The following is a 106434-nucleotide window of genomic DNA, read 5'->3' on the forward strand; positions in this document are numbered from 1 at the left end:
AGAATGGTCTCAGTAGAAAGGTGACTGTCAAGAAGCTGTTCTTAAGGGAAACTGTGAGAAAAGGCTGAGTTATGTCAAATTATGCAAGAATTGGCCTGAAATGATCAGTTGACAGGTTTTATGGAGTGATGAATAAATATTTGAGCTTTTTGGTCCATATTGTCATCAGTATGTACAGAGGAGGTCAGAAGTTGGGTACAACAATGAATGTCTGCAGCCATCTGTTTAACAGATGGACGATCGTGGTTTCAAGCAGCATTTGAGCCTGTGGTTTTGGGATCTTTTTAAAATGGATAAATGTGCAAAAACAGCATCAGATTTTGATCCACCAAGCAATACTACCTGGAAAGAATGTGATTGGCTTGATTTTTCAGCATGATAGTGATCCCAAACACTCAATGCAGCAGAACCATACGTGGATAGAGAAATAGACAGTGAAACACTATTAGTCATGGATTGGCCTCCACGGAGCCCAGGCCCTAACGTCATTGAAGCAGTGTGGATCATCTTGACAAAGAATGCGACAAAAGCAGCCAACATCCAAACAAGAGCTTTGAATGTCCTTCAAGAAGCCTGGAGAACAATTCTTGAAGACTACTTAAACAAATTACAAGACAGCTGCCTAAGATCAGGCTGTAAAAGAATAAAGGTGGTCATAACAAATATTGACTTTCAAGATTGTTAGAATTGCCCAGACTCTGTTTATGCCTTGTATTCTGTATTTCCATGTATGTTTGCATATATTTCAATAAACTGTTCCACGACTCCTCAACAAATAAATTTGACTTCATTAACCAACTTAGGACCTGGCATCCACATATGTGGACATCACATTTTATTATTATTATAATTATTTAGACCAAAATACAAAATTTTGCTCTACAAGGGCCTGATATCCACTTACGGGGACATTATACTGCTACTGTCCTATTGAAATTTTAAACGAATATCCTTAAATGTGGCTCTCATTTTTCTTAGAAACAAAAATCAGGTAAAAAAAAAATCTGGTAATTCTTTGTTTTTACATTTATCAGGTCCCAATCAGTCCAAATATCAAAGAGAAATTAAAAATGCATGCCGTGGAAGAGTTCAGGTCTTAGGAGGTTAAAGTTGTTTTACATGTTTTACAAAATGTAAATATTGCAGTAAACAGTCCCATTACTGTTGCGTGACACTGAAAATTTGGGTTTATAACATGAATTAAGGTCAGCACACTTAACTTGTTTGCTGACTTAGTGCTTATTTTAACCTCTGGAAATAACAAACATTAGGGCCAACACTATGTAGAGAAGCACTGGGAAAAGAATATAATATCTACATCCATCTAATATATCTAATCAACCAATAACATGCCATGTAGACAAAGTCAAAAGAACCTGCTGAAGCTCAGACTCAGCATCAGGAAGAAAGATGATATGTAACTCTGAACATGGCGTGGTTGTTGGAGTCAGATGGGTTGTTCTGAGTTTCAAAAATTGGTGAGTTAGAGGTGGTGTAATGGTGTGAAGGATATTTTATTGGCAGACTTTAGTGGAAGCTGTCCACCCCACAGTATAGCCATCTTCTCATGTCTTCTTCCAGCAGGATAACACACTATGTTCCAAAGCTCGAACTACTTTCTTGAACACGACACTTAGTTCATTGTACTCAAATCACAAGATCTCAGTCCAAGAAAGGATCTGTGGGATGTTGTGGAACGGAAGATTAATCTCAGAGTAATATTTCCAACCATGGTTGAATCTGCGCTGCAAAGAAAGCAGCTCTGAAAACAAAAGAGGATCCAGCTTCATGGTACCAATGTGTGCCTAATGAAATGGCCAGTGAGCCTTTACAGATTCTGTGCTTGTCACAAAAAACGTAGTTACAAATGATTGCGAGAAGATGTCAAATTTGACGCAAGGGGGCCTTTCATTAATGTCTGACTGACGGTCCCAAGCTTTACTTTGAGAGTCAAGTAAAAATTCACCACATGGCCCAAACGGAAAAAACAAATAATAAAATAACTGCTGTTTTTCATTTTCAGCACAATGAATCTTATGTTTGACTAACAGCAGGCTTTGATACAACATCTAGTACTATGTCTTGTCCTATTAGCTGTGTTTTAGTTGGCCTGCACCATTAAAAATGCTTTATTGGTAACAGACTGCAAGCACTATGTTTGCGCTGCACCTTTTGGATCACATGGCCTTAAGGTTACAAACTTTTATATGATTGTGATCTTACATTTTTCGTTGCTTGCCCCTTCAAGTTTGAATTGTTTGCTCCCCTTTAGCACATTTTACTTTCTGTTGCGCAATGACAGGTTCTTGTTTAAACAGATAAAAACATACTTTCACAGGGATCTAAATAAAGCGCCTCTGCCTGTGTGAATTTCAGGTTTGTGTTTGAAGATTAGAGTATGAGGATTAGATTTCCATTTTTCCGCCAGCAGCCGTTGAGGTGCCTTTTTTTTAATTTAGCTTTGAACTTTGTTGTAAATTTTCTTGGCTTACCTAGACAAGTTTGAATTGTGTGCTCAGCTAACTTTTGCCTTTGGGTATAACACTCTATCATGGAGATACTGAGCCTAATGTAAACAGACTAAGAGTGCACTGTTGCCTTGTGCAGTATAACAGCTGAGATCTGTCCTCACAGTCCATTTAGAGTGGCTGTTCTGATGTTGAACTGGAATGTCTGGAATTGCAGATATTGACATTTCAGTCTGAGACAATCGTTTTACTGTTTTGAACTCAAATGCTATTGAAATTAATCCAAGTAAGTAACTAACATCATTTCTGGTTAGATTGGGGTTAGGACTAGGGTTTGGGTTGGTCTGAGACTTACTAAGAAAAATACCTCCAAACTGACCAGTTTTTGTTCAGTCACAGCAAATTAAATAAATAAATAAATAAAAATACAAATTCTGCGTCAGACACAAGTTTCCATAGTCAGCCGGTCATATGCAGGTATGTTGATATATAAATAAACATGATGTAAATTTACTGTTGTTTACTTGTGCAGTATGTCTTCTGTATTAAAGTCTAAGTTTGAAAGAAACAAAACAATAAAAGGAAAAAAAGATTTCTTGTATGTCTTTGCATGACAGTAAACCATACTCTAAAAGGTGGGCGTCGCAACAACGAGGCTACAAATTCTAAAACATAGATTTTAACACAGGCATCTTCAACCCAGCAGGACAGAAGATCTAAACTTTCCACAAAAAGTAACAAGATTCATGTTTGGTCGATTATTACTGTATTGTAACGATGCTTCTTTACAATAAATCGTATACTGTTGGAAACCAGGTTTTTATTTTTCCTTAAACGGTGCCACCTTTGTAAGGAAAATTTCATTTGTGGGTTGCGCCTATGAAAAAATTCCATATTTTCTCTGTGAATGTCAAACACCTTGTTTGGTGTCGTCTGTGCCGAATTGGATGATTACAGTCGAAACAAGACATACTGACAATTTAACAATTTATTGATTGAACAAACAGGGGCCTCTGTTGCATGTGGAAGAACCATAAACAGCTACAATGGCTTGCCACCTCCTCCTCATGCTGGTTACCAACTTGGTCAGCACCCCCTTTCCTTCAACCACTATTTGTCACAAGACAGCCAATGTGGTTGTGTTGGCTGTTAAGCCTTCAACTGTTCATGTAACTGCCAAAGTTTAGAGGCAGTTGCCCAAGAGAGTGAACAGTGTTTAGAGTTGTTTGTTGTTGTTGTTTTATTCTTAATTTATGCAGTCATTTGTGTGAAGTTAACTCTCACAATTAGAATATGAATCTTGGCTAAGACAAGTTTTCTCTCTGTAATGTTTGACTGACACAATCCGAAAGTTAGATTGAAAAAAGCTTCAGAGCACAGTTATTACTTTACAGTGTTTTGTTTTACAGGCAGAAATGAACCAAACTCAGACATTTGACCACTTTTGCATTTGCTCAAAAGGTTTTGGGTGGAGTACTACTTTTTTTTTCACGCACACTCATTCAAAGGAGTTTTAGAATGTATCTTCACTGTTAAATGTTCTTATTAATCTTATTTTAATAAACAACACTGTCATATGCAAAACTAGGGTGACACTAGGGGTGTAAGAGATCATTTTAGGGTGGCACATGCCACCCCATGCCACCCTTCGAGATCCGCCCCAGGGCACATGCCACCCTTCAAGATCCGCCCCTGGAAAGTACTCGTGAACAAAACAACTGACTGTTAAATTTCCTTGAAACTATCAAACAAGCATACACTTGTCTCCCGCACCGTGTTGTTCAAACTCACGGGTGTGTTCACACGCCAACTTGGTTGTGCTTCACGTGGGCTGCTCAGCTCGTGCAGACAGGGCGGTGCGGCCGATGTGAAGTCAAACAAACTATACGAGAGAACCTGCCACGCAATTGGTTAGCGTCGTGAAGACCCAGCTACGTCAGCGCCCTCCCATTCGCTTTAAGAAGAGGGCGTCAAGTCTCGCGGTTAGGCAACGCGTTTGTCGTCACTCTTCACTGCCACGCTTCCAAACACGTTAGGCAGCTGTCATGGACCACATTAAAGATGGATGGTTTACAGAGTCTTGTACGCTATGGCCAGGGCAAGCAATGAGTCTCCAAGTAGAGGAGGTCCTCTACCACAAGAAATCCAAATTTCAAGATGTTATGGTTTTCAAGAGGTGAGTACAGTGAGGCTAACTTCACTTAGCTAACGCTGCTAGCTGTTAGCTGTGCTCGCACTGAATGAGCAACCTAGAGCATGTTTTTTTCCCCAGATGGTTGAAAGATACGACGTTTTTTAAGCTTGGCTCGTGATTTGCATGTCATTGAAACTTGAGTGTAAACTTTAAGGGTAACGCTAGATTCATTTAAGTCACGGTGCATGTATTTGTTTAATGGTACTAAGCATGTGGTTACACATCTGAATCCTAGGAAAGCTCTTATGTAAAAGTGCTCCTGTTGCCTCACACTGTGCTGTAATGCTACTTTCCAGCAAAACCTACGGAAATGTGCTAGTGCTGGATGGAGTGATCCAGTGCACAGAGAGGGACGAGTTTGCCTATCAGGAAATGATTGCTAACCTTCCCCTGTGTAGCCATCCTTGTCCTAAAAAGGTATTTCTCGTAAATGTGAAACAACAGTACATTCCGGATATTTCAAGCTGTGACGGTTATATTTGCATTTTCACAGGTGCTCATCATTGGTGGCGGAGACGGGGGTGTGCTAAGGGAAGTGGTGAAGCATCCGCTGGTGGAATCAGCGGTTCTTTGTGAGATAGACGAGGTGGGAGCAACAACTCTGTCAATTTATGATGTAGGGATTGTCCTCTCTGCTGCCTTTGATGACATTTTTATGTTGTCTTCGCTTTAGGATGTGATTAATGTGTCAAAGAAGTTCCTGCCAGGGATGGCCAAAGGGTTTTTCAGTCCCAAGCTCACCCTCCACATTGGTGATGGCTTTGAATTCATGAAGCAGAATCAGGACGCCTTTGACATAATAATAACAGATTCATCAGACCCAGTGGGTAGGTGCTGCTTAAAGTCCCACAATCCTTGTGTGCCCAAAGAACTAATCAAACAACACAAATACGGGACACACTTTAAGGAGGCAGTCTCAATTAGAATCTCTTTAATCGTTATTTCAGGACCTGCTGAGAGCTTGTTCAAGGAGTCTTACTACCAGCTGATGAAGGCAGCATTGAGAAGTGGTGGAATTATTTGTTCCCAGGGTAAGTTTATATTTCACTGGACTTGTGCATTAAAAGCTGGCTAATAAGTAACCTTTTGAGTCTGCTAAAGATGTTAGTGAATGGATTACTTTGTTGAGTTGTTCCCTTCAGATTGAGTAATGCCAAAAGATGGGAAAGTAACACTTTTTTTTTTTCCCCCTCTCCCCACCTCTTGGTTTTGTAACTGACAGGCGAGTGTCAGTGGCTCCATTTGGAGCTGATAAAGGAGATGCAGACCTTCTGCAAAACTCTATTCCCTGTGGTGGACTACGCCTACAGCACCATTCCAACTTATCCCAGCGGCCAAATTGGATTCATGCTCTGCAGTAAAAATCCTGTAAGTGTTAAACTGTCATTCTCAGTTTGTCATCCACCACACTTCCCCAAGTGTTCTTGGATTGCCTAAAAAAAGAAAAGAAAATGCAGAAATGTTCCATAGCATAACAGTTTCTCCCTGATCATCCTTGTACCTTGTTTGTTTTTTAGGAAACAAATTTCAGGGAACCAGTGAAAGCACTGTCAAAAGAAGAGAAGGAAAGTATGAGCCTTAAATATTACAACCCTGAAATTCACAAAGCGTCGTTCGTTCTCCCAGAGTTTGCAAGAAAGGTAAGTTGGTTTCAAATTGTAATAGTCTGTCCCACACTTGGGAGTGCAATCCACACAACCGACGGGTATTTTCTGCTTTTCACCTGGTGTCTTGTCTGACAGGTGCTCAGAGAAGCATGACCAGCAGCAAAGGGCCATGTGCATCCTTCAGCCAACCCTTAGAACATGGATAAACAACCTTTCTTGATGGCTTCTTGAACTCTACGTAGTTAAACGTCATCCCAAGAGTTTCAGTTCAGAGAAAATATTGATTTTGAGCCGGTCTTGCACACTCTTGTATTGTCTTTCAGTTCTTCATGTAATTGTCTCATCTGCATTTTGTGACGCAAACCTAACCTCATTCTGAAATGTTGTTTTTGTTTTTAATTCTGTTTACTGTAAAATACAATAAATTACACATGGCACAACATGTGTAATTGTTACATGGAGTATAGGAACCGATCTAGCATTTACAGGTCAAGTGAATAATACTTTGGCAGGTGGCTTCAATTTTATTGTGGCTGATTGGTGTATGTAATCCTCTACTGCACATTTATTTTGATATCTTGTCACAATCATGGTTCAGAATACTGTCCACTACACAGAAACCCTATAGTGCCTGAAACTGGTTGCGCATAACCTACCAGTCTTATGGTCTCCTACTCAGAAGCTAAATGGAAAAAGATCCCTTTAAACAAAACAAAAAAGCACCTAATTGGTTTAGTTAAGGCTCAGCTTTGAGCGTCAGTTATAGAATACTGTAAAGAGATCACATTACATGCAAACTTAGAAATGTTACCAGAGCTTTCCAGTCCACGAATAGTCTTAACATATGAATTCATTATGCAGTTATAGCATGCAGTATTGGGTCTTGATTACTGGGTGTGCTGTTTGTACTGTGGTAAGAGTCTGACTGCAGGATGTGAGATCGTTTCTTTAAATGGAAATGTAATAGTTCGGTGATTTGAGCTAATGTAAGACATGATTTACTGTTAGCTATGGCTACCTTGACTCTTTACTGGGACATGGTGTTATACCTGAATGAATGAATTTGTCTTTTTTATAAGAATCATGAACTGTAATAAACTGGTAACGCAAAATTAATGGATCAATGGCTGGGTTATGTTTTGTTTTTCGAGGTCTGCATTTTCCAACCGCGCTTTCAAGCTGCTGTTTGCTGCAAATGGTGAGCAGGTTCTGTGGGAGCAGTGTAGTGTTGGGACACGTGCAGCTTTGGTATTCAGGCACCAGGTGGCATCCTTGACTCTTTTATGTTTTAGGCCCGTCTCCGCGTTGGAATTATACTGCTGACATTCTTCGAATTAGAGTAAAAAGCAGTCGGCCCCTCTGAGCTGTTTGGTGTTTTATGATGGGAAGTGTCACTGTGGAACTTACCATTCAGTTGCATCAACTCAAACTACTTTGCAAAAGCTCAGTCTTCACTAATATTTTTTCATTTTCTATTATAATGCGACCAACCTGCAGTTCAGTACTATGTTGTCACGCTGCTTTTACACAGGAGCTGTGCCCGTAGCTGGATGATAAAGATAATTTGTGCTTGTGAGCGTTAATACTGTAATATAGGAAATGAAGCACATCTCTATGGGCTTGTGTTGGCACCAATGAAGCGACAGCCATGAATTTTTAATTTGACTGGGTTTTAATCTCCATACCACAGGAACAAAACTTGGGAATACAATAGACTGACATTAAAATTTATTTCTTCTACAGCTAAATTGGTGGCTTGTTCCCACGTGTACAGATTCACCTGTTTGTTGGATAACAAAAGCATAAAACCCTTATATGATCTGTGAGTCACTAATTCTCAGCCATCTATTTCAGTTACTTGTTGAGGTGGTGACTCAACAACACGTAATAATGAAAACGGGAGATTTTAATGCACATTAATGCGATCTCGGAGCACCTATAGTAGTCGCTGGGGATCCTTAAGCGTTTGAAGTCTCTTGCAGTGTCATCTGCAGATCCCTTTAAGCTGACGTTGCTGTATATTCCTCAAACACACTGAACTGCCAATATAACAATTTTTAACAGTCAGCTAATCTTTGGATTTGCTTTGGGCCAGCTTCAGATCTGCAGAAATCAACCCAGAGACCGTTGTGGAAGCATGAGAAATCCATTTGAACATATCAAACGAGGCATACGGGAATACGAGCGCCGCATGTTCCCTGCCAGTAGCAAAACAGTGAATCCTGTAAACTCAACTTAATTGTGCTTTTTCATGAAATGTCTCACAGGTTGACAGCAGATTCTCACAAACTTTGAAACAATGTCATCTCAGACAAGAAAGTATAATTAACTTCAGTGAGACATTTACCTCGTACACATTTTAAATATATATATAGTATTAAATGTTTTGTTTTTTTGTTAAGCCATAAAATACAGTTTATGGCGTTCTTTGGTAAATGAGTTTATGTTATGTCACTATATTAGACCTATAAAATATTACTTTTTATGTAAGCAAACTTGATTAGTAGTTAAAGAGTTGAGGAATTAATTTTTACTTATAATGTATGTTAATGGTATTGTGTAGAAAACCTCAGTGGCAGTTTTAGAATCCGTTTGTTGTGCAGTGGGTCTGGTATCCATTGTGAAGCAAAGGACATTAATTTGTTTTCGATTCATAGACGCCACATGCATCAAATCACGGGGCCCATGTTAATGCAAAGATAACCACAAGATCCTTATGGATCAGCACTAAACTACTGAACACTGCTGCTTCCTTTTTAACAGCTATGCTAACTCCACGAGATAGGTGATGTGCATTTCCCGAAGAGATTTCGGCAAGTCAGTGGGAGTGTCAGACCGTTCAATTGCAATCTGCAGGTGTCAAAGAGGCATATAGAAGCAATATGACAGGAATAGGATTTTGCCCGGGGTAGGGTGCCAAACAGCGGCCTGTGTTGGGAGTGGCTCGTGGTCAATTTGTATCTCTTTTAGATCTACTTTGACTCCTGCTACAGGGAAATGTGGCCGCTTTATTTAAGTGCTAAAAATGGTTCAGGCATATCCGTTGGTATCACACTTTAGATGAGCTGTGGAATTGTCCGTCCACCTGTCTGACAGGTATTCTCTGAGATTGTCTATCGTAACTGCGAATGCATTAGTTGATGTCAAAACCTGGTAACGGGCGATTGACGTCGTCGTGCGCTGCAGATGTTTCCTCCCGATGAATCACACGTACGCAAGCCGTCTCACAATTTGTCAAAAAGGTTAACTTTTAAACGGTTCCATTTGTTGTGTCCTGACCTCTTCATCTCTCCTCCTCTTTCATGCTCTCGTACACACCCCCCAACAACATCCACACACACGCGCACACCCTCCACCCTTCGTCATACACCCACCACCCTCTACGTCAGTGGCAAACGCGAAGGGGGTAGAGGCGTATAAAAGAGTGAGGGGCTTTAGAGGTAGAGCTGAAGAAACATCAAATCTTCTGAGCAGCTGCCACCAACTGCACTCCACTTTTTTTCTCCCCCACCGTTCTTCTCTGGATCTCCGGCTAGTCTGAGCTGCTCAGACTCTCCTGCTCGGACACACACACAGACACACACAGCCACACTGTCTTTGTGAGCCTCCTGCTCCTGTGACTGTAGCTCTGGTCGGTCACCTGCACTCCCGTCACAGCATGCAGCTCCTGGTGGTGTTAGCAGCTCTCATGGGGGTTGTGTTCAGCGTTAGAGCAGCTGCCGTGCTTCCTGTGGAGGATAGGAGCCCCAACTATGTGAACAGGGTGAGGAGATTGTTCGTATTGCTCATATTAGGTTGATGGTATTTTTTTTTAATGACTTTGAGGTGTAATTATTAATAAATGTATCCAGTTACTACATGAGAAATAGTTTGAATGATTCAAATTTTGAAAACAAAAATGTAACTTACAATAAAACAATATCTGTGGTTATGTAAATAAATAGTAAGATATTTAAAAATGGCTTTTTAAAAATTGAATTAAAACTGCTTTTAACTGACATGATTAATATTGTCAGTATATATAATTTAAAATGGGAAAAGTATAAATGATCTGTGAGCATCACAGACAAGTGTTTTAAAGTCACACTTCTATGATTTTTTCCTCCGTGATAATATTATCTTTACTTTCTGATTCCTGGTTAGGAGCTGAGCAAAGAACGCAAGGAGCTGATCTTAAAGCTGGTGTCTGGCTTGTTGGATGGAGCTCTGGACACAAACATGCTGCCGGGAGAAGCGACACCTGTGGAGCTCGAGGAGCCGCTGGAGTCTCGTCTGGAGGAGAGAGCTGTGTATAACAGGCTATCGCTTCCCCAGCGTGACCGCAAAGCTCCCTGTAAAAACTTCTTCTGGAAAACTTTCACCTCCTGCTAACAGTGCCCAAAAAAAAAAAAAAAAACCCCACTCGGCTCCGACTGCCTCCGGTACTCCTTCTGTTCCAGCTCTACATAAACTGTGGTAGACCTCAGCTGTACATATCATCTACACCTGTCACACATGCAACATCGATGGACTTCACTGAGACAGTGTGTCTGTTTGAATATTAATTATTTATGTATCTATTTATGTATACAATGTATGTAACAGTTTCTTTCAGGGTCAACAATAAAGCATGGATATAATATTTAAAATGGTGATAACAGTTAATTACTTTTTGTTTTTTTGAAGGTCAAATTTTCCTTCTCCTGCTTCTGTAAAACAAATGCAAAGGCAGATTTCTTAGAAGTGTTGTAGCTGTATTTTTCATTGGGACTAAAATATTTCACGGCTTTCCTGTGTGCGGATATTTTTCTTTCTAAGAAACATTAAGGTGCAGCTGTTCCCTGTGGATACGGAACTTCTTTTTCAAAAGCACATCAAACATTATTTTCTTTTAAGTCTTTCTACTTTACCGGCATACACACAATAATAACCAGGGGAAGCAATACTGCTACAAAGACTGGATTTTCTATAACTATGAAGCATTAAAAAAGGAATAAATTGCCCCATTTTATTGTTAAATTAAAAGCCTTTTACTCATCTATAAATAAATCTATACCGTAAGTGAATTAAGTCAAAGTAGCTTGAGTATTAGTCCTTATTAATGCCTCACCACAGGTTGAGGGAGACGCTTCAGTGACTTATCACAGATCGTTAAACATGTCAGCGTAATAGGAAAGTATATAAATCAGAAGCTCCTCCCGTGTTCACACAATCATGATGTTCTGTTTCAGAATATTATGAGCAAAATGGGGGGGGGAAAGGAGGATGGCTGTCAAAGCACATCAACAAAAAACAATAAATGAAGGAAATAAATGAGAAGAGCGTGAAGTCAATATAAGCAAGAAAAATCATGAGGCACTGATGACAGTCTGACCTCAGCGTTTAATAGAAAAGCCCAGAAAAGGCTTTGGTTGCATGTTAAGATAATGAAGCGAGACCTCCATCAACCTGCTAATACCCTCTCTGAATCTGACTCTCAGTCAGCTGGATGCCTGCCCAGTTCTCAATCAGTCCTGCTACAACTGCTCCACACCCTCCAGCCCTTCAGGCACGCTCAACCACCGTAAAATGAGTGTTTCGTAACCACTTATTTAGGGAAAAAGTGAAGTTGGTGCTGGCCACAATCAAATATCGACTTCCAACTCGGGCCCACGGCCCCTATTAGCGAACTGATGGATTTCTTGTGATAAATGACATGCAGGTGAAATGTCCTGCTGTTCGCGCCCGTTCAAGCGAACCGGTTATTTTCACACGTGAATAAATGAACAATCATAAAAACGGAGCAACAAAAACAAACAGTTTAAGAGAGCACTGCTGAATAATGCAACGATCACAGGAGAACCTTTTGATGATTATTATGTTCGCCCGTTCAAGGGTTTTAAAAATAACTGCCCTGGCTTTTCCTTTAAGTTTTGCCAACTTGTTAAAGTCTGATGCTGATCACATCGAGCTGTCTGTTACATAAATGATAAAACTGTAAGCGTGAGGAATACTTTAGTTGCTGTGGTTCTGTATTCAAATTTGAGACTTGGCTGGTAGAAAACGGCACATTAGCAGCACAAAGTACATATGAAGGATCAAAACAACATTTACCCAACTAACCCACAGAGAATGGGCCGTTTGAACTTCTCTGCCAGCAGTAATTATTGCTCAATGCTTAGCAGAGTTTTACACTCACTAACATAAATGAGAGACATAAATGAAATATGTCAATTCCTAAATTTCATTACTCCACAGTCCACAGAAATCCTGAACACTCAGAGGAAAGGCAAAGCTCCGGTGCTGTCTCCATGCACCCGTCTCAACTGGGTTAGTGTCTCCTCGTCATCCTGCACAGAAAGAATAAAGAATAGCACCAAATGACTCATAATCATACTTGTTTTACTGCTGCGAAGTTAACATTCACACTTCTGATGAAACATTAAAGGCCATTGTGAGGATATTTCTTCCTCCGTTTATTGCATGCGTTTAAAACTACGTGAGAGGAAAGACTCGTCGGTCTATCCTAGGTTTTAACTGAACAAGACAATATAAAATCCGCTGAAAAGGACCACGTGACGGTGAGTTATCGCTCCGTGAATTTCAAAGCTGTATAATTACACGGTTCTTACAACCGCTGGGAACTCTGCTCTGTCGCTTCTTTTAACGATGCTGAATAGGCAAAGGCTCCTGTGAGCTGTCTTGATTACAGGTCATCACCTGGCATCTTGTATTCTTGTATTTGAAAAAGGAAAAGGAAAAAAAATGCAGGTTTACAGTCTGTAAGAAAACTAGACTCTGTTTTTCAATAGAATCGAATCGGTTTGAAGAATGAAGGAAAAATGTCAAACATAAAAACATTTCTGCTCCTTCAAATATATCAGATGCCAATCATTATCTGGGGTTGGGTTTATCGACACAGTACAATTTGATGTCAGTAAAGGCGCTGTCCGCTCCTGACTTTATGCCCGTGGGCTCAAATGAGCATGCAGAGGAGCAACTTCAAAGCTGATGCCTGCAAGTAACACATTTTATTGGCTTTCCTTTTGATCTGAAGAGGGAGTGAAAGGAGTGCTCGGGCCAAACTGTGTAATTCAAATTTAAATGTGACTCCATGTGCCACTCTTTAAAAATAACAAAGCTTTAGGTATTGTTGGTGCACCTCACAGGAGCAAAAACTGCTTCAAAGTGAACCCACTATCGACACATACAGAGTCCTTGTTGACCTTATGTGATATTATAATATATATATAGAGAGAGAGAGCATGGGAATTACTTATAATAATCAAACTTAAATGTCTAAATATACACAGCTCCAAATACATATTAACAATAAGCTATGAAAACAACTGGGGCGTTTAGTGAAGAAACACATTTTCCACTTCATTGCTTCATTAAAGACAAAAGTCCTAATTTGAATGTTTGTGTTGAGCTTCATTGTGAAAGCAGTCTGTTGTAGAATAAACTCCATCAAAATAATCATTCGGCTTTTGGCAGATTTCAGCACCTTGTTTGGGATTTATGGTCTACACATTTACTACATGGTTTAACCATCGCTCTTTCCTGCAGCTGCGAGAGACAGCTCCTGTGCTTTCAACCCATTAATCTGTGTTTTTGGACTAAAGATTTGCTAATTCAAATCACTTCAGCTGGAATTCATGTAGTCACTGATAATCCGATGGTTATTCAGGTTTTCTGAAGTTTTTCTTTGGGTATTGGCTGCGTTTTTCAGGAGAATACGCTGAAGTGTGCCAAATTACCCACGAATTGGACTGAAAATCTACGGCAACAGCTCTTATTGGGTGATCAATCCAAATTTATAATTTCTGTATTAAGTTGCTATATTTGTTTGGATGTGGTGTATGTTGATATATTTACATCTCTTGAATGATTATTCACATTTTGAAGCACTTTGTAACTGTGTTCTTTAAAAAGTGCTACACATACACAACTGAGTTTTTCCAAAGGGTGAAGTGCTCCACTGTTCTGCTGCAAAGCGGACTGGTGGTTGAAACAACTCCCATCACTTTTGTGGGAATTTTGTTTTTCTCCTGAAGCAGTTCTTAAACTGAACACATTAAAGGCTATGAGGTCATCCACAAGGCTGACCAAAGCTGTTAAATGCCAGGGTTTTCTGAGAGTGTGCTAGAAACTGTGCTGCTACAACTTCCATACACATCCCACACATTCACAGGGAAGAAGACACATCTGAATCCATGGATTTAGTTTTCTCAAGATTATAAACTCTGTGAAATGATTCTATTTATTGCCACCACTGAATCAACTGCGGTTCAAAAACATTCAGAAACCCTCGAGAAATATGATTATTTTATTTTAATCTGTTCCTGTATGTGATGTGTGTGGACTATTATTACAGGAGTGCTGATCCAACTTTTAAATAAATGTCTGGAACTAACATGAACTAACATGTCCCTTTTAAATATTCCCAGGAAGTCACCCTGAGGTGTACCCTTATTATAACCATTTGCAGCACAAATACGAGGCAGGAAACTGAAACTGTTATTTTTTCCTGGTTAAATAAAGGTAAATAAATAAATATGTTCCAGTAAATGGCCTGTATTTGTATAGCGCTATTACTAGTCCCCCCTAGGGGCTCCAAAGCGCTTTACACACCCAGTCATCCACCCATTCACACACTGGTGGAGGCAAGCTACAGTTGTAGCCACAGCTGCCCTGGGGCAGATTGACAGAAGCGAGGCTGCCCTATTGCACCATTGGCCCTTCTGGCCAACACCAGTAGGCGGTAGGTGAAGTGTCTTGCCCAAGGACACAACAACCGAGACTGGCCGAGCCCAGGCTCGAACTGGCAACCTTCCGATTACAAGGTAAACTCCCAACTCTTGAGCCACGATCACCCCAGTTATGTTGGGGTTGAGGCTCTGGGGAGGCCAATTCATAATGCATTCCATTGCTTGTTTATATGATTACGGACATGATCACATGCACGTAGCACTGACATGCTGAAGTTGTTGCTAATCAGAAGCTTTCCAGATGGTACTGCATGGCGGCTCAAAATACGATGGTGTTCGTAATTCCATCGCTTCTAACAAGATCCCCAACACCACTGACAACGCAGCTAATAGCTCGTTGGGAATCACCTTGTTGATGTGAAATCGTGATCTTATGTAAAATTGTGTTATTTTTGGTGTTTTTATGGATTCAACTAAAAGAATTGGAACAAATGGTGTGTTTTTGTTACAGGTTGCAACTAACATAGTGCCCAAAAATACCATTTAAATTTGGTTATTTGCTAAATTGTCTTAGACGTAACACTGGTTCCTGTTTGGTTAGGTCCTTTTTTATGCTTTGATGATTCGTAGGTCAAAGTGTTCATTTGTTAAGTGGCAACTGAGAAAACATTCCCCTGAAAGTGATCAGCTGGAAGAAAAAAATGAATGAAAATGCATCCAGTGTCCAAAATACAACTGTGAAACACCTCCAGAAAGCCTGAAAAACTATGATTAAAAAAAAAATTGCAGTATTCTATAAATGTACTAATTTATATATTTTATTTCACAAACAGATTAGCTTACCTTTATCTACCAGCTGACCTTGTAAATTGTGTTGGCCAAGCTGAAGCTATGTGATCACCCTGTTTGTTTCTGTTTTTCACAGATGTGTCAGAACCGATTTGAATCCTGCTCTTGTGGAAATTTAGAAACGGTTAACGTCAAAGACCTACCTAACAGGGCCTTCCATCAGTCAGAAGACAGGCCAAATTAACACCCAGCACTTGGCTGAATGCTTCTGAGAAAAGGTGTGAACAGGCGGGCTGCTGAAAGGAAGTCTGGGTCCTCTCCAGTGCACAACAAATGCTGACCACAATACCTCGTGATCTTAAGAAAGCTGAAGGAAAATCATTTGAAAAGATTTTGGAATGAGCAGGCCAAATTAAATAGAGCATAAAACAATATAAGTACAATTTTCATGGGTACATGTTTCGCTTTAAATACGAGGATGGAAGCTCTTTGCAGTCCATAGACGAGCACTTGTACTTTATCAACCCAGCAGCTCTGGACTCAATGCCTGTAGCAGGCTTATTCATCCCTGTCAGCCAGACTCAATTTGTTTAGTTGTGACAGTTTAGATTTAGGTTGTGAACAGTGAAGCAGTGAACAAACGCAGTATGGTTGAGTAGCTGAGGCTTTCTGAAGTCAAATAAATATATAAAGAACCCTTTTAAAAATTGTTGTTCCAGAGACATGACATGCCCAGGAATAATGGACCTGTCTCTCTGTGTATGCAGCAGGTTTGCTTCTGTTGAGAGATCATTAGTGCTTTTTTTTTTTTTTTTTTTTTTTGAAGGGGGCTGTTCTCATTTCAAAGGAAAGTTCTGTGATTTCCTGTCTTCATCTTAGTGACCAGTCACTGCTTCCTTTTTTTTAAAGAAAAACCAGACTCTGGTGCAGATTTCTAAGAGGTAAAAAAATCAACGACTAGATCTTTCAAATGAACTGCACTTTTTAAATGCGTCATTAAAACTTCCATCATCAGGAATATGGAGTCTTTGACTGCTGAATGACACCCAAAAAGCACTTTGCCACACACAATCAAGCATCTCTAGTGTATTTCTACCAAAGAGTTCCCCTGTTTAGGAGCACCAATGGGAATGAAGAGATTGTTTTCCCCAGCAGGGCTTAATGATGCCTGATGGCGTATTCAGCTGCCCGGTGCCAGCACTAAAAGCTGATCATTATAGGGCCCTCTGCTCTTTCAGTGCTAAAGCCATGGCTCAGAAAATGAGCTGTCACTGGCTTAAAGAAGGGATGCGGCACGCTGGTGGTCACTATAGTGACCCTGTTTATTCTGGATGCCACTACACTGGGCAGCTGGGCAGGTCTGTGGCATGAAAGTAAAACACACTCTCAAAGCTTTTAGTTGACACTGATATTTAGATGCAGTAAATTCAAACCCTTTTACAAGGTAAAATGAAAAGTGTGGAGTGGTGTTATTACAGGATTTGATACGTGATTTGCAACATTAACTAGGCTGGTTTAGTGTGTTGCAGTGCTAGTTTAAAACTAACCACTCCAGCCATGGGTCCATTCACCCGAACAGGTTACAGAAAACTCAAAACAGAGTTTAATATGTTGCCAATCCTGTGTGATGTCAAATATCAAAAAGGTAGCTTTTCTTTATTTTGGTATCTGTTTATTTAACTAATATACAGGCACCACATCTGGAAACTGAGCATTTTCCCCTCTGAAAATCTTGTGCAGCATTTTCAAACACCAGCCACGCACACTAGGTCATGATAGACATAATGCTGCATATGTGTGTGCCATATCATATGCACTTTAGGACATCCTTCAATTTTATGGACTTCTAATTTTAGCTAAGAGGGCTATAACCACTGTGATGGCAAATTAGCCTAAAATTGCTCAGCAGGTCTTTTTGCTGATTTTGCAGGTGATGGTAATTTTACACTTGCTAGACCTGCAAAACGAATACGGCTACTTTCTGTCTGTATTGGATCAGAACACTAAGCTGTTTGTGTGATGTTAGACTGGAATTATTTTACAGGGTAGGTGGTCTTACAGTTGCTTCAGATAGTTTTTAGACTACTTTGCTTTATTTCATTATACATGTCATTTTAATGAAAATAAAAATAAAAATAACTTCCCCTCACTTTGTTTTTGTTTTTTTCAAACCCCAAAATGAATCATTTACAAAAGTGTTTAGACTCTTTTACTGTAGCACTGCAAATTGAGGAAATGTGTCCTGTCTGCGTCAATACTCCTTAGGAGATGAGTCTAGATGTGTCTCTTATTGCAGCCCACCTTTAGCAAGCAGGTATAATTGGAAAGAGTTTCAAATGGCCCACTGTGTAAATGAGATTTCACAGTTTACACCCATGTAAAGCTATAAACGAAGTCGTGATGTCCAGAGAATTCACTATGTCCTCATAGATGGGAGAACCTGCTTAAAGGGCAACCATCTCAGGAGCACAGTTTCTGTACCAAACAGCTTGACAGAAGACGCCAAATTACATTTTCGAAAAAAGCATTTAAAGACCCAGGGAAAACACGAGGGAGAAGATGGAGAAGACTTTGTGATCTGATGATTCAGAAGCTTAATTGTTTGGGCTGACCTTCAACCACTATAGCTAAAAGCACCACCCATTACTTATCACGTGGCTAATACATGCAAACGACGTAGCAACATCATACTATGGTAGTTCTCAGGTGCTTTTTAGACTGAATCTTCCCTGAGAACTTCCTTCAATGGCTTAATGTTTGCATTTATGCCACTACAGGTGAGAAGTAACAAAGTACAACTACTTCATTATTGTACTTAGTAGAATTTTCAGGTATCTGTACTTTACTTGAGTATTGATTTTTCTGACAACTCTTTACTTTTACTCCCTATATTTTTAAACAACTACCTACGGAAGAGGATTAGGGTCATGGAAAAAAGAAAAAAAAAGAATTCTGAGATTAAAGGCAGAATTCTGACTTTTTTTCTCAGAATTCTTTTTTTTTCTGACTTTTTTTCTCAGAATTCTGATTTTTTTTCTCAGAATTCTAACTTTAGAATTCTGAGATTAAAGTCAGAATTCTGAGAAAACAACAGAATTTGAATGAAAAGAACAGAATTTGATCAAAAACCAAAGAATTTGTATGAAAACAACGGAATTTGAACAAAAACAACAGAATTTGAATGAAAAGAACAGAATTTGATCAAAAACCAAAGAATTAGCATGAAAACAATAGAATTAAAATGAAAACGACGGAATTTGAATGAAAACAACAGAATTTGAGAACAAACAATGGAATTTGAATGAAAACAATGGAATTTGAATGAAAACAACGGAATTAGAATGTATAGAACAGAATTTGAATCAAAACAACGGAATTTGAATCAAAACAACGGAATTAGAATGTATAGAACAGAATTTGAATGAAAACAACGGAATTTGAATGAAAACAACGGAATTAGAATGTATAGAACAGAATTTGAATCAAAACAACGGAATTTGAATCAAAACAATGGAATTGGAATGTATAGAACAGAATTTGAATGAAAACAACGGAATTTGAATGAAAACAACGGAATTAGAATGTATAGAACAGAATTTGAATGAAAACAACGGAATTTGAATGAAAACAACAGAATTTGAATGAAAACAACGGAATTTGAAAACAAACAACGGAATTTGAATGTATAGAACAGAATTTGAATCAAAACAACGGAATTTGAATGAAAACAACGGAATTAGAATGTATAGAAAAGAATTTGAATCAAAACAACGGAATCTGAATGAAAACAACGGAATTAGAATGTATAGAACAGAATTTGAATCAAAACAACGGAATTTGAATGAAAACAACGGAATTAGAATGTATAGAACAGAATTTGAATCAAAACAATGGAATTTGAATGAAAACAACAAAATTTGAATGAAAACAACAGAATTTGAATGAAAACAATGGAAGTTTAAAACAAACAACAGAATTAGAATGAAAACAACAGAATTTGAGAACAAACAATGGAATTTGAATGAAAACAATAGAATTTGAATGTAAACAACATAATTTGAACAAAAACAGAAAAGTTCAACAGAATTTGAACAATCTCATAATTCTGACTTTAATCTCAGAATTCTAACTTTAGAATTCTGAGATTAAAGTCAGAATTCTGACTTTAATCTCAGAATTCTTTTTTTTCCCATGGCCCTAATCTTCTTCCGTAACTACCTGTACTTTCGACTTCTTACATTTTAAAAACTGGCTCTGACTTTTGGTTTAACAGATTTCACTCACAGATGGAGAAAGATTAGAAAGACAGGACGGGAGAAGAAGAGGGGTTGTATTTAAAGGTGATAACTTTTTAGTGGTGTTTAATAAACTGGAAATTTAAAGCTTACATGTAAGTCCTCATGCGTTTAACCTCCCACGACCCTTCTCTTCTGCCTGCTCCTGCGACTCCGTCAGTTCCTGGGCTCGGACCTAGCTGTCCCCTGTACCCATTCCAATTCCCTGGGTAAGGGTGGGTAGGGCCCAGCAGTCCCTGCTCCTGTTCCTGCTCCCAGAGCGGATCAGACTAAGCTTCTCCCTGCACCTGTACCAGTTCCTGAGGTGGAGATAACTGCTGTCCACCCCTGGCCTGCCAGAGGTCTCTGCCCTGCCTGGCCCTGCTCCGTCTGGTCTAGCACATGAGGGTCCTGCTCCGCCAGAATTCGAGCCAGAGAAACCATCACCCATAGAATCAAGGACCAGTTGATGGTTTGTCAACACTGACGTCAGCCTCAGAGAGGCCTCCTTCTCTCAGTGTGACAGTGTCCCCTTGTCCCTATGCTTTGGTTCCCCTCTTGTGTCTTTCCCAGTTTAGGTTTTCATTAGTGGTTTATGCTTTGGACTTTTGTCTTTGTTTTGTACCTGTTCCATCAGCTCAATGAAAGTTTTTCTTCCTCTTAGAACCTCTGTTCTACTTAACTGATTTGAGCGTTGAGTACATTTCAGAGCCTGTCATTTTTTTATTTTCACTTGAGCTAAGAAGTTGAATCAGTACTTCAACTTTTACTGGACTATTTTAACACTAGTATTTGTACTTCTGCTTAGGTACCAAATGTACTTTTTCCACCTCTGGACATCCAACTAAATGTCTTAATAAGATGTAATAACCGGGAACAAGATGGAGTATATGGTGATCATAGCTGTATATTTTGTTGTGAGGATAAAAGTCATTAAGTCCACTGACTGCGACTACATGCATGTATTCAGTTTGTATTTGTCAGTTTTATTTATTTTTAAACTATAAAACTCCATTTATCAAGTGATGGCCTCCAGCTCACACTGGAACGGTTCACAGCTGAGTGTAAAGCGGTGGGAATGAGAATCAGGAATATGAGGCCATGGTCCTCAGCCGGAAAAGGGTGGAGTTCCCACTCCGAGTGTGGGACGAGTTCCTGCCCCAAGTGGAGGAATTTAAGTATCTTGGGGTCTTGGTCATGAGTGATGGTAGAGGGGAGCAGGAGATCGATAGACAGATTGGGGCTGCGGCTGCAGTGATGCGGACGCTGTACCGGTCTGTTGTGGTGAAGAGAGAGCTGAGTGTAAAAGCGAAGCTCTCAATTTACCGGTCGATCTACGCCCCTACCCTCACCTATGGCCACAAGCTGTGGACAGTGGCCGAAAGAACAAGATCGCGAATACAAGTGGCAGAAATGGGCTTCCTCCGAAGGGTGGCTGGCCTCTCCCTTAGAGATAGGGTGAGAAGTTCAGCCATCCGGGAGGGGCTCAGAGTAAAGCCTTTGCTCCTCCACATCGAAAGGAGCCAGCTGAGGTGGTTCGGGCATCCTTGATGCCTCCTGGGCACCTCCTGGGTAAGGCATGTCCCACTGGGAGGAGACCCAGGATTATATCTCACGGCTGGCCTGGGAACGCCTTGGTGTTGCCCCGGACAAGCTGGAGGAGGTGGCTGGGAAGAGGGAGGTCTGGGCTTCTCTGCTTAGGCTGCTGCCCCCGCGACCCGGCCCCAGATAAGCAGAAGAAGATGGATGGATGGATGGATGGTAATCATCAAAAAAGATAAATGGGCCAAATATTCAAGAGCCAGCTACACATTATGTGTTTCGGGTGTTCACTTTTAGCAAAGTTTTTTCCCCAAATTTAAACTGTTGAAATTTTCTTAAGTTAAGCAGTACAGCAGTGGTTAAGTCTGAGCTGTGAAGCGGATGAATTGCAATGTGGAGGTGGAGTCGTAATTGAGTGACAATGCAAACTTGTAAGGATTAATTGTTTTGTGCTTCATTGACCAACTGAATGATTCTTTACACTGACAACTAATCTAATCATTTTATACGCTCGTCATTTTATGTTTTTTTTCCTACATCTACTATATATTGCTGTCTATGTGCCACAAAGTCGCAAAGAACAAATTTCCAATCCTTCAGGTTCAAGACCATTTTCCACTCAGGTCGTGGTGGATAGAAATCTGCCGCAGCTGTAGAAAATAAATTGCATGATGAAGAATGTAAAACAAAGATGCTTCCAGAACGAAAAACATACTCTTGAGTAATATACCCAGTAATATACACAATGGATTAGTCTCTCTCTATACCTTATAACAGCTGAGTGCCACTGTATCACCATTAGAATGGGCATGATCTGTCATATTGAAATAGTGGGAGTTTCCATCACAGTTCATTAGTTTGCCTTTTATCCTGAGTGTCATGACCAGGAGCCAATCACGTTGATAGTGTCATTAAGACTAGGACTTCAGGGAGGGAAGAAAGATGATGAGATGATATCAGCTGCCCTGTTTAAGCACAGCATTGTGTACAATATAGGTCTCTAATCACAATAACAACATAGCCATGATTAGCTACTAGAAGCGTCCTTGTTTGGCTCAGCGTTTGCACCTGTAATCGATGCGTTGCCACAGCAGCAGATGAGGTTCTCAAGTAATACTGATATTTTCTCCCAGGGTGTAGTGCCGCTTTTGACTATTTTCAGGACAATTGGGCCCTTGTGGGATGGCAATACACCTGATTGCAGTCGCTCTAACAACATGAAATTCCCCTATGTGTCAAATAGACTGGTTATGATGCAAAGAAAGAAAAAAAAAAAGGGGCGATGCGAGAGCCTAAATGTCACCACAGCATTAAGGGAGACAGTGATAGCTTTTGGTTATTAATGGCTGGTGAAGTTGTCGCGGCTGCTGCAAAAGAGTCATGCCATTACTCTTATTGGAAATCTATGTTTGATGCTTCGGTTGATAATAATTTTTCCCAAGCTTAACAGAGCTGAAAATGTTTAATCAATTACACAAGAAATAACCCCCAAATCATGTATCTGTTAAAGTAATGTGAGTCGTAGCTTGTCAGCACTATTATATCACACAGTATATATTTTGAATATGCTTTTGATGACTCTATTTATTTTACTGTGCATCGCTTAGGGGCTTAATAAAAACAAAAGTGTAATGAGTTTCCTGATTTCTTAAAGTTATATTTGGAAGGCAATTATTTTTTTTCTTTTAAGTTAAAATTCAGTAGTTTAATTCAGTCCATCTATAAGGAGAGAAAAAAAAGTCTTTTTGTAACATAACGAAGGGCAAACCGGTGGCAGTGAGGAACCATAATTAAGGAAAGGATTCAGTGGCACCTGCATGCCATTTCTCATCATTGCTTTCTCGCACCAATGTCACTGACTGCTCTCCTGCCTTGTGGCAGCCCACTGAATTGCTAAAGCTGGAGCCTGTTTGAATTAGCAAGGAAATGACCATATTTGTTATCTGTGGAAAAGAGCCACACCGGGCTAAATTGAAAGAGTAATGGGCCTGACGTCAGGAATGAAATCCTGAACAAAAGGGTCAGCATCAATTCATCAGGAGACATTCTTAGTGATTAACATCTGGGGATGCAAGAAACCGAGATGAACAATAAATTACACACTGAAGACGTGGGCTTAGCGTTTGAGACACTTAGCAGTAAATCCAGCGAGGCACACACATCTCTTATTTACATTTTGTGCTTTCTGTGTTTATATTTATATTTTGAGATGGTGCACATATTGTCTAGACACAACTTTTTTAAATGAAAAACCTTTAAATTATGCACTGTTAACTAATATATGAACCATATCAATAATGAGTAAAATGTTAGAGCCATAAAACTACCTAAGAAATCATCAACAGTGTCATGCATGTTTGTTCCCTAAATCTTCCTAGATGTGTTCAACCAGGATGAAACTTACTGTATAAAGTTCTTAGGGTAGCAGGATTATCAACATCTAGATAGCTTTTGGGAATTATTTGTAAAACATAACTTGGATAATTAAATCATGTGATCATTCTAAACAGTTTAAAACATACCATTTGTGCTGCCTGTCTGCACTCTATAGGGACATCTTCACCTTTCTGCACTCCTGGCTGAAAAATTGTAAAAGTTATTATTAATATTGTACAATTGTTAATAAAAGAGTTATATAACTATCTACTATATTACCAAAGGTTATTTATTATCAACTGAAATTGACTAGTGGCGGAGGATTTTTTTTTTTTAAACATTCCTTTAGGAAAAGAAACAATGAACCACTATTAAAAAAAAACCTGTAAATATAAAAATAAAAATAATTATTCTGCAGAAAAATGTTCCCAATCCATGTTAAATGAAATAACATTACTGCTGCATATGTTTAAGATTAAGCTCATTCACTTGAATGTAAATTTACTTTAAAGTATTTACAGAATCTGTTATATTCTATTTAATGTCCAGCATCATATTCTATAAATCACACCGTATGTTTATAGTGGGTGTCCTGTAAGAACTACTTATCTATCAAAAAATCTGTTGTCCATCAGCTCAGAAACACAGGCCTACATCTTGAATTTTTTAAATTTATATTAAAATACATCATATAATTACATTAAGGAGAAATATGAATCAGTGCTGGCTGAACCTGCACCTGCTTAACTTGCCTGTTTTATTGAACAAGACATGGTCAGAGCTGCCCATCATCCTCAGAGCTTTCCTTGCCAATTTACTTAAGCAATCATTAATAACTTTTTCAAAGTCCAACTTCCCTACATCACACATGTTGGCTGACGCTGTTTTACTTGCTAATGCTAGCTGTTACTAGCTAGTAACTGATCTCAGAGCAGCAAAAGCAGACCAATTTACAGTCACAGACCAGAGTTTTATCCAGAGCATGAATGTGCAAACCACCAGTAAAGGCTGCTGGCCTCACAGACATGACTACACTTTTCTAAGAGATTGAAATAAGCACCGCTTTCAGTGACAATCCGGTCGTTAAGTCTGACGTCACTAGCTGTGTCTGGGCCTAAACTCCGCTGCAGGTCCATATATCAAACGATCACTATGGCATTACTGAGAGTTGAAAAACTGTCTAAAGTCTTTCATCTTTAATAAAATGATCAGCGTTCTGCTCTACCAGGTGTAACAATTGAGTTTAACATCCAGGCATCCATGAAAACGGAATTTATGACATTTAACGGAGTTAGAAGTTAGCACAAAGTTCGCTCGCTAGCTTCTATCAAAATACAATGTAGCATGTCCTGAGTGCGGGGTTTTGGAAACAAATTAAAAAGTACAGCTCTGTTATCACTTCCAACATAAATGAAGACAGAAAACTAAAGAGCAGTGACGTTTGTAGGGTTACTGAAGTTTGGCTAGCTGGTATATAATAATGTGCTACGTGACCGCTAGCGACACAGCTATGTTAGCATAATATAAACAACCTAACTTTTTTTCCACTCAATAAAAGTTAACGTGAGTGTTCTCGGTGGTCAGGAACAAATGTAATCGCATGGCAGGATGCTGTAAAAGGACCAAACTTCAGCCAGGAGAACAACTGAGATAATCCATCCACAATACGAGGTTAGTCATTCATATACTGCTGCATGGGCTGGGCTGTAGTTACATCCTAAGGTTTTAAAAACTGAGCTTAAATAAATGATTAGCGGTAATAAAAGCAGAGGGAGGTCAACAGTGATCACTGACTGTTTTAGGAGCTTTTTTAGATTAAATAGAAGAAAATACACAACATTAAACATGTTAACAACACAAAAGCCATATTAAACGCAGACTACTTTAGGCCCGGAAGTAGGATTCGTCACGTCATCACTTAATGACCGGATAGTCAACTGCGGCGACAAGATGGCAATAGTGTAAGGGATGGGTGCACATCGCAATTGACAGCGATGTCCTTACAGAAAACTATGGGCTCAAATTGTGGTCATAAATATTTTGTACTTGTAAATCAAATGCGTATTTGTGTACTGAGGTTTGTAACCTTGTAAACCAAAATATCTGAAAGTTTTATGTTTGTGCATCTACAGATGGGAATTTGTGTAAATTTGTGATTGACATGACATTGACCAATCAGCTGAAAGGAAGAAAAATCGGGTCAAAATTTGGACTTGTAAGTTGAAATCCACAAGCAGCCAGGGAACCTGAGCGCAGAGATTTACACGTAGTTTTTTGATTTGTATCTGTAACCAGATCTTAACCAAAAATTTTGTAACTCGGGTAAATATTTTTTTACAAACACAAATCTTTTTTACACACACACAAATTTTCATTCTTTTGTAAATACATTTTGCTAAACAATTTTTAGTGCAGTGGCACTTTGGGGTTGTTATGCATATCTGTAAAAGTATAAGTGTATAAGTCTATAAGTATCTGTACACTGTATAAGTGTTCACCAAACAGTGACACTGTAATCGATTACTTTGACTTAAACAATTACAATGTAGCTTGCAGCGAAGAAGAACAATAAATGTGTTTTTGTTATTCATTTGTTTAGTGTTCATGAACAGCCGTTTTTGCCACCTTACCATATAAAGTGAAGGTCAAAAGAATAATATGATAACTTTGAATTAATGTCTGTGTTTTCATACATGAGCGAAGCTAACAAGTGCAGCAGGCCTGACAAAAACACCCACAGGACAAGATTTTGCTAGCATGACTAATGACTTTTATTGACCTAATTTTATTCACCCTATAAAAGAGTCAGACTTGTATCTTGTGATACAAAGAAACTCTAAGCCAAATTTAATATTTTTAAAACAATTACATTTTTGTGACAGCATTAAAATTGTATTGCTTTACCATCATTTAGTTTGACTCATCAGTCTCATCTTTCAGCTTATTTGTTGCTGAACATTGGTGAAGTATTTGCTCCCTGCAGTTATTTGTGTGTTCACACTTTTGTATTTATTCCATTTCCTCTTAAACCACCCCACGGAGAAAACTGAAGTGAGTCCTTAACAAGAAATCACCTAAGACATTTCCAGGTGTTTAAAATCCCATTTACTGTTCGCCCACACACAATGAAACATGAACAACTGCAACGTTAATGGAAACATTAAACTGAACCTGCTGCTCTTCTGCTCCCCTCAGAACAAAGAAAAATGTTAATGTGCTCTATGCTGACGACAGTCCATCAATTCTATTTCTTTAGCTCCTGAATATCTGGCCTCGAGGATTCAAGAGAAGTGTGACAACAGAGTGAAATTCTGGAAATGTGAGGTGGGGAATGATATCTGAAACCTTCCTCTCTGTTCTATAAATTGAAGTGCCTGCAACATTTTACATCGCTGCGCTGTAAGACGGACAAATGAGTGAATGAGTATCTGACACGACAGACGTCATGGCCTGTCCTTTGTTTTTGTCTTTAAATCATCTGTTATTTGCAACAGTTGTGGAAGCTTAAACTTTCTATGTAACTACAGCGGACGAGCAAATTACAGTGGATTAACTCTACATTGTTCCTTCGTGCTCAAATCAACTGACACATCCCCACTTATTCAAGTCCTTAATTACAGTTTACAGCCTGTGGGTGGTTGGGACTGCTCTGATTGCAGCCGGTGGAAAGGAGAAAGAGGATGAGAGTGTGTATGAAGATGGCACAAGGGTGTCGTAGTGAGGGTAAATACACTCACCAAGTATGCTAGCATGTCTAGTAGTATAATTTGTTCACACAAGATGTTCGGAGAGCTACTATAGCTTGGGAAAACTGTGTTAGCAGCATGTTGAGATCACTGAAGTGCCAGCAGAGAGGGGTGTAAATATTTGGTGTAAAGTATTTTCTCCTTTTCCTCTTTCCACCATCTGGTATTAGCACTGAGCTCTCTCTAAAGCTCCATAACTGCCACATGTTGACTCTCCAGTCACTGTCTCTTAGTCATTTCAACTGATCGGACCTATTCCTTCTTCAGTTACCAGCTGACTTTCTATAAGGATGCACTTCATTACTGCATGGCACAGCAAGCAGGTGGAACAGTGCTGTGAGGATGGTGTCTGTCTTGCGCGCATGGCCAGTCAAGATTTGATCATGCTGAAATCAAAACAGCCTCAGCTTTGTGTTGCTGCACGTTTTGAGTGCATGCTCAGCTTTGTGTGTGAGTAAATTATCTACGGTACATGCACAAACGCAACACTGACCTGAGTCTTGCCGATGTGCGTTTTTCATGACGCACGTGTACAGTACTTGCCCCAGTAATAATATGTATCCCGAAGCCTTTATAATATTTGTGTAATGAGTGCATTAAGGATGGGAATCAGAGTTGCACAATTAAAGCTACATGTAAGCTCCTCGGGCAAACCATAAATCCTTGTTTTAAAACAATAAATAATAAATAGAACCGCAAATAAACAAACTGCACTATTGGCTGATAATATTTTTATTTAGTCATTATTATTTTATTATTTGTAAATAAAATGCAGATGTATTGGCAGTAGCATTTATAACAGCAAAGAAAGCAAAGAAGAGAAGGGAGAAATATCCCTCAACCACAAAATGAGTATTGATGTGTAGTTTGTTGACCACAGGGGATTACAACAACCAGCATGATCCAAGCAAACAAATAGAAATGTTATGAAAATTCCACTTTAACCTTTAATGTGATGATCCTTTTTCAATCTATGTATAATTACTGCCTCCAGTCCACTGCCAGTCAGAACAAAAGGAAACTTTTTGCACACCTAAAGGCAGGACCTAAGGATGTTAATAGTATGTCGAGGTTAATTTTTCATATTTCAGAAAAGGCAGCAGATAACCGCCCAAGACTCACAAAAAAAAAATCTGTGTTAGTCCCGTCAATAAAACAAACAAGCAGTACATTATGAGGGATTAGCTGTCTTGCAACTTTTAATTATTGCTATGGCATTTCAGTGCCAGTTGTTGCAGTGTCAATTAAAATGTGGACTCACTCTCAGCAAAGGCGTAACTTAAAAAAAATCCTTTCCACATTAAGTGACTGACTTACTTTTTCTTTTCTTTATTTTTGTAACACATTGTTGTATATTTTTGGACAGTGTCATCTTTTGGTTTGGGACATAACAAAAGGGGCAATTATTTTTCATAGCACCAAGTAGGTTTGGATAACTTTTCTCCCTTAATCTATGACATCTTCATTTAAAACTGCATCTACTCTGGTTATCTTTGTCTAATATAAAAAATTGTTTGATGATCTGAAACATGTAAGTGTGACAAATATGCAAAACATTAGGAAATCAGGAAGTGGGCAAACACTTATTCACACCACTATACATGTAACCCCGTTACTGAAATCTGTTTAGCCAGGAAAAGGGAAAGACAAAACTGTGATTGACCTGACAGAGACAAAGAGACATTTAGTCCTGTGCTAACACTAATGGTAGCCCATTGGTCAGTCCTATTTGGACTTTGTATTTCCCCAAGCTTTTCTGACCAGACTGTCTGTGCAACCATTTCAACTCTGTTACATATTTTACCAATAGAAGACAGATTAATTTCAAAGTTTACCTGATTTATTTATCCTGGAATTTCACAACCATCAGAATCCACAGGTACCATATTTTTCAGAGAAAACACTTGTGCTAGCACTGATTTGCACCCCTGTTAAATATATATAAAACAAACACAGAGTGGAGGTCAAAGCTATTAGCTAGCGAGCGCCAATATAGAGCTGCATCCATAAACTATATGGGTGCAATGCAAAGGCTTGGAGACTGCTAAATAATGCCAAGTAGTAAAATACCAGAACTTCATTCACTAAAATTGAAGCACTAGCATTCTGGTGTTATTTGCCAGTGGAAGGCCACACTAAGGCCCAGTATCAGATAAATAATGATATTTGAAACTGTATATCAGGCTAAACTACTTCATTAAACCAGTGGAAGTAAGGTGACCACAATAAGTTAAACGTATAAATACAGAAAGGGTTTTGAACTCAAATTATTCAGTTTGTGTGGCACATTTAAGTTTTTGGTGTTTTTGGCTTTATGCTGTTAGCACCCATCATATGTAAATAAATGCTAAGTCAATGTCAATCCTGTTGTTATATCTTAAAAATATAAAACAATATAACAATGAATGGATACAATAGATACAATAGAGCATGCTCATATGAAAAGAGCAGGTGAAACATATAAAATGTAAAGGGCAGGTTTGGTTTAAAAGGGCAGTGACCTCTTAAAGTAAAATACTCTATAATCTAACACAAAACTAAAAGCTGATCAAAACTTAAAAACACTCGGCATTGCCTTCAACAGCATATATCTATTTATGTATGCTGTATCTATTTAAGAAGCCATACCAAAGATTAAAACTAGGTAGAACACTTTTAAGCCAACAGTGAAACATTCACAGGGGCTGGCGAAATAAGAACACTATCAGGTTGTTTATAGTGTTATGATAGATGATGCAGCTCCTTGGAGAGTAACCCGAGTGAAAATAGCCCAGGATTTTTCTCTATTTTCACCTCCATTATCCTAGTGGGTTCACTGGAAATAAAAGCTCAGAAGCTTGAAATTAATAATTAAATTAAATTGTACTCTCAGAGACAAAAAAAGAACAAGACCCCAGGTCAGGATGAATCAGCGAGCATAGCTACTAATTGTTTATTTTCACGATGAAGTTAGTCAGAGGGTGTCATTGCTGTTGATGCATCACACTGGATTCTAAAAGCCTGAGTGGCAGCAGGATGATATCCAGCAGGAGAACATCTGGCATGAGCACACACTCCACTGTTGCCCAGCATTATGGCTTGCAATTAGGAAAACAACAAGGTAATGGTTGAAAAAGAGTACTATCAAAAAGGTGCGAAGGGAACTTAACTTTGATGTTTCATGTGGATAATTATTGTAATTCACTTTGAGTACTAGCCATTAGAGCTTTAATGTTAGGGAAAATGTGGGTTTGGTTATTATAAGCAGTTTATTGTACAACTGTTGCTGGGTGAAAGGCCTCAGTCCCTTCTGAATAACATCAATATACATATTCCATCAAAACAGCATGAATACGCTGCTATTCCCTCATTATAATAGCTTTTACAATGAAGTCTGACCCAAAGCATTTGGCGAAGTGCTGAAAAAAACTGATGCAATCTGGTTTCATCCGCCGGGAAACTGCTGTTGATGTACCACTGAATGTTTTCACCCCTAATGAAGTAATTAGGTGCAAACAAAAGGGCCAGCCTGGTAAATGTTGTGGGTATAGTGTATTTATTTTTTTGTGGCTTTTATTTAACAACCTCGCAGCTTAGCCATTATAAGAGCAGCGTCTAAAATAATTAGTTGTCTAAGTCTGGTCAGCATCACTGTCTAAACATTTGTGTGTAGTACAAGTGATATTTGATTGAGAGTGATACAACACTTCGGCACAGTATATATTCAATTAATTCAATTTTATGTATATAGTTTCAAATTAAAACGACAGTTGCTTCACTTAATATTGAGCAAGCACTTGACAACAGTGGAAATGAAAAACTCCCCTTTAAAAGGAAGCAACCTCTGGCAGAACCAGGCTCAAGGAGGGAGCCATCTGTCACAAGTAGTTGGGGGTGAATGAAAAAGAAAAGAGAAGAGGGAATCAGGAGAGAGAAGTAAAGAAGAATCACTCATTGCAATAAGGGAAGTCCCCAGTAGCCTTGCCTAGAACAGCCTGATAATAATGAAGTACAATAGTCAAGCCTAGAAGTAATAAATGCATTAACTATTTTAAGTTAGAGGTCATTATGTCTTTAAGACATCCATGCAATTTAACTAATTGGTGTGTATCATGTGGCTTCATTAGAAATAAAGCTTGGTATCGAATGTATGCTATGCCTTCTAATAACCTAGCCTAAGGGAAGCATGTATAATGTAAATAGAACTGGTCCCAGTACAGAACCCTGTGGAACTCCGTAATTATTCTTAATGTGTAAAGACAAGCTGGAGTCTATTAGAGAGATATTACTCACTGCAGTGCAGTACTTTTAATACATAGGACATGTTCTAATCTTTGTAGTAAAATATTGTGGTATAGAATGTCTCATAGAAATGAATCTGCTGTCATACATCCGTTTGATTTATTCCTAACTGAAGAAGGCGGAGAATGAAAACAAAGTGATCATGTGTCTCGCTCACTTTGTTTACCTAAATGTCAACCAGGCAGGACAGCTGAGTTCATTTACCCCCAGATTAGTGAAAGCAAACCATTTCTACACAGGCACTGTCCGGGGAATGAGAGCCCAACATGACCAGGTGAGTGCTAGTTATTCATTTTTACAAAGCAATCCTTGTAACTGTTGCCATCACACCTAATTTTTCCCAGTGGCCTCTATGTTGTTGTTCTTTTTTCTCTACTCCATGTCTCGCTGAGTGTGGAAATGACAGGGTTATACGGCACCTTCACCTCTCCCAACTTCCCCCAGCCTTACCCTGACAACCAGCACGTAGTGTGGAACATCACTGTCCCAGATGGCCACAGGGTCAAACTCTACTTTACCCACTTCAGCATGGAACTCTCAGACCAGTGTGAATATGACTACATCCAGGTACATTTAGGAGGAAGTCAGCCTCCCATTATGTGCACTGACTTGGCATCAGTAGCTTGCTCACTAAAAGGCCTCTGACCTTGTCAAACCAGGTTTTGGCAGAGGGGAATGAAACCTTGCGGTTCTGCGGAGAGGAAGGGAAGAACCATGAAAGCACCCCGAGGAATACAATCATCCTGTCAGCCCGAAACCTCATGTCAGTGGTCTTTAGGAGTGACTATTCTAACGAGGGACGATTCACCGGCTTCCAAGCATTTTACACCTCAGAAGGTGATGCAAAATAGTGACATTTGTTGCCAGAAGGGAGACACATTTTTCTCAGTTGTAATTACACAGAACAAAGAGTAGTGAGGTTTCTACTGAAATGCAGTCTTCACAGGTATATGCAGTCTTTTCATTAATTCACATTAATAAAGTCAGACAGCAAACTACAAGTACAATGTACGGTAATATTTAGAAAACAGCAGGAATAATGCTCCACATCAAGAAATTATTTTAGAAGGCTCTTAATTTTATATATAATGTAACTGTTATTTATTCATGGTGCTTTCATTACAGGCCCTCCTCTTTATCTTCTCTTGGGATTTAAATGACTCTGAAGTTAACAAAAAAAATGTGTTTTCCCACAGTTAAACTGTTATTTTAATTGGCTGCAGTGGCACACCCAAGAGACTTTTGCAGAGCCTATGAAAAAACTGTTTTTGTGATCATTGTTTAGTTTCAGCTAATTGGGAGTCAAATTTAGCATGAACCAGATTCATTTAGTTTCTGTGTAAGTTTTAACAGTAAATCAGTGGTTTTCAAACTTTTACCCTTATGCCCCAGTCCGAAAGCCAAAAAGACCCCTCACTGATCACATCCCCACTTCTTCTTCTTCTTCTTCTTCTTTTTTTCTTTTTTAAAAAAAAAACCAGACATCCACAATTAGAACCATCAGAAGAGCATCAGAGTGTGTTAACTTAGCTTCAGTCCAGTTTTCTCTTGGCTTCCACACTCCACTCCACCTCTATACTCCACCAACGGGACTCCACAGTTGGAGAACCACTGCAGTAAATGCACCTGAGTTAGAAAAGTGTCTTTTGTTTCTATCTCTAACAAGTTTTGAAGGCCAAGATGGCATATGCACTTCAGCGTGATGTAAATCATAGAAATAATCATCAGATTGCTTGGTAGGCTAAAGGTTTTAGCAGATTTCTACTCATTCTCAGGTGTGTTCATGGATGGGGGAGGGGATGCATATTTATTGATTTACTCTGTCACAGACATCAATGAGTGCCTGTCCAAGGTAGAAGGGGAGAGAGTGTGTGATCATTTTTGCCACAATTACATCGGTGGCTATTACTGCACGTGCAGACAAGGATACCTTCTCCATGACAACAGAAGATCCTGCACAGGTAAGAACGATACAGAGCGAGGCTCAAGAGGCATGTTTATCTGAGCTCAATCACTGTGGGTCAAAAGCTATTTAGCAGGGTGCAACGTTAAGAACTTGGTATACATTGTCTGACTATATTGATTTGTAATTAGGGTATTTTTGGAGCTAAACACGCTACTGCTCAGATCTTCTCAAATCTGAAACAGCAAACACTATTTACAGTGAAGAAAAGCAGGTGTCTGACCTCTGCTTTGAGACAGCAACAACGCATTCAATTTCCCTGCATTCACTGACGATGTAAACACATGAAATGGCCTAATCTTTCAGTTGGCACAGCAGCACACCCCAGAGTGTCTTTGGGTTTTTTAAGGCCATTAAAATACGAATAGTTCCTTATCAGACTTTTGAAGATGAGCGTAGAAATGGGATCAGACTGCTGCGTTGTAAACTTGTATTTCAGTCTAATTGTTGTCATTTGTCATTCAAAATGCTCTCATTATTCCAACTACTGCAGGAAAAAAAACATGTCCCCCCCCAAAAAAACAATTTGGTGATATTTCACACAGGGCACACACTTGCCAGTGCTCCGTACTGGATTTCATTTTGTCATAGCTGGCCTGTGCTCACTAATTTCAGACTGAAAAAGCATACTGATGCACAGAGTAGTTGATCTCTGCCAGCTGGTGTAAGGCGAGGTTAATTACTGTCGATTCCTGAGGGAAAAGCGACTTCAAAATGGCATTAAAAATTGATACCTGTGTGCAGCACTAATAATGTACTGACACAAGGTAATTAATCACAATTACGAGCTGATGTGCCTTAAATTATTATTCTTTGCCAGAGGAAAAAGGGTGACAAAACAAATCATGCGATGAATAGGCAAAAATGATTATCTGCCTACAGATTGTACTAATTATATGAATTACAGCAACTCTGCCTCTTTGCAATCCTCATTTGTTTTTGTCTGAGGCAACATCTGCACATTTGCTGGGACAAAAAGGCAAAACCTAAATGAATCTCATCATTTATGATGCCAGGAAATGTTTCAATTGATGTGAAACAATTATTTTGTTCTAATCAAAAACTCTTTAAAGCCAGCACTTCAGAACCCAGCAGCTGTCGGTACAGCTTTACAAAATGGTTAAATCAGTGCCTCAAAATGATCACCTTTAGTGCATGAGTCTTCTTCGCAGTGCCGTGCCAGAGCCAGGTGCTGACGTCTCCTTCGGGGGTTCTGAGTAGTCCGGGTTATCCGAACCCCTACCCACCTATGAGCCGGTGCAACCACACCATCCATCTGCCAGAGGGCTCCAGAATAATCCTGAACTTCCTGGAACCCTTTGACATAGAAGGACATCCAGAAGCCCCCTGTCCGTATGATATGTTGAAGGTCAGTTGTGCGACTCCAAAGTCTGAACACACACAAGCTAATGAATGAGCAATGTATTCCTCCTCATGCTCGTGGAGGTGGTTTTGCCACTGACTTGTCCTGTTTGGGTGATATACTGTATAGCTATTGCGGTTTCATGCATATTTAGCCAGACATCAGTTAGGACTGAATCGTGCTTGCTTATTTATTTATTTCTTTTAATTCTATCTAATGTCCCGACATGAAAGATTTCAACAGCTGGAAAAGAGTATGGGCCCTTCTGTGGCCCAACGCCACCAGATCGGATTCACACGGGAAGTTATGACGTGCGCATTGAGTTCAGGTCCGACTCTAGTGGAAAAAACAAGGGATGGAAGATCAAGTACACCAGTACTGACGCAGAGACCCTTTCTTTGACTTCAGACTGATGGCACTACAGTTCATGGACTCTGTTTCTAATTGTCCTTATTTTGTGTAAGATCTTGCTATTCTTTGTTACATAGGCAAATAAAAAGAGATTAAAATAAAACTGTTGTATTATTTAGATCCTCTTTGCTCATTACAATAAATACCGTGTGTCCAACTTTTTACCTAACAGTGTGCAGTCAGACGAGCATTTTCATTAACTTGGGTTTCCTCAAATTGCTGTGGGGGATTTCAGTCATCCTCTAATCTAGCCAAGGAATTGAAGAAATAAGAAAATCATTTAAGAGGGTCTAGATGTCAGTAAGTCTGGTCCAATAAGCGCTGTATGCTAGTCATTTAACCGTCATACATTATGCAGCTTGTTCTTAAACAATCCCGGCTACGCTCCTCTATCAAAACAATCATTATAGGGTTATTTAGTCCAAAGAAATGACTTATCCACACAACATTTCCTCCAGCCGTGTGCCCCTCTGAAGGTGTCAGTGAGTGACAGAAAAATACTTGTGCTGATTTATTTTTATTGTTTCTTCTGCTCCAGTGTTTTGATTTCCTTCTTCCTTCTCCCGCAGAATTAGGTCAGCGCAATTTTTCAGTGAACGTGTGACTTTCTTAAACCACAGTTTGTTAGCTTTGATTGTGCTGTTTTTCCCAGCCACATATTTTGTAGTTTGGAGGAAACAACCCCGAGCATGATGTGTAGCTACTGACCCACAGATCACCTCGTCATTTTCAACCCAACAGAAATACGAGGTCCTGTGTGGACATGTGCGCTGTAAACCGTCAGCCCACACGGGATTAAGGCTTGTTTACAGCATGAAATGCCAGACAGCCCTCGGGGCTCCTGTGTGCTTACCGAGCAAACCTGCAGTTCTTACCTGAGCGCCGTTAAGTCATAATCTAATCCGCATGGAAGGTGTAAGACATGACGGAGCAATTGACCGCTCCTGTGCTCTCCCGCGCTCACTCCTAACTGTCCAGCCTAGTTGGAGCTAATTCCACAGGAATTACGCACACCATGAAACCTATTAACCAGCTGTTGAAAAATATCCAGCCGCAGCACGCTGCCAGTAGGCTGTCAGGCTTATAGCTAATATGCCCATCACTATTACACTAGTGCACGAACTCAGTTAAGTTGCTATAGAGAGAAATATAAAGTCTCAATATCAGAGACTGCTGCTTTTTTGTCATTGGTAATAATGTTCCTGACCACGCATACTCCTTCACCTTCACTAATAGGTGTTTAGAGTCTTCAAATTCAATATCACTAAGGAGATCCCTTGGTTTTAAGGCCAAACGCTACTGCTGTGTCACTTTACAGTGCAAAGCCTTTGAGGAAATCTCAAAAGTACTGAACTTTTTCCTTTTTTTTTCTTTCATTTGGATTGTATTGGATTCTAAATGCTTTCAATATCTGTCACAATAATGTGGGACAACAGCACTATGGAAAGTCTGAAGGCACATTTAATGAAAAAAATAAAATATAAATCCCTCCTCCACCATGTAACATGTATAAATAAGCACCACCATATACAATTTCCTTTAGCTACTTGTGGAAAATTAATATAAAACAGCCTCCTACAACCTGCAGTTTTTCTTGCTGATGAGCTGAGGCACAACTTTTTATTTTTTTGGGCATACATGGACACAATACCGAGTAATTATAAGCTGCTTACAAATGCTGCACTTAAAGGGTATCTAGTATGAAAGTACAAGCTGGCAGTGACATTGTAATTTCCCCACAACACGAAAAAGAAGAGGTCTTTCTGTAAATTCAGATCCTTCATTTGTGCTCATTGTTCAGGACACAGATGACAGGCATGAGAAAAGATACATCCCCATGAGTCACATGGACACTGCACATGCTGTCCACACCCTCTTACATCACACTGCCAGCAGCCTCATGCATAATAAGCTACAATGTCACACACACACGGGGGTCATATGAATGAACATCTAACTTTTTATTATTAAAGCAATGAACGTGTCTGTGTAACCAATTCAAACATATCTGGCCAATTTTTGCTCCCCTTTTGTATTTATTCCCGTTTCTGCACTCATCATTATTTATGAGGTATTTCTTCTCCTCTTTCAGATTCTATAAAACATAACACAGTGAAATTTCACATTAGGGTGCACAGTTTTGACAAATATTGCAAGATTTTTCAGCATACTTGTTAAAAAACTCCTTGACTTTTAATGCAGTTTCCAAAAATAGCTAAAAAATATGACTTAAAAAAAATGCATTAACATGGCAATATCAGGATGACCTGGATACCAGATTTTCACTTTAAGACAGTAAAAGCTAAATTATGTGTTTAGCTTTCTGTAACTAATTAAAAGTAAGCTTTTACCTGTGTAAACTGAAGATCTAAAATCTCAAATGCAGTGCATCCCTTCAATCATAGCAATAGTTAAGGGGCAGCAGAAGGCAAAACTGAAAAGAAAAAAGTGTAATGATGACTATAAATGTAACAGGCAGCCTTAAAACAACAGTTCTTCATTTTTGGAGAAAAAACACTTTCTTTCTTTTTTAAACTTTCTCACTGTGATAAAGCAAATAAATGTGAGTTAGATTAGAAGACCCATTTTACTTAAATACACAACAGTGAACCCTGGACTTTGGCCTAGAGGCGCAGCAACTTTTCTGTCAACTAGCGAGGTTGCCGGAAATAAGAGAATCTCCCCAAATACTGAGTTATAGCTATAAGTTTAGATTTGTTTATCTGTAGTTATTCTCACAGCATGAAACACAAAATAAGCCAGTTAAAAAAAATAAACCCATGTGGTTAAGGTCTTTGATAAACATGACTTGTGTAAATCATCCAGCTTCCTCTTGAGGCAAAAGCATTCAAGTGGTTTTGAAATCTTACAAAGTGTCAACACTTGGGATTCATGTATTCCAGCAGTTTTGTTATTATCAGTAACGCAGGGCAAAAATCCTAGTCTGCTGGCCCTGAGGCTGGTAGTGTGAATTCTTATCAGTCTGTGCTCAGGTAGAGTCTCGGCCTAGTTGCCGCCTTGGGCTTGCTTTTCGACGCCCTCCACCTTCCTCTTCTTGCTGGACTGCTGGCTGCCGCGCAGCTGTGTGTTGCTCCTGATGGATTGCACTGCCTGAATCTGCCGGAGACGTGCAGTCAGCTCAGCTTCGCAGGCCTGCAGCAGCGCAGACGTCCTCGCTCTGTCCCAGCCCAGCACCTGCTCCATAGCTCCCATCCCTCTGGCCACTACCATCTAAAGACACACAGACGGGAGCTCCATATAGTGGATAGGGGAACATATGAGGCGATACACTGGCTTGCCCTACTAACATAAGTTTATGAATGCAAATGGAGATGGTTGACAAAGTCTTGTGCTTACACTGTACCTAAAGTAAATGGGATTATATCAGAACTGATGACGCAGGGGTGTGTTTTAATTGTGTCAGGATGGGCAGTTTCACATGCTTGCTTTGATCATTTTGCAGCAGACTCACTGGGGTGTGTTACGACACAAGCCTTACAGCAGAAGGAGTGACGTGGGAATATGATGACGTAGGACCATTAACGGGAGTTGCCCCACATTGCTGCGATATGTAAATGCACCTCATTTGCTGGTGCCTGTCTAAATTTGCAGTTTGAACTTCTTGGTAGTTCTCAGAAAGAGTGGATTCTCTGCAACATTTACAATACAACAAATGTAAAAGTACACATTTGGGGTGTTTTTATTTGCTGATGCTTTGAGGCAGACTTAATCAGAGTTGTGTGAGTAGGCTACCTGCAGATCCTCAGTGGAAAGCCTGGTCTCTGGCGATGTTTTGCCTTTCAGGACCATCAAAGTCCTGGACATAAATCCAGACGCAGAATCCACCTCCGTTCCATCTGGCACATCCACATCCCCGGCACCTGAGATATTGAAACAGGTTTCGACACATTTCAAAACATTTTAAACATAGTAAATGATTATTTCAGGTGGGGTTATTAAACAACAACAGGTCCACCTAGTGACCAAAAGATAGAAGTGCAGCTCTTCCCTCATGACAAATTAAGAGAATGAACCGATAACAAATTAAGAAAGAAAAATAATACATGTTAACTAATAACATCTGCAGTTGTTTGGACATCCTTCACTTAGAAATAAAAATACATATTTTAAGATAGTTTATTTATTTTGCTGCCCTTCTGTGTTTGAATGTGTGTAAATGTTAGATTGAAACAGGCATCGAAATAAAAAAGCTGCTTGTATGAATATACAAGCAGCTTTTTTTATTTCGATGCCTGTTTCAATCTAAAGCAGTATGCTTAGGTTGAGTACAAAACCTAACATCTGTACATCTGGGGCCATTACCTATCTCGAGGGCTTCATAGTCATGGGACTATATTGATTATTTTGCTGGGTGTATTCGTGCATATTGATCACATCTATTGATTACATGTTTGTTACGCAGAGGGAACTGTATAAGCACCCTTTTCTTTTCAAATTAATGGTTTTTTGTTTGTTAAGCCACATAACACTGACCTATGAATCATTCAGTCATAAAAAGGTACCTCACTCAAGGGATGAATCTTGAGTTACACATGTTGTGTCTACACATAACAGACATCTTAGGTGAGCATCAATTTTAAATTGTATCTTTGGACACTTTGTTACCACAGCCTGTCTCAAAAACACTGCATTTCCTTTTATGCTTGCACATTTCAATAAATTGCTGTTCCTTCTTCCATGTTCATAGTGAAATATGAAGAATTGACTTTGACCACCTTTGCTCTTCAACACAACCTGAGCTCTGTCAGGCAGGGATCACTGTCATGCTGAAAAATGAATACAATCAGATCAAGGATTAATTGTGGACTTTAAGAGGACCAGGAAAACCTTGTCCCCGGTTTCAATCCAGGGGGTCGATGTGGACATTGTGGATGACTATAAATACCTTGGAGTATACATGGACAATAAACTGGACAAAACATTGTTGCACTCTACAGGAAGGGTCAGAGTCATCTCTATTTTCTGAGGCGGCTGAGGTCTTTCAACATCTGTTGGATAATGGTCAGGATTTTCTATGAGTCTGTTATGGCCAGTGCCATCCTCTATGCTATTGCATGCTGGGGCAGCAGGTTGAGGGTCACAGATGCTAACAGACTCAATAAAGTGATCCGCAAGGCCTTTAATGTTGTGGGGATGGAGCTGGACTCCCTTAGGGTGGTGTCTGAGAGGAGGATGTTGTCTAAGATAAGGACAATGCTGGATAACAACTCCCACCCACTCCCTGACGTGCTGGCTAGCCACAGAAGCATGTTCAGTGAGAAACTGAGATTACCAAAAAGCACCACTGAACGACACAGGAAATCATTCCTGCCCATCTCCCATCTCCCTCAACTTCTCCATCTAATACACTGTAAACACTGCAATAGTTACACACAACAGTTAAATGTCAATCATATATACTTCACCTGTGTAATATTCTTGATATCTGTAATTGAATGATTTGTATTTGTTAGTACTATTTCTTAAATTTGTAAACTTTGTAACATTTTGTATTATTTAATTAGTTTAGTCTGTTACTGTTACTGTCTTGGAGCAACTGTAACCCACATAATTATTAAAGTACTCTGATTCTTTCCACACAGTATTACATGGTGGATCAAAATCTAACTTTTGTGTGTTCATAATTCTATCATTTTTGACACGATCCCCAACACCACGGGCTAAAATGCAGCACCAAACCACGACAGAGCCTCCAGTGTGTTTTACAGACATTCGGTTTTGGACCCCTCTCCTGACGTCCTCTGTGGACACTGATGACAATATGAACCAAAAATCTCAAATTCAGATTCACTCCATAGGATCTGTTGCCTGTTGATTTTCAGTCCAGTTCTTGAATAATTTGGAAAACCTCACCCATTTCTCCCAGTTTCCCTTCCATAAGAATGGCTTCTTGACTGCCACCCTTCCACTGAGACCATGTCTGATGAGGCTTCTGTGAACAGTAGATGGAACAACTGATGCACCACAGAAGCATCTCTTACATCCTGTGTCAGCTCTCTGAGTTGTTCTTCTATTTCTTCATGACATGACTTACATAGACTGTTCATCTGCTGTAGATACTTTGCCCCTTTTTTTGTCCGCCAACTGTCCAGTTTACTCAAATGTTTTAAGAACATACTGCACACCATGCTAAGAAAAGCCAAAGCTTTGGCATGTTTTTGGCAGTCACCATGTTGTCACATTTTTACCTTTGGCATTTTCATTGATTCAACTAAAAAAATGGAAACAAATGATGTGTTTTTGCCTCACACTGCTAGTAACAAAGCGCCCAAAGATTCAATTTAACATTGGTACTTTGCTATGGTGTCTGTTATGTGTAGACAAAACGCTGGTTCATCCCTCGAGTTAGGCGCCTTTTAAAGCTTGTCTCATAGGTCAGTGTTAAGTGGCTTAACAAACCTCTCAGAGGAAAACCTTCCCTAAAAAAGGTCAGGTACAAGGACTGAAAATGAGTAAAAAAAAAAAAAAAAAAAGCAGCCAATGCACAAAGAAAAATGTCAAAAAAGATTCAGAAAAGCTGAAGCTCAAGGCTTCAACGTTGGAAAAACTGTTGCTCAAGGCAACCTAGAAGAATTACAAAAAAAGTCAGGCTCATTGGAAGCAAAATATAAAGAAATAAAAGGTGGCTCCAGACTTTTGCACAGTACTGCAGTTCACAGAGTTTCTGTATCGCAGTTTGAATAATGACACAGAAACAGCTTTCTATGCAAGACTTAACTTGTTACAGAGTTTATATTGTGTATCCGTGTCACACTACAATAATCAGGAAATCTGATTTTCATATCTTTATCTCAACAAACTATTTCCACACGGTAAACATGGCAACCACCTCAGAATGACACAGCCGTACCTCCCTGAGAAGGCTGACTTGTTTCTTCCTGTTGTTTGTTCTCCTGCTCCACAGTTTTCAGGTAAAGCTGGAGCAATTCCTTGGATTGCCTCTCCTGCTCTCTTCGATCCAAAACCCTCTGCAGCGTCTCCTGGAGCTCTTGGGCCTTTTTCTCTTGGAAGCCCAGAGCAGAGGCTAGTTCAGGGCATGGGGCATCCACTAAGGTCTGAAAAAGCAAAGCAAAACAATAAAATACAATTGTGGCTCCTATTTTTAGATTGATTAACACACTTATCGCTTTCTTATACTTGACATATAATGTTGGTACCTGTAGGTCCGCCTCAGACATGAGAATAATGGTAGTCAGGTCCTGCTTCAGCTGCTGAGCCAGTTCATACCAAGGTGCTACAGTACTGGAGCTGTCCACAGCATCAGTCTCCAGCATCACAGAATCCCTAGCCATCCAAGCTGTGCCACCATCAACTAAAAAGTAAATATCAAATTAACACAAGGTGGTGCATTCCCAGGATATTAATGATTGATGATAAAAAGGATGCAGAAAAATGTCAGATAAAAGTAAACCTGCTTACTCCTGCAAGGTGGAGACCACTTCTCTTTGTCATTCAATAGCATGAATTTTGTGTTTGAGGGTAAACACAAAAAGTAAGCCTGGTCTTCTACTACTGTCCCATCATTCTCTAGGACCACTGTGACTGAGTCACTGGAGTTGAACCCAAGACACTGTCGACCTGTTAAAAGAACAGAGAAACTACAAATGTTATAGAGTGTCCGAGATTATTTTTATACTTCAAAGTGTTTAGCCATATGGTTGTATCCATCCATCCGATTCAATATCCCAGCTGACTGTTGTGGAAAGAGGTGGCCGCGAATCCAGTTTAGCATATCAAATTAACCTCACATGCGTGTCTGTGGACTGTGGGGGGGAACCAGCAAATCCAACACAGATCCCTCTCTCTGTAAGGCGACAGTGCCGCCCATATTTCAGAGGAAAACAATCAGTATTAGTGTATCCCATAAGCCAAATATTCAAAGCAGTAATACCTCAGACACCACCTGTTCATCAGGTGATTCAGCATACTTCCACATGTCAAACAAGTCAGTCCATTTAAAGAGTCACCAGCCCTTTCATCAGAGCTGCTCCTATTTGCAATACAAAACATGTCTTACTTCCACTGGCTTTTAAAATTGTACAGCTATGAATCAGCACCTCTAGTTTAATAGTGCCCCAGCTCAATATTTCATATACAAGTATTTATTTATGTATATTGAATAGGAATAAAGGCAATTTATAACTTTAAGCTAGCTTCAAAACCAAGAGGGGGGTTTTCAGATAGCATCCTAGTTTTGTCACTGGCAGTTACAGGAGACTTTATCAGAATCAGAAATACACTTCTAGTATCTCCATGTAGGTGACTTCAAAATCAAGGACCCAGGCTTATCTCCTCCGAACTCTGCTGACACATAACAATCAAAGACGTAGAAACACTTTTATTAAAAACCTTTTTTTTAAAATTAAAAAGAGAAAAATGCAAAAAAAGAGAAAAAAGTCTGGGGGTAACGCCTGGTGACTAGCCTTCTAGGAATGAGCAGGAAGAGCAATGACTTTTCATGTTAAGCTTCTGCAAGTTTAAACACGATGGATAAAAATGGGGATGCTGCTTCTGCTGCCACACACGACTAGATAAGTAAGCTTATCGACAAGCAGCAATAGCAATAATCACCTCAGTTGTAATGTTAGTGCCTCCCAACACTCTCAAAAATCACTGAACATATGAAGTTCTTTCACTTTCGCAATATGAGACTCCGCTTTTAGCGCTCAGCACCAGTGCAAACTAAACATTTAAATACTGCACCCACAACGTTTGACTGCGTGAGACGGTACTTCACGTAACTGTCACACACCCGTTCAACATTAATGAATACATAGCTTTTATTAAAAAGAAACACTAGCATGATAAAGTTCAGGAATGTAAAGTCATGACAACTTACCTTTTTTCTTAAGCTCATCTATGGAAATAGCTACTAGCCCATGCGTTTGTTGTCGTGTGAAATTGCACACCTTACACGGTTTATCCGTCATTGTAGTCTGCGTTTAGAGAAGCAGATTTTGTGCTTTCTTATTCCTTAATACTGACAATTATCGTCAGCAGCTATCAACTGCTACCACCGTCCCCGAATACGGAACTGCCGCCGTGCCGCTATGGCATCTGGGATATGTAGTTTAGCACATACAAAGAAAGAACTGCCTTTGTGTTTACAGTTTGAATATAACGCTATAACCTCTATAGCGTTAATTTGAGTGTATTTAAAAAAAAATAATTATTAACTATTTTCAAGCTCTAGACATAAGAAATATGAGAATAATAACATGTCCTTCCGAGCTCCTGTTATAAAGCTCAAAGGTGGACTACCGCAAATGACCGCTAGATGGCGACCAAAAAAAGTGTGGCCTGACAGTGGAGTTCAGTTCTTTCTTTTTTGTTTTTCTTTCTTTCTTAAAGACATTAGGTTGGTTAATTGCGTGGTGAGAATAAATAGCTGGGAGTAGGTGGAAGAAATCCTGGAGAGGTGGAGGTATGGTCTGGAGAGAAGGAGAATGAAAGTCAGAATTAAAGAATGCGTATTTATGTAACAGTGAAACCAGGAGTACAGATACTGAAAAGTGGGTGGGTTTAAATAGTTTAAATACCTAGGTTCAGCCATCCAAAGCGGAGAGTACAGGCAGAGTGGAGCGGGTGGAGATGATTATCAGGGGTGATTTGAGACAGATGGATAGCAACAGCGGTGAAAGTAATGGTTTATAAGATGGTACTGAGACCTGTATGGTTTGGAGACTGTGGCACTGACACACACACACACACACAAAAGGAGGCTGAGCTGAAGGTAGCAAAATTGAAGATGTTAAAATTTTCATTACGATTGACCTGAAATTAAAAATCAGAAACTAGAAGTTAGAAATGAGTACATCATAGGGACGGCTCAAGTTGAGCAGTTTGAAGACAAAGTTAGAGACATGTGCAGAGGAGGGGAAGTGGATATACTGGACAAAGGATGCTAAATATGGAGCTGCCAGGCAAGAGGAAAAGAAGACAATCAGAGAGGAGGTTCTTGGATGTAGTGAAAGAGGACATGCAGAGGGTTGTGTGACAGAAGTGATGCTAAGGATGGGATGAAATGGAGGCAGATGATCCGCTGTGGCAACCCCTAAAGAGAGTAGTCGAGAGAGAAAAGAAGACTGCTTTATATGGTTCAAAAATGCACCACTTACATTACAATGTCACCTGAAACAATCATTTTAATGCTGTAAGTCTAGCATTTAGGGGTCTAACTTTTAGGGGGTTGTTGTAGCAAATGACTTTATAGTTTTATTTATTTATTTTTATTATTTATGAACTACTGTAAATAAATATTATCTTCTTGCTGTGAATTCATTCAAGTATTATGGTTTCTGAAGGGGCCCTGGGCAAAGCCATATTAAGCTATTATCTGGTGGCTGACTGGAAATCCGTTTCAACAAGTAGAGACTTACCACACCTCGTGACTAAGCTGTTGGCTTTGTTGTATAGATTTTTTTCTTGTTCTTTAGGCACAAGGGTGTGTTCAGCTGAGGAAATGATGAAGCTGACATTAAGTCTAAAAGTAGAACAGGCTCTAATATGACAAAAACAAAACAAACAGACAAAACAAATAAAAACAATTTACAAAAAATAAGTTTTCTTGGCAATGAAAGAAAGACAGTCATCAACATTGACCACAGAGAAGTCTCAGTATAAGATCTACTGAAGGTGTGTGAGCATGAGAATGTGCTATGAGGAAGCTGAAACCTAACTTGATGTGCTTTTAAATTGTAGCGTTTTAATAACAGACAGTAAGAATAGTGAGTGATACTTTGGAGTTAGGCTTATCCTGCAGTGTCCCTTACTCACCTGCAGGAGGCAGTAGTGCATCCTAAAGCATGTTGCGTGGTAGAAATATACTAGAATAAGAAGTGTGGCAGAAGGAACAGAAGAAGAAGATGGCATCCAACGACCAAGCTGAGGCAACAACACAGGTCTCTATATGCATTAAAAGCGGTTTCTTTTTAATGTCCATGTGCGGTAGTGAACTGTTTTAGATATTTCGGGGCTTTAGATGTCTTAACGTTGGCATCACGTGCCTGGAAATGCTCACCAAGTTTGAGATTAGCATGCCTGCTAGTTAGCATGCTAGCTAGGTTTCGAGTCAAAAGTTGTCACTGAGACATGAGTGTGTTTACAAGTGGACAGGAAGGGGCGTCATTTAGAGTTGCCATATTGTGTCGAAAATAATAGGTCATAGTTACTATATTTGCCATTGTCATCAAACGGTACAGCTGTACAATTGCATCTGAGCGTGTAGCCTCGTCTTACTGTGTGCAGATAACTGTAGGTGCAACTCAAAGGTCAGTGTAGGCAAATAAACCTGATGGTTTCTGTTGGGTTGCAGTCACAGTGTTATCTTTGAACTCATCAGCCCCCCAAAACAAATGTCATCGAGCGTCTTTATTCATGTATGTCACCAGTGACAACTTTACTTTTTGCTGTTACAGCCGAGATGCTGTTGTTTTCACAAAAAAATCTGTTTATATATGCTGTAGAGAAATGCAAAAGATTTTTATGTACATATTTGAGAGATGCTTAGTTACATTAAACACCTTAAATACATTTTTATTGTTTTTAAAATTCTCTAAACAGTAACTGTAGCTCAGGAGGTAGAGAGGGTCATCTACTAATTGTAGGCATACAGACTGTTGCTCAAGTGTGCTTGCCAAAGTATCCTTAAGCAATTTCCTAACCCAAGTTGCTTTCTAATGTGTTCATCAGAATGTGTGTGAATGTTCCATAGAAAGTGCTAAGGCCTAGAAAAAAAGTGTTTGTATGAATGGGCAAATGAAGAGCTTTTAGTGCTCACATAGAAAGTGGTAAATGGCCTGTATTTGTATAGCGCTTTACTTAGTCCCTAAGGACCCCAAAGTGCTTTACACTACATTCAGTCATCCAGCCATTCACAAACACATTCACACACTGGTGATGGCAAGCTACAAAAGCACTAAATAAGAACCAGTCCATTTATGTCATTAATGTTTTCTTACCCAATCTTGTGGAAATGAAAAATAGGCTTTTTTAATTTGTTTATTTTCCTGCCGATAGAACAAAATCTGTCCACATTCTACTACAAGCACTGCTCCATAAACGTCACAGTGAAATGGATACCCTTCTGTTTCCACAATCACTTTATTTGTGTTGTGAATTTTCCCTTGTTCACAATTTCTACAGTTTCCCATCTGTTACTGTACATAGGGAAATGTTTATGGAGTACAGCATGAAGCTAAACTCTTCGCCATGATGAGAACAGGTTAAAAAACTTCTGAGATATGACAGTAGTTAACTTTTGATAAAAGCTAACAGGAAGTTAGGTAGGTAGTTAGTTTGATGCATGCAGCTGTTTCTAGAACTCTTTCTTCTCTGTTTATTACATACCTGCAGAATCATACAGCAGCACAATTCATCCAAAAGCTTTTCAAATGCACGAGAGTTGCTCACATTTATGTACCTGACACCACAGAAGTAACTTCAGTCACAGTAAATTATCCCCAAAATTCAGGCAGCTTTGATCGGGATCTAGCAGCAGATAACACTGTGTTCTGTACTTCACACAGGCTCTGACAGGGTTCAGTCTCTAGCTAACGGGGATCCTAATAAACTGAGCAATTTTTAAGTGTAAGAGTTGCCTAATCAGTTTGCAGAAATATGCCAAGCGTGAAAGAGTGCTGAAGCACTTTGTATAAATGTTGTTGATATGCCTGAATGAAGCCTTGAGGCCTAGTATTGTAAAAGTGTCCCATACCTGAATAACCGAATACTGTCACTTCAACAGCTAAAGCCAGCAGTGTTACATACCCTGTGCTTGTAAAGGGCGACCATAGTTACCAAGCTTCAAACCGACATTGCTTCTGTTTTCCACTAGATGGCACTCTAATACAAATGTTTGTTTATGTTCTCAGCCTGGCCTTCTGCCTGGAAAAGATGGAGCACGTAGCCCCAGAGAAGAACTGGTAAGAATTTATTCCTTAATCTGAATTACATGAATTATTGGTAAGGAAACATTGACTGTAACCACAAAAACATTAAATGAAGCTAATGTAAGTGAGAGCTGGAAAGAAATAGCATCTTGGATCAAACGATGCAAATATTAAATTACATTTCCTGTAAAGAAAACAAAAAGCAATGAATAAGGTATCATAATGGCTGGAAATAATATTTCAGATATTCTCACATGGCACACGCTGTGATTCTTAATACTAGTGCTCAGAAGTGTGGATTTTTCAAAAACTCAAGTATTAGTGGGACTTTAAAAGATTGAAAATCTTCTAATTTCTTGGCTTAATCTGGTGATGGATAGTTGAGGAAGATTATGATGTTTTTTCTCTTCCCCCCCCCCCCCCCACCTTAAGATCTGATAATTTAAAGACTTTTATTTGGCTGTATTACACATTCCCCAGGGAGATCCAGTATTAAAGGCTTCCAATTAGCAGACAGTCACTTTATACATCACAATGATGTCCCCAAGCTGTAATGAGAGTATACTTTATGTTCTTGGTCTTTAGAGAGGAAAATGGTCTATTTTAACAGCAGCAATGGGTTCCACAGTTTCTTTAATCATGCATAGCATAAAACTTTGACTGCACATCTTTGTTGTTCTTTGTTTATCCTTTTAGTCTGTGTCAGAATTGGGTCAGGAAAGTTGCTAATTTGGAGTTTCTTCGCCATGTAGTCTCCTATGCAAACACAAAGGGCACTTGAAGGTGTTGGTCCCTCAAAAAGGTGTTATAAGGTGGTGTTTAACGAGAATAAATGTCAGTTTTTCTCTTCAGTAATGTGCAGAGTGTTTATAAGGCATGCTTGGCCCAAGCGATGACTATAACCAGGAATGTTTGGTAATTGCTAAGTGGGATGGAATCCATCCCAGGTACACTCACTGTCCTTGTATAGGCACAGCATGCAGGTTATAGAAGTGCTGTATTGTTCAGCTTACATGTCTCAATGTCATTCACCACCATTCACTCTTCATCTTCCCCCCATCATCCCTTCATGCCAAGGCTAATTTAATCCTGGGGTTATTGATTGTGGGAGCATTCTCCCAGGCTTTCTTTCAATTTACTTCAATTTCATCATCCCAGTGCGCTTCAAGACTGTCTCCTCAAAAAAGGGAAGAAATTCTTGTTATGAGGAATTCGAGACCGGTTGACAAGTCCCACCACCACCCTCACTTCCAACCCCTTTTCTCCTTTCTCTTTTTGATGAGCTGCTCTTTCCCAGTTAAGTGGATTATTACAGTAGGGATAATTCTTGTCACATGGCATTATTTGGATGAGGTGAATAATTGAAATTTGTGTCTGAAAGGATTTTATCTGGATGAGAGGAAAGGGAGTGCTGGCAGGGTTGGAAGGGCAGGAAAGAAGGAAAAGCAGTCTCTCTCTCTCTCTCTCTCTATCACTCACACACACACACACACACACACACACACACACACACACACACACACACACATTTGCATAACATCTATGTGCACATGTGCATGTCAAACTGGGGACACCAGTCATGTTAACAGGTTCTGACTCACCTCGCCCAGATCAGCAGGCCCTGGCACACTGCACGGCATGGACCCTCCTCAGTGGCAGGAGGGTCCAGCTCAGGGGTCGGTGCCACAGCCTCTGCCACTATACCAGGCCAGACAGGGATATCTGGACCTGCAGGTTAGAGCGAGAACAAGGGGTGGGAGAGCCCGCGTGAGTGTGTGTTTCACGGTTGACTGGTACACCAGTCGCTGCCAGCCGCTGCTATTGCCCCTGGCACTGCTGTTTGCTCACTCTTACCCCGACTGCCTCCATCTCAAATCCCCACCCCCTCCCACCTTCCACTCATCCCTGCATGACCATTACCCCAGCCAGTCTATTACTAGTCTTTCCCCAGTCTCTGTGCTCTCTCTCCCTGTAGTGACACCCTGCGCTTACCCCTCATCTCCTTCAGACACTGTCTCTGACTGCCTTTAAAATCAGCCAAACACATGACGATGCTATTAATGAGCAAAAATTCCACCGACCAAATGAGAACACAGGAAGGAAGTGGCAAATATATTAGCTTAATATAGATATTTTGACAGGTTAACCAGATCTATTGGAATAAAATTAAAAGTCACTTTGCCAAAATAAGCTGCATTATAGTTTTTATGCATTTATATTTTAAAATGTTTACATTTCTTTTCTCCTGTTAGAAGCTATATGATATGAAAGAACAGTTAGGATGAATTTGGCTTTGTACTTGTGTACTTTAAAGGTACAAGTTTTTAATTATTGTCCTGAATAATAAAGTTAAAGTTGTATATTTCTTATTAGAATTCCTGCTCCTTAATTTCCTTTGAGCCGATTAACTCGGAACTCTTTGGAAATACTCTCACTACCTCGGATCACAAACTAAAGGGTCATGTGTCATCGCTAAATGCAATTCTTACAGATTTAGGTTACCGTTTACCCCGTTCTTTACTCTTTGCACTGAAAAAAAAAGTCCAACCTCAGTTTAAGAAGTGCATATTTGTTTGTGGGTATGAAAGCGTGCGGTTTTTTGTTTGCAGTAGGTGCTTCTGTACCCTTTGCACATGTAGACACAGATAGTGTGAACTGGGCGTGTTTTGTGTGTTTAGGTTTGGGGATTTTAGCACAGCAGAGGGAGGGGAAAAAGAACGGTAAGAAGAACATCCCCGGTCTCACAGCAACTTCAAAAGCTCTCCTTCCCCAGGATATTAAGCGACTGTGATGAAAAATTTAGCAAGCGTTAAATAAGCCGCTTTGAAGTGATCTGTTTTGGCTCAGCAGTCTCCAAATTTCCGTAGCCCCTCTGCAATAGCCATCTCGCTACAGAGAGGGAATAAAAGGAACAGTGTGTTAAGTGCAGAAGTTGTGGGGGACCTGGCTGGTTGGCAGAGGACCTGCCAACAGTAATTGGTGTGGCCAAAGACATGAAGGAACCACTGCTGTCGCTGTCCCCTTTTGTTGTTCTCTGGATCGTTCTCTCCTCATTTCACCTCTCCCTTCCCTGATGGGTCTTTTGCTGAGTCCCGTGAGTTGCAGGCAGACAGATGTTGCTCATATGTTTGAGGGTTTTTTTTCCTCACATGTGCGTGGGTGTAGCACAAATGTAACACAGTGGTGATACCAGGAAGTCAGAGGTTACTCTCGGGTCTTGACTCAGTTATTTTTTGCCCTCAATGACTTTTCCCATGGAACATGTGTTTAAAGGAGATGTCTCCTTTTAATATCAGTTTACCCTAAATATGCACGTATGTGAGTGAGTGTAGAAATCTTTTGAAGATTAACCTAAAAATGTACATACAGTAGTGTTTTTTTTTTTACACTTTTTTACACTTCAGCCACCATAAAGCAAAGAATAACAAGAAGTGAATCTCTAATTTGACAATCACATTTCAATTCATTTCACATCCATCACTCTTAAAGCTATTATTTTAATTTTTTTTCCACAACTCCAGGTTTCAACATGCTCCAAATTAATGATTGGGGCAGAATAAGAAATGGGAGCCAGTAATGAGCCTGCTATAGTAACTCCATTCTGTCAAGGAACTAGGCTACCATTTAGTTAGTCAAGGGATCCTTCTTTGAGATTTTCCTTTTTTCCTCTTTGCTCATTACTTTAATTGTAATTGTAATCCTTTATTGGAGCTGTCTGCAGTAAAGGAGAGTTATGGTCCGAGTGGGGGCGCGAGCCATAGAGATATTTCATGATTATTGGGGAAGACGGTCACTAGGTGGCAGCCACTAGTTCGGCCTTGGTGTAATTACTGAGTGGGAAGTGATGGCAAGATATTCTGTGGGTGTGTGTGCGTGGATTTGTGTGGATTTGTGCGCCAAAGGTGGGGGGAAAAGTAGTGCACTCCTTGAAAGAGAAAGGTCCGATCAACCCGATCAACTGCTATCTCATAGTCAATAGTCTCTGCATCCTGTCATGCTTACTGTAAACATGCGACACACTCTGCAAAAAGCACAGATCAAAGAGGTGTCGAAAGCGTCCGCCTTCGTGTTTTTGTGGTGATTCTAAATAAGTAAGTTCGTTTAAGATGTAATCTGCAAGCTGTATTCACACTGCAAGGTAGTGCAAGGTGATGTAATATAATGTGTAGTGGGGGTGGGGATTAAGTGGTACGGCACTGTGTCTGCGTGTCTCTGTGCCCGCACTTTTACAAAAGGAACATCTGCACGGCACAGTCGAGTTTAGTGGTCGCGGGGAAGTTTTCCCTTTGAAAAGCATCAAGGCTCAATTCTCTGTTTCACAGCGCTCATTGTGCATCATGCGCTGTTTGTTTCAGTGGTTAATGACACAGGAAGGGCCCTCCATTTTATTGTTGCTGTGTTGCACTTTTTCCCCCTCCTCGCCCAACCCGGCAGCCAGCCTCCTTAGAGGACTCTGTATGAATTCTCACTGTCATGTCCAAGGACGAGTGGCGCAGGGTCAGCTAATTGCTTTTATGATTATGATTTCACGTCAGATTTATCGTGCATGCTCGGAGCACATCTTCCAGGTCCTGCCGACGTTGCTGGCTTGGATGGGGGGGAAAATGAGTTTACAGCTTCTGGCTGTGACTTCTTGTTTAAGTGCAGGTCACACTTTTTGACTCATTAGAGTTGAACGCAGGGGGTGAATCACGGTGGCTTTTCCTGTAAAAGCCTCTGTTTTCTATGTCAGTAAATGTACTTGTTTTTCTCATATCTGGCCACAAAAGAGCATTTTCTTACTTGGCCTTCAACACGTGCTGAAGTTTGGAGGTCATGAGCGAGGAATGACACAGACAAAGATTTTGGTTTTTCTGTCGTTTGAACTTTTTATGAGCCATAAATCCCTCATCTTCGTTTCTGTTCGCAAATGAAATCATTACGCTTATTCCCCTGCAGAATGCCAGAATTATCAGTCGACTCCTTTTTGATGTTGGTGCTGGTTCCACCCACCTCTTTGAAAAGGATGAGCACAGATGAGTCCAACCCATTTTATAAATTATTTTTATTTTGTGGTTTCTGCCTTGTGTGCTGAGCCGGACTAGATCCCAGTTGCCAGCCCCAGACAATAGCGTTTTCAGTCTTTTGACAAAAGCGACGCAAGGCCTTCAATTCACTCTAAAGTTCCCAGTAAATGAAGAAGCAGCTGTTGCCACTGTATGTCAAAAATAAGCACCTTTTTTTTTGTAGATGGAGTTTAATGTCATAACCGTGGCTCTTGATTTGTTGCTGTAATTTGACCTCGCTCTGACCTTCCTGGCTGGGCCGCAGTGTGACTAGTGACAGATGCAGCCTGGGAATATGGTTTGGGTAGTTTTCCAATGCGCAGAGGAATGTTGAAGTTAGTTTTACGCAAAGTTCATTTTGGAGACATATGTAAAGTCTGTGATTAAGCTGAATTCAATAAACTTTAATGAATACTTAGAACTTTATTTGTAGGGTTTTTTGTCTCTGCGAGTATATTAATGTAAACAGCATGGTAACAGAGCTGTAATTTCCTATTCTCCCACAATTTAGTGAACTGTCACAATATGTTTACTTAAGAAATGACAGAAATACGACACCAGTTTAATTACAGCGTAGTCATTTTGCCTCAATATACTTGGGAAAGTGGTCTTATTGAGCCGAGCTTCCTTTATACTCTCTATTCTGCTTTGTAATTACTTCGGCTTGATTTATCATCTTTTCTTTGTGTTTATGGTTGTAAACTGCTCGAGTGAGTAACTTGGTCTGAGAGTGGCTTGTCTCCTTGCAGCGAGGCTGGAAATCTCCTGATGAATCTGAGATGTCTCTGCTGTCAAGACTGCTCACATCGCTCTCAGCCTCCAATGTCACTTTCAAGGCATAATTACACAAGTTGTGTTGATTAGTATGAGAAGCAATTACAGTGGCTTTCCGCTGCAAATGGAGAATGTGATGGCTCTTGATTGACACGAAGCATCCTGGCTTTAATAAGTAAATGACTATGGTAATTCAGGTACTGAGACCCTTTGATTTGTCAGCATCTTTCTCATTTTTGTGATGTCCTCGGATTTTAATGAACACGAATTTGATTGAATCCTCCTTCATTTCCCATGTCCCTGCACCTGTCTGTCTCTCCTATCAGTCCACTAAATGCTCTCAGATGGGAGTCGTATGCTTTCGGAGCTATCCTAAACAGTCCTGCTGCCGATGCTGAATTATCTTTCTTAATAAATTCAGAGCGTTTAAAAAAAAGAAAAAAGAAAAAGAAATGGATATCCTGCAATTTTGGCACAGTATTAAAAATGCCTTTTAGCATATCGTGCTTTCACAAGTGTAGAAATCAGAGGAAAAATTATTTGTAATTGACACTTTGGGGAACATTTTTTTTCTCTTTTTATCTTGCTTCCCAGTAAGTTATTAGCTGTTAATTTGTCGGCAAGCTCCCCTACAGCGCTAGATATTTGTTCAAATGCTGGGATCCCCTCAGTGCATTTGTAACTACACTTCTGAAAATGCTGCCCTGTCTAATTATGTAATATAATACTGCCTTTTAGGCAAGTTTCTTTTAATTGAATAATATTAGTGCTAACTAAGGATAAGCTATTGGAACGGCAATATTTAAAAGAGCTGTTTCTAGCCTGTATGAAATGCACAGTAGTGCAGTGTAGTACCACGGCAATACAGCAGTCTGTGTGTTTTAGGTATTTGAATAAGAGCCAAACATTTATGCTAAAATTTCATTGGCCTAACCCTCAGTCTCATATTTCTTTCTTTGTAAACCACGGTTGGCCTAATCAAGTAATTCCCTGTTTGTCTTAGTAACCCCCTATAGAGTCATACATGCATACATATAATAAAATAATTTGCTCTTGCACTCCCTATCCCAGCTGTAATTTATATGGATTGAATGAGTGCTGCATTGTGGAAAAGCACGAGTGGACCAAATGCTCGTTTGTCACCTCTAATAAATGTTAGAATGTAAATTATGAACTTATGCTTCAGATGTAAATGCACTTTATTCCAGTCCTTAATGTAAACAGACCACTCCAATACATTAAGGGGTATGGGGGAGGGCAGAGGGATATTAGATTTGGAGTTTTTGACTGTTTTCACAATCAATAATAAGCACAAAAGAGGCTCGATGGGGAACATTATAACATATCTGAAGTCGCCTTCATAAATTATTGCATGAAAGCAGGCTTGTACACCAAAAATGTAAATACATTAATGTTATTAATAATGTAGTGACTAATAGTTCTATCAAGACTGTAATAGCAGTTTAATGGAATATGACAGCAAGAATGTATTACACTTCTTACATTTAGATGGGACCTCACATGACATTTATCAGAGATTTCTGTAACAATTTTTTTGATTATTTTGTTAAGTTAATTGCTTCTTTTTTCCCCCCCGAACGTCTTCTCTGGGAGAGGGGGCAAAAAAACTGGTAATGGATATTAATTAATATGTGTCAGTTTTCAGGGTTTGATTAAAAATAATGAAAGCAAAATGCTAATGGGATTTCAGAGTTTCTCTGTGTGTGGCGCCCTGAGATTGTGGCTTTATCTGAGAAATCTGGGGGGAAAAAGATAGTATGCTACTCTGTAGGCTAAAATGAAAGTGACAGAATATAGAAACTAAGATAAAAATGGAGCACTTGAACGAAAATATTACGCTCCAATTAAACTTTAGAGGTGTGGCTTAGAAGTGTAATGCCAGTAAAAACTGTAATGTTTCTGGTTGGAAAATGAAACTGGATCCTTGCAGCTGCAGTTAAAGAGATTAAACAGATTTTCTTTTAATAAAAGGACCAAGTGAATAAATCTGACAAGTTGCTGTGTGTTGGTAAGTTGTTTTTTTGTTTTTTCTAAAACATTTTCTTGCCTCAAAGTCACCAAATATGATTTTATTATTTTCTTTCTTTCTAGAATGGTCAAGGAGCTTGTGTGTGTTTTCATGTTATTTTATTTTAGGCCTCCCTTGTTAACCTTTAAAATTAAGCACTTCATCAGGCACTGGTAATAGGTAGACTCCTTCGCCTTCATCCAGAGTCTTCTTGTTTGTGTCTGTATTTAAAGGTAGAGAGCAACTGTAAACCAGGAGTCAAACAGACATTGACACAGTAGTTAAAGAAAGAAATAAATTAAATAAATAAATAAATAAATAGCCAATGGCACAACTGACAATTACCCAACACCTGGAGTGGCTCCCCTCCCCAGCATGTGCTTCAAGACTGTCAACTTCTTGTTAATGCAGTGATTAACAGGAAGATGGCATTTGTTTTCCTGTGCAGCTCTCCTGGCAGCAGCACTTTGCTTTCTCTTTGATTAAAATAGTAGATGGATGGATGCATTGTAGCTCTGTCATGAATTTCAAAAGAAAGGGTGACAAGGAGACGTTAGAAATGGAATAAATAGAGGCGAGGCTGAGGCCTTTCCGTCCTTTCCAGATTGTGTTTACTGCGGACTGTGGGATTTTAAGCGAGGTATTGGCGGCCTGCAATCCTGTGGAAAGAGTCAGCCAACTCTGACAGTCGCCCAGCGGCCTTCGGTTGTCTCCAAATTTCACTCACTCGCAGATTTTCTTTTATTTATTTATTTTTTCCGCCTGTCTCTCCTTGTAGATTTTCTCCATTCTTTTAATGGCACCGCTACCTGTCTGTTCCCCCTCACATCTGTACGTGCTGCGTCATGGTTCCAAAAGTGTGTGGAAAGTGGTTTTGGGTATCATGGGGATGAGAAAAGGGGAAGTGAAGGGGCTTCGTCAAACAGCCTGTACTTTTAAAATACAGAGAGTGGCATTGTCGCGTGTTTTCTGTGTCAAGGTCGACAGAAAATGTCAGAACAGGTGCGCGTCTGCTGCTGAGCTGCTTGCCAACTCAGCCCCTTTTGCTGTAACACGCCACCCCGTGTGACATTATAGTGGTTCACTGTGGGTCGTCTCCTCTCTCTCTTTCTTTTGGAGGCGCATGGTAAAACATGTATTTTCCCCTGTCACCGCGTGACTTGATGTTCAGCTAAGATGGGTGTCGACGCCTAAACTTTGACCGCTCCCTCTGATTGTCACGTAGTCAAGTGTTAAGATTTTGATTTGAGATCAAAAGGAGGAGCATAAATCGTGTAAATTTATGTGCTGTATGAGAGTCTCTTAAGTTTCGATCACCAGGCAGCCATGTTGCAAAACCTGAAAATTCTGTGTGCACTTCTCAAAAGAGAAGGATAACGTTTAGGCGGGGCATGTATAAACCAGATGTTACACATTTTATCGCTTTATCACGGTGACTTTTTATAACTCGCTCATCGTGTATCGTTATCTGGTTTACAAAGGTTAAACTAAATTGCTTTTTTTTTTATGAGCTGTCTTTTTTTTCCTCTCAGAGTTAAAAAAGAAATACAAGTGGTACTTCTTCTTCTCTTCTCTGGCCCTGGTGATTGCTGCTTTTTGTCTGTTTGTTTGTTTTGTTCTGTTTTTTGCTGTCAGCACCCCACTCTTTATGGTTTTCCTACTCTCGAGGTTAGACTCTTAGCGGTGGTTGGATGCCTCTGGAAAAAAAGAGAATTAGCCAACACATTTCTTTGTCACTTAGTGTGATCAGGAGCAGACTCTTGCCGCTGCTCTCTTTCTCCAAAACCAAACGAAGGCCTGCTGGCTTAAGTTTCCTCCCTGGTTCGATGTTTATTTCAGCCTGACTTGTCTTCTACGGTAGATGTGTGGCCCATTGTCTTGGCAAGTGTGTCTAAATGTTTCTGACAGGTCTCAGTGAAAGACAGGCCGCAAGGGTAAACTGCCAACCCCACCCCTCGTATGCCACTTCTGCCAGCCCTGGCCAGTAGATGGCGATGTTCATCTTTCCTGGCTCTGTGCCTTCCTTGGCGCGTCTCCCTTCACACCATCCTTCCCCTCTCCTCTCTGTGGAACTCACTGAGGAAAGAGGGGTCTAACCCTGTATGAAGGGTCATGCCACCAATTCCTGGTCCCCTTTGAAGACCATGAAATTGCTGATCCAAGACACATGATTAGTGCATTCAGCCTATTGACTGGAAAAGGGTTGACACACAATTACAATGTCACTGGAATGTCACAATCTGTCTAGTTGTCTTTCTGAGCATAGGCTCATCCAGTGGCACAGTGTACCCAAGAAGGAATAATTTGATCAATAAAAGGATACCTCTCTCTCTGTTGTCACTGGTCTCTCTATTTTAGTTTTATTAGTCAATTTGGCAGGCGAGCAGGACTGCACACAAAACTGATGCCAACTCGCTGCATCTTCGCCGCAGCTCTCGGCTTTATTTGCCTATCGTAGTGCTTCAGTTGTATGCATTGCAGGATGTGTGTGTATGGGTTTGTGTCCACGGGTGGGTGCTTCCTCAGTGAGCAGAGCAGTTTTGGATGAACAGAGGAGGATAGGCTTGTCACTGTAAGTTGCTCGTGACGGAAGCAGCTCTTCTCCTGACACCACAACACAACTTCTGTGGTGTGTCGCTTGGACACAAGCTTCACGTTGTTTGCTGCTGGTGCCGCTTGCATTTTGCCTCAATCAACTAATTGAATGTGAAAGGCCGGCAGGCCCTGATGATGTGAAGGACAACACACAGAGCAGTGGCAGGTTTAAGAAAAGACCCTGTGCTTCTTTATGTTACCGTAGCAAATTGCGTGTCTCATTTCTCTTTACCGAAGAACTGAACTTATATGTATGCCATATATAAATATGCCATAATATAAATGTTTTGTGTTAACCTCAGTGTAGATTTTGTTATGAAATTTGCTATTTTAAAACGTTCCATAAAAACACTACAGAGTGTTTGTGTTTTTGTTTTTTTAATAACAGCCAAACTACTTTCTATTGCTTTCCATTCATCTAAGTTTTCATTGTAAACTCTACTGTTTATCGTTGTTAAACCATACATGAAACTCTTGCTGCTTTGTTTATTTTGTTTGTTTATCTTTTTGATTTTTCAAAAACATTTTAACGATGCATTTTAAATCAGCAAGAAATGATCAGAAAGTTTCTGACAGTTTAGTGTCTTTTATTCTATTTTAAACGTTTTTCTCGTATATTTGACTGGAGTCATTTCTAAACAGAACATTTTTCATACTCGACGCATTTACAGACCGCATTATGACCACATTTTCTTTTTGCTACGCTGTGCGTAGATAAAGTTGCGTTGTGAGCATTTTCACGTTTTGAAAACGGTCACTGAAAAGCACACGGAGCTGCTTGTCACACAATGTCATCACTGACTGCGTAAGAAAGAAAAAAGAAAAAGCTTCGAATTACAGGAAAGAGCCACTGCATTAAAGAACAAAGGAGATCGATGGCAGTACATTAAATTTTATGCGAATGGAAAAAAAAAATCAACTAATTAAAATTGATTACTCCTGCTTTGTAAATGTGTTTCTGAATTAAATTATTGTATGAAAACATTTTGACCAATCGAGGAGCTGAGGAAGTATCCATTACTGGATTGCAGCTGAGAAGGGGCTGGAATGTTTTGTGGTAGCTAAGTAGTTTGTTGTGCTTCGCTGCGACTCGCTTCTCGCACCCCCACTGCTAAAGTGCCATGGGTTAATCTCTGATGACCCTCATCTCTGAGAGCAGCTTCAAACTCATGGTTTGGGCCTTTTACCTGAATTAAAAAGAATGTATAGGGCTAGGCAGTATTTTTGCCCAAAGTAAGTGAAAGTGAGGTGTCACTCACAGAATCGCACGTCTTTAGTCATCAGGGCTCTCGGGGCTCTCGGAGCCCCACTGGGGATGTCCTTATCTAAACAGTCATCTGTCTCACTAGTTTAGCAAGGGCAACCTCAGGCAGCACGACTGACAGTTGCACATTAAGAAATGTCAGATTCGGCTTTATAGCGTATCTGTCAATAGTCTAGTTTTGAATTGGCCGAGTGCCACCTGTTTGTCTTCATGTTTAGATCTCGCAAGAATAAACAAAGCGCATGACTTTGTTGTTGCTTCATGTACACGTGGTAGCTTCAGCTACTTTCTTATTCTGCTCGTTCTGCAGAATGAGGATATTTTTTTACCCTGTACAACCGGCTCTTGAAAGAAGTTCAATTATTTTGCAAGTCAGTAAAAAAAGAAGCCAATAAAACATTTTTCTTTTCTTTTTTTCTTTTTTGGGGGGACAATTCTGAACTTATAGTTTAAAGGAAGTGAAACATTTCCAGCAAATTAAACACAGTTTTGAAAGTTTTACACTTTTCTAAAAATTGCTTGTATTTCGAAAATAACAAGGCAGCTTCCCCCCCCCCCCCCCCCCGCCCTTCTTTCTCTTTGACAAGCGTAGCGTTATTTTTCACAATATCATATTAAGCGCGTTTTTACCTTTTTGTCAGTGGCCTTGTCGAATACAGTCTACTGCGGCCCTCGGTTTTTCTCACCACTAAACCACTCAACTTTTCCATGTTTGTGATGTCAGAACTTTGATAGGGAAATGCTGCTGAATGGAAAGTTTCTTCTCTATATGCAGTGGTCTTGAAAAAAAAAAGAAAAGCTCAATTTCCGTCCACCAACCCCCCCTTTACAAAAATTGCATAATATGCTTTTGATGTCATGATCGTAGCCTTGCCCATGGCTCTGACACTGATACAGCGCAAGTTATTTTTAAACCTTTGCATAGCAAATGTCAATGAAGTTTTCCATGACCCTTTTTCATCTGCTGAAAAGTTGACTCTGACCTTTAAATTTCAAAAGTTAGGATAATTCAATAAAGATTGACCACATTTCAGAGTGTAACACACAAAACGCCAACCCACTTTTATTTACCCTCGTACTCAAAATAACGTGTGAACAGATGCAAAGTAGTTTAGAAAAGCCCACGTTTAACCAGTAACCCTTTATCAGATTTTGCTTATGCTGAAGACAAGTTTCGGTAATTGCTTCTCATTTCATTTTGTAACGTTCTAGCTTCTTTGAAAAAGCACTGCACATGAAGGGACGAGCAACAATGAGTGAGAAATGAAGGGTTCTTTTTGTACAGTCATTGTTAGAAAGATTCGTCTCCAGCAGGGCCCTTGAAGCTCCTGGAGTGTCTGAACAACTGTGGATGTTAGCTAAATGGCCAGCTCTGCACCTCACTTCCTGATGTCTCTCAGGGTCAGTAATTCCCTATAGCTGTTCCCAAGTGGCCTTGCTTTCTCCACTAAAGGTCACATTAAGGCAAGAAGGTTGTCACAATTAGAAGGGCATTTAAAGCTGCTCTTTTAAAAAGATTAAAAAGCACTGTTGGCCACATCAAGCAGTCAGGCAACTAAAGGAAATACAATAATTGCATTAAAAGTTAATTCCTTTCTGGCAGGGCTCTAATATCAGAAAGGTATTGGGTTAAGTCATTTAAGACAGCTGCCCCTGATAGCAGATCATCCATGAAAGCACCAAATTAATATAGAGCTTCATTTTTCGCCGTCTCTCACTTTCTCCTGCTTTTGGTCCTCTAAACGTGTGTTTGGGGGGGAAATTTGAGACTAGCTTAACACAATTTTTGTTCATGTCTATCAGTCTGTTATTATATCAGGGGCACTTCTCCACAAATGTACAGGCCAGGGCAATTTGGAATGAATTGATTCACACTGAGCCCGAATTCTATACTTGCTAATGATTTCCTTTTAGACCCTCAATTGCACCCCCACCCAGCTTCTAGTTCCATCAAGTCCTGCAAATCTTTTCAATGTTGCAGACAAATTGTGTACATATTTTTGCAGAACAGATAAGGAGCAAAGAGTTGCTCAGTACATGCCAGTCATTTCCTGTTCAAAAATATAAAAAGTTGATGTTGCGCTCTTTTTTTTTTTGTCTTTTTTTCTTTTCTTTTTTCTTTTTATGAATTGTTTGAAGTGTTTTAGATAAGAATATGTGATACCACGAGACTGTGGATGGAAAATCTTGAGTTTTGGTTTTTGGGGTTTTTTTAAACTCTGGTATCTTTTATCAAAGTGTTCTTGTTTATTCCAAGAATGTTTGCAACCCTAAAACTGCATTTTTACCGTATTGCACAGTAATTGCTCGATAAGTAGTGGTTTGCGTTGGCCTAAATAATTCAGACTGAAAACACAAATCTTTTCTCTCTTCTCAGATGTCTTTTTAATTTCTCGTGGTTAAAATTCTGGTTACTTTAAAACTGAAACTAGCTACAAATACAGAAACCAGCCCAAATGATCAATCGTAAGATATACCACGAACTGGTGTCTGATGATCGAAAGTCTGAATTTCCCAGATGCTCACACCTGCTCTTGAATTCCTGTAAAATATCCATAGGTGGGTCTTACGGTATATTATGGTTAAGTGCCGTTACTAGTTGGGGCAAAAATATACAACTGGTTACATGGATTCCCTCAGGCGTCTATCCATGCAGTTCGAACGTAATTGGATTGCAGCCTCATTTCTCACAATTCGAGGTATCACAGTTGTAATTTTCAGACAAGTGCAGTACAAATTCTTGTCCAATTCAAACTCAATAACATTTCTGTAATCTTGTCCGTTCATCAAGTTCACTCTCTTTAAGTGTGTTGGTTAATGTTATCTCTTTCTGTGATTGAGTTTTCACCTCTTTTTCGGCTTTACCTGACACTTTATTGGTTATCTGGTTTGCAAAGATTATCGCTCTTAACATGGAGCACTCTGGTGCATTAGGAGTTGAACCTTTACAAGAGGTATTACAAAGAAGCCTAATTGTTCTGCGCACCAAAAATCATTTACCAGTTTCCTGTAAGGAAGGAAATTCACCTAATTTCTGTTTTAGTTATTTATGCCGTCTACTCAAATGCGCCTTGTACTGTTATCCATCTTACCCCCGCCCCCCTAAAAGCCCCAGTTGTGTGCTACCCAACACTATAACTGGGTTGATCCATAAGTCAATAACAAGACTGAAATCTGTGCAATGTGGTTATAATTGATTGAGATGTCTGGATGGAACTTGTGCAAAGCATCTATGTCATCTGCTAAGAAGTGCATTTTTCCTCTCCCTGAAGATCTACCACAACAGTTTTAACCAAATGGACATTTGCCTCATTAGTTTGCCTCTGAGCTAGCTGCGGTCCTTTCTAAGATGTCACACTTACGCCTGTTAACGCTGATACAATTTTCTTGTCAATATTGTGCTACTGAAATTTTAAGCGAATGTAAACAAGGACTGCTCATTCAGCATATTCTTTCCCTGTTAGGTCATTACCTCTCAGCGGGCCTCCTGTATATAACTGTTATTTACCGTAATAAATATTAGAGTATTCGATTTTAGTGTGTTTATTATCTCTAGTTTCCGCCATTACCACATGCTGTGTCTTGTGGTAATGGCTCACTGACTTGGACAGTGAGCGCTTTGCAAGCACTGGAGTGATTTTTGTCTTTTTTTATCAAAGGGATATTTTCTCTGTGTTTTGACTGTATCTTTTGGCCCAGAACATCAGTTACGGGGTCACCATGCAAATGGTTTAATCTGGTTGTCACAATGAAGGTTCCGGGTGACTGGCTTTAATAAGCCCTCAGCATATATAGAGATCCAGGAAATTCCGCACCTCTTGCGTAACCCTTGTGTACATCAAGGTCACCGTGGTGTCCCAGTGAAAATGTAGATTAGTGTCTACATCAGTTGTGGCAGCGATCTCATGAAATCAAAGTGGAGCATTTTAATGAAAGGTTCACTGGGTTGTATAAAGAAGAAATGTTATTATTATTCAGATGTTCATTTTAGGTTTGTTTGTAATCCGCGTTTGATAAGTTTCTTAAAGATGCCTGTGCTATAATTCTCTACTGTACTGTGTGCTTGTGACAGAAATCTCACTTTTTAAACGGCTTCACTGCCACTCCTACCACTTGGACAAGTTTAAACTGCAATTCTTTTGGATTGAAACAGGTTCTTAGTATATGCAATGCATTACCCAAAATGAATTACCACTGGCAGGGCGCTCAATCACTTTGTATCTTTCAACACTAAGAGAAAAGAAGAGTAATCAAAACCTTTCAACCTATTAGAGGGATGACTTTTACAATTGAATCACGGGGACCACAGGTGCGATAATAAGTCATCGAAACCTCCTCTCTAGTGTGTTTCCCCTTTCTCTGTGTTCTTACATATTTATCTATTTTAGGAGGCGCCACTTCATGGCGCCCACTTCAAATTTATGTTTTAATGCCATTTGAGGAAGATTTTTTTTCCCTCCCTCCAATTCTTGGAAATGCATACTGGGGTGGAAAATTAAGGTGCATCTCGAAGGAAAACATAATAGAATCGATGAACGCAATGCACTTAAAACTACTGGTGTTCTGATGCTATTTAACGTTCTAGTGCATTAACGTTTCAAGTCATTACAACATTCAGGCTGGGTGATTTGATCATGGCAGGTTTTTAACTGGAAGAATTACAGAAGTTTTCAGCCTAGGATTCTCAAGTTATTAGATACAAATGATCACCTCTGCATTAAGTATAGATTTTCTTCCACTCCGCACTTAAGAATGGAAGTTTGTCTTTAAGAGGGTAATAGCAAATTAAGCTCCATACTCCATTTGTCCAGCACTCTTGATGGGCTAATTTTATAACTGCTGATTTGGTCATTCCCCACATTTAGCTGGAAAGTGGTCAGGTGGTCTTTTTCCTCACTGCTGGGTGTGGGGGGAGCGTAAAAGCAACTATCAAATGGAATCCATTTAAGGTTTTTCTTTTTTTCCTGTGGGGTTGGACTGATAATGAACCTTTTTCTTAAAGAAGGTCTAGACTGTTGTTTGTGCTGTGAAAAGCATCAGTTTGCTGCAAAGCTTATCTTCTTCCTCTCATGTTATATCATTACGAGGGATTAAATCACATTTGTCTCTCCCCAGATTACCACTGCTGTACAATTTCTACAGAACCCAAAAGTACATCAGAGTCCCTTGGCCCTCAGAAAAACCTTCTTGAAGAAAAAAGGTGAGAAACTTCTCATTTGCTTGATTTAAGCTGAAAGCTGTGAACAGTATACATAATTTGGGGGAAAATGGCTGTGGTATTACAATCCATATGTTTATTCACAAAATGCGGTTGGCAAAGATACATATGCTATTTTTTGTAAGATCATTCTGTTGGGGTCAAAGGTTGTGGCCATGGATCTTTGCCTTCAGGGGGGTCTAATAGGGGTCGATTTAGCTTCAGAGAGCATGATTCAGGCTCTGTGAATAAATGACACACCAGTCTGGATGCTCCTTTGGGTTCAGGAAAATTAATATTGACAAACTCCCTCTGCATTTTCAATGGAATTATCAATATTGCCTTCCAGCATTTTAACCCTTTTACTTAATTTAACAGTTATCGTAAATTTGAGGCACGGCACGAGGAGGTTTTCTAAGCAGGGCAGGTTGGAATGTTTGCTGGCTCTTCACTTTCTTTGCAATTCATTGAGATATTTCTAACACACAGTAGAATATTGTTTGTGCAATAAAAGTTGCAAAAAGCTTTATTACTCTGAACTCATTTAAGTCAGTTCAATATAATGCAGCAGTAGAGCTGCAGTGTTATGCCATGTATTTATAACAGTCAGCCTGTGTGTGTGTGTCTTTTACCTTGGATAAACGCTTTGTGGGGAGTGTTTTTATTTAAATTTGCAGTGAGACAGTTCAGTGTGTGGGGACTGTACTTGTACAGCGCTTAGGGACTTTGCATTCAGCCAAACAGTGAAAAGTGAGCCTAAAAGCTCTGTGACTAGGAAAGGTAACCCGAAACCAAATCCATGGTTGCCGGCTGCTACTACACTCATCTCATATGGCTCTCTTGATATCATTTGAAATGTATTTTTTTTGTCTTTTTCTTTCATTATTAACAACTAAGGCATGTTATCAGTCTGCTGTTGGTTAATTGAAATGTAACAAGGCCTCATTATTGTCAAAGGATGCCACGCTGCACCTTATTTTCTTCTTACTTTCAGCCTTGATGCAAACTCCACGAAGCTCCACTATCCAAATCGGTTTGCTCTTACTGCACTTTAAGTCTATGAAATATGTATGATGCTTTAATGCAGATTTATTTTGGAAAATCGGTTCCGCTGTAGATCTAAACAAGAACTCTGGATTTGCATAAGGACATCGATCTTACACAGAGAGAGATGGGAGATATGGGCAATGAAACACTAAGCACAAAGTATGTTTGCACTCTGCAGTGTTCTTAGGATAACTCTTGACTTGTACAGTCATACAGCAGTGAACCTGGAAGTTGTTTAAATCCAATACTCAAGCTTTGAGATTTCTCCTGTTTCAGGAAAAAGCTCTACAGTTACTATCGTGCTTTATTAAATCAGTTGCTTTGTGTTTTTGTAATTTTATTTAAGTACAGTATTTTTTTGTCTTAGAAATCGACGTTGATCATATTACAGGAAATTATGTCAGGAAAAGGCTTTTTTTAAGCTGCGCTTCAAACACAGATATTGCACCGCAATGGCGTTTAGTAAGGAACTAATCTTAGCTGACTGCTAAAAATAAAAGTAAAGTGTACTTTAAGTGATGAATCACCTGTCAGACCTTTTTTATTAGTATACCACATTTCTTGATTGAAATATTTCTTTGTGGGAATTTAAACAAAATAACTTTATCGTGCCGGTGTTTGTGTTAATTCATAAATTATTGCTATGACTTGCACTTGGGTTACATTCATAGTAACAAAATAAAATGAAGTATCAGTACAAAATATCTTTTATCCTTTGTTCATCTTCTCAGAAGCATCGACATCAACACTGACAAGAATTTGATTTTGAAACTTTCCGTTTTCCTCCCATAAAACACGTTGGAAAGCTGAATCAGATTAGTAATCTTGTTCATTGGTGGCTGCTTGCTGAGCCACAATAAGCTTTTATACAGGCGGCAGCGGGCCAGTGCTCAGACTTTTGCATGCTCCTGTACCCAGCATGTATTGTCCTTTCAACCTTTTGACAAAGAAACTCAATCATCATCCTCCTTCTCCCACAGTCACCACAGCAAATGTGTCAGTCTTAATTTCTAATACAGTTTAATGTCATATTTATGTAAATACTTCTGGATTTTACTCCATATTAACAGCCAGAAATGTCAAAGCACACATAAAATGAAACAATACCATCTCCTGGTAGAGTGGAATTTAAATTGGATTCCTCTTGCTGCCAGTACTTGCGCTGGACAGCTGATGAAGGGGAAAATAGGGCCCACTTTGATTGCATGTTGCAGAATCTTTACACAATAATCTCAGTCGTGCATATTATTTCCCAGCGCATTTGTGCCCTAATCTGCACTGAAGGATGCCTCTCTGGTTACATGTCTGTTTTTTCCAAAGAGAGCCTAATAGTGTGGTTTATTTCAATATTCATTGAAAAATATAATTTTCTGTTTTCCTTCAACTGTCAATTTCAGGGTATGAATTGGCAATTATGCAGTCCAATATTTCAAGCTGCCCTTCTCGAGTCCTTGAAGTTGAATAAACTGGCTGAAATATTGAAACTTTGTCACTTTGATGTAATATAAATCAAGATTTAAACCCAGAGATGCTTTTTTCCCTCTCTTTTACAGAGGAGTGAGGAAATGAATTGCATTTTAAACTGTCATACCGCAATCTTGAAGCAATTTTGCCGTAGTCGTTGACTGCCAAGATCAAGTAAATTTTATTGTGTTTGAGTGAAATATAACGCGCTAGACTCTCATCTAGTGAATTGTGCCATCTATGTCTTTTTCAATTAACAGATGCAGCAACTAAAGAGCATTGGGCCTCCACTTTGGCACCACCATTTAACCCAGACAATTAGCAGTTACACACATAATTACCAAAAAAAAAAAAATCAAATTCTCAGGACAAAGTCAACAACATTTTCCAGTTCTCAGTGTGTCACTTTGACCGTGGGACCTAAGGTGACATCACCCAGCCGCTCCTAGTTTGACAAACCGAAGGTAATTTGTTTTGGAAAGTAAACACAGGGAGTGTACATACTGCTGCAGTACAGGTAATTTCAGCATGTGAAACGGGTACAGGGCATTCGGAGTTGGTGAGATATAAATGATGGCGTGACCGTTTTTATTTATTTATTTTTTTAATAACGTCTCAGTTGTTATTGAGTTGAATAAATAACCCTAAGAGATTTCACCCTGAGAAGTGGGTCAGTGATGGAGGGTCAGGGGAAACAGAGGTAGGCTTTTGGTCTATTACCATACCTGCTATGGAGGTAAGAGTAAGGTTCATCATCCCAGATATTAATAGGATGCTGTTTGTAAGTGGGGTTATGTGACTCACCTCTCGGACAAAAATGACAATGACCAAGGCCTGCATGGAAGGTAAAGGGATTGATGTGGTTATAAATTACTCCACGGCGCCACCTAGCCTAGGCCTTGCCCACTTTGTCATCACTACAAGGCGATAAAGCAGGGAAATGAGAGCAGAGTCCCCTTTTTTAATACATAAATGAATACTCTATGAGAATGGTCATTATTTAGGGGCAATGTTCAAGCTGTTGAACAGAACCAAATGACATGTAGAATCTCCCTCGGCAGTATAGCTTGGGAAACAGTTTGAACCTCTCCTTAATAACCCATTGACCTCCATCTATTTATGACCCCTGGCTTACATTTTTTTTCCATAATATTCAAAATGTAAGTAATTTTCACTCAAGGGCAACTTCACAGTTCAGGCCTTGGAGGACAGCGAAAAAGGCATTCACCTTTTACCACACAAAATATTTTAGTAAGCAATTCTTATAATTGGCTGTCCAGGCTGGGTCTTGACCCATAAAGTCCAGAAGTGCCAGAATTGGAGAAATAGATTTAATGCTAGCGCCCTGCTGCCTCTTTGCCCTTAAAAAATACCCAGAGAATATGAGCCAGTGAAAATAGAGCTGTAAATAACCTGACGAGCAATGGGTTTTCCTTTAAATAAATACCGATCAGGTTTATGTTGAAAGACAATAGAAAACGTAGCCCAGATATGCAGTTTACAGTATTTATAGCTGTAATATCGAGGTGCCAGCACCGTAATTTCATGCCCCAATGAGAATGGCAAGGTCAAAGCAAATGCTTTGGCAGAGCATCTGCTAATACGGTGACTCATAAACAGGCACTGCGTGTATCAGGTGCACCAAATAATACAGTATAATGAAATACAGAATAGCTTTCCATTATTGTTGTTTTTTATGGTGTCGTCATTAGGTGTAATTTATGTCTTAAAAAATTCATCTCCCCACAGGTCGATCTGAAATGGGGGTCCAGGGGTCATTCCACAGGTTTTGGAACCCATAATAAATTTCACAATCCCTTTTTTGTCTTTTCCTTTTATATGTAAAACTCACTTTCACCTTGTTCCTTTTTCTTTGGGATCTGAGGGCTCTTTTGTTTGCTGTTGTCTTCCCCCACGGCAACAAACAGATCAGAGCCTCAAACACAACTTAGCAAGCTGTAATTTCACAGGAAATCAGCTTTTGGAATTTCCAGGTATTTTATTTTGATGTTGAGTAAAAAACAAAAACCTTTCATTTGCTGCGTAAACAACATCAAAGGTGTGAAGAGCTATTAACATGTACATATATTGGGCTCAACAGCAGCCTAAATGTAGTTTTTTGTTTCCTTTTTAAAGACCTTAAATTTCAAGGTGAAGGGAAATTTCCTTTTTTTTGGGTCTCTTTTCTTTTGTTTTAATATATCTTGTCTTATTTGGTGAAACTGAGATCATCGCATGTCTCACTCAATAGTCTGTCACCATGTAGTCTGCTGCGGTCAGATGAAACAGGAGTCCAGGGACACATTATTGCTTATTTGACAGTGCAGTCTGACTGCACAAACTCAGCGCATGGCGCTCACCACTTCCTGGCACTCAGGACCTGCTCTGCTACAGGCTGGCCAATATTTGCCTTCAATTATTCAACAATTTTCATGGCCATTCCTTTGAGCATTTAAATAGGTGACTGGAGGGACCTCTCTTGGCATAAGCTTTCTGCTAGATTATCACAGGATTTGTTATTCTTTTGGCCTGCGGGTACATGCTCAAGTGTGAATTCAGATTTGCTTCACAGTTAAACACTTAAACAGGTATTCAAATGGGAGGACTTGTTTCTGTTTTCCTTTTTGTTTGTTTTAATTCACATCTTGTCCACCTTCAGAACTGAAACTTTCTGCTTTACATTTGACTTCTCATAAAACTGTCAATCCACATGGAGGTTATTCTATGCTATCTCGTATAGGCCACTCTGGAGGTCAGTAGAAGAACTGTTATATCTCTGTGCAGATACTGTTCTGTTAATGAAAATGTGAAGCAGTCACTTGAAATACTGCATACGAACACTTTCCGTTCTCTCAATCTCTGAAAAGATGGAGGAAGCATTAGGCAGCGCATGTGAGAAACTAAATCCTGAGGGAATAGTTTAAGTAAAAGACTCTTTTACAAATCTGATTGTCTATCATTAAGTAAGTGAAATTACAGAAGGAAGTAATGGCTAAAATCTTGGAGAAGAAGTATAAAATATTCTAATGTAAATTGTGTTGCTTCTTCATTATAAGATGTTTTTCTCTATCTAAGAGCTACAATATGTTCCAGTTTTGTTTTTTTTGTCTTCAGCTTTCTTTTACTTATTCTGCTATAAATGTTGTATTGAATGTGTTTTTTTGTTTTTTCCCCAGCATGTTTCATCAAAAGTTATTATTTTCTTTGTTTAGAGTAAGATGCTCATTAAAAGATGAGATCCACAGCAATGGCAGCATATGGTGGCTGAAATAAAATCCTTTCTTGCCACAAAAGGAGATGTTCATATTAGATTTTTTTTCCTCCTCCCCTCTGATTCTCCATCGGGGAGCCCTTTGCAATTTAATCATCACTAAAATCATTAAAAAGATCTGAAGATTAAATTATATTGGCATTTGCAAAATTATGTAATACATTTACATTACAATGAAGAAATTAAAATAATGCATTTTCACTGTCTGGGGTGTATGAAATCTCCACATGGGAAATATAACTGGAGAAGTGGACAGACTCGTATTTTCTTTGCCTTTGGTGGCAGTTAATAGGCTAGCAGAGTTTCAGATTTCACTGTGTGAACCTTTCCGCACTCTCTTCCTTTGATGGATGTCCCTGAATCAAAAACTCTCGCTGGGATTTCCGAATTATGAAATGAAAATACATTTTTGAGTCTTTGTGAAATTGAATGAGATTTGACATACTTTCTCTAAATTCTACTCGAAAGATTTGTGGGGAGCTTGGGAAGTATTTAAGCATACATTATGATAGCCAAAGAGCCATTTGGTTTTTCCCATTAAGGGAACATTTTTGCGAATGCCTTATAAGTGTGTCTTCATTACAGGCCTGACAGATGAAGAGGTAGAGTTGGCCATCCAGCGTTCTGGCTCCACAGAAGCACTGCCTCTGGTCCCTGCAGGGCCCGCACATCCACTCTATGCAGCTCAGCTCCCTCCTGCACCGCTCAGTGAGTGCATATATCATTTTCTTAACTTTTTTAGCACCTGCAAATGCATGCGTGCCCTACAGAAATAGTTTGAGACTTAAAGATTTGAGACTGAACAGAGATCCTTGTGCTTTGCAGATGTGTTGTTAGAGAGCTTCCCTCTTGCTTTTGTTAACCATGTTTAGTTTGTTTAAATTATCTGTAGCTCCTCATATACCTCGCTCTTTACAAGTATTACAGTTATACGTAGCATACGACATATATTTCCTGCACTGTGGATTTAGACACAGGAAATATGAGCACAAGCTTATGAAGTCTCTTGCCATTCTGTTTCAAGGGGTTCCTCCTGGCGAGACCCCACACCACAACCTGTATCTTTATTACCTCAGGAGGTTATGAGTGCTGTCCACTGATTTACCAATGCAGAATGAAGTCCGCGTAATGCTTAACCCATATGACAATGATTCCAGATGTATTCCACCCTCATTTATTACCACACTGTCCTTGACTCCCCCAGCATCTCATGTTTTGTAATGAATGTGATGTTGATGGGATGGCCATGTAGTTAGGAAGACTCGCAGCTCTCTGTCCATAGTGGAGGGTTTTATATCAAAACGGCTATAAGGGAACTGCATAATGAGGTGAGAGCGCGGAGTCTTGTATGGGGGGTCATGCCGAAAAGAGGGGGCTACCTCCCTGTGATGTCCTTCTTATGGGGACGGTGCACAGGGACCCGCATCCATCTCTGTCGAAGTAATGGATACTCTGATCTCTATTTCCACACGGTAGAAGGACAGGAAGGCCTCCACTGAACCCAATAAATTTGAGAGGAGATTGGAAAAACGGGGGATGGAGACCACAGTTCCACAGCTTAAGTGACCAAATAAAAAAAAAAAAAGGACAGGTAGAAGTGGTATAGAAAAAAGAAGAGATGGGGGAAAGAATGAAAGGTCCTAAAAGAGGAGAAAAGAGAAAGTGAAGACCCCTGGTGATGCAGTGAGGCTTGTTCAGGGTCAAACACCTATCCCAAGGACTTCCAGGCCTTTCAGATGCGCCGTATTCTGGGATAGGTGACAAGTCTATCTCAGCTATGTTGACGAAGACCTAAATTTATGTGGTTACCATATGGATGTTGGAGATTGATTCAAAATTTTCGATAGGAAAGGTTACGGGATCATTGCAGTGTGCTGCAAAAGCAATGAAATGTGCCCTTGAGATGGAGAATAAAGTAGCATTCACCTTGGAAATATAGCATGTAGTCCTGTATGACAGCGGGTCTCTCATTTTATTTGCATGTAAAAATCACACAAGTGCTAAGGCACAAAATCAATCTGGTTTACTTACTTCAAGCCAGTAAACATGTACCACATAACCCATTAGGTGAAATCAGACCTGTAATAGAATATCAATGGTGTGCTTCAGTGGCCTAGCCTCTAATAATTTCCTATTCATTTTGGCCCCACCAGAGTAAATAAAGAAAAACTCATATATTTCCTCAAGACCTGTTTGTTGTTTAGTGACATTTTCAGTTGAATGCTTCTCCTCTTAAGAGGGGAATTTCCACTTTGACAGACAGTTGGCCTACCCAGATGACAGCTTGCACAATGACACACTTTCACATTATCTGTCATTCAGCAAGACAGCAACTTCTAAAAGCACAAATACACTCTCTCTTACCTTTCTGTTTAGTTTTGAAGGTTTATATATAAACACTGTATCTGCCCCTGTCACCCCCACCCGAAAGGCTACCATTGGAAGACAATGGTAGCCTTTAATAGAAAAGCACAATAAAGAGTGCATGTTTATTTCTGTAGGCTTAACCCTTATGGTTCAGATGTTCTGCTTAAACAGGGTTCATTATTATGTCATACACACAAGAGAGGTGAGTACAGTCCTGTTCAATATCAATTAAATGTCAACTGTTTTACCAAAACCAAAATATTTTGCAAAATACAAAGCTTTAAGTAAAAATGAAATGCAACAAAAGTGAATACACTTGTGATTACCAATACACAACTTGCATAATCTTTGATTACTGAACAAAAAGTGTTTTTCATTTGACCTAATTGTGTTAGCATGATCATAAAATGACCTGTGAATGCCACGGCTTTCTTACTTTTGCACTTCTGGGCTGTTTCTCCTGTATATGCGTGTCTCCATGAGGGCGCTACATGGAAAAGAACTGGAAAATGTGATTCTGAGAAAAGGATACTGGAAGATCAATGACCCTTTTAAAATCAGTGGCACCACAGTCTCAGCTGTAATCAGGAGCTATAGAATAAGCTGTAGTACCACTAATCAGAGCTGCTGTGGCTGTCCCACTAAAACAACGCCAAGGACAATGTGTTATTTGCAATGACAGGCAAGTGCTCTAGACTTACCACAGGGGTTGTTAATGGAAAGAAGTGCTAGTTGAGTTATATTAAATGTTTAATCGTGCAAAGGTCAGTCAGCACTCTTAAAAGAAATTATGCAATACTTTTAATGCTGCATTTCAAGTTTTAGTGCAGCTCGAGTTACACAAAGAGTCTTGTCTTGTATCCCGTCTTCCTCCCCTCACTCCCAGCCAGTCACGTTGGGTGGCTGCCACTCCCTGAGGTTTCTTCCTGCTAAAAGGGAGTTTTTCTTTCCCACTGTCACCAAGAGTGCTTGCTCATAGGGGGTCGTTTGGGGTTTTCTCTATATTATTATTATTATAGGATCTTTACCTTACAGTATAAAGCACCTTGAGGACACTGTTGCTGTGATTTGGGGCTATATAAATAAGTTGAACTAGCACAGTCAGGCAAAGTAGTGCATATGCATATTAATGTCGAAAGCTTAATGTTTAATCTTTCTTCTATGTCCAGGTCCAACGGGCTGCAGGTGGAGAGACTATGGTGCCCTTGCCATCATTATGGGGGGTATCACATTCTGTTTTTATCAGCTTTACAAGGCACGTTCCACAACCTCATTTTGTCTGTTTCATCACTGATTTATTTGTTTTAATGTGACCAATTGTTGTGCCGTTAATATGCCACATCCTGACATCTGTCTGCACTGCCTCTCCCTTATATCACATTAAAATTGGTTAGCGTTAGTTTATGATGAACTACGGTGCTAGAATAGAAGACGCCTCTGCACTATGTAACAGCACTTTGGTCTTGTTATTAAAGCTCCCCTGCTTTACGTCAAAGCAGGATGTCATCTGAGCACATTTTCTCCTCCCCTCAAATGGATTTTTTTTGCTTTAAAAACATCTGCTGACACCACACACAGCTACTTTTTTCATGTATTTTTTTTTTTTTTTTGACATTCTACAGTCTAAAAATATTCACCGTTTTTCTTATTTTATTTTTTTTTATCAGGCTTAGCAGCCCTTGAACAAGAGCTCAGGAGGCCCCTTGTCCCTGCTGACATTAATCCCATAGTAGTTGTTAGTAGTAGTCTGAGTGGCATGTGGAAGCCATTACTCTTGTTTTAAAGGAGGACAGGAGCTTTAGCAGTAGCTCTTGGACTAGGTGACAGCCCATTCTCCTTTGTGTATGGAGGAGAGAGAAGGGGAGCAGGTACCCCTTATTGCCCTTCTGACCATGTCAGATGCACTTGCTTTCCTTCAGTGCTATTATGTCCTATTATTTCCTTTTTCATTGCAGAGCTTTTCATAAAGCTGCACATGCACATTCACGGACTGTACCAGTCCACTGTTTCCCACATGCTGCAGTGTTGGCCAGCCACCGGTCACCTGGGAGGTGGGATTCCCTGGTGGGACGGCACAGGTTGCTGTCATGTCACTAGAGTGTAGCGCCAGTCGCACCATATGTCCAGGCTTGTGCCCATACTTTATTTATGTTATGGTGCAGCTTGTAAACACCACACTCTCAGCAACCCACTTATTAATTACCTCGTGTTGACACCCATTTAATCTTTTTCTCTAAAAAGTGTTTATTACTTGCACCGGTGTGGCTGCCTGCCACCTGAGCTGGAGAGAAAACCCGGCAGAGAGCTGGAAACTGGCAGTTACTCAGCCTTAAGAGCAAATAAACAAACACAGATATATAGATTATTTTAAGGCAGTTCAGTGGTTCCCTAAATGTATGTGTGGATATTAGCTTTATATGAAACCTACATGAAAAGGACTGAGCGAGATGCTCACAAACTGCTCGTCTGGGTAACCCTCTCACTGGGTAGCAAACATCCTCATTTGGCTGTCAGATCTACATATCATTTGGTAGAGTTTTGTTTATTTAGTGGCAGAGATGATAAACAGCGTGACATTGTTTTGGGTTGTGGAAGACTATTTTCAGTGTTCACCACCATGTTTTTCCCTGTAGGCTGGTCTCTTGCTTTTACTGTCCTTTTCACAGTTTCATTCTTTTTATAATGTTGAAAATATGCTTTTAGGCTTGCAGCTATTTGCTTAGAAAAGCAGCAGGTTTTTGACTTTTCTGCTCTATATTTAAAATGACTAATCTGTTATCACAGTTGTTGATTTTCTTACCCACTAATGGTTTCAATACGAGCGTGTGTACACACCTATTTTATCATCCGCTCTAGAAATCTTTTCACCTAATCATGCAGTTTAGACAGTGACGCACAAGTCCAATAAAACAATGCCATTGACCCTGGACTGCCACGTCTAGGTGGCCCTGTCTTTTCCTCATCGTTCTCCCCCTATCCACTAGAGAGAAGTGTAATATTGTGCCATGCTTTTAATTGCAGAAATACATCCTTCCCCTCATTATGGGAAGCCGAGAGGACAAGGAGCATCTGCAGAGGATGGAAAGCAACATTGCGGCAATGAGTGGCACGCTGACACAGACAGGTGAAGATTAATATCTTCATCACTTTCTCCCTCCTTAACATTTTCCCTCATTTATCTGTCGCCAAAATCGGGGGCCCTGCGCGTTTTTAACAAATGACGCCGCTGTCATTTCGCTTTAATTTGAAATTGCTTGTTTACTGTCAGGCTCGGGCTCAATTAATTACGTTTCGCTGAAAAGCTCTTAACCTCGGAATATTAATGAGGAGTTGGGAAATGACAACTTTTCTTCCACCCCACCCATCCCGTCTCACTCCCCCCCCTTCCATCCATCTCTCCCCCACCCTTCCGCCCTGCACCAACCTCACCCCCCCATCCAAACCTCCATCGCCATCATCATCATCATCCACCCTCTTCCCCATAGGTGGGCATAAAGTTCATTTTAATTTTGTGCGCGCGTGTATGCGTCTGTTTGTGTTTGTGTGCACGATGTGCACGAGTCGCAGTGGCACTGTGTGGCGTCTGGGCTCAGCGCTGGGCCTAGTGTGATTAAGTGCATGGTGACAGGTGCGGCTCCCATGTTGGACAGGTGAGGAATCTCAACCTGGCTGTCAGACGTGGAGGGAGAGAAAGAAGCGGGGAGAGAGATGCTTTCCGTGCTCTTCGTCAGTATAATTAAAAATCCAGGGAGGCGTAAATGAGAGAGGCACTCTGAGAAACTTTGGTCTCGTTAGCAGTAGTGTTAAACTAGAGTGTGTTTTTCACCGGAAAGCTACCAATCCCCATTTCAGACAGGTGGCTCTGGCACACCGTATTGTTTGTTTTGTGTTAATGATAATAATTAAAAGGCATTTTATTTCTAAGGTGCATTTTCAGATTCTTTAAATTAAACCAAATGTTCTAAAACATGCAAGCATATAGGGTATTAAATGAAACATTAATGCCATTTCTTAAAAGAAAGTCGCACTGTTTAGGTAAGCTTTGTCTCAAATGTTATTTGGTAGGCCTTAAGGAATTTTTTAAAATTCATATTTCATTTGTAAAACAGGTGTAAACGTATATTCTGTAAACCTTATATTATTAATCTGTTAGTAAAGTGTTTACTTCTCTCACTTGTTTTTCAGGCTCTATAGCAGAGACCTGTGTTTATGTAGATTTTTTTTTTTAGCCCGAGAGACAAAGAGGGGCTGAACTTGATTATAAATACGATCTGATTATTTTAAATACAGACATCCTTTGTTTGATTTTCCCGTCATCTCCGAATGAAAACAAATCGAGAATCTGAGTTTACGGCTTCTGTCACGGACCAACGTAGTGCAGATGAAAATATGGCTGTTATCATTTTATCCAGTCACACCCATGCTATTGTTTTCTGGCTGGCAAAGGTAGGTGGAGGGCTGCAATTGTGTAGGATCGCGTGCAAGGTGTGCCACCCTGAATCTGATTAACAAATATATGTTCTTTTATGGTCATTTTCTCCCAACTATGCAAACACATTTCCTCTGGCTACTTCACTGCCCATTCTTGCTCTGCTTATCACTGATTGGAGATTTGCCAACTTGCAAACCCTGTTTTGTTTGCTACCAAAGACAGGACTTCTCAGTAGGAGTTTTTTTTCCCTTCTCCCAGTGTGAAGGTGAGACTCTAAAGGGAGAGAGAAAAAAACACAGGTCTTTTCTTCAGTCAATAGAGGGAACTAATTTGGTATGACTGCAGTAGCCACACTGCTATTGTAGTTAATGACTGTTGTAGTTAACAGTTGGGGAGAGGGGTTGCAATTACACTGAGAGTTTTCTCCCCCTGCTTTCTCTTTGTCTTCCTCTCCCTCTCGCTCCTCTCTGCACTGAGTAATAGCGACCGACTGCCTCGCCGCTGCCAATTGCTTGAACCCCCTTTTGTTAAAGTTCATGTGTTTCTCTAGTGCCAGGCGCAATGAGGTGATGTATCCTTTTGAATGGGGACTACATTAGTCTCTCTCGCCAGCCTCAGCTCAAGAGTAAGGGCCTTGACTCCCATTATGATTTGCCTACAACTTCACACAGACAATTAATGAATGGATCTTGGAACTACTTCAGCGCGCCCAGGCTGTAATGGAATTGTGCGGCTGTTTGGGCACTCTTTGTTGGTGGGAGCCATATTGGTGACCAGCTGGCCATTAAAGACAGAGACAGGCCTGGACATATGTAGTGTACATTATATTGAGGTATTTACTGAATAATTTACTGAATGCACAATGTGCATCCCTCTCACAGCAGCTGCAAGCACCACACATCATCTTGCCTCTGATTCTCTCTCACACAAATGCATGCACACGCGCACGCATTGCAGCTACAGCCTCCTTCTGATTCATGCCTGGCCAAAGTCATTGACTTTATTAATATTCCTGGCTTCATATCTGTGATAACTGGGAATAAGAGTCTAAGCCGTACAAAAGAGTCAACTTTCTGGAGAGACATTAAAAAGAGTTTAGCTGCGGACGGCTGAAAATGCAGTGGCGTTGGTAATTCGGGAGGCGCAGCATTACAGGCTGGCAGAGTGACCCACACATCTGGATAAGCTGCTTTGTGGTAAGGTGGAATCGCAGACTAATAGGGCAGCTCTCGGTTTAAAGTGCACACCCCGTCATAGTAACACCTTTTTAAGCACGGGTTGCCATACCATTTAATTTTATTGCCGTCTTTAGAAAGGTTGGTCGCACTCTGGATCACAAAACTCACTGAAAAACTGAAACTGTTTGCACAAAAGTCTCCAGCCCCGACCGGCAGTCCTGCTCGAACTCGTATTCTGTAGAAAGCTTGAAAAGATCAAACGTTTCAGCACCCCACCTATATTGATACAACTCCACCCATTTAAACACAGGTGTCACTGCAAGATATTAGTGTCTTTGAAAGATCAAATATTTTGTCTGTGCTGGTTTTTCAAAAGAAGCCCAGCTCCAAAGCTAGGCGCTCTGTCTTTTGTCCTGGCCTGGGTTAATGTGAGAGCAGGGGTTCTTTACATCCCGTCCAGCCGGCTGCAGCACAGGCTTTTAACCATTGGCCTGACAACCTCAGCAGTGGACCGCCACAATATCTGTTGATGTTAATCCTATTAGGCTTGATTTAACACTTTACACGCCCATGATTTATATGAATGTTTATTGGTTTTCTGTAATATAATCAGCTCGGGGAAACTTAATGCATTGTTTGGTAATACACGCGTGACTGGAAGCAGGGGCAACAAACTGTGCCTGGTGTTATTTGAAATCATACACCTTCCTCCAACACCAACACTTGAACTAATTCAATCTTCAAAGTCAATGGAAAAAGAACAATATTTATTAGGATTAGGGGGGACATTTTGTCTGGCAGCCTCCTCCCAAATGAGAGCCTTGTTTTTTTCCTTTGTTGATCGTTTGAGGATTTAAAGATGCATTAGAAGGCAGTGTCTGGGTGGATAATGGAAGGTTAGAGACTGTTATTTGATTTAAGTTCAGACACTAGAGATTAATACCTCCATCCTATGTGCCCCCTCCTTCCCACTATCTACCCCCGACGCCTCGGACCAAAAAGCTGCGACTAAAGTTACCCGGTATTAGCTTTGATTACAATTCTCAGAGGGCCGCTTTGATCAGTGACTCGAGTCTCATCGGTTCTGTCATTGTGGAAAGAAAACAGTTGTTTTGTATCAATTAAATAACTTCATCATAAAACATAAAGCTGTGCGTCTTTTTTTTTTCTTCGTTCTTTCTTTTTTAAAAGACAAACTTGAATCACTTTGTCGTCTCTTACTCTGCTTGTTCTTCACAGTCAGCCAGCTGCAGCAGACCCTGCTCTCTATCCAGGAGGTGCTGGTCCAGCAGCAGCAGAAAATCCAGGACCTCTCCCAGGAACTAGCTGCATCACAGGTGGGTAGCAGCTCATCAGGAACTCTGTATCCTTCACTTGACAGCCCCAGCAATTTGTTAGAAGACCACCAATACTGAGGTAGAAATCTGGCGTTGTACCTGATAGCGTCGCTTTCCACTTTTGCCGGTTTTACTGGTCAGCTTTTAGAACACGTACTACATAAAGCTGTGGCCAGTTTAGAATTAAAGTTAAATCTTAATCTGTCCATTCATTAAAGCATGAAAGTTTTTATTCATTACATGTTTATCGTGGACTAACATCAGTGTAATGAAACAACTTCGCGGTGCTGACAGTAAGCGAGGCCACGCTGCAGTTTGGACACCTTTTTAAAGGTCCGTTATTTTGTGATTGATGTTTTTGAGGAAAGCTAGATGGGCAGTAACTTTGGAATTGCAGAAGAGCTCGGTAAACGTGAGGTTGCAGCTCAAAATCTCCAGATTGATGAGGAGAGGGAGGAGGTTTTCTCGAGGCCTCTGTGTACTAAAATCTTTGAGTCATAACTACCCAAGACAGACAGCCTTATTATACTGTATATCATCAGAACACAAGCTACAAAAAAATAAGGTGCAGCTCATCATGGGACCATAATCTTTAACCATATCGTTCCTCTTTGCCTTGATTTTTATAGTCGCTGTCCATAATCTCCTCAGAATTGTAAGTGTTTAGGAGAATCGGACTGAGTGATTGTTCTAAAACTTATGTGCAGGGATGAAATGTTGCTTGCTTTTTATAACGGCGCTCATAAATTGCTTTATGATCTCTGGGCTCTAAAAATTGCCTTGGAAGAGACAATCTTAGACAATGTTTTATGTCCGCAGCTTGTTAAGCACATGGGTGTGTAACTGAAGCATCTGGATACGGCAGGAAAACATATGTGGACACATCTGCTTCGGCACAAACGAGGAGGAAAAATATGGATAACTTCCCTGGACGGGGTTCATCAAAAACTGAAGACTCAGAGCTCTTTTTTGTTCTTTCAGGATCTGAGCTGCACATTGTCTCTGTAGTGTAGAACGAACACATTGATGGACTAAATCAGCATGTATGATGGGACCTGTGATCTGATTCGATCCCACGCTGAGCTGAAACAGAACTATCTAAGATAGCGTACAGGAGGCCCCGTTTAAACAATGACTTTCTTCCGGCACAAAGCAGTGTTATTCATTTTATTTATCTCTAAATCACAGATTGGATTAAAAAGTGTCCCCTTCATTTGCTATGAGTGCCTTGTTGGACAGCAGTAGTGTATAAAAAGTATATTTCCCATCAAAACACCCATTAAACAAATCATAAACTCTGCTTTATAGTTATAGTGTTGATCTTAAATTTTCCCTGCGAGTCGGCACCAGTCCCCTCTGTTGTCTCAGGCCGCGGGGGGAAATTGGAAAATTGTTTTCAGGTCCGGCATTTTTGATGAGAAACACATGTTGGAGCTGGGGAGCTACTTATCATTCACCGTTTGTGGCTTTCAGGGTTTGCTTCGCCACACTGCTCAAAGCGCGCCACGCTTAGCAATTATACCTCTCAACGCGGAAATGTGCCTTTAACCCAAAACACATGGAGACTTCTGTTTCCTCAGCTGCTAAGTAAACATTTCTCGTAGTCTGAAACCGCTCAATTGCGGAGCGCGTCTACTGTCCCTAAACTGGGGACCTCATTATGGATGTGAGTTTAAATACTCTCGCACACACACACATACACAACACGGGCTGATTCTGCACATTTGCCTGGGACGGTTTCCCTCTTTTTCACTTTTCTCTCCGTTAAAACGATCCTGTAAAGACATGCTGTTCTATTCTACTTCTGCTGTTAAGCATAGATTTGCCTCAGGATGATTCATCCCTGATGTTAAACAGCCAAGTCTATTTCTGCTCTATTATCATTACAAATCTGCCTGTTAACTGTGTTTGCCCTGCTGTCTCAACTCACTGATGGCTCTCTTTATTAGTGGATACTACATAGAAGATTAGAAACCGTCTCTTTTGCTTGCGTAAGACGAACTGCCAGTAGGAAAGTGCATAAATAGAGTGAAATCAATTGCACTGTACCAGTGTTTCCACTCAAAAACACTCCTCTGGGGAGTTCCTTTTGAAGCTAATTCCATCATAAATATACATGTGTTACAAGAAAACACACTGTCTGCCGGCGGAATAACTGTGAATTAATTTGCCTTCAGACACTCTTAAACAAGGCTTGTTAAAGATCTTATCTTGTTGCTAATGGTCCACAGGCATTTATCTTCATTTAGCCAGATGCGCTGCCATCCTTGGGTGCTGCTAGATTTGGTCTTTTTTTTTCTTTGCTTGTAATATATATTTTTCTTTTTTCCCCCTCTTTTTCCTGAAGCACTTAGTTAACCAGCAGACCCCATCACACGCACGCATCCACCCGAGACACATTAGTTACGCGGCTTTTAAACCAGTTAGAGGAAATCTTTACTTTGAGCAGTATTTACACAGTAAAAGAAACCGCATCCATCCAGCACAGAGGCGGTTGATAATTTAATAGGTGGCACCTCCTTGCTAGATTGACTTTGCGTTATTTGGGTTTTGGTTGCTGGGTTTATTTGTTTTTTGGTTGTTTGTTTTTATGCATAATGCTCTTTGCGATTTAAAGAGCCAAGTGGAGAATTATGTTCTCCAGTCCTTAGGCCACACAGAGCCCTGCACCTGTACACCAGGAAGTGCAGTAAAAGTCAAACACGAGGGGGGAGGGGATGCACAGGCACAGCTCTGAAGATTTGTTTTAGCATACAAAGCAAAAGTCTAGAAATGGAGTTCTGAATACAAGGCTATGGTAGTAGTTTAGCAAATCATGTATTTGTGTTGATGAAGTGAACTGAAAAAAAATATGAATTATTCACCTAGAGGTATCCAATCCATGTCCACATACTAGGAACCAAAATCTAATTTTGGATACATCTCTTTATAGTGACAGACGAGTCAGTATCCGAATCTCAAAATATATATGTAAATATCGTATATAAGTGTTTACAGTTCAAAACAAAACACAAGGATGCATGCATTTGCATAAGAAAAGCATTTCAACAAAAGCAACATATATCAAAGTACATTTAAAAATGAATAACATAACCAAGGCTGCCGTGATGTATAATAGCGCACAGGTCGGATTCTGCACTGCAATGGCTGGAAAGAGCTGGAAGTGTCTCTTAAAAGATGCTTTTGTAATCAAAGCTGCTGAGAAATTGCAGCGGTTAAATATTTTGATCAGCAGTTTGTTAAAACATCACAACTGACACACTCGTGCGGTCTATTGGACATGTGTCAGCACTTCAGGTGGGGCTTTTAAAGCGAGGCGTACTTCAATTCGCTGCAGTCACTGATACCCCCACCACTCAGCCTCCATCCAAACACCCAGTGCACTTAACACACGATTCTTACACAATGTGTGTGTGTATATATATATACTGACATAATGTATCTCAGAGCTGAAATCCAGCCCTGGCCCAACATTTAATTAGGTTTCTTCAGACTTAATAAGACATATGTCAGAGTTAGTGTTGTGTGACAAGCCTTGATGTGAGATATTATATGGCGCTGCTCTGTAGATAATGCATATTATGTATGTAGCTGGTGGTTAACAAGTCTGCTCTAAAGCCTTCTTTTCTAATGTTATGTGACATAAGTATATAGAAATCATTACAATTCACTTATTTGGAGTAATCGGCCCTTTTTTCTTCAGTTGATTCTGCGCCTTGGAAATCTTTTAGCTCAGCCTACACAGCAATTAATTTTTTTCCCATCATAAAATGAGAGAGAAGCAGAATTCAGCCTTATTATACGGGTGCCTTGGGGAGGCGAGGGATTAAGATGGTTCTAATGAGGTGACGGCTGTAATAAGAGTGTCTTCAGCAGGCCTCCAATGCACCACCTCTAAAACATGACTCCTTATCAGCAAGGTTTAGGAGCGATAAGAGCCCCCACCCCCCCCCCCCCCTCCCCCCCCCAAAAAAACCTCTTTCCCACTCGCCTCCTTTTCTGTCTCCTTTCACTTCTCCTCCTCTGCCTCCTTCCATCCACTGTAAATGAGTCTGATCCCTTTCAGATGTGATTCAATTAATTTCTCTTAGATTTAATTACAAGCGAAAGAGTCCAAGTTATCCCTCTCCCCTCGATAGGGGGTCCACGCTTCCTAACAAGCTTCCTCTGGTGAGTCAGGAGAGTCTTAATTACAGTTTTTACTTTTCTTTTATCCCACTTTTTCCCTTGTCTGCTCCTTCTACTCCCTCTGGTCTTGCCAGTTTATCCTCACGCATGTTTGTATTTTGTGTGCAGGACTAGACTAAGAATGGTTAGCAGTTATCTACTTAACACCTTCCAAAACATTTTCATGGTTAGATAATTGAGTCTCGCCGCAGGCTACGTACATCTGTGCGCAGTTCTTCCAAAGAATGACATTTCCTTTTCAGGTAGCTTTATTTGAATAGTTTTGAAGGGCATTGTAAAAATGTATGGACTTCTGTGTAACAAATGTCTTTTGTTTTGTTTTTCCCCCCTCCTGCCTTGTAAATCATTATTTGATGCCTTCGGAAGACTCACTTTTTTTCCTTTTCTCTTTTGTTTAACATGCATAACCCACTGAAAACATTCAGGTGCAAGCAGGCAGGGCCTGCAGGTTCTTCCTCATTTCCATGTTTGTTGTTCAGTTAGTAGTTTTATCATTCCAGGCCTTTATCAAAACTCCCTATTTTACAGCTGCCTCAGTCAAAGTCCAGCTTGTTCCTTAAAAAAATTGCTGCAGAGACAGATTTTCAGCAGCAATTTGCTATTCAAATACGTTTCCATTATACCCTTTAACATTTCATGCTGCACCAATGCCCGTGTGTGGCTACACACGCCTTTGATAAAAGACAAAAAGGACAAAACAAACTGCTAAGCTTTGGTCTGCCTTCATGAATGCGGCTATTGTTCAAGATAGTCATTATCCAAAACACAACACACTGGCCTAATCTTTTCTAGATAGTATGGAAAATTATGTAAAAACAGCATGATTCACACTCACTGGACTTTCTGACGCCATAAAGGTGGATACAGTGAGATTGTTTGTCCTTTTTTGTCATCGCCGGCAGTAGGCAGTTGTGAGGTTGTTATGGCGACGGATGACCTGACTATACACAAACATGTGGCTTTTAGCATTTGCATCTACCATGTTTGTTTACCAGCCGGCCTTTTTTTTTTTTTTTTTTTTTAAAGAACCTTTTTTATTAACTCATATCGTTGAAATCAATCATAGAGGAGCTGTTGAAAGTCCTACAGAAAGCTCAATTGTGCTGAAACCCTGAACAGTGTTTCGTGTGTGTGTGTTTTTGACAGTTGTGCGTGTTTCACTTGTATTTTTCCTACAGGCCTCGTCCTCAACGAGCCGCATTCTGGACAGCCAAACAGTAGGAGAGCTGAAGGCTGAGATCATCTCTTTGAAGGGCTTACTGCTCAGCAGGTAACAAAGTTATCCCGACCCCTGTCACATGAAACAGGCCAGGTGTGTGTGTGTGTGTGCGTGTGTGTGCATTGAAAGGCTTAGGACTTGGTGTTTTTTTGCACGTTTGAGTTCCTTAATGCAGTCCATTTGAACTGTGTGACAGTGTAAAACTGGGACAAAGCACCATCAACATGATATGCAATTTGATTCATAAAACAACTCATTTGTTAGCATGTGGTAGCTCTTATTCAGATGTGATTTTTGACAGCACTAGGGGTGGGTTTTGATAATCGATTTATCGATTAAAATCGATTCTGGCTCGGATAACGTGATATCGATTCATTAAAATCCTGAATCGATTTTTTAATATAAATTTATTTTTCCCGAAATGCCAGAATCTCAGGTTGAAACCTCACAAAATTTCAACAACCACCAAACAGCTGAAACAGTGAATGAGAGCAGGAACACGGACTCTGCACAAAGACGTAAACACACAGCGAGGACCCGCCGACGGATCAGAATCAGTGAGATGTCGCCTTTCTCACCCGACGGCACGGACACGGTCAGGGCTGAAAGCCGACAGCTCGCTGATTCTGATGTTTCGGCGGATCCACGCTTTTTGTTTACGCACTTTTTGCATTGATTCTAAAGCTGTTAGTTTTATATCTCTTCAAACAATATTGACCAAACCAGCAGCAAAAGAAGATCCAAACTACGCTTCACATAAACATCATCATGAATTCCCTCTTACTTTTGCTGTTTTGCTTCCAACATGATAAAATCACACTTCGTGCACAGCTCTCTCTCTCCTTCTGTACTTCAAGAACAGTTTCCCGTCTAAAAATCTATTTTCTGCATTAATCGCTTGCTTGTTACGCACAAGTCTACCGTTGTTTACAGCGCTGTCGGCCGCTGGTTTTTTCCTTTTACTTACTTCCGAAAAGAAAACCTAATTTCTGCTGTTCAACAGGCTTCTGAACAAATTGAAACTTTTTAAAATTATGCAAAATGCAAAACGCTTAGCCGTGTCTCTACTAAAACCGCTGTAACTTCAGAGGTAATGTTCATATGTTGATTAATGGTTTTCTTTCGTTTTTGATGTACTGCAGAATATTTTCCCAGGCCAGGAAAATCACCTTCATGTTTTTCTGTGTTTTATCTTCAGCTACTTTGACACAAAGGCATCTGCTGTGACGCTCACACCTCTGATAAAGTCTTGCGAGTTTCAGCTCCCTTTTTATAGATACAAAAATATGTAAATGTACTGATCTGAATTATAATATTTCTGACTGTCTGGGGCAAAATTTCCCAGATACAAATCGAATTGAATCGAATCGTGGATCGAATCGTTCCGGGACCTTGTGAATCGGAATCGAATCGATTCTAGAAATCAGTGACGATACCCAGCCCTAGACAGCACATCTTTTACACCACACATGAAATCAAATTTAAACTGCCTATCCAACACCTTAAGTTTACACCTGAAACTTGTTTTGGTTTGTGTAGGGTTAATAGAAGCTACTGACACATTATAATATATATTTTAAATGTGTATTTCTAATGCAACACCTAGCAGCAATTGTATCATATTTGCAGATGTTGTACATTAACTTTGAGCCTGACAGTTAATTGGTGACTATTAAACATACCTTGACAAATTTACATTCAGTGAACAGTGATCTGTTGTCATCACATCACTAAAGCCTGATGCTGAGTAAGGCTGTGAGATATGGTTGTTAATGTTAGTGGACCGAAACTCAAAGTCCATATTTTGTCCCTGGACGTCTGAGTTTACACTCTCAGAAAGCGTGCAACTATAAAGCTCTTTTGCGATCATTCCACACTCATCAAAAGCTCTTTCCAAAACTAAAATTTAAAAAAAAAAACCTGCCTGGTCTAAATTTAGCTGATATCTACTACAAGTTTGTCACGTTGAGCAGCAGTTGACTGCTCCCAAACGCTGCTGCGCATTTGGGATACATGCCAGATCTGTGTTTCTATGCCAGAACAACGCGCCAGGCGTGCTCCCCCAGACACTTCATGACCTTGTATTAGACCCCTGACAGACTGACCCTAGGGGATGATTTCACAGTTCAGTGACAGAAAAACTGGAGAGCCCGCTTCAAGGTGGCTGTCTTTTCTTTAAGACAAAAAATTGGAACTCACACCTTTGTTCTAAACTACTTTAGATTACCTGAAGGTTTGTGTACTAATACATAAGAAAACAAGAGAACACATGATAATCACATCAGTCTTTATTATAACATTTCGTGACTTGGTTGGGCCAGTTAACATACATCAGGCATCAACTGGTGTTAGTAACATACCATTAATATACTCCAGTTGATGTGCTGCAGCTTCATAAAAAAATTATATTCATTTTTTACAAAATAAATAAGATTGTAAAAACTGAGAAAATCTCCTAATCCAGATGGAACCTGACTTTTTAGGCCAACATTTATACTGATACAGAGCAAAACCATTCTTATAATATCGATACGATGGCTCATATTGCTTTTTTGTGAAAAGAGTTGATGATTATAATGCTTTAGCAAGGTCATTTGAAAACTAGTTGGCTACCAGCACTGAGAGGATGTTGCTTCACTCTGCAGCGCGGTCTTGTCAGCTGTGATGTCACTCTGCTGCATTCAGCACTGACGGCATTATAAACAATAGACTTGGAGCTACTCTGTTGGACAGACTGTGCAATGCTATAAACTTTGAAAATTACTTAACTGCAAAGTCTAAATGTACCTATAGTGTGATGGTTAATAATAAAAAAGAATGCGCAAGGCCTTTTCTGTGAGCGTGGTGATAGACGTCCCCTCTTTCTTTTCAGCTTTGTTCCGCAATCTAGTCAGCCGCAGCCCAGCTCAGTCAGGCCCATTAGCATGCATGATTATGTATTAGTGTCTATAATGAAGCCTGAAGTAAGAGTGTACATCAGAAAACCTGCGAGGACGAAAATTGCCTCAGTACTGTGTAGTTGAGCTTGTTTTCTTCCCCTCATACATTCTAATCAGTAATAATCCCTTTGTCATTTGCTTTCTTGACTTCATCCTGACTGTCACAATGAGTTTTCTGGCAAAGGATTGAATTACAAAATAAAGGCTCCGTATCACCATCTGTCTCCAAACTTGTTCCTTTCCTGTTCAAATGATCCAAATCGTCTCCAAACTGTTTTTTTAAGCACCAAGAAGTGCTGAAAGCCATTCAACATTGTCTTTTTGATCTTAAAAGCTGCAGTGGGTGTAATTAAAAAATCTTAGAGCATCTTTACCAGGTGTGATGAACATCTGGCTGTTTCGGGGGGGAGAAAAAAAAAAACATTTTCTCTGCTGTAATTATGAGAATTACATAGGGTGGTTAGTGTGTGGCTGCATGCTAAAATGCAAAAAAGTGTTGAGACGTGAGCTTGGTTGGAAAGTTATACATGGTTTTGTGGTCATATTATGTCCAAATATGGTTGTTTACATCGTGGGAAAGCTCTTTTCACGTCTTTTGATCACAGCGAGCTTTGCGATGAAGTTGCAATCAGGCCTAATTCTGTTCAACGCTGTTGTCTGTCACCCCTTACAGGAAACAGTTCCCCTCCACTCCCTCTGTTCCTAAGATCCCCTCATGGCAGATCCCCCTGAAGCCACCTGCAGCATCTAGCTCACCGTCCATTAACCACACCAACAGCAGCAGTGACATCTCCCCTCTCAGCAACGAGTCCACCACCTCGTCCCCCATCAAAAATGGACTCCACAGCCCCCAGGATGCACTGGGAGGGCCCGATGGAGCCCATGGTATCAATGGAGATATTTGCACCGTGGGCCTGGGCACAGCGCTGCCCCTCGACCAGGTTCGCATGGAGGTGCAGGGAGAGGAGGAGAGGAAAGATGAAGATGAAGATGATGTAAGCCATGTAGAAGAAGAAGAAGAAGAGGAGGAGGAGGAGGGTGGTCTAAGCATGCAGACAGAGGACCGGCGAGGTGGGGACGGACAGATTAATGAACAGGTAGACAAACTGAGGCGGCCCGAAGGTGCCAGCAACGAGAGCGAAGTCGATTAGACCAACATAAGAGTACAAAAACACTTCAGAAGACCACCTCTCATCCCTGCTGATAGCTTTGTTTCTCACTGCTCTCACATACAGGTTTTTATTTCTTTCTTTCTTTCTTTTTTTGTCAGTTTCCACTTGCTTTCGTCACATCATAATGTTGAGCAGAAGGAGGAGTAGGAGTGCAAGTGTAAGAAGAGCCAGACCTGTGCGATGACACACAGGTTACCACATTTTACTTTTCTTCAAACTAAATGACTGTATCCCGAGCCGAGCGCTATGTTGTGATGTTTCTTTGAAAGGACAAGTGACAAGCAGCAGTCAAATCAGAATGACTTTTATCAGCCTTTATGCAGTACTAACCATGTGTGACTTACTGCCTTTAATTTCCATGATTTGATCAGATAATCCGCAGCTTTGCCTCGGTGTCCTTGTGATTGTACTAAGACTCAGACCAAAGAGGCAGCGCCGCACACAATATGTCTGCTGTACAGCGCATCTGCGGGTCAGGAATCATAAGGTGGTGCTTGAGTCTCGGTGTTACCGTGAGGTTCCAGTGGAGCATTAGCAGAGTTTGGCTCGCTGTTGATGGGAATAGGAGAGGACATGCTCTTCCAGGGCCGGAGCTTTTAGCCTCTTTTATGTGTCCTTTCGCATTGGTGTCAGTCTGTCAATAATTTACAAGGCCAGCAGGGTGGCATTTGGGTGAAATAAAACCCCTGAAATTCGAGATTAGAATGTGATGACGGGCTTTGTTCCATGCCGGTGTCAGAGTGCTCATACGCTCAAAGGAGGGGAAGATAAATGTTTTTTTTCCTCTCTCCCTCTCTCTCTCCCCCCACTTTCGTTTTTCACTGTGGGCTGAATTGTGCATCTTTGCGAGCCGTGTTTGCGGGAGAAAAACCGAAGGCAGTCTGCTGAGCTGTATCTGTGTCTCCAGCAGGGCAGCTGATTTGGTTTGTGAAGTATGTTAATAATCAAATGATCAACAAATAACAGATGTATTAGTTCATGCAGCTTGAAATGTCAAGGAGGCTAAAAGCGGAAATCTAATACAGAAAGCCCAGTTGCATTGTATTATTTTCTGTGACAAACCCTCCGGTCCAAATTATGTAGGGCCTCCTACAGTGAGTAATCTTTACAGAAAACGGCGCCAATATTTTGTAATTAAGCTGCAGTAAGACGACGAGCGCTGCCACAGATGGAAGTTGCAGAACTCGTATCACTTTTTCTTTCTCAGTGTGGAGGTGGATGGGGGAAGTAAAAGAAAATTGCCCCATGATTGAAAAGGAAAGTAATAAATGAATACTTGACTTATTGAATTACTCACTCCGTCTCTAGCTAACAAGAAGAGTCCATGAGTGAGAAGAAGGGATATCAGCTTGTGCCATTTCCACTTCCAACACATGGCCTTCATTGGAACACAGAAAAGGTAGAGGGGACACTGCACATTTCTGAGATCCTGTCCTGGCCTGCAGATTGTATGTTTAGTGATTTGAATTGACATTAAGCTCAACCTTAACAGGAAACATTGCAGTTAAGGTTGTTTTGTTTTGTTTCCTTTTGTGTGTACGTGTACTCAGTATGCCTCAGAACCACTGTAGTTTCAGTGATGGGTCCTTTCCCTGTAACTTACTGAATAAACACTGTCTTCACTGCAGTTCTAACTGTAATAAATTTGATTTATCTCAACAAGAATCTCCTATATTTATTTTAAAACCAACAGTGCACACAGAACGCACTTCGCTGCACTTTAGTATTAAAAAGCAGCTGTACAATAATAGATTATACTTATTGCAAAATTGTTATCAAGCTCAAGTTACACAGAACTTGCCCTTTAGGTCTTCAGTTTTTGCTGCTTTTAATAGTCTGGGAGATTAAATGGATTAATATGTTCAGTTGCAGATCAGGTAACAATTATTTTTGTATGTTTTTCTTATATCCCTGATTTTTTCTGTTTGATCTGAAATATTTTGAGACCTTTAGCCACAGCAGAATCTATGTATATCAAACCATTCACTAAAATAATTTTTTAGACTTTCTTTTTTTTCTTTTGGGGTGTGGTTTCCTTTCATAACCAGCTGTAATCTGTTTGTAACTCCAGCACCAGTCAAGCATGTATACTGTAAGTGCATATTCCTCTACTCTAGTTAATTTTCAGAAAGCATGACATAGCAGGGACTTTTTTTCAGCTTTCTCTCCAGAAATGAGTGGATGTAGCTATACATTAAATAGGTGAAGGTTTGTTTATTTCTACAGATGAGTCATTAGTGCCTTTCCTATGGTTTTCAGTATTGTGTGCCCTGGTTTATTACTCAGTTTTCAATTCAGTGAATATGACACTTTTATTTTGCTATCATTTTTTAGTCAAAAACTTTTTTTACTTACTTACCAAACACACAGCCAATAAATATAAAAAGCAGAAAATCCTTTAACTTATTATAAACATTGTAAAAACAAACAGCAAAGCATTCCAACCACCTATATTGATACTTGCCCAATCTCGGTGACATCAAACGGTGCAAAAAAGTTCAGAGCCCAGTTCCGAGGGGTCGACTGAGTTTGCCACCACTACTGGCCAAAACCAGTCCTCCATTGTGGGTGGTATGGCATGTCCCCCACCTGGAGGTCAAGGGTTTCAGAATCCCCTTTCTAACAATATAAACTAATATTGCAACCAGTTTGGCAATATATTGATAATAGTAAATTTTGATTATTCATAATGGTCTGGGTGTTCTACAAAAAGTCTAATTTCCTTTTCCGAGACTAGGCTGTATGTGAAAGATGGAAAAACCCACTGTGATGATGCTCATTGGTTTTTAAAGCCCCTTTTTTTGTTTTTGTTTTTTATTATTGCCATCACCATCACGGGTTTTTGTAATCAGAGGTTATAAAAAGAGCACAAACACGACAAAGAAGTCTGCAGCAGTGAAAGTCCATCCACGTGTCAGTCAAAGTGGCCACGCCTGTAACTTTAAAACTTGTTATGAAAAATGACCCCATGTACAGTTGTCATGATGGAGGAAATTTGCTGTAGAGAAAATATTTTTGGATCTGGATGCAAGCAGTTTTATTTCCGCTGTTAAGTTGGGCATTTTAACACATGGCTCGACTCACTTTTGGAGCCAGACTCAAGGAACTGCAGATTTTGGCACTTTTTTCAGTCCTGGAGGTTGCTGCATGATGACCGCAGAGTTTGTTACCACACAGTAAGTCTTGAGAGGATTTCAAGATCAGAGCAAAAACGGGCCACAAAATACCAGGGATGACCTGAGGTAACACCGGAGGAGGCGAGTTCTGTTATCTAAAACCATAAAGGTTTATTTTAGCAGATCTGCGCGCTCAGCTTTACGCTGTCAGATTAAACCAAGAGGTTTTCCATATGTTGTTATTCCTTGTCAAAACCTGGTGCCTACATTACCTACACTGCAAATCATCAGCAGACACCATAGCTGGCATTAAGAGTGTGTAAGTGGTGGCTAATGTAGACTTGACTTGCTGTGCTATCATCACATTTCATGCTGCTTCCTCTGGAGCTTCAAAGATTTTATAAAACCTTTCCTTCCTTTTGCACATTTGCAGAAGTACTCCTTTACAGACTTTGGTGGAGTTCCCCTTTAATTGAAGGCAATCCGATATTTATCACTTTCACAGCAGAAAAGTATTGGACTCACTGCTTCTACTTGGCGCCATATTTCAAACGGATGAAGCTGGACTGGATTTTACAGCATTTTTTTTATTTTCTTTAGCTGTGTATGAATGTCAGTTGTTGAGTTGAGTTGTTGTGTTTCCTAAAGTCATTTTAGCTTATTGTCATATCTTTCTGTAGTAAACTTTTAGGCAATCTTTGGAAACAATTCAGTGAACCTTCATTTCCTTTAAATGTACAGCTCAGGCTGCTGATGAATATGTGGCCTTCTAAGCGCTGACATCACAGATCAAATCACTGCCACAGTTTATTTTCTAAATGTGTAGTTTTCTGTGGATGGGCTGAAAAAAAGAAGCATTTTTCCACCTACACAAGGCATTCTGCTTATTGCCATACGTTATCGAGTGTATGAATTTAATTTATCATAGTCTAAATGATCAATAGCATTTCACATATTGATGAGGTGTATAAACTTCTCTGAGGCTTGATACCACATCCCTTTGTAATCCATTAACCTCTCCCTGGAGTTCAGGCCAACCTTAGATTTATAGGGACCTACAGTAATAAATCCGCTTGTACATCATTTTGTGTCTTGGGGATTTTGCAGTGCATTCCAGGCAAGAAAGCACCATCTATCCTACCCTCATATTCTCATCTGCATTTTAACAGCTTCAACAACATCCGAAACAATTTGCATTCCCTTTCAGAAACCTTGTGACTGTTTAAATGTATTCCCTGGTTAGGGATAGCATATTAGCCACTAACCAGAGCCTCTCGGTGTGGTAGAGCTGTGAAGGATTGTTTGGTCAAAGCAACACCTTGGTTTTGACACCATTTGGCTCCCCGGTTGGGAGCCTTAACCTCATCAATCTTGCTGCTAAACGGAGAGCACTCAATAGGATAGTGTATCGACGTGCTCTGAACTCCATTGTTCACTGGAACTGAGCACTCAGCAGGTTAGAGGGCTGAGTGTCTCCTTGGATCAATGCAAGGGCTGTTAGCCCATTGCAGCAGCAGAGGGCTACCGTGGCTCTGTCAGCATCGCACACACGTGCGCACATCATCTCCACTCATTTAAAACTCCTTGACAACCTGAGTGTTGATCCTGGCTCAGTTTTTGTTTTTGCATCACAGTGATTTGGGGTAATTTACATCCTAGCAACACAGATTCAGTTCTTCAAGCATCAAGCTCCACCCAGTTTCCAAACATCTGCCTCCAACGGGAAGCATTCTGTGATTTGCATAGGAAAGGTCACGGACAATTCCCGAAGAGGATGAAAACCTGACAGTTCCTCTTCCCTGTGAGAGAGCGCGAACGCTGTATGTATCTGGGAGCAATCTACAGCAGTACGCGATGCGTTATCAGACCTTTGAAAACAAAACCGGTTGACTTATCACCTGGAAATGTTCATTTTCTCCACAGAAATCCATGTTTCTGCTGGTGTTTACGGCATCTGATGTACCCTAATTATTTCAAGATGTTTTCATCAAAGTTCATCAAATTGATCCGTCTGATTGGTCTAGTGCTTTGACCCAGACTGAAGTCCAAATTTGGAATGGGCTCAGACTGCACGTTCAGGCTCTATACCAATTTGTAAGGAGAACGTTATTTAGATATCTTCATATATACACACAAAATATAAATGGAGTATGTTAGACTTATATTTTCTACCTATCAGAAGGTTGGTGGTTTGATCCCTGGCTCCTTTGATCTGCATGTTGAAGCACTGTTGATCATGCAAATGAACCCTGATGATTTTTTTTTTAAACTGTTTGCCATCCGTAGTTATGTATCTCTAAAACTTGGACTTCATAACTTGAAATTTCAAGTGACAGTAGGTCATTTAAAATTTCAAATTATATCAGAATGAAGTGTCAGATTCAAGCTTCTATAAACATTAGATAATATTCTATAATATGGATTGGTCTTAAAACCTGTTCAGTGGATTAACATTAACATTAACATTTGGTGCATACGTCCATGTTTCCCCTCATTACAAACTGGACTTCAATGATGTTCGGACTTTTCCTGTAAGGCGGCACTGGTTTAAAAATGTCTACTTGTGTAGTAGTTGCTGTTTCAACAAATACATGTGGCAACTTTTCCAGATTCCCATCATCATCATGCGTTATGTTTATTGCCTGTTCATGAGGGATCACATGCTACTGTGCTAAACTAAAAAGGAAACCTGATAAAACTTTACCAGCGTGAGCATGTTAGCATTCACCTCAAAGCTCTGGAGTAAGTTCAGATTCTCTGAGCTGCTGGCTGTACTGTTTGTATTTTATAATATACATTTGCTTATAGGTTAGTGGTTTTTCTATGAATGATACAATTCCTCAAACGTGCATCAGCAATAAATGTGAGGAAGCATAGGTCACCTCCAAAAGCTTTCTGTGGCTGCCCCTCTAAAAGCAGCTTACCATCTCTGAGCGGCCGCTGAACACTGGCTCCTTCCTGGTGAAAATGAGAACATTTGACAAGCCAAGGTCACCAGGGGGCTTTGCCTGTATAAGGCTTCAATCGCAGAGCCCAGCGAACACCGCAAAGTCATAAAGCACTTTGTCATCACTCGCTATATAAACTCTCAACAATCAAGTGGGATCACATTCCCTGCCTCCCACCCTCCCACTTTGTGTGGCCCGTGTCACTTGATTTTCTCCTGGCGCTGTTTCAAATCCAAATGGAGTACGTGGATACTGGAGGGCTGTCATGTATAAGGCTGTGGGGCCTCTTTTGAACCTGAAGGAAAGCTTTAGTCACTTCACTGACAGGTAAAGGAAGGCGCTGGTAAGGAGCAATGAGGGAAAACAGCAGCAAGCTGTTAAAAGAACACGGAGGTTGGTACTGGCTGGCAGTATTTATGAATGGTCCAATAATGAGCCATCGGGAGCGTGGTGGCCATGAGAACATGAGGGGAGACAAGAGGTAGAAAAAACAAATGCCCTTGTCCTGCACTCGTAGAGAGATTGGATTATCCAAGGGAAGGCCTGTCAGCCGGCTGAGGGACCGTGGCTGGAGGCGGCGCAGGGGCAACAGGTGCGACGCTTGCTAGCGTTTGTGCAAATTAGACTAATCACAGGGCCTGACTGTGGAACACCTGAAGCATGCTAGTGACCAGGCAGGGGATAGAGGGGGGAGATGTGGAACGAAAAAGAAAATGAAGGGGGAGAGTTCAGCACTGGCTTACAGTTTTTGCAATCACAATGGGCCTTGCGTTCTGTTAGACAGCTATTTAACTTTATGCAGAATTTCTCTTAGCATTTAAACACTGACTGTGGTTAATCTGTAAAGCTGCAGCGAAAGACCACAGAGTGCTCGTAACAGAGGGACAAAGCCACCGTGACTTTGCTTAGTGGTGCGTAAAGTTTTGAAACCCTCTAGTTAGTGTTTTTTTTAAAAAAATAATGTGTTTATGACCATGTTTAGACAAAAACCACAGAGTTATCACTTAAACCTAACGCCGCACATGATCCAGTGTATTAAATCTGACAACAACAAAAAAAGATGCAAATAGAAAGAACAGTGAAACCTTTTAGTAAAACACTAAACAAGTCAAAACAGCACCAAACTGTTACTTAAAGCAGCCCTGGACTCCAAGAATGCATAACTTTAAGCCTTGAAAGAGCTCAAAGTGGTGAGCTTGAGTGATGAATGCTCATTAGCTTTACTAGCTTTCATTGATGGGAAAATGAGCTTGTAGCGTATTTCACATTTTCACAAGCAGAAGCCTTCAAGGCTGAAAATTTAAACCAATGAGGAAATGCCAAAAACTGCAGTTCCTTGAATGGCTACTTGAAGCTAACTCCAAAAAGTGAGTCCATCCCCATAAAATCCCATGATGGAATTCCCATCTTCAGCTATAAAATTAACAGGTTTACAGCCTGGTAAAAAAAATATGGCTTTGCTCTCTCTAAGTAATTTCAGTACGGGGGGAATTTTTGCTTTTTGCAACTCGCCTGTTTGGATTTTCTATCATTTAAAGACTTTTGTAAACATTAGAGACAGCCACTGTGATTGTGCTGACACAGGCCGCTGGGGGTAGCAATCTGCTGCTTTCAGATATTTTAAATGCAACTTTTTTTGACAAATTATGTGATTTGTTAGGTGGGTAAGTGTAAGAACAGCCTGTTGAAGAACATTCAAGTATTTTAATTAAGACTTGTTCATGCCTATTAAAGTTCTGCAGTCAGGTGACTACTAACCACTTGGTGCTAACTTGTCTGCCATATTCACAGAGGTCTTAAGACTGCTCCAAGACTACCTTGCAACCACCAGTTATGAGGAAAAAATGTTTATACTTTGATAATCTCCCCACCACAGCTTTAGACACTAGAAGGGAACATGCCTACATGGTCCCAAACTCTAGTAGTTTGCACCGGTCACCTGTAGTTGTGACCATGGAAATTTGTTAGCAATCAAAGCAATAACAAGGAGGTTTTTGGTGCAACTGATTTAAGCTCGCAACAGGCAACGACCTCCAGGAATCACTCACAAACCAGTCGGGGAATATGCGTTTTGGAAAACTGCAATCGAAATTGGGCGAAATATGCAAAACCATGTAGGCCATTTTTGCATCTTCATCATGCTAAACATAATATGTTTATGCTAATTAGCAACATAATGCTAAGTAGCATGCAAAGTAGGCTACAGCTAAGGTGAGTCTGCACCAAAGAGTGCAACTTGTCTGGGACACATATCTTTGCAGGGGGACTTAACTGGATGCCAGCTGGTTGTGTAGTTGTAAAGGCAAGGTTGCTTTCAACAACTAGCCTTCTTAATGGATGGATGGATGGAAATTTGTGAGGCTCTGGCTGAATTAAAAAGTGAAATTGTAGGTATGTACATGAAACAAGTCGGATTTCTTGTCGATTTATCACAGTTAATCATCATATTATGATTGCATGTAGCTGTCCACTTGACCCCATCGCCGTTTCATTGCCGTCTTAACCCACAAAGATGGAAACTGCCTGTGAATGGCGAGTGGTAAGCAATCACAAATGCATTGCACTTGGTCGCAACAATTGTAGTGTGCAGCGGTGGCCAACCACACAAAGAAAATCTGGCTAATGTAACTACTCCACCTAATTACCACAGAAGTTGCCGGGAATTTACTGCGTCTTGCATATGAGTAAACACAACCTTTAAAGAAAAGAAAAGAGGGTAGCTGAAGCTTTTCAGTCAGGTTAGATAACACACAACAGGACTGAATGAATCATCAGTTTTGTCCCTTTTGTCACACAGTTTTTTTTCTGTTTACTGTAAATACTTTAAAATAGACTTTATTTTTCTACTCTCTTGAAGGCTAGTGTGTACTATTAAAAGCAGAACTTTCAAAAGTCTACACTTACGATTCATAAGATCATGTCCTATAGCTTTCAAGCTGTATGCGCTGAATCACTTCCAGAGTTTTCCAGAGCCCTAAGCGTTCACCCACCAGACACGTGTGAGTAGTAATGAGTAAATGGGGTCTGCGAAAAAGGGGGAAGGCCGTACATTCATCGACCTTGTCCTCCAAAATTGGCATGGATTGTCACAGCGAAATACAATCCACATTTCCAAGCCCTTAGAGGGGAGGAGAGCGAGTGAAAAAAAATAATCCCAAAATCCCTCAGTGGACACCCAATGTCTTGTTTTGGAGGGTCTGCGGTACTCCGAATTCTTCTGGTAACAGAAACCCAAAGTGAATGATGGACGTTTTCTATTATTAGCATCAGCAGAATCTTCCCAACCTTTGCTTCTTCCATGCTGCAAATATCACGTTGCTGATGTATTCCATATTAAATTACTGAGTTTTAACTGAGCTGTGCTGAGCAGTGTCTGTTATCAACAACCATAATGTGGAAGATTAGCACACACATGATGCCCACCTGTTGCCCAGCTCTGTTTTATGAAGGTCGCAGCTGTGATACTGAAACCGGTCTTTTTAAAGGCTCTCGTGATGTTCATACGGGGCTGCTGATATTCAAGAGTCATTCAACAGAAATAAAGCTGATTGTGACACGTTAATTTTAAATCCCCCCCCAACACTTGTGCTACAGTGTCACCGGCCAGACACGGCACGAAACTCTCAAACTCGAACCCACTGAAACCCACCGAGTCTTGTTTAAATCTTTAAAAACAGATTCCACCCCACGCGACAGTTGTCACATATCTGCTCAACCGAGCTATTTCAAGTTTAGCGTGACCCCGCAACCAGCCAGTGTGGACCACATGAGAGAAGTGACCTTAATGGTACATTTCCCCTGTTTTCATAGCAAATAGGCTTAAAAAAGCCCCCAAAGAAGGTCACGGAACTTAAGATGCAGTCAGGTAGTCAAAATAGGGCAAACAAAACTAATGTTCAGTCCTGTGTCTGAGAGGGATATTATACATTAACTAAGCCTAACTACACTAACACATCTTTTGGCAATCATTCACCATCTGCGGCCTACTGCCAGCATGCTGCAAGTCTTTCCGTTTTGGTCTTATGTTTATGCTGAATGAGGGAAATGTTGAGCGCAGTGGTGTTGTTGCTTCTTCCCTGCAGTTAAAACAAAAGAAGAAAAAGAAAAGCGATGACTGCTTTTTAAAAGACTGTCCGTTTATTCGGCATTGTGAAGGATTTAGACCAAAAGTTATTGCCATTGACTGTAATTCATGCACGGAGGCCACTGGATTTTCTCATCATAGTTTTATGTCAACCTTTTCTGCTCTCCTTTAAGTCGGAGATTACTACAGCAGTTCAACCAGTTCTCACGCACAAACACATTTTCTGTTTTGGTTCCACATCTCTGACCAAAACTTCATCTTTTTTTTGTTGGGGTTTTTTTTTTTCTCCAGCTTGACCTACAACTGCTCATTTTCGAAAGTGAGAAACGAGCGACGCTTCCTGCGTCGTGCGACCACATGACTTTGTCCGTTTTCTTCACATCGTTTCAGACTGCGCGGCTCGCAGCAAGAGCGATTATTAAGGCGAAAACGATGCAGGTGCACACGCACGCCCAATAACTTCTAACGCTCTTGTATGTACAAACAGACAAACCACTTTGAGCCGCTTTCATCATCATTTTCTTTCTGCTGAAATTACCGCTGAAAGGCTTTCACATTATTAACATAAAAATGAGTCACACTGTGCCGGTGCCAGAGTCAAACGGTTTTACAGCTCTGTCGAACGCTGTCTGTTCTGTGTTCCAGCCGTCAGCGCTGAGCAGAAACACCATGTTGGACCATTCCAGCTTATTGTCAGCCAATATGCCAGGCTTTTTCCCTGAAAGAAAATGATCCCGTTCCCCTCGGACTCACGTCAAATTAACTAAATTTACAGCTTAGCACTTAAGAACTTCTCCATTTGCCAAGAAAGCAGCAGCGGCAGGCCTCGGTTGCCAGTTAGCAGCGCTTCGCTGTGGCAAATGAAGTGGAATGAGAATTGCTCTAGCTTCTGAGAGAGAGAGAGAGCGCCGGTCCATTTGACTTTTCTTTTTTTTTTTTTTGCTGTGAGCTCTCTCCTTTTGGATCAGAATTATAGAGTGATGAAAGGCTCCCACTCAACTCCGGAGACCTCTGGTCCAATTCTGAAGCGAACTACTTGAAGGGTAATGGCCGCGTGGCGGTGAGCCAGCCCGGATCAACCGTTTTACGCGCTTGTTTCTGGTCGCTGTCTGCTACTAGTTGTTTGCTCTGCTGGCAAAGTTGTGTTTAACTCTGCGGATGACTAATCTGTGGCGATGGGCAAACTCGAGGCAAAGTAAAACAAATAGAACACAATGTTTGGTATTTCTTAGTAAACATTTATGTAACAGGGCTGACAGGAGGCTCGTTTTTCACGAGCTGTTTAAAGGGCCTCAACGCTAATCTTTCCACTGGATTCTGTTTGTGTTTGTAAGATGACAACTGCATGTTTACCAAATAACATGTCCCATGTAACGTTACACCATCACTCCACCCTCCACAACCCCCCCCCCCCCCCCCCCCCCAACTCCCTTTGTGAAAATGTGTTCACTTCAAACAGAGCTCACAGAAATATGGGAAGTGCTTTTGTTCCCAGCTAAGCGCTGTGACCACGTTTAATTTTGAACATGGCGGTCACATCTGAACTTATAATTGAACGCTTCAGCTTTTTAAAAATAAATAAATAATTTTCAGCATGTAAAGTGCATCACTGGTGGAAGCACCTGGCTCTGACTCATCAAAACGCATAAACGCAAACATTTTTGGAGAAACTTCATTTATAGGCTAACAAAAGCTCGGCTAATCTGCAACATTTATCTATCGCCAATGAAGTTTCCATCTACTTTGTTTTTTTCTATTCAAAAGCTCTTACACAAAACACTGAATTCCTGCCTGTGACACGCCCTCAATAGGGGAAACTAAAAGGAATGACGCTTTTCAGAGAAAGAAAGAGGAAAAAGAAGAAGAAAAATGATCTGCTTCATGACCATGAAGATCGAATCAGCAGTTTCCAGGCAGTTTGTTCCACTTTCTGTGTGAACTGGCCAAACTTGAATCCAGTTTTTCTGGTGTTTGATGTTAATAACATACCACCATTTGTTTGTTTTTACTAACTGAATGTTCCATCAAAACTGTGAGAATAGAATAGTTTGTTATCTGTAGGTCCTCGCACACACAAAAAGTGTTTAAGGATGACGTTTTTCTAGATACTCCGCCCTCAGAAGAATGTGAGATCTGTTTATGGAAAAAAAAGTGGGAAAAAATGTTACCAGACCAGAAACAAAAACACATAGGTGTTGTGCAAGAGGAGCGATAATTCAGATCTGCTGAGCATATAGGGAAGTACACAAGAGCTCCGTGCTGGAGAGGATCTTTAAAAGATAATTATATATTTGTTAGTGCATGAAATCATGGAGCAGGAGGATGAAGTCAACGCTTGTTTGACTAGTGGTTGCTATGTTGAAGAGCTTAAAAACATCCTACTTCTCTTTGTGTGGTTGGCTGTAAATGTGGAAAATATAAAACGGATGGAAATCGCTTGATTTTTGCAGATCTTTGTAGAACAGCTTTGGTGTTTGATGTTTGAAACTATCTCATGTTACAAGTCAGACTTTCCTATGAATGCCTTTAATAGTAATTCTTCTGTACTCATGGAAACTTCACTCTTGGCTACAGTTCTGTTCTTGATGTCTTACTCTTAAAGGGACAGATCAGCAGAAAATCACAAAATCAAAGCTACGTGTTTTGCTCCAGCTTGTTTGTCCATCTAGATCAGGGGTCGGCAACCCTGGGCACGCGTGCCACTGATGGCACGTGAAGGGTTAACTGATGGCACGACCATAGCTGGACTGGCCATCGCTGGTGATTTTTCGTTTTTATGGGCCGATGATTTATTTATTTTTAGTAACCATATAAACAATGAAAGATGGTGGATTGGCCAGATGCTGGCAGATGTGTAAAAATAACTCAGTTGTTTGGTGGCGGATTTGGCAGAGCTGCCACAAGAGGCCAGGTGGATGAGGGAAAGGGGAGGCAGGAGGAGAGACCCGAGGCGGCCGCCGGTCCGAGTGTCAGGTGAACTGAACTTCAGGTAAGAAGTTATGACCTGCAGTCTATCTGGGTCAGATATAAACCAAGTTTAGGTGGAGTTTATTTTCGTTGTGCTGACATTTTACAGTCAGTTACAATAACTCGTACTGCGTGCTAGCTAGCATGACAGAGTTTCTATACAGCTGGGTGGGTGCTATGATGTTACTGATAGTGAACTTTATTTTATTCACAAGGTTGGTTAGTAAAGTTGCCGACCATGCCATAAAAAACGGAATCGTCCCGTATTCAGAGAAAATATTACGCGTTTCGTGTTGAGCTGAAAAGGAATGCGATTTGTCCCGTACTTCAGCTAGAATGGAAAAAGACACAAAGCTGGATTTATTCTGCGTCTTTACGCTGCAGCTGCCTCTTCTTCTCTCATTCAATCATGAAACTGATCATTGATCAGCTGATCTCTCTTGTTTGTTTATCGCCAACTTTGCGCCAGAAAGAGGAAACCAGCGGATGTCACGCTAAACAACAACAGCGTGTTTAAGCTTGATCAGCTGTTGTTAGAATTTATTTAATATTAATTTCTAGTATCAGCTGATGTTTGCTGGAGCCACAGCTGTAAAAGCTGCTGGTCATGATGTCGGTTTGGATATGTGGTGAGAGGGAAACATGAAGATGAAACCAGGAGATGTCCTTACTGAATCATCAGAGCTGAACAGGTGATGGAGAAACAGGTTTACCTTTTAGGTGACATGAATGAGTTGAAGGGAAGTTATGAACTGTTTCTGAGAGACAGTTCTTTTTACATAGCTGACAGCTGGTAACTGTGCAGGGGCGGATCTAGCAAAGTTTTGCCAGGGGGCCAGGCAGGGCATTAACAGGGAAAGGGGGGCACAAAGAAATACTTTCTTATTCTCATTTAAAATGTCTCGCTTTTATTAAATAATTATGTGAATCTTACAACCAAAGTTTTTATCTGATGTACAACGTATAGAAATCCTACATATACCAACAAGACTGTACATCACTGTCACAACAGTGTTTGTTTTCATTCAAAGGCTTTATGGCTTTTCCTATAATACCTGGTGGGCCGGTCTCTAGTCAAAATGCCCAGGCCGGTTTTTTGTCCCAGTCCATTCCTGGGCACGACACGCAGTGAACTAATCTGAGAGGGTGCTTTAAAAAATAAATGGCCGAGCCAGCGGTGCACATCACAAATTAGCTCGCATTGACACATTAGTTGTGCCGCTTCTTAATGACGGCATCTTAACTAACAACCCCAACTATCAGATTCAACTTGTAATTGGCTAAAAATCACTTAGCCTACTGGTGAGAGGGGCGTTGCTAGCTGTCAGTTTTTTCAAGCGATGTTGAAATGTCCACATTCCAACACTTCAAATGCTTCAGGAGCTCTCAGCGCAGCAATTGTTGATATACAGCGTTATTAAATTTATTGCTAATGCAATTATATGGCACATTGACTTCTGAGGAAATTTTAGATGGCACTCGTCATCAAAAAGGTTGCCTACCCCTGATCTAGATCGTTTTGATGGAGATATCAGCTGTAAAAATGTTTGTTTTCTTTTGAACATAATGGTGCAGATGGATGGTAAGTGCCAAAAATACATATGAAAATAGCAGCAATCTCATTCCAGATAATATGACCTGTTAAATAATAATTTAAAAAAAAAATACAAAAATCAACTCAAATCTTGTGAGCAGTTGTTTCTTTCTACGGTCTCAATCACTGGACTGCACATTAAGGCAAATATCAAATCAACCAATCACACAACAGCAACTGAATGCGTCCAGTCGTGCAGGCATGGTCAAGACAACGTGCTAAAGTTTAAACCGAGCAGAATAGGGAATAAAGGTGACTTTGAAAGTGAGATTGTTGGTGCCAGAAACAACTGCACTGATGAACTGATACACTGGGATTTTCCCACACAAAAGAGAATATCTGAAAAGGAGAAAATATCCAGTGAGTGGGAGAAAACGGCAAAAGTCAGAGGAGCATGGCCGGACTGGTTTGAGGCAACAGTTATTCAAATAACCACTTGTTACAAACAAGATATACAGAAGAGCATCTCTGAAAACACGCTGATCAGCAGAAGACCACACCAAGTGCTACTCGTGTTAGCTAGTAAAGGAAACTAAGGCTACAATTTGCACGGGCTCTCCAAAATTAGACAACAGAATATTGTTAAAATGTGAGTCTTGACTTTGTGCTGTAACAGAATTTGGCATAAACAACATGAAAGCATGGATCCACCCAGCCTTGTATCTTGTAACCTTGTGTTTCAGGCTGGTGGTGCGGGTGTGAAGATGTTGAGGATATTTTCATTGCACGCTTTTAGGGGTTAGCATTGTTTAAACACAACACCTACCTGAGTGTTGCTCCTGTCCATCCTTTTGTGACCATCTACATCTGCGAACCCATCTTCTGAGGGCTGCTTCCAGCAGAAAGTATCATTTCACAAACCTCTATTAATCTCAGATTGTTTTTTTAAGCAAGACAATGAGTTCACTGTACTCAAACAGGTCTCAATCCAGTGGAGCACCTTCGGGATGTGGTGGAACGGGAAATTGGCACTATGCACGCACAATGTGCTGCTATCATGTCAATATAAACCAATGTTTCCAGCAGCTTTATTTTCTGAATCTATGCCACAAGACACTGAAGGGATAAGGGGTTTGAAAATACAAGAGGAGCTGCCGTCAGCTGATGACAACACATTTAATGTTTTTCTTCTTGCACATTATTCTTGAAGCTGAATGACAGACTTGAGATTTCTGCATTGATCTAACTTTTGATGCCAATAATATCACAGACCCAACATTCAAGAGCAACAGCAGCATATCTAAACAGAGCCACATAAGGCAAAGCCACATGTTTCTAAGGCCATGCATCCAATAAGGTCTTGTTAATGGTAAATTGGATGAGTGTGTGTCCAATTCTCCATTTCCTCAGAGGTGTCTCAGCAGCAACAGCTGCTACCAATGGCAAAGCAGTGTTTTTCACACAGCCCCCTTTTCTGCAATGTGACTTGGGTCTTTCCAAAATAAGCTCATACACATGCAAAAATAGATAAATGAACATCTATTGCAAAGGGCAGCGGATTTAAAGAGAGGTCTAACCGGGGCACAGCGCTGAAAGAGATGACGGAAACATCTCATCCCAAAACATAAACTATAAATGGGCCAATGAAGTAGTAAAATGAGAGGAGCAGACAT

General features: G+C 40.3%; 5 protein-coding genes across 5 annotated transcripts; 4 read left to right on the plus strand and 1 right to left on the minus strand.

Annotated features, from left to right (window-relative positions):
* Nucleotides 1-4435: 4435 nt before the first annotated feature.
* srm (spermidine synthase) lies at nucleotides 4436-7389 on the plus strand. The gene is made up of 8 exons (XM_085146493.1): nucleotides 4436-4644; nucleotides 4959-5079; nucleotides 5156-5248; nucleotides 5336-5489; nucleotides 5610-5693; nucleotides 5885-6030; nucleotides 6180-6302; nucleotides 6405-7389. The coding sequence occupies exons 1-8, from the start codon at nucleotides 4514-4516 to the stop codon at nucleotides 6420-6422; spliced, it is 870 nt and encodes a 289-aa protein (XP_085002619.1). The 5' UTR covers nucleotides 4436-4513; the 3' UTR covers nucleotides 6423-7389.
* Nucleotides 7390-8736: 1347 nt separating this feature from the next.
* On the plus strand, nucleotides 8737-11500 carry sst6.1 (somatostatin family member 6.1). Its single transcript, XM_085146495.1, has 2 exons — nucleotides 8737-10032; nucleotides 10413-11500. Exons 1-2 carry the CDS (start codon nucleotides 9928-9930, stop codon nucleotides 10638-10640), a joined length of 333 nt encoding a protein of 110 aa, XP_085002621.1. The 5' UTR covers nucleotides 8737-9927; the 3' UTR covers nucleotides 10641-11500.
* Nucleotides 11501-32098: 20598 nt separating this feature from the next.
* masp2 (MBL associated serine protease 2) lies at nucleotides 32099-38211 on the plus strand. Its single transcript, XM_085145515.1, has 6 exons — nucleotides 32099-32220; nucleotides 32291-32513; nucleotides 32606-32783; nucleotides 33776-33907; nucleotides 35082-35278; nucleotides 35506-38211. Exons 1-6 carry the CDS (start codon nucleotides 32213-32215, stop codon nucleotides 35683-35685), a joined length of 918 nt encoding a protein of 305 aa, XP_085001641.1. The 5' UTR covers nucleotides 32099-32212; the 3' UTR covers nucleotides 35686-38211.
* A 361-nt stretch (nucleotides 38212-38572) lies between these two features.
* Nucleotides 38573-44756, minus strand: dffa (DNA fragmentation factor, alpha polypeptide). The gene is made up of 6 exons (XM_085145514.1): nucleotides 44544-44756; nucleotides 43124-43282; nucleotides 42862-43016; nucleotides 42555-42759; nucleotides 39437-39564; nucleotides 38573-38914 (listed from the first exon to the last, which is right to left on the minus strand). Exons 1-6 carry the CDS (start codon nucleotides 44632-44634, stop codon nucleotides 38690-38692), a joined length of 963 nt encoding a protein of 320 aa, XP_085001640.1. The 5' UTR covers nucleotides 44635-44756; the 3' UTR covers nucleotides 38573-38689.
* Nucleotides 44757-46474: 1718 nt separating this feature from the next.
* Nucleotides 46475-91777, plus strand: pex14 (peroxisomal biogenesis factor 14). Its single transcript, XM_085145513.1, has 9 exons — nucleotides 46475-46605; nucleotides 48577-48627; nucleotides 65417-65501; nucleotides 71866-71988; nucleotides 74817-74902; nucleotides 76669-76771; nucleotides 80497-80594; nucleotides 85961-86052; nucleotides 89614-91777. Exons 1-9 carry the CDS (start codon nucleotides 46570-46572, stop codon nucleotides 90089-90091), a joined length of 1152 nt encoding a protein of 383 aa, XP_085001639.1. The 5' UTR covers nucleotides 46475-46569; the 3' UTR covers nucleotides 90092-91777.
* The last annotated feature ends 14657 nt before the right edge of the window (nucleotides 91778-106434 follow it).

Source organism: Neolamprologus multifasciatus, chromosome 20 (assembly GCF_963576455.1).
Source record: "Neolamprologus multifasciatus chromosome 20, fNeoMul1.2, whole genome shotgun sequence".
NCBI classification, from domain to species: Eukaryota; Metazoa; Chordata; class Actinopteri; order Cichliformes; family Cichlidae; genus Neolamprologus; species Neolamprologus multifasciatus.

Bases quoted from the DNA above. Each gene is read 5' to 3' on its own strand.
- dffa (XM_085145514.1), bottom strand. From the start codon at position 44,634: ATGACGGATAAACCGTGTAAGGTGTGCAATTTCACACGACAACAAACG. The intron at 43,017-43,123 runs GTAAGCAGGTTT...TTTACTTTTTAG, and splicing joins GTGGTCTCCACCTTGCAGGA to TTGATGGTGGCACAGCTTGG. The intron at 38,915-39,436 runs GTAGCCTACTCA...GTGTGTCTTTAG, and splicing joins TTTCCACTGAGGATCTGCAG to ATGGTAGTGGCCAGAGGGAT.
- sst6.1 (XM_085146495.1), top strand. From the start codon at position 9,928: ATGCAGCTCCTGGTGGTGTTAGCAGCTCTCATGGGGGTTGTGTTCAGC. The intron at 10,033-10,412 runs GTGAGGAGATTG...ATTCCTGGTTAG, and splicing joins GCCCCAACTATGTGAACAGG to GAGCTGAGCAAAGAACGCAA.
- pex14 (XM_085145513.1), top strand. From the start codon at position 46,570: ATGGCATCCAACGACCAAGCTGAGGCAACAACACAG. The intron at 74,903-76,668 runs GCACGTTCCACA...TTTTAATTGCAG, and splicing joins GTTTTTATCAGCTTTACAAG to AAATACATCCTTCCCCTCAT. The intron at 76,772-80,496 runs GTGAAGATTAAT...TGTTCTTCACAG, and splicing joins TGGCACGCTGACACAGACAG to TCAGCCAGCTGCAGCAGACC.
- srm (XM_085146493.1), top strand. From the start codon at position 4,514: ATGGACCACATTAAAGATGGATGGTTTACAGAGTCTTGTACGCTATGG. The intron at 5,080-5,155 runs GTATTTCTCGTA...GCATTTTCACAG, and splicing joins GCCATCCTTGTCCTAAAAAG to GTGCTCATCATTGGTGGCGG. The intron at 5,694-5,884 runs GTAAGTTTATAT...TGTAACTGACAG, and splicing joins TGGAATTATTTGTTCCCAGG to GCGAGTGTCAGTGGCTCCAT.
- masp2 (XM_085145515.1), top strand. The intron at 32,514-32,605 runs GTACATTTAGGA...TTGTCAAACCAG, and splicing joins GTGAATATGACTACATCCAG to GTTTTGGCAGAGGGGAATGA. The intron at 35,279-35,505 runs GTCAGTTGTGCG...CCGACATGAAAG, and splicing joins GTCCGTATGATATGTTGAAG to ATTTCAACAGCTGGAAAAGA.